The 120615-nt window shown below is 40.4% G+C and overlaps 1 protein-coding gene and 4 long non-coding RNA genes across 14 annotated transcripts; 3 read left to right on the plus strand and 2 right to left on the minus strand.

Moving 5' to 3' along the window:
* Positions 1-6882: 6882 nt before the first annotated feature.
* Positions 6883-29262, minus strand: LOC310744706. Of its 3 annotated transcripts, XR_014539684.1 has the most exons (6): positions 29171-29262; positions 24395-24454; positions 9701-9748; positions 8326-8441; positions 8143-8233; positions 6883-7048 (listed from the first exon to the last, which is right to left on the minus strand). It is a non-coding gene; the product is annotated as an uncharacterized lncRNA (long non-coding RNA). The 3 variants fall into 3 exon arrangements; XR_014539683.1 differs by lacking the exon at positions 8143-8233; XR_014539682.1 differs by lacking the exons at positions 8143-8233; positions 8326-8441.
* On the plus strand, positions 9907-27802 carry LOC310744702. The gene is made up of 3 exons (XR_014539678.1): positions 9907-12881; positions 17800-17971; positions 27636-27802. It is a non-coding gene; the product is annotated as an uncharacterized lncRNA (long non-coding RNA).
* A 4931-nt stretch (positions 29263-34193) lies between the features above and the next one.
* Positions 34194-88525, plus strand: RNF180 (ring finger protein 180). Of its 5 annotated transcripts, none has more exons than XM_083576170.1 (9): positions 34194-35236; positions 38137-38272; positions 44604-44699; positions 45618-46565; positions 70531-70608; positions 71234-71263; positions 71417-71630; positions 74716-74841; positions 88194-88525. In XM_083576170.1, the coding sequence occupies exons 2-9, from the start codon at positions 38165-38167 to the stop codon at positions 88388-88390; spliced, it is 1797 nt and encodes a 598-aa protein (XP_083432296.1). In that variant the 5' UTR covers positions 34194-35236; positions 38137-38164; the 3' UTR covers positions 88391-88525. The 5 variants fall into 5 exon arrangements, with proteins under 5 accessions (XP_083432296.1, XP_083432297.1, XP_083432299.1 ...); XM_083576171.1 differs by having other exon boundaries at positions 34194-35232; XM_083576169.1 differs by lacking the exon at positions 34194-35236 and adding an exon at positions 35441-35543.
* A 10427-nt stretch (positions 88526-98952) lies between these two features.
* Positions 98953-118861, minus strand: LOC310744698. 4 transcript variants are annotated; one of them, XR_014539666.1, is made up of 7 exons: positions 114613-115513; positions 110396-110545; positions 109205-109357; positions 108383-108548; positions 104047-105874; positions 102904-102947; positions 98953-101312 (listed from the first exon to the last, which is right to left on the minus strand). It is a non-coding gene; the product is annotated as an uncharacterized lncRNA (long non-coding RNA). The 4 variants fall into 4 exon arrangements; XR_014539668.1 differs by having other exon boundaries at positions 100536-105418; positions 105752-105874; XR_014539667.1 differs by lacking the exon at positions 114613-115513 and adding an exon at positions 117441-118861 and having other exon boundaries at positions 100536-105874.
* LOC310744712 lies at positions 112954-117085 on the plus strand. The gene is made up of 2 exons (XR_014539691.1): positions 112954-114455; positions 116772-117085. It is a non-coding gene; the product is annotated as an uncharacterized lncRNA (long non-coding RNA).
* Positions 118862-120615: the final 1754 nt, after the last annotated feature.

Raw genomic sequence — 120615 nt, forward strand, 5'->3', positions numbered from 1 at the left:
TGCATTGGCATTTCAGTGAAAAAAAATGTTTTTCATTTTAGTAACTAAAATCTGCATCTTAATAAGCAGGCATTTTTGAGGCTTTTGTCCTGCTCTTCTTCCAAGATTCTCAGGACAGTGTAACATTTTTTATTATTATTATTATTAATTAGTTGGCTTAGAAAGAGAAATATGCCCCATTTGTCAGAAGAGGTTTCCTCCAACCCCAAAGCAGGACAGCTAACACAATGATAAAATACAATCGGGGGGGAGGGGGGAAGCTAACAAATTAACAATTACAAAAGCAGCATATAGAAATAGCAATTTAAAAAAAGATTCAGAGGAAGTAAAACACACCTCTTTACCCTGGCCTTGGATGCCCTTTGCATGCACCCCAATCTCCAAGCGGCAAGTAAGTCCAGGGGTGTCACCACTTATCCAAGATTCCGTTTCCTTAGAATGAAGGTCATTGGAGACTCTGGTGTCCTTTGGGTTTGTGATTTTATTTACGCATATACACAGTCTGAGATTAAGATGGAAGGGCTCACAGAGTTAACATTCCAACAGATCTTGTTTCCACACATGGTTGTCAGGGAGGCTCCCCACAGCCAAAGTTTTGGTCTCAGCACAGAGAGCAAACTCAACCTCTATCGCTTTCCATCTTCAACCCCAGACTCGCATACTAGCCCCAGCTATTTTTTCCTCCTTCTTACAAGATGACTTGGTCTCCAGCCAGGTGGGGGGGGGGTGAAGGCTGACACACTTATCTTGATGGCAACACATCTGTTCTTATCCACATTTTCAGTCATGCAGCTGGGGATTGCTACAGATCTAACCAGGCCATTAGCTTAAAGAAAATGGTTTGACCAGTTCAGCAGTTTCTTCTAGAACAAACTCACAAACTCCCATCCTGTACATATAAAACTACAGGTTTTGTTAGAACCCACAGGCAACATCCAAACCACCCCCAAATCCTATAACAGGATAATATACAGAGGAATTGGAGGAGGAAGAAATGATGACTTTTGCATGCATGTGTAATCTGATCGTTGCCAAATGTTTGCCACAATTCACCTCACTTAGCAAATCTGGTTTGTTCCTTTTGAATTGTTGGAGTAGGAGCAGTCTCTCATCCTGTTGGTTGTTCATCAAACTATAAAAGATGATAGTCTTACATTATTTCCACACAGATGCACGCTTCTGTATTCATTTCTGTGGATTTTAAATCAATATGTTTCAAGATCATTGAATTCTGTGAAGGCTGGTATAAGCACTACTAGTGGAGCACAGACGAAAAAGAAGATTCTGTCACAATATTTTCTTTTCTATTCCCAATGCTATACTCAAAGATATAAGGATGTGATGCATAGGGATGTGATAAGTAGGGACCGGTGTAAGATTACCAACTTTTCTGTAAATTCCTTTGTTCATTCTCTTGGGATGCATTTGTTCAAGGATTTTCTTCTCCCAGTTTCCTTCTAGTTTCTAATACTCCAAAGGTCCCTGGCCGTTAGGCTGCTGCACTTATCATTGATGTAGGACTGTCTGCAGTTTTGGCTATTGTTAAATCTGGATCACCTTTCTTGCCATAAGTAGGGTGTACCCCCAGGATAAACTACACATTATGGCAGTCTACTTCCGATGCCAATCAGAACCACTGGGGAGGTGGGGTGATGATCATTAGGACAATGACACAAGAGAAAGCGTTGACACTGCCCATTCACTGTGGCCCTAATCCGGGTTCTCCTCAACAATAAGCCTTCATTTCCCTCTCCCCACCTCATCCACAGAGGCACACACAATGTTTTAGCCACATGGTTTTTTTCTTTGTCAGTAGGTTTGCCATTCCCTGTTGCTATGTCCCAGCAGCAATTAACCAGTGGCAATAACCCTACTCGTGCATTCAGAGAATCCTTAAGGGTATAACATGTAGTGGGAATGAAAAGCCACATAAAGTCCCCTGTCCCTACCAACTTCACCCCAGACCTTCCTGCATTGAGTGGGGAGCTCTGCAGTGGGATTCTAAGTGCATCTGGCTGAGCAGACTTAGAATCTTCCCCTGAAAAAGCAGCAGTCCTGATCACAGGTGGGATCCTAAAGAAGGATGAATGAATCTGTCAGTTATGTTATCATTCCATTTCTAATTTTTCCATTCTCAGGTTCCGTTCGCCCCATTTCAGCATCACTTTGCAAACATATTTTTTAGTCTGCATGAAACTCCATGCACATTTCTCCTAATATACATATTTCTGCAAGTAATTTCCCCTAAAATAATGCATTTTTTGTAGGGGGGAAATGCGGAGATATATGCATTATTGTTGTTAGAAATTATTTGGTTGGAGAACTGCATTGCAAAACTGGGAGAAATGTGAATTTTGAAGGACAGCTGTGTTTTGGTTCATGTATTGCCTAAGGAAGTGTGATTATGCAGGTTCACATTAGTTCACACTTTAAACAAATTTCTCCCCCATCACTGCACATGGACAAATCCCCATTCAGACCTTACCCACTCAGGAAGGTCAGGATTGGCACCGGCAGGGATGGGGCAATTGTGCACACCTCTCTGCCCCAATCACACTGTGCCCATGATATTCTCGGAATGTATGAACAAGGCTAACGTTTACCTCTATCCTGTTAAAAGCATCATCTGCTGACTTCTGCAGATCAGCCTGCAGTTTGGAAGCACAGGAGTAGTGGCTATGTAATTTCATCAGCGGCCAACCCTCCAAGTCAGTGTGCATTAGGATATATGGCGATTATTCTACAACATTTGAATTGACATGTATTCTTGCACTGTTGCCATATTTATTTATAGGAAATGGCATTGCAAGTGAAAATAATGATGGGTATCAGGTCGTTTTTACACCAGTGTAGTGTATAGTGGGGTTTTAGAATGTACACATTCATACCCAAAGGTAAAATGCATGTGAGACCTTGGTTTTCAGTTTATGGGGTATTTGATTTAGAAGTGCACACAGTCAAGTGCTTGCATTTGCATCTTAACAGCCACTATCCCATTGTAAAGAAGTGCATTCATTCCTTCTCCTCTGTGGCAAAGTCATTTATTGTCATCTGAAGACATACCAATGAAATTGACTGTCAAGACCAGATTAGGAAAAGGAGGCGGACAGAGAAATCATAGCAATGCGCTGATAAAAATGTGAATGGTACTTCTAAAGAAATCATTTTTCTTTTCCCAGCTGTGCAGCATTGTCCCACTGTCGAATGCTTGAAATTTCTGCTGATGCATGAAAAGGCTTTGGATCTAACACTCGGTGAATTTGCTCAACTCTGTTGTACTTTGCAATCTACTGGCCTAAGTCTGATAACAGGATTCAAGGTTGTTAACTGACCCAAATCAACAGCCCTAACCTGTCCTGTTCTCTTGCCAATTGCCCTCCATGGTTTTTGCACATTTTGGGTGAATACAGCTAGGGGTTTCATGGCACTGACAAATGAATTACAGTAGAAGCTTTTGTCGAACAGAGTCCATTTGCATCTGACAAAGTGGAATCCAGCCCCTAAAAGCTTATGCCCAAGGTATTGGGTGGCATGCATATTTGTGGTACGACAAGGTTAAAGCTCATAAAGCATTCAAAAACCATATTGTCAGGAAAGCATTGTTTAATGTTTGGCTAAGATATAAAGACTTACTGGAGAATAAAACCCCAAGGTGGTTGTCACCAATGGAAGCAAAGGCACTGAAAAAGTCCAATATGGAGGCCAAATGGCCGAAATATTGGGAAATATTGGAACAAGAAGGAGATAAATTGAAATTGCAGAGTTTTGAGAAATTAAAAGACAAGGTGCGAGATTGGCTGCATTATTTTCAAATAAGAGAGGCCTATAATTTGGACAAAAAAATAGGTTTCCAGGTGGAAAAATCAAAATTGGAAACTGAATTGTTAGAACCCAAAACTAAAACACTTTCAAGAATGTATAACTTGCTGCTAAAATGGAACACGCAGGATGAAACAGTTAAATCTGCTATGATTAAATGGGCACAAGATGTTGGTCATAACATCATGTTTGCTGACTGGGAACAGTTGTGGACCACAGGTATGAAATTTACGGCATGTAATGCCCTAAGAGAGAATATCATGAAAATGATATACAGGTGGTACATGAGACCAGTCAAGCTTGCAAAAATCTATCATTTGCCCGATAATAAATGTTGGAAGTGTAAAGAAAATGAAGGAACATTCTTTCACCTTTGGTGGACGTGCCCAAAGATTAAGGCTTTCTGGGAGATGATTTATAACGAAATGAAAAAAGTATTTAAATATACATTCCTTAAGAAGCCAGAGGCCTTTCTCTTGGGCATGGTCGGCCAATTGGTGCCAAAGAAGGACAGAACTTTCTTTATGTATGCAACAACAGCAGCAAGAATTCTCATCGCAAAGTATTGTAAGACACAAGAGCTACCCACCCTGGAAGAGTGGCAGATGAAGCTGATGGACTATATGGAATTGGCGGAAATGACTGGCAGAATCCGAGACCTGGGAGAAGAGTTGGTGGAAGAAGACTGGAAGAAATTTAAAGACTATCTTCGGAAATACTGTAAAATTAATGAATGTTAAAATTATGCTTGGATTGGTAATAAGTGGTAACTAGTGACAAAAGTTAATAAGATTATGTAAAAAAATGTATTGATAAATGGTTGAAAATATTGAGGTATAATATGTTATGACACAAAGTTAAGATATTTGAAAAAGGGTAAGAATTTGCTGAATTAAGTATGTAAATGGGAACACAAAAGGGGGGAGGTGTGAGGAGGTCAAGGATACAAGCATATGAATTTGAGGATATTGAGAAAAATGGATTTGTTTTATCTTTTTAATTTCTTTTTTTCTTAATTAGCTGTTTTTTTGTGTATTTTGTGTGTTTTCTTTTTTGTATTGTCTATTTTTATCTGTGGTTTCTTTTTTATTCTGTAAATTTTTACTTTTTTCTTTTGTAAAACTCTAATAAAAATTTATTTAAAAAATAAAATAAAAGCTTATGCCCAAGGTAGTCAATATTGTGTCCTCCAGAGGTTGCTGGAAAACAACTCTTACTGGCCCCAGTCAAGAGAGCTGAATTACCTTTTAGTGACTATCTTTAATGACTATCTTTAATTACTTTTTAATGACCATCTTTCCTATGTTTTAACTTTTTCTATTTTATCTGCAAGTCAACTTGAGTCCCAGCTTGGGGAAAAGGTGGGAAATAAATATTAACAACAATAACAACAACTGTCAAGGATGATGGGAGCTTATTCCAACATCTGGAGGGCACCATGTTGGCTAGCCCTGGCTTACACCAAATCAAGTCATTAAGGTGCTTTAAATTATTTGCTACTTCTGCGCTGGCAGGCTGGCATGGCTGCCCCTTTGGAAATCTTGAGTAAATAGACAGAACAAGAGTTTAGGTGGTCCCTAAGATACACTGGACCTAAGTTGTTCAGGGCTTTGTAAATTAATACGAGGACCTTGTTAGAGTGTTAGAGTGTTGTAGGCATTTTGTGCTAAGAGGAAATGCTGACTCAACATCATGTGATGAGTCAGCACCATGAGATGTGGGGAGTTGCCTAATTGGTCTATAGCCAGCTAGTAAAAAGAGGTGTGTTTGACTTCTCCACACTGGATTCTCCCCTGAATGCAACCCAACCTGTGTATGCTGGTTCCTGGATGTAGGAAGATGGCTTTATGATGATGCAAGGCTGCAACTGGAATAAAGCCTACTTAAAATACAGCTTAACTCCTGAGGGCTTCATGTGGAGCTTCCGTACATTGCAACAGACCTTGAATGTGGCTCAGTAGCAGATGGGCAGCCCGTGCAGATTGTTAGATAAAGATGTCAGCTAATGTTGGCCATGTGCCCCCATCAGCAGACTGTCTGCTGCATTCTGCACCAGCCGGGGCTTTCAGGTGAGGTCCAAGGGCAACCCCATGCAGAGTGCACTGTAGGAATCCAGCCTCAAGGTCACCATCACAGTGGTCAGGCTATCCCTGTCCAGGGAACAGCTGTAGTGGGTGAACCAGACAGATCTGGTAAAAGGCATTCCTAGCCACAGAGAATACTTGAGCCTCAAGTGATAAAGATGTTATACTTACAATCTATTATTAATATGAATTGAAAGCATGTTTGATTGAAAGATTTTCCTTAACAAGTTAAAGGCTTGCTTAAATAGCTATCATATCTGTTCTAACAGATTTATTTATTGCAAATATCCATACCCACTCTTCAGTCAAAGGGCTTACAGAACAGCTAAAAGCACTGGATGATTTATGGCGCTCAGTCATTGAAAGAGAAAGCCTGAGAAGAACTTGGACAAGAATCTGGCGGTCTAGTCAGGTCCCAGGAGATGGACACGTAGATTTCAGTTAGCAACTCTATAGCCCTTTTCTTTAGAAGAAAAAAACTTACAACCAGCAAGATTTCATGAACAGATACAGTGGACAGTTTTCACCACATACCTGTTAGAGAGCTGGGGCAGACATGTGGGTACCAGGGCTTCAGGGGGTTCCATGATGCCAGCAATCTTACTATTGCACCCTTCTGCAACCTGGTGTCCCAAAGACATTGTTGGACAAAAGCTCCCCACGTTCCCAACCATTAGCCATGCTGGCTGGGGCTGATGGGAGTTGTAGTCCAATCACCTCTCAAGAGCACCAGGCTGGGGAAGGTTGCCTTACTCCAAAATTAAGGGTTTTCCCACAAAGGTTCTTCCCTGCAATTGTTATTAAAAAGACTTCAAATGGCAGCCCTCAAGTTCTTGAATATTAAAAGTTATTAAGGTGGAGAAAAATTCTGAAAGTTACCAATATGGGGAAGGCTATACTATGGTCTCAAGCCATTTATAAGCAACTCCATTCACTGTTGGCATTAAGATTCATTAATTCCATTACTAGTTCATTTAAAAAAAATCACATTCATTTTATTATTCATTCACCGAGGTCACATTCAGTTTTGTACTTAAATTAACATTCACTCTTTTGTTCACCCTTTTCCTTTTCTTTATATTCACCACCTTTGGCAGCAAGAGGCTGAGTCTGGCAGTTATGCATCTTGGAGGTGTTGTGTAATTCTGGGAAATATCAGCAACAATAAAAATGATCACCAGTGCAGACTGACATTTTTCATGTGCTGGCCTCCATATTCCCTCCCCTGTCTTAGAAAGACACAATGGCTAAGACAGTCTGGGGAGAAAATGAGCAGCTTCTCAGAGACTTTCCAAACTCAGCACTACCACCACAAAGTAAGACAAGACCTTACGACATCTGAATGGTATAAATGGGTATGAATGGTAGTCCCAAAGGGGAATTCCATTCATGCCAATTTGTTCCCTTCTGCATTTGTTTCAGAACTAACAAACATTTCATTCAATGAGCCCCATTCAGTTCGTTTTCTTTTTCATGCTGTCTAAAACATCACAGTATTTCAGCTTTGGGCAGCTGGCCTCTTGGTTGGTTGTGGAGGAGTGAGTTGCAACATTACAGAGGTGCCCATGGTTGCCAACTGCTGGGGTGGGGGCAGGTCACCTTGTAGTTGCTAAGCTACTACAAAGTACCGGTATGTAGTTCTCCTTTTCTCACACAGATCAAGCAACCTAGTAGCCTGTCGATGCTAAAAAGCCAAAGGAGTGTAAGGTTTAGAGGTTAGCTCCACAGCAACCAAAGGCAATTTTTATTTGAAATACGAGTAGCTTATTTCCTCAAGTCTCTAGAATTTATTTTTAATTCAGCTACAGAAAAGGGTCATCTCTAGTTTGAACATCATATGTACATATGTGAATAGCATTCAAATTGATCTCAGGGTGGGAGAGTACAAGATAAAAATATAATGAAAATATGAATTACAAATAAGTAAACAAGTCAGAAATATATAAAAAGGCCAAGCACCTTTCAGCTATGTCTTGCTCAGTGGTCTTAAATGCTCAACAAGATTGCTGTTGAGGAAGATGTAGTCAAAATGCATATTTTGCCTTTATATAATTAAAATCGTGTGTATATGTAGATATTTTTATTCATAATAAATTCCTGTATTAGTTATATTTTAACCTTAACTCTTGTTTTATCTATTTGATCATTGTTAAGGACTGTTTTAAGCTTGGTTGTTTCATTCACACAGAAAATATATGCCAGATTTAGGACCATTGGAATACACACACACACACCAGACCTATGAGTAGCTAATTGCTTCTTTTGTTCTCCTTTTGGAAACATTATTTGCCTCATACTTCACGGCATTATCATTTATTTTCAACTTGGATCTGAAATGCAAGAGATTTGCATTGCTCGGCACTGCTGAGAAAGAATGCATATTCCATAAATTGGTCTTCTAAAGATTAAGAACAGACATTACCCGTGCTTTGATATTTCTTTTCATTTATGTGTATTTCATGCTCTTCTGTCAGGAGGTTACATTCATTATCTTTTCCATAAGAGCCCTCTGAAACTTTGTTTTGCTTCAATCAAAAACTACAATCCACAGATAGGAAACTTAATTATTACTGTACAGTACAAAGCTTATTGTGCTTGTACAGGCAGAAAGATAGTTACAAGATACTATATTAAGCTAAATCTTGCTTTCTAAAATATGATGGCTTGGAAATACATGCAAATATTATGGCTTGGACAAACTGATGCACATTTAACTTGTGCACATTCAGCTTTATGTGCTTGGCAAAAAGAAGAGGGGTGGAAAGGGGGCTGACATCCATGGGGGATATTTTTTTTATTTTTTTTGGCATTCCCACCCATTGAACCCAATATGTTTTGACTATACATGGTTTTGGCTTTAGGCCCCATCCCCAGAACTGCAACCCCAGCATAAGTTGAGAGTCGCCTATACCCATTATCTCCGAAACCTTTTGAGAAAGATTGAATGCGCACATGAAAAATGAAACGAAGCAGGCAAGCCAAAGCAGAGGAAACCAAAAGATAAAAAGTACTGATTTGAGTGATAGATCTAAAGAGACTATTTCATCAAAACATATCGAATGGAACCAACTGGGAAATTAAAAGCAGAGAGGGAAGGAAGCACTTGGAGAGGAACCTCTTTGTGATGAGTTGGAACTGAATAGATGGCATGACAACCCAGTACTTCATCACACCTTAATCATTTTAGCAAAGGTGACAGATATAATGACTTTTGGTCTCCCCTTGGACTTAACGTCAAGGGAACATTAGAAGTCCGTATTTATCAGTGTTTCTAGTAACAGAAGAGAATAACCCCCCCCCCCCAAGAACTGCTTCTTCCAGCAGTTTGTCACATCCTTCCTTGTGTGACATAACATTTGTCAGATGAACTCAGCCACAAACCCTGTTGGCACCAGGGGTGAAGCTGGCCATTGCAGATTCACTCCCCCTGATAAACACTTTGGGGGAGTAAGATTGCACTGGTTAGTTATGACCTCCTTTGTCAGCATGTCTGCTGGCCTTCTACCCCACAGCTGTGCATTTGGAATGGCTGCTTACACTTCTTGGGGGGTAGGCAGTGGTTGTGGCCTGTTATGAGCTCCCCCATTATTATTGGGTGGCAAAAGCCATTTCTCCACAGCCGCCTGTTGGATAGCCCTCCAAGCCTCAAATTTTGAACTGCCCAATCATAGGCAGGCTAGGCAGTGGAGTTAGGAAGTCTTCACTCTAGTCCTCCGAAGGGGGACCTCTGCATGTAAAAATATATAGGGCAGGGCTCCTCTAAGTGAGCAGGAACTCTGGACAATCAGAATACTCACTCCTCTGTACCAACATAGGCCTGCATAGGTTTTAGCACAATTTGGCTTCTAAAGCATGAAAAAAAGAGTAAGAGAGCAATGAGGTTGAAATATGGTAAGGGCAGAATATTGAGTTTTTCGTTTCATTAAAAATATATATATACCACTTACATGACAAAATGGCTTCTAAGCAATTTACACCTATAGAATAAATTATTAGATTCATACATAATCAAAATACACAATAAATCCATTCCATCAATGCATTAAAACATCCTTAATTAAAATGTACAATAAGACAAGCCAGTTAAAAATAATAACATAGCAGAAGTTCAAGTTAAGGGGAATGCTTGTCTAAACAGGTGTGTCTTAAACAAAGCCAATATCAATGGGATCACACATATTTCAGTCAGGGAAGGGATTCCACAACATTGGTACCACCAGTGAAAAAGTCCACCTCCAGTGTTCTACTTCATGTTGGGAGGCTCCATGGGTACAGGAGAGTCCCCATTTCAGAAGACAGTGATGGTAAGTTTAACCAGCTTATCCCCTTTCTCCCCACACTACATATTAGTTTTACATGTTAGTACACTGCCTGAAGAGGGCTAGAATGGAATATTATTCAAAAGTGAGTGATATTTGTCTGCAATGGTAATTTAGTCTGGTTTTGGTGCTTCTTGGAAGAAAAGAAATAGGTATTCATCTCTTGCTACTTCTGGCCCCATCAGCTACAGCTGAACATTCATGGAACAGAATCTTGTACTCTGAAAGAAACCACTTTTGCCTGATACAGGAATAAACTAGTAAGTATATCAGTTGAGAGGTATGCCTGGCAACTTCATTATACAGCTTTCAGCGAATACTGAAGACACACTTCTTTATCCTGGCCTTTGACAACTGTGGTGTATATTTTTAGGACCTGCTTTATTTCTGTAATTTTAAATTGTTTTAACTGTTTTTAATACTCTGTTTTATTTGTTGCAACCAGCCCATGACCTGGGGTGAAGGGCAGGTAATAAATTGTAAGAAGAAGAATGTCAATGAAGTGACTATCAGATTGAATGTACTGCACTCAAGAAGTTAATGTGCAAATGTATAGCAAGAAACCAAGATAGGATTAAGATTATTGCTAATTATTAGCAGTAGTAATACTGTTAATTTTCAATTTTTCACAATGGTGCTACATGGCTTGAAATTTGCCTAGGGTAATATTCCACAGTCCTTAACCCCTAGTCCCCTCCCCCAAATTCCAATACACCCCTCCATCCCATTTCAATTTCTGTGGGAAATCCAGCATGCAGTCCTACAGAACAGGCAGTTGTGTGGGAGAAGCTGTGTCAGTCTTGATTTATGTTGCAATGGCAGAATTGAAGGTAGATCAGGAACCTCAAGCATGTAACCTGGCAAACCTCCTTCTTCATACTATGACTAATATGGAATTTCTGATAAACGTCAGCGTGAGAAAACTTTGCCTTGTGAATAATGAATCTAAAGAGAATAAGCACCATAGCTAAAGTTGCAGAGATTTAACAGCACAAATAGGAATTATTACCAATTAGTGTGATTATATTTTGCGCCATGAATGCTGGGCATGAGAGTACTGTATAATGTCAATAATTACATTTTCCAGCATTTAAATAGCAGTTTAAAATGATCTACTGAGTCAATACTCTAGGTGAAACTAGAGAAAACCACTGGAATGAAACATGATGAGTTATAAATAAACCTATGGTTTGTGACTTTTTGCCTTAAGGCAAATAAGATATGTATGAGTTAGAGCCAATAAAAATGGAAGTTCCTCCAGGGCAAACAAGGATGGAGAATGGCTTTAGAGAAAATAAATCTGTATTGACTTGTAAATAAACATATAGATGAACACACATTTTTTTTCAGTGAAAGGGATTATAACTATTCTTGAGTGCACCATGTGCCCATTTATTGATTCGCGTAAGCACACGGGGTATCAAGATTTTCCCTGCAGGGGAAAATATAAGTCTCCCTAAAATAGATTTTCTGTTGGTTGCAACGTCTGCATTCCATTCTCCCTCCATTTCTAAGACATATATTTTCAAAGAGCAATAGTCATAGTGATTTTGGCTGCACCCTAAACACCAGTGGTGACAAATTTGTGGCCCTCCAGGTGTTGCTGGACTCAAAATCCTATCAAACCCAGCCAGCATGGCCAATGCTCAGGGATGATAGGAGGTGTAAGCCAACCACATTTGGAGGGCTGCTAGTTCCCCATCCCTGCTATATATAATTCCCTGTGGAGTAAGTCTTGTTGAATTCAGTGGGGTTTACATAAATTCACTGTTAAAGTGTTTTAATGTGGACTGGGTCTCCATAGCAGAAAACAAAGAAAGGCCTTTTTTTACACCCCTTTTTCACCATGCATTTGCATTCTAACCAACATGGCGGTTGGCTGTTTTTTTTAATGTCTATTCTATAGCAAACAATGTAGCAGGTACTGAGAACATAAGACGAGCCTGCTGGATCAGGCCACCTAGTCCAGCGCCCTGTTCTCACAGTGGCTTGTGGGTTGTTAGCACCAAAATGCATATGTAAAGGGTTAATTGCAAGAGCTGTGGAACTCTATGATGTCATATACTCTGTGGTAGTTATGGAAGATGGTACAGTTATGGCATTTAGTCTTAACGGTTAGAGCAGCAGGTGTGTTGTGTTTTGCAGCTGCCTGCCTCAGAGTCAGAATATCAGTCAGTCTGTAATAGTTTAATCTATGTGAGACCTATTAGCAATTTAAGTATCACCTACCTGTGTTGTATATTTAATCCGCAACTGAACGTATACTAAGTAAAAGTATACTAAGTAAAAGTTATATATTATTTTAAACTTGCGTAGTTTTTATAGGTGAAGACAGGAGTGCCTGGTGTGCTCTGGTCCATGGGGTCACGAAGAGTCGGACACGACTAAACAACAACAGTTTTTATAGGAGGAGAAAAGAGAACTAATTAAAGGGTCAAACGTCCCAGAGCTGACTTCTGCATATCTCTGCAAATGGGAACTAGAGTCTAATTCCCACATGGTTGACTAAAATGCCCATGGGAAGCCTGCAAGAGCACTCAGCAACTGGTATTGCTAAACTCCTAAAATACTTTCAAAGTACAAACTATAACACCTCTTTCAGATGCTCATGAATTAAGCCAAGAAAAGTAAAAAGACCATCAAACTCTCCGTGGTAGCAGTAAGTGATAAATCTCTAGAAGGACTTGCTTTTTCTTTCTTTTTTAGTCTGCAACTTCATTATTTCAACTGTCTTTCAGAAACTCTACCAGGCAAGTAAATCGGTTGCAGGTCAAGACCACAATATAAAAGAAAATCAGATATTTTTATCAAAATATGTTGTCACTGGAATATTTTTTCTGTTGATCTTTATGATTTAGTGTCTGCAGTGATTGCAGTACCACTTTGACTTTTCCTGACCTGGTGACTATCCATAGGCCAATTCATTAGGAATATCTCCCAGCACATCCTCCATCAAAAAAGGATGTGCTCTATTATATAGCACAGTGATGCCCAACAGGTCGATCACGATCTACTGGTCGATCTACCCTGGTCGATCATGGTTGATTTTGGGAACCTGCTCCCCTCCCCAAAAAAGCTAAACAACTTTGGCTCCAAGTCCCCCCCCCCAAAAAAAAGCTCAGCAACTCTGGTCAATCCAATAGGTAGATCACTGCCAGGTTTTTTATAGTGGGAGTAGATCACAGTCCCTTGGAAGTTGGACGTGCCTGATAGCACATTGATTTCACTGTTCAAGATGAAATTCACAATGGACTTGTGCTTATTATTGGCATATACAATACAGCAGTCCCATAAATCACATATCTAAGATTGCTGTGTCTCTATATATGAAATATGTAAATTTTAAAAATAGTTACAAATCACAGGATACAACATAGGTATAGGATATGGCACAGACCAACCCCCTAGCACATAACCCGGGTGCCCGTATGTTACTGGGTAAGTTCAGGATTCTTTATTACTTGGGTCCAGGATACCCAATTCCGTCTTACCCTGCCCTATCGCTGAAATCTTCAGAGGTGTCTTTGTTAGTGGTCTACCATGCCTCAGATGTACAGCACATATCTACCAGGATCCATGCATTAAGAATTATGGGGCTGACTCTATGGAACTTCATCCCAGCTGAGATAAGTCTGTCCCCCACCCTGCTGAACTCCAGGTGTTCAACGAAAACAAGGCATTCTAAGTCAAATTATGCCTATCTGATGTTTTCACCTGTGTTTTTTCTTGTTTTAAACACCGTGTTTGTATTATTGTATTATTGTATTATTGTATTATTTTGCAGCAGCAATAAACACAGGGTGGTGTTTCACACCTGGTTTTCCAGTGGCTAGCATCGCCCCTACTTACCAAAAGGGGCAAGGGCAAGGCTCAGGGAGCACAGTGCAGGCACGGCAGCAGAGCTAATCTGACTCTTGAACCTGGACCACATTGAACACTGCTCTCTGCTCCTCACCTCTCCTTCTCAGGAATTATCAACAATGCTCACTTTCAGGAAGACAGGTGTGCAACACCAAATCACCCACTGCAGCTGTTCTTCTGCAAACCATTTTGTGACCATTCATGACAGAAAGCTGTCCATAAATATTGGAAATTAAATAAATGTTGCACTGCCTGAGGCTGTCCCACTTTAGCTATTTTGCCAGCATATCACTGGTGTATCTGTCGTGTCCAAAAAATACTATATCCATCAACAATGGTCACTCCATTATACTAATATCAAGTGTCTTGAAACCCCCTTCTTCAGAGTGGTGGTAATCAAGAAAAAACCCAGGAAGGAAATTTTGCCACAGAAAATATTTAATTCTTACGCTGAGCATGGGCATTTGAGATCGTTAATTAACAATAGTGTGCTTGCAAATCACTGAAGACACATGTCCAGGAGTTTTCTGGACCAGATTTAACCATATTAGAATGGCAGCAAAATCACATGTCAAAGCTACTGCTTTACTGCTCCCCCTCCCTCTTGCTCCACTCCTACTCTCAACTTCAGCTTGCTAAAAATTATGGCCAGCTAAGGTTCAGGGAGTTTATGATGCGATTATTAGCAATCATCATAGAATGCGTGGCTCTGTGTCAAAGAGGAGCACAAAGAAGAATGACCAAGAAATAAAAATTGCAGTGAGAAGCAATTAGGAGTCCAGAAATAATTTGTTTTCAATTGCAGAGCTGGGAGATGGCAGGTCTTTTCATTCTTCCAGCTTTTCCCCACGATATTATTGTGCACCAAACTAGATGAGACATTAATCAAGTGATTGGTTTTTGCATTAGCAGTCAAAGTGGTAGCAGAGGGCAGAGGGAGAGAGAGATCTGAACCAGGACTGTAGCATTGGAGGAGGGAGTTTTAATCATTTGCCACTGCCATGGCCCTGATCCAGACTGCCCCTCCTGCCACAGCTGCTTTTTGCATTGATTGAGAGGCTCCCACCGAAACCCTCACTTGCAATATTATGAATTCAGCAGCTCAACTATTGCCTTCTTGTTCACTAACACTATGTCTTATGATTTTTATTTCATTCTTATTTTTTACTCATGCACATTTCTGCCCTGCATGATTCTAAAGCCTTGGGAGTCATTTCCAATAATTTAAAACCCACACACACAGATATAAAATTTTCTATAAACATGGGACAAAAGCACAAAACACCAATTCATCTTTATTGTCTTTTCCCTTCCCACCAACTATGAGAACTTTAGACCACACTTTCAGAAAATTCTTAGATGCTGGCAAATCCCTAGGGGAAATATATTCTGCCATTGACAGCAGCTGCCAAGAACATTTCTCTATAATGTCCTTGCTGTCTGCATGTGGCACACAGCTAATAAATTGAAGAAAGATCTCCAGGTTATAGTTTGATGGAATTGTCAACACTGCAGTAGGAGTAACTACAAGAACTATCCTTGGTGTGTGGAGTGCCTCAGGGTGCGATTCTCTCCCCAATGCTTTTTAACATCTTTATGCGCCCCCTCGCCCAGCTTGTCCGGAGTTTTGGGCTGGGTTGCCATCAGTATGCCAATGACACCCAACTCTATCTGTTGATGGATGGCCATCCTGACTCGGCCCCAGACACACTGACCAGATGTCTGGAAGCTGTGGCTGGATGGTTACGTGGGAGCCGGTTGAAGTTAAATCCTTCGAAGACAGAGGTCCTCTGGCTGGGACGGGACGATATGGGATTGAGGGGGCAACTCCCATCTCTTGCGGGGGTGCAATTAGTGCCAGCACCGTCCGTTAAGAGTTTGGGTGTAATCTTCAATACCTCCCTCTCTATGGAGGCGCAGATTACAGCTATAACAAAGGCGGCATTTTTTCATCTCCGCCAAGCTAAGCAGTTGGCCCCTTATCTCTCTCGCCCTGACCTAGCCACTGTGATCCATGCGACGGTCACCTCCAGACTGGATTATTGTAACTCGCTCTACGTGGGGCTGCCCTTGAGACTGACCCAGAAACTCCAGCGGGTGCAGAATGCCGCGGCGAGACTCCTTATGGGGTCTTCGCTGCGAGACCACATTCATCCAGTACTATACCAGCTGCACTGGCTCCCGGTGGAGTACAGGATCAGGTTTAAGGTGCTGGTTTTAACCTTTAAAGCCCTATACGGCCTAGGACCCTCATACCTACGGGACCGCCTCTCCTGGTATGCCCCACAGAGAAACCTACGGTCTGCAAATAAAAACACCCTGAAGGTCCCAGGCCTCAGAGAGGTTAGGCTGGCCTCAACTAGAGCCAGGGCCTTCTCGGCTGCGGCTCCAATCTGGTGGAACGCTCTGTCACAAGAGACTAGGGCCCTGCGGGACCTGACATCTTTCCGCAGGGCCTGCAAGACAGAGTTGTTCCACCAGGCCTTTGGTCAGGGCGCAGCCTGACTCCCTCCTCTGGCAACCTGCACAGAATTTTGCTTAATGGTTGCCATCAACTTGATTTTAATTAATTTTTATAATGAAATATTTTTAGAATGTTGGATTATTTGATTGTTTGATTATTTGATTGTTGTTAGCCGCCCTGAGCCCGGCTTCGGCTGGGGAGGGCAGGATATAAATAAAATTTATTATTATTATTATTATTATTATTATTATTATTATTATTATCATCATTATTATAATGCCTTGGTCAGTAATAGTGGTACTTCCTGTAGGAAATAAGACCCACCTGGTATTTAAACAGACTGTGGCATCTTTTGAAGCTCAGTCTTGCTCATTCATTGGGTTGTGTCCTATGCTAGTCCTACTCAGAGTAGACCTATTGAAATTAATGAGCCTAGGTTACTTATGCTTTTAATTTCAATGGGTCTAATTTGAATTGGGCTAGAGCTAGATACAGCCAATAGATCCAAATGTTGTAAGCTATGTGGTGCTCAATTTCAGCCATGCTGTTTGTCTTACCACCACCACCCACTTAACAGGTAGGAATAAAGCAGGATGGTTGTGGATTGGGCTCCTTAAAATCCCCACAATGGCCTCCTGAAAACCAAGCTTTCTTTTCTAAAAAGCTTCTCCAATTTTGGTTCCAAATCAGCAAAATACGAGCCAGAGTTCTCCTTCTTTTTCTGCTCGACATAAAAAGAACACCGAGTTTCCTTTTGTATATATATTGCAGTTGTCATTTTGCAATCATGACAGCTGAAAGCCAAAATGTGCACTCCTTCATCAAAACTCTCAGATGAAAATGGAGCTTTTGGCTATATTCATCCCTCAGGAAAAGAGGCTGTAGGGTAATAACGGATTCTCATTATGTAGTAAATATTTCAAGACTTAGCCATTGCTTAGCCATCAAAGGAAGACATTAAAGTGATAAGCAAGGCTAATGCTCCTGTGTTAACAGCCCCTTTCATAGTAGCCCAAGATTTTAATGCAGTATCCTATCAGCTTGGCAAAGGGACTCTGGATTGAATCTGTGACACATCTATAAAGTTGTACCGATATATTCTAGAGAAGCATATTGAGATGTATCATCCTAATTACAGAATAACATAACTGAAATACCCCATTCACAAAGGCCAAGTCCTCAACATTGAGCCAAAGCAAATGTATACCCAGCTTTTTTTAATCATACTCTCCTTTTGAATTTATGGATACAGGAGTGGCAAGGACCCTAATGTTTTCAGCTGATGTCAGGAATCATATCCATAAGTTATGGCAGCAACTTTATCAGCACAACATCACCCTCTCCCTCTCAGTAACCTGAATGCAGCATTGGGAAGCTAGGTGAGCAATGCTAGGTGAGCAATGTCAACTAGTATTACTTCCAAGGTAAGCTTCTCCAAGTAGGGCTGGGAATGTCTCCTCCTGCCTGAAACACTGGATAACTACTATTGTGGTACCTTGGGTTAAGTACTTAATTCGTTCCGGAGGTCCGTTCTTAACCTGAAACTGTTCTTAACCTGAAGCACCACTTTAGCTAATGGGGCCTCCTGCTACCGCCGCACCGCCGGAGCACGATTTCTGTTCTCATCCTAAAGCAAAGTTCTTAACCTGAGGTAATACTTCTGGGTTAGTGGAGTCTGTAACCTGAAGCGTATATAACCTGAAGCGTATGTAACCCACTGTATACTGAATGAATGAATGAATGAATGAATGAATGAATGAATCTTTATTGCTAAAAGCTATAAGCCGTCACAACTGGTCACAATGAGTAGAAATAATAATAATAATAATAATAATAATAATAATAATAATAATATATTTATACCCCGCCCATCTGGCTGGGCCTCCCCAGCCACTCTGGGCGTCTTCCATAGAAACCAAAAATACAGTAAAATATCACACATTAAAAACTTCCCTGAACAGGGCTGCCTTAAGATGTCTTCTGAATGTCAGGTAGTTGTTTATCGCTTTGACATCTGCTGGAAGGGCGTTCCACAGGGCGGGCGCCACTACCGAGAAGGCCCTCTGCCTGGTTCCCTGTAGCTTTGCTTCTCGCAATGAGGGAACCGCCAGAAGGCCCTCGGCGCTGGACCTCAGCGTCCGGGCAGAATGATGGGGGTGGAGACGCTCCTTCAGGTATACTGGACCGAGGCCGTTTAGGGCTTTAAAGGTCAGCACCAACACTTTGAATTGTGCTCGGAAACATACTGGGAGCCAATGTAGGTCTTTCAAGACTGGTGTTATATGGTCTCGGCGGCCGCCCCCAGTCACCAGTCTAGCTGCCGCATTCTGGATTAGTTGTAGCTTCCGAGTCACCTTCAAAGGTAGCCCCACGTAGAGTGCATTGCAGTAGTCCAAGCGGGAGATAACCAGAGCATGCACCACTCTGGCGAGACAGTCCGCAGGCAGATAGGGTCTCAGCCTACGTACCAGATGGAGCTGGTAAACAGCTGCCCTGGACACAGATTTGACCTGTGCCTCCATGGACAGCTGTGAGTCCAAAATGACTCCCAGGCTGCGCACCTGGTCCTTCAGGGGCACAGTTACCCCATTCAGGACCAGGGAATCCTCCACACCTGCCCGCCTCCTGTCCCCCCAAAACAGTACTTCTGTCTTGTCAGGATTCAACCTCAATCTGTTAGCCGCCATCCATCCTCCAACCGCCTCCAGACACTCACACAGGACCTTCACCGCCCTCACTGGTTCTGATTTAAAAGAGAGGTAGAGCTGGGTATCATACGCATACTGATGAACACCCAGCCCAAACCTCCTGATGATCTCTCCCAGTGGCTGCATGTAAATGTTGAAAAGCATGGGGGAGAGGACAGAACCCTGAGGCACCCCACAAGTGAGAGCCCAGGGGTCTGAACACTCATCCCCCACCACCACTTTCTGAACACGGCCCAGGAGGAAGGAGCGGAACCACTGTATGACAGTGCCCCCAGCTCCCAGCCCCTCAAGACGGTCCAGAAGGATGTTATGGTCGATGGTATCAAACGCCGCTGAGAGGTCCAGCAGAACTAGCTCCCAGATGAGGAATTGAAATGTGAAAAGAAAAAAGAATCTGGCATGTGAGAGTTGCATGACATTGCAAAACCAGATTAATTTCAAGCTACATTGTGGGACTTCATATCATACACCAATGCAGAACAATTATAGCAAACTTTGCAACCTGAATTATTGGACATTTGGAGTATCTGATCCTTCCTTTTTCAAAATATCTTCATTCAATTGGTGTTTGTTGGCACCCTTTACAAATATGGAAGCCAACAAATCAAAAGAGAGGTATATGACCTCTTTTTTTTGTTGTGTTGTTATATTTTGTATTTCACCTTTGAGGACTTTTTGCTTTCCGAATCTTTTTTGCTTATCTGACCGCATGTTACTTACAGATGTTTGGCCAAGCCACCTTAATTCCTAGCACTAAACAAAAACAGAAAGGCTTTATGCAGGGCTAGGGGATAATCTGATTCTGTCACACGCAGGAAGGCCAGTTTTGAATACATTTCAAACTAACTCATGTGACTAGTATATCTTTCCAAAAGATTTATGCCTTATTGTTATTCTACCACCCTTCCTACGCAAAGGAGCCATGGTGAAGTCCCAGCATGAGCTTTAAAAATGTTCTGACTTGCCCAAACTATTTCCAACATGTAGATTATATGAGGAGGTATCATAGCTTAGTGGCAGAGCATCTGACCTGCATGCAAAAGGTCCCAGGTAGAGTCCCCAGAAAGCTGGGCTGGGAATGTCTCCTCTCTGAAACCCTGGAGAGCTGTGCTACTCAGTGCTGACAATGCTAACCTAGATTATCCTGCTCAATATAAGGCAGCTCCCTTTGTTTTCAGTTTGTTTGCAATCAAATTGGAGACGAGTAAGCATAAGTCTCCCATGAAGCAGGCATGTTAAGCTGAAAGGTAGGGATTTACTTTCCCATTCTCATTGGTCACAGCTCTTGAGTATGGCAGCTACTCCGCTACCATCTGTCTGTGGATTAATACCAGACACAGAAAATGCCAAGATTGACTTAGGCACTGACTCGGTTACATCTAGTACTGCCAGCTGTCATTAGCAATATACTGAGCTAGAGGGACCTTTCATCTGATTGACTGGCACTTCGATCTCAATGATTTGTAGTTGGTGCACCTGCTCTTACAATGCATCTGCAACTCTGGCATCACATCATACATTGCAAGATGTTACTCAACCACAACAGTCAGTACAATACTTCTCAAGTACATATGCTGGTGAAGCAAGCAAGTACAGAATAATGGTTATTTTTAGTGAAATTAGCTATCCATTCAAATTCAGTATAGTTCTCTTTCCAAAGAATAAGAGACAAGAAGATTATCTGCGATAATGATAAAAGGAGATGCTTTCTTTACAACGTTCCGGGGGGGGGGGGTTCTGAGCACTAAATAGCTAAGCTGTAACCTTTCGTTTCTTTTTTATTCCAAGTCACATAGTCTATAGGGGACAATTGCTGGCAGGCATGTGTGTTTTTGTATTATATCCATAATACTCATTAGAAAATCCATACAGTAATACAGTAGGCCCTTATAGAGACAGTGTCTTGAACTTGTATTTGAAAACATGAGCAACACAGTGACCATCCAGCTACCATTTTGTTTCATATTAAGACAACAATTTGATGCAAAACAAAAACAAAAAAGCAAACTATAGCTGGAAATGTGATGATGCCTGCTTGAGTTTGTAGAAAGAGACTTTAAAACTCTCTTTCTCTATATATTTTAAGAGCTGGAAGTGATCATTAGAAGACATATTGTCCAACCCCCTGCTCAAAGCAGACATCTAGCAACTAGTATCCAACCTTTGAGTCTTTCCCTCAATTCCTGTCTTTTAGCACACAAGTACATAATTCAGTAATAATATTGTAACTCCCCTTGAAACTCAGTTTGCAAGGTCATGCCAAAGCAATGTACATGGCAAAATTGTGCATGCTGCACATTGTTGTTGACTGTGTTTCTACACTGAAATGTTCTATAACTGAGCAATGTACATAAAAAGAGCTGGAGGCAACTATTAGTATTATAACTGTCTGAATCCCTTCTGAGAATCTTTGCTAGTCTTTGAAATGTTTTGTTTTCCTTCCAACCCCTTGAAATTTTGTTTTATCAACTTTTTGGCAGTCTAGAAGTAGAATCATGGAATTGTAGAGTTGGAAGGTACCCAATGGTCATCTAGTCAAACACCTGCAATGCAGGAAAAAGCCTTTCAACCCTGATACTTTGAGATCTGTTTTTCAAACTGGAAGCTCCAGGGACTGAAGTTGAGGGCTTCTACATGAAAAGATGAACTTTTCATCTTTGCCATGTTGCCATGAGGCAACAACCTAATCTTTTTTTTTTTCTTGCCTCGACAATTCCACATGAGGAGGAACCTTTAAATTCACTGTGAGCTTTACTTTAGGCAAAATATTAATGGCAATTCAAGTTTTACTGTGTATTCCTATTATTTCCTCAAAGGTTGAAAAGGAAACTAGCTTTCCCTTGAATATTAATGACTGGGTGAAAGCTGTTGACCAAATCATGAAGAAGCAGAAGGGACAACCGTTTCCCCCAACTTTTTAAAGTTGCACCACATATAGAAATTCAACATATGCAGTTTTTCCAACATAGATATGCTGTGGTAGGAAAGGTGCACCTTTTGAACTTCTGCCTGTTGCATGAAGCGGCTTGTTTTTTTAAAGAGCTTATGTTAGTGAAGAAGAAGAAGAGTCTGGATTTGAAATCCCGCCTTTCACTCCTTTTAAGGAGTCTCAAAGCAGCTAACATTCTCCTTTCCCTTCCTCCTCCACAACAAACACTCTGTGAGGTGAGTGGGGCTGAGAGACTTCAAAGAAGTGTGACTGGCCCAAGGTCACCCAGCAGCTGCATGTGGAGGAGCGGAGACGCGAACCCAGTTCCCCAGATTACGAGACTACTGCTCTTAACCACTACACCATACTGGCTCTCAGTGAAAGGATGGCAGCCAGGTGACAGCAGCCATTCATTTTCAAAGATTCACTTTTTTCATTGTCTTGGCTGTTCAGAGGCATTGATAACAGAGGTTGTACAGGGTTCCTTGATGGTGATCTGTTACTCTGCTGCTTCTCCCCAGTGCATTATTATGGGCTACACAGACAATTAATTGGCCATTGCACAAGGCAATCTGATTGTGTGAACTGTTTCTCATTCTGTCCCATCCATTCATCGTATTCTCTTGCCCCAAAGAAAGCTTTAAAAATGTAATGCTAACCAATAAATCTTTTTATAATAGGATGTAGAGCCTATACTCTAATGAACAGATGTGAAAAATTACATGTTCCAGTGATGAAATAAATTGCCCTATTAACAGCTTAATCTTATTTCATCAATATTTGATTTGTAGCAATCACTGAGAATAAATGTGCCCATAAGCTCAGTGATTTTAAATTCCAACCCACAGTGCTACGTCCACTTTTTCATCAAAATGTCATTATTTCTGCATTGTTACCACTTACACTCTTAGACAGAAAGTGTTTTAAAGAAACTAAATACTTTGACTCTAAAAAGTTTGTTTAGTGTAATAGTTCTACAACAACTATAGAACATTTTGTATTTGAGTTTATAAGCACACACTAAAGATAAAGCCAGTGGTGTGTGAAATATTCATAGGTGGAATCTTGGCTCTGTTGAACTTAACAGCTAAGCTTGAAGTTACTTTAATCTTACTACAAGAAAGTGAAATATCATAACATGGTGACCCCAGAATGGGCATTTTCTGCTATTGACCATGTACTATGGAATGCCACTCCTTTACTCTACGTGAAGCAACAACCAACAGTTGTTTTACGTGTCTTGTGAAGACCAGTCTATTTGTCAAGCTTTCCCTGACCCAAAAGATTGGACCTTGTTTTTTGTCAAGGCTGGCATCAGATGCAGCAATAAAGGATGCAGATCTCTGTTGTCAGTGAAGTTAACTATTTATTCAAGGAAACGGACATACAACAGCCTAGTGGTCTCAGCAACATTCCTCAGCAGGTCTTGCCCCTATGGAGCAGTTGCCAGTTTCTATGCTTTTATACTGTTGCTTCCACGCCTCTCTAAGGCTCCTCCTCTCCTGGATGTTTCCCAAGCAGTCTCATACTGCACATGCACACCTCTGACCTCTATTCTGCTCTTCTCATTGTTCTGTGGGTTCTTGGAGACCAGGGGGGAGGGGAGCTTCTTGCAGCAAGAGAGGGAAGGTCTCTGGATTCTTCAGCAATTCCTTGACCACCCTCTCCTCTGCTTCAGCTTTGGAGTCTGAACTGCTCCCTGTCACAGGCTCTTCCTGCTCACTAAACCCTGTCACCCCTTCAGCACTTCCTCCCAGTCTTCTCCCTCTGACCTCTCCTCAGTGTCCCACCAGCAATCCCCTGCTCTTAGCTTTCCTCCTCTGGGGGTTGCCTGGCTGGTTCCTCCTACCACTCTTCTTCATCCAGCCAGTTCCTGACATTTAATGTGTTGAAGTTCCCTGGATTCCTGTTATTATTTTTCTATGCTTTTATACTATTGCTTAAATGGGTTTTCTGTTTTGCTTTTGCTTTTGCTGTTGTTTTATACTATGAACTTGGAGATTTTTGAAAGATTAAGCATTTTATAAATGCTTTTAAATTAAAAAATAAAAAATAAAAACTGGAAATGAGAGCTGAAAGGAGGCCTTGATGAAATCAACTGATGAAACTGAGAAAGTCACACACTCTGCAAATCAATGTTCAGTATAACGATTAAGGAACACATTCTACTCTTTGCTCAAATCCCAAGTGTTGTAATCTTACGTACATACCATTCATGTTGATGGAGCTTGTATAGAAGAAGTTCCCGGTGGATCATATCCTACAGCTTTCTAATGAGCACATCAGGTGATGTGAAAAATGAAAATGGAAAAGCTTAATTGGCTGAGAAGCATTAGGAAGTGAACACATATTCATGGATAACAAAGATAATAATACAGCTCTGAATAAAGCACTGCTTAATGGCAGGATATTCTAAACACAAAGGATGCCATTAAATTGAGATCCAGGGTATTATAAACATGTGCTTATTTAAGGTTTGTTATTGTGTAGATGCATTTCAGTTGCAGGGACCACAGAAGTTTACATCAATATGTAAAAGCTTTTTACTTGCAGGGCTTATTAAAAAGAGAGGAGGGGAACTTTTTTGTTTAAAGAAATAATTTGAATATCTGAAATTTGCTGTTTAAAAATTCAGGAGCTTCATCTGTTCAACTTTATAAAACTACCAAAATATACAATATAAATATACAATATTTTACTAAAGAAGTCTAGGCTAACATCACATCCTTTTGAAAAACCAACCAATATATCCATATTCAAAGACAAGAGACCTACTTAGAGGGGAGGAATGGACAAGCCAGAGATCTCTGAGGTTATCTTTGTGGGTGGGTGTATATTGCAGGTGCTGGTTGCATATTGCACTCACTTAAGTCCTTTGTTATTGCTCTTGGCCATCCTTTGACTCTGGTTTTTGGACCTTTCTGTGGAAGGTCTATTCTGTATTATGTATTCTAATCATAATTTTCCTTTAAGGTTGCTGCTTTAACCTCTCTTTATTCCTTACTCCATTTATCTGGTTTTCATTCTTAGTGGATCCTGACCTTGCTATAGTTGCTAATGGTTGCCGTATTCAGAGCCAGGAAGGAATTTGCCTTTAGACAAATTGGTCGGTCTAGAGGTTTTGCCTTCCTCATAGCAAAGCATCACAACTTTGAGCAGTTAAGGCATTGGGTGGAATCCTAGTCTTCAAGCTTTGGGGTAAAGTGGTACATCACCCTGCCCTGAACCAGCAGCGTAATCAGGATACCCTGTTAGAGGGGTCTCGGTGGAAGTTTTTGTCCAGAAGTGAAGCATGGGGACAGATGGGCCATAGAGCTTCTAGTGGCATCCTTAGGACAGTGACCTCAGTAGATCAACACCTTGGAGGAGGCCACATTCCTTGGCACGACACTGAAGTGGTTTCAGCCCTCTGGCAGGAGGCTAAAATGGATACACACCCAATGCCTGAGCCAAAATTCCACCTACACTGTAATCAATAAAGTTGTGGCCATTTTTAATCCAGCTTATTCTCTGTTTGAGTTTAATCTATCACGCCTCACATTACTCACTGCACAGGGAAGGGTGGCACTGTGACTGGTACTACAATCACGTTATTCTTGTTTTGGATGCATTTGTCATAACGTTTCACATAACCCAATGTATTTTAGGAGCACTGTATGTTTTCTAAAACTGAGACAACTACAGTACATAACACATAGCTGAGAGAATCACTTCGTTGACTAATTCCTGCATATGGTTATTATTTTTACAGCTTAAAGTAGAATTTCTTGTTGCTGCTGTTTGCATAGTCATCCATGAGGAAGCCTTTAACCTGAAATGCAACATGCACCTCTAAGGCTCTCCCTCTTTTCCGGGCTTCTTGAAATTGAGCACTCTCAGGCCCTTTGTTGACAAATTTATATTGCTCTTTTCTAACCTCTCCCTCTAGTGGCAGGAAGGAATTAAATTGATTTGTTCTAGAAGGATCATAAATAAATTATCTAGGTATTTGGCACTAAATATTCATGAGGTTCAATTTTTGATATGAAAAGTTGGCTTAAGATTGCTTTCTGTGTTTGGGGGGAATTGTTTGTTGTCCTGATATGCTGCTGCTTTGGAACCACTCTGCAAACTTTTTTTTCCTTTACTACATGATCCCACTCAATCAGGGATCATGCAGAGAACAGGATGTCATGACATCACATGACGACATCCCTAAGAGCAAACAAAGCTCTCCCATAACTATGACTCTTAATAAGGGAACAGTCCATTCGGCCCAGGCAATTGCTTGATGCTCCTTGCCAAGCACTGTAGTGACAGTTTCATTGCCTACCAGCAGCATACAATGGAGCTCTCATCACTTGTGGCTGCACTAGACTAGTTGGGAGATAATGCAACTGTACATCCCTTTAATAGGAATGCAGTGCAGATACACAACATTCATAGCCAGACAGATTCCCAAATCATAGGAGCATACCAAACAACTTTATAGCCAGGCTACTTTTCTAGTATTGTCATGCTCTGACTGGCAACAGCTCTCCATGGTCCTGGGTAGAGATATTTCTCATCATCTATTGTAGGTAGCAGGATTTGAACATGGAAGCTTCTATGTGGAGGAAATATGTCCTAATGCTGACCAATGAGTTTCACTGCATTGTTTCATTGCATTATTTTTAACGGGATGTGACTTCAGATGTGCCATTCACAATCACCAATGCCCATTGGATCAGGGGAGAGAACACTGGCCGAGTTACGTCCACAAGAGGAGCATATTCCTTCTTCCAAACACTCACTTTTCTGTAATTTGTGTTGCAGTCTTTTAAATGAAATGATAAAATAGGAAAAATCAACAAAAGAAGAAAACAATTGAGTGTGGTCAGGTATAAGCCATTTTATAAGGAACTGGAATACTCTGTTAGCGCTGCTCATTATATATTTAATAAAATAATAACTGTAAGAATAGTAAAAAAAGAAAGGAATCACCCAAGGGTGGGTGTACAGTGTGTGTTGTTTTTGGTGGGGTGGCTATATCTTATCTTTCTATCTATCTATTAATTGCCCCTTTAAGGTCAGCACTAGAATTTTACTCTACTAGGTGACTGGCTAATAGTAATGGAGTAAAAATAGTTCAACTGGATAGATAGATAGATAGATAGATAGATAGATAGATGATAGATAGATAGATAGATAGATAGATAGATGATAGATAGATGATAGATAGATATTATAAATAATAATACTAAATTAACCTTCCTAATAATCATAAATTAATTAACCTAATGCATCGCCTGTATTAATTTAATAGAAGGAACTAACAAAGTTGCCTGTATCCACAGCTGGCAACACCCTCCTCAACCATTACTGAAGAATAAAAACTATGCACAACTAACAATTATTAACATTGTTTCCCCAGTTTAATGTCTACTTCCAGTTTATTTACATTGTTGTTTTCAAACTCTTTCTGTCTTTCAGGTAAACAGTGTAAGCACAACCAGAAGCTGCACCAGAAGTTCACATTACACTGCTTGAAGAAGGAACATATGTTCTCAAGTAAACTTAGTGCTGTACAAAAAGAAACGCCTTTTCTTTGCAATGTAACAAGCTTTATTAATAGTCTTACAATACATTACATATATATAGTACATCTCGTAGAGTAAATTGAAAAAGAAATGCCTATTTAAAACTCTGAACACAGCTGTTCTCAATAACTACATCCCCTGGAAAATTACAGACATAGCTAGTCAAAGATGGAAGCACGTATCCCATTCCAGAGTTCATTTTGTCCATGCAACCAGGGTCCATGACATGTATATCTCTATGGAGCAGACACCTAATGCACATAAATAATTTCAGATATCCTACTGATACTACTTGTCAGGCTCCCATCCCAAATCACTATGTCAGCAACTCTTACTGGTAAGCAAGGAACAGTTCTTTATTCAGGCTAAGAGCAGTACAGGCTCAGTAGGAAACACAAGGCCAGAAGTCAAGATTCCAAGATTCAAGAACAAAGAAAGAGGTTTATAATGGGAGCTTTGAAGCTGTCTTGACAATTGACATGTTTCTCCTCCCAAGTTTTTAAAGATGTGGTAAAGTGAGCTCCCTCACGCTCACCCTATAAATATGCTGTACATGCACTCAATCAGGGCAGATCCCACCTGTGAAGACAGCACCTGGTTCACAATGATGACTGTATCTTGCCCTCTGCCTCCAGCTCCTGTGCCACTTCCTCCTGTTCAGTCCCTAGCCAAAGTCCTCCCCATTCCCGGATAAGGCAGAGGAGCCAGCCAATCTGCTTCTCTCTCTCTGACATCTAGAGTCACAAAGAGAGGACATCTCTTTTTTGAACCTGGATTCCAGCCCCCCCATCCGTACATTTCCTTCGTTTTCCTCCTGGTCTGTGTGAGGCTGATGGAGCTGAAGGGCACATGACACTTATGGACATTTACTGTATGGACATTTAGGTGCACTCTTTCTAAAGCATTTGTTACTGCTTCCATCTGCCCAATAAAAGGCACACAAAGCTTCTGCCGAGGCAATATTGCCTTACTTTGCAAAACTTTGATATGTACAAGATGCACAATTTTGAGGTGTACAAGTTACAGCTCAATATTCCTTTTAAAATCTCTAGCGAACTAATAGATAAATGTGAAGACACAATTTTAAAAGTCAACTGTTGTTCATCAGCTGTGACACATTTGTCAAACCTGTAATTTCCCCAATACTTACTATTTTAGTTGTTGGCAATATCTGATGGAGCTAACATATGCATTATATTTTAGCACATTTTAGTTTGAGGATTTCACTTCTCTTCACAGTACACATCGCATGCATCTGACTCACTTTGACTAGAATAAGTACTTCCTTTAAAGAAAATGGAGCAGATCATTGGCTTGATTGCTCATGGAAGTGAAGTTTTTTCCAATAAAAATATTGTGCAATTAAGTTAAGGACATTCCCTTTTCTGTACAGTAAAGGAAAATGATTGCCATAATAGTATTACTCACCTGACAAATCAGATTTGGTCCTGAATAACTGATTGAGAATCATTATCTTTCAAACAAAAGGAAACAAATGACATTTTCCTGAATATTACACTGTAGCCAGAAATAAATTGTATATGAGTCAGGATTAGAATTTAGAGAAATCAATTGGCAAACCAAACTGTTACGAACTAAGAGCCAATTCAGATATCCAGCATGCATGCATGCAGTTCTCCACACTCCCCTAGAGAAGCCCACCTAGTGCCCACACTGCTGTCTTTTGGATATCAGATTAAGACATTTCTGTTTTTCCTTGGTTTGTAGACAGTGTTAGCCATACTCAAAGTAGATCTATTGAAATTATTGGGCATGACTAACTGAGGTTCATTAATTTCAATTGGATATATTCTAAGAATTTAGCTGGATAAATCTCCCAGTTTTAAATCCTCGCAGTACGGTTGGTGGTTTTAATGTATAGAATTTATTAGTGTTTTAGTTCTGCACACAATATAATGTTCTGTTGTGCTGGTTCTGTATTGCTATATTAGTTGTCTCTTAAGCTTATTGTAACTCGATAGGACTTCTGAGTAAATATGGATCAGGCTGGAATCTGATGGGTATTCTGAAATTTGCTATCTGTTCACTTTAATGAAGTGGGTTGCTCCCCTTGTAAGAAGATATGTCTATAGAGCTTTCCTCTCCTGGGAAGTATATATCATGGGTGCTCAATGAGAACATTACCACTCCATCTTCCACAACAATAAAAAGGTAAAGGTAAAGGTACCCCTGCCCGTACGGGCCAGTTGTGTCCGACTCTAGGGTTGTGCGCTCATCTCACTTAAGAGGCCGGGAGCCAGCGCTGTCCGAAGACACTTCCGGGTCACGTGGCCAGCGTGACGAAGCTGCTCTGGCGAGCCAGCACCAGCGCAGCACACGGAAACGCCGTTTACCTTCCCGCTATAAAGTGGTACCTATTTATATACTTGCACTTAGGGGTGCTTTTGAACTGCTAGGTGGGCAGGAGCTGGGACCGGAAGACGGGAGCTCACCCCCCGCGGGGATTCGAACCGCCGACCATACGACCGGCAAGTCCTAGGCACTGAGGTTTTACCCACAGTGCCACCCGCGTCCACAACAATAGCCACCTTAAAATATCTAAAGGACTGTCACATGTGAGATGGAGCAAGCTTGTTTTCTCCTGCTCTGGAAGGTAGGACCCAAACCAATGGCTTCAAGTTACAAGAAGGGAGATTCTGACTAATCATCAGGAAGAACTTTCTGACAGTAAGAGCTGTTTGACAATGGAATGGACTCCCTTGGAAGGTGGTGGACTCTCCTTCCTCGGAAGTTTTTAAGCAGAGGTTGAATGACGATATAACATGGTTGCTTTAGTTGAGATTCTTGCTTTGCAGGGGGTTGGACTAGATGACACTTGGGGTCCCTTCCAACTCTATGAGTCTATGATTCCATACATATCCTTTCTTCCAAAGAGTTCAAGACAGCATATAATGTTTCCCTTTCCTTCCGCCTCACTTCCCATTTTAACCTAACAACAAACTCTGAGTGAGAGGGGCTGGTCCCAGGTCACCCAGCGAGTTTTGCGGCTTAGTGGTGAATGTGATTTGACTCAGTTTCCCCAGTTTCAGTTTGACACTCTAATCACTGCATCACACTGGTTCTTAATCACTTGGACTGAAGTGACAGTCAAGACATTCAGGTCTTGTTATTAAAGAACTTGGAACAGCAGTAAAGAAAATGCCCTAAATATATTTTCACTTTGGGGTAAAGGGAGAGGAAGACCAGATATAAACTGTAAAAGGCACAACAAATCTCTTCTAGAGAACTCCAATATTACAATTTAAAATATTAATGTTTGAGCCTCTTGTAGACTTTCTAAAATAACTCTATAGGGAAGCTAGTTTCTGTTATTATTTCTTTCCCAAAGACATGCATTCCAACATTTATGGAAGTTAATTTTCTAGATTGAATGGCTGCACAATCACAAATGAGTTCCAAAGTTTTGACATCTTGTAGCTAGGTCTTAATTTGAGTCAGAGCTCAATGCCACATCCTGTAGGCCTGGCTCCAAATGACAGTGCCCAACCTTAGAAGCAAGTGATAATCAGGAGGATTACTGTAATCCAGGTGCATTTTCCTCATCACTGAGCATTCAGAGTTACCTCCATAGATAAAGAAGCAGACTGGAGAGCCTCTTTTCCAAAGCAGAGGTCCTACAGGGATGTACTTTAACAAGATATAAGGTGACACAGAATCAAGCCTTGAACCCTAGTTTGCTCTTTATAACTAATTACAGATACGCACATGAGATGCAACATGAATCAGAACAATTTATTTGGATTGCTATGTACAATTCCTTAAGTTTTCACATTGATCTTAACTGAAGAGAAGCTATAATATTTGACTGTGTACAGTAGACATAATACATTTAAACCACACCCACAAGAATCCTGGGACCTGTAGTTTGTTAAAGGTGCTGGGATTTGTACCTCTGTGGGTGTAGAATACTGTACATCTCTCAGAACTCTTGTGGGATGTCCTGAAATTAACTCACATTTCTTCCTTTTTATTTTTTATTTTTTCCAATATATTGGCTATCAAAAGAATCTCTCTCAGCTTTAATGTATGTTCATCAAAAACCTAAAGTCGTTCCATGAGATTTGTCAGCAATGAGCCTTATTGCAGCAAGAAATAGCAATTAGAGCTGCATCCTTCCAATAACAGTAATAACTCTAGCCTCACAAAGGACCCTTGATGATCCCTCATTTTGAAACAAAAGTAACAGCTTTTGTGAAGCAAAAGTAATAACTTAGTGATTTATGTGCATTGAAAGAAAGGGGGAAATGGTGCAAATTCATCTTTCAGGAAGTTACCATATTATCTTTGTGTGTTGTTTACGGCTACAAGTGCTATCATATTTTAGAGATAACTCACCGAGCTTTTCTATGAACAAAGCAGGGGATTTGTGGTTAAACCTTGTAAAAGTGCTGTTCACACTTAGTTGATCATATTCCTGTGAACGTTCCAAACTTGGAATGCTCGCATTAGGACTGAAATAAAGTCATTGGACCAGTCACACATTGTCAAGTAATTGTTAAGTGTTTGAAGTGTTAACTTATTAGAACTGGGTGCACTACAGAGATTTCCATTATTACAAAAATAAAAATCAAAGCTGGTTAACTGTTGTGGTGAAGCAATGACATTAAAAGTTCTAAATAATTGTAATGAATTATTTAACGCCACAGGGTCTCCATTAGAAAAGAAACTTAATTGAGGAATACTGTACAATAAAAAGATACACTACTATCTAAAAAGAGGCATTATTGGCTTCATCCAGCAATATCTGAATGCAGTCTAACAATATGCTAAGAATGGCTTTCTGCAATAGAACTACACAGAAACAACAGCATATTGTTTCTATGTTTCTAGTTTCTCCCACCTCAGTGATGTCTCTAGCCCTACTTATTGTCATTCCTGATGCCATTACAAGGTGCAGGGAGCTGTTTAGGAAGCAAGTAGGGATTCCCTTGCACTTGATCCAGAATCTGCAGTTAGTGCAGAATGATGCAGCTCAATTTCCAACAGGAAGGAGACCCTGTTAGCATTTTAGACCTCTGTTCAGAGATCTCCACTGGTTGCCTCTTTGCTACCAGGCCAAATTCAAGATGTCACTATTAGTATACAAAGCCTTTAACAGCTTGGAACCAATTTACTTGCAGAATTGCCTTATCCCATATATGAACACACAACCACTTCATACTGCAGAATTCACACTGTTACAGACACTACATAATACTTGTTCTGCACTTGTAAGAAATTACCTGGCATAGAAATTTTGTAAAATAAATAAAAATAAAAAACAACAACACTGGCAACTATGACTACACACAAAGACAGCACAGAGTCTGGAAAAATAACCTAAGTCAATTGCCAGCTGCCACTAGGCTACTGCTACCAAATGTTATAGTGCCCACTCACAAACTCTTTAATTACTTGAGCTATTTATGTAGTGCTCTTTATAATATTTATCACCAGGTGGGTTACAATGCTAATTAAAACATTTTCATATCTTACACAGTAAGATATGCAATGGAACATTTAAACTTCACAACCAAGCTGGGGGTCTTGCAAATGTCAGCATCTGCACTGCCATGTTATATTTTGGTGCTTTAAATAGGTCACAGATTATTCCAGATGATGAAAAGCTTTGGAACAATTCTGTGCTGTTGTAATCTGTGCTGTTATAATCCAGCAAAAACATAAAATGCCTCTTTAAAGCAGATATAGACAACAATGACAATTGCAACTCAGAGCCTTTCCACAGAACCACTGAGTGCATGCTCCTTCATTAATGACTTCTTCATTGACAATGGTATGAGCTACCCAGAAGCAAGGGAAGGACATCCTGGCCTCTGTCCCTACTGAAAGCACAAAGGAGGTTATCATTATGCAATCCTTCCCTCCCCAGAAAAGCTCCATAGCAAGGTGAATATTACCATGTCCCCAGATATTGATGAGAGAATGAGCAGATGCAGCAACACTGAGATTGAATTCTTTGTCCTACAAGGAAGAATACCATCCCAAAAGTCAGCTGCACGGAGAGTGAAAAAATGAAGGCAAGGTCACTCTGGCTGGCAAAAGGACGAAGAGCCAGTAAGATGCAGCAACCAGCTCCATCCCAGGAAGAAATCCAGTAATGGAAGATCAGTGCAAATGCCTGTTAAAATCTCTCATGCAGACATTAACAAACAGATCTTAGTGCTTTCCTTCAACTTGCTTTCCTTTGCACATGTTGCCTTGTACATTAATTTTTTTTAAGTCTGAGGACAGGGCCTGCAGCTTATTTCCATTCTATGTTCAGCACCTGCCAGCACCATTGTTGCTTTCAGAGTCAACTAAGAAACATCGTTGGTCTAGAGTGCAAGATAAAAATATATGGTTATCTTATAACAGGGAGAGAGATTCTGTTTTTCACACACACACACACACACACACACACACACACTACTTTTGTAGTGTGCCCCTTTCACCAAATACATTCCATACAACAATAGTAGAAGAGAGCAATGAATAAGCTTTTCAATTTATAAGTCTGCCCTGCAAGAATGAAGAAATATCTGTAACAAATGTGTTGTCTTCAGGAAAGACTTGCGGACTCTGAGCTTCAAAAAGTGGAAGCCAACAAACATATAACCTGGTCCCATGAAAACGTTCTCCTCAAGAGTATATGGGTAGTGCAATCCCTCCAAGTGTATAATACCAACAGGGAAACTTTGGTGCTTGTTTGAGCAGCAAGACCTTAACCGCCAGATTATTGATTTATTACGATTCTACCCCTCTTTTCTGCCAAGGAGCCCAGAGCATGCATTGCCCATTGATCCTCACAACCATCCTTGTGAGGTAGGCGAGACTAAGAGACGATGACTGGCCCAGGATCACCCAGCAGACTTCAAGCCTGGGAGGGGGATTTAAACCAAGATTTCCCTGGTCACAGTCCAACTACGACACCTCAATGACTCCTAGTGCCTAACCTATAGAATAGGGCAAGGCTTTCCTTTTGAGAAGTACTCTGAGCATGTACGGAGCGCGCTCCAAAGCAACCACAAGCCGTAGGGCTCGGGGTCTGATCCTCCACTCCCCGTGCTCTGGTGCTTTCCTTTCGGAAAGAAAAGAAGCAGCTATATTATAGCTATAGGCGCGAGAAGCAGCAGCAGCAGGCGGCGACGGTACTTTAGCTAGACCTCGCCGCCCCTCCCAGCCTGCTCTACTACTACAGCCACCATCCCGGGAAGGAGCGGCGCTGAAGGAGAACGAGGGCGCGGGCGAAGCCGACGAGCCCTTCTTCTCCCGCTTCCAGCGCCCCGCTTTGCCCGAGGAGACCGAGCGCTTTCCGCTGCCGTTTGTCTCCCGTCTCTTCCCGTTTGGCGCCGCGACAGCCCGCATCTCTCATAAACCCCCCCGGCGGAGACTCGACAAAGCACCGCCGAGCCAACCAGGCCTCTCTGACGCCCTCCTTGCTCTCCCTCAGAGGGCGCCTTCGCAGCGGCCGGGCGCCAAGAGGGGCAGAGGCAGGTAAATGGGGGCGGGCGAGCGCGCGGGAGTTTCTGTCAGGCACGGCCGGGCTGAGGAGGAGGAGGAGGCCTAGTCGCTGTGGTCGAGGAGACAAGCAGGCAGGCGCCTCCTCCTCCTCTTCCAGCCTTCGCGTGAGGGCAGAGGGAGAAGGGGGTGTCACACGAAGGCTGCCTCTTCCCTGTGGGTGTAGAATAAAGGGGCGCCTCGTCTGGAGGGGGCACAGCGGCCAGGACGGTCCCGCGAGGGAAGCCGCGTGGAAAGGAATGGCAGCGGCGTCGCCCTTCCCCACACGACCCCCTGTCAAACAGTAGGGGCGGCAGCAGCAGGAGTAAAAAATACAGTATGTGTGTGGAGAGAGAGAGATGAGAGAAGCTTTTCCCCACCTGTTTCGTAGGAAAGGTGGAGGGAGGAACCATGCTCCCTTTTCTACATGTATTTCATCTGAAGCGCCTTTTTGATTTCGAGGGAGTTAACTTGAAAGCGCATTTAGAATCGCAGCCTTGTTTTCTGGATTACGTTTCAGTCATTTGTAAGCGAAAAGTGCCTTTTCTTGAAGGTCCAGCAGTTGGGCAGGAAAGCATGCTGCTTCTTTTTTTGCGGGGGGGGGGGCACTACTAAAACTGTTAAATGCCACAGGGATTTATGATGCTTATTATTCTTAATTTCCATTTATAGACTGCTTACAACCTGAAGATTGCAAGGCAGTACAATAAATAAGAAAATACATAAAGAATATGCATTTACATAAATACCATAGCAATATAAATCAAGTCAAAAGAGCATTACCAGGCAGTATAATGTAAGATTTCAATTATCATAACAAACATTATTCATACAACCACTCACCTAATCTCACTCATCATCTATTCTATAGAACCAGTACAATCATTCACTACCTAAATCATTCACTATCTCTGTCATCGAACCATTCATAAATAAACCACTAATGCTCAATAATATTACAACCCACACACAGGCGATCCCTGCCAAGTACACACATGTAAGATACTCTCCCCATTTCTGAAGCACTGTTGGTGGAGAATTCCTACAGCTCAATTCTAAAAGGTCCACTAAGGCTGTATCCTATACCCACTTTCTTGGGGGAAGGAAACACTGAACACAGTGGGATTTCCCTTTGAGCAGACGTCTATAGTATTGTGCTCTGTGTGTGTGCTATGTAGTTTTATGTTAGATTTATGTACCACCTTTCAGTAGGCATGTTCATGGCACTAGCAAAATTACATCTGAGCAATAAGATTTTTCATGATGGAAACAAATACAATGTCTGCTGCTTAAATACACAGTTAGGCGTACTTCAAGATATTCAAGTTTTCTGTAAGCATTAGCATTTTTCATTGTATCCAAACATAGAAGAGCTAAGCATACTCTCCTCAAGCAGGACATGAGTAAACTTGACTAATAAAAGAATTTCATGAACTTTTTTTAAAGGAGCAATGCACCACAAACTCTGGAGCAAATGAGAGGACACATTAAATACATGTATGCATTTAGCATGATTTGTTTTTACTTTACAAATAACAATTGTTGGAGAAGAGTGGAGGTCAGGATCAGGACCACAACACTCAGGAGGGATAGTCCTTTCCCACTGTGCAATTGATTCTGATGAAAATCTCTCACACACACTGTTCCCAAGCTGCTACTGACACCAAATAAAAAGCAAATATATCAAATGCACATTCACATTTACCATACCATCTCATTTTGTCCTTGAAAGCTAAGCATCTTTTAGTGGCAGTTGAATTCCATAATTTGTTTCTAGATTAAATCCTTGTGGATTATGGGCCTCACCGGTTGGAGGAGTATGCTATGGTTGGTATGGTATGGGTGTGGGAGTTTACAGTCTACCAGAGGTTAACTAGAGGCCTGACTCTTACTGACTGTGCCAGGTGTTTAGCCTTGAAACACTGAAAAATAATGATATTTCATTATGTAACGTTTTGTTTTTGTCAATCATAGTTGACAAATTTGACAATGGGGACTAGAAATCTAACTTGTCATGGTTTAATATAGTTTAATACTTCAGGAAAAACCTTGACTCAAAGCAACAGTCAGAGGGAGAACATGTTGCTGCAGAGCAAAGCCACAATTGTTCTAAAGCAACATATTTCACCTGTCAGAAATACATTCCTGTAAGCAGTCCTATGGGACTGCTTATGTGAATGAAGAACTGAAGTTTCCTTTTAGCTTTGCAATCAGGTAAAGATTTTACACTGAGTTACCTCTTCAGGTATTGAAAACTTGAACATGGTGATGATGCGGGGGATGTGGTTATGGGGCATGATGGAAATTCAGCTGCACCCTGCATCTGTTCAAGGAATCTGCATAGATAGCAGAACTATTTGTTCAAATTATTTGGACCTGTGCAAAAAAACAAAACAAAAACAACCAAGAATATGACTGTCATTAATATGACTGTTCTGTTAATGGGAATAAAATAGAGAATAAACTTTACTTTCCTCAGATCCATTGTAAATTCAGAGATGGAGCAGGGGAGGAAAGTGGGGAAAAGAGCGCTAAACCGATTTCACAGGAACAAAGCCACTCCCGCTGATTTTGGTAGCGATACTGTGCAGAAGGTGCACATGAGGAAATGAATGGCAGCAAAACGCAGTAACTAATAAAAGTTAGCATAAAGTACTCTGATAAAACACAGGATAAAAGATCATAAGTAGTGGCATCAATACAAGTGGGGCTGAGTAGTATGTGCATTGTGAAGAGTCAAGAAGTGATTAATATGGATAAAACATCAGCTGATGTGGATTGACCCATAACTGTACATCAGAATAAAATGTAAACTTCTCTTTCTCTGAAAGAACTGGTGAAAAAACACAGAATACAGAAACATAATAAAGTATGCTATTTTTATTTGATTCTAACAGATATACAGTTCAAAGAACCAGAGTTAAGATGACTAGCCAAGGTCAGGGTGACATGCTTCGTTGCTGGAAGTGTCGAAAATACGTAGCTAATTCTGATTGCCTCATAAACGACCAAACTACAGATTTGGTCTTTGAAGTAAGTAAAAAATATATTGTTTCTTCTAGGCCATTACTAGAATATGTATTTATAATTTAGGAGTGCTGGAATTAACATGTTCAAAATTGCACAGTTTATATACTACTGAATTAAGAAGAACTGGGTTATGGATATTCACCCATTGGACAATTTAAACCATTTGTTTATCAAATGGAGCATTATTGATATTTTTAGTATTCTGAAGTACTCTTTCATAATTGTATTGTATTGTAGATGTCATATATGCCCAGTGCAGAAAATAGGGAAGTAAATCACAATACCGGTTTTGTGCTGTTGTACTGGATCTGTGTTCTCCATAGCCATGAGTTACTTTGTAGAGAGTGTGTTCAACTTTACAAATTTTCTACAACTCTGCAGCTCAAACTAGTGTAGTAAGTATTTATTTTGATTTGTAGTTATAATTCAGTGCTTATTAACTTGCTAACCCTAAAATTTTAGGAAAGCAAAAAAATTAAAGATATCCGCAATGCTAAATTGCCTAATCTGTATGATTTATAAGGATAGTTTAGAGAGATTCACCATTGCAGCAGGGAGCAGAACAAGGGCTCGCAAGGTTAAACTTCTGAAAAGTATAAATAAGCTTAAACTTGTAATAACTGTTTCGACTGCACAGGAAGATGAACAAAGGAGCAGTAGGCACCAGAATTATTACATTATTTTAAAGTCAGAAAAGAATCTGTTTGGCACAGACCTTTTAGGTGATGGGGTGCTTTTCACTGTGATAAAATAATTTCAACAACTATTATTGTTATTGCTATTGGTAACCCAGCACACTTAAATCCTATTGAAATCAATGTAAATTAAGAACACAGGTTTCTTTTGAATGCACCTATTCTCTTTAACAGTGCTGTTTTCTGTTCAGTTGCTTTCACAATTACTTAGAAGTGCTATGGAAATCCGTCAGATTAGTTTACAAATAATCGTGGCATTGGTCCATTGCTCAAGCCCGCTTCCTCTACAGCCTATCATTTCTCAACCCATTAAAGAATCTCAGATAGGGGAACTAGGAAAGAGGCCTTGGAGAGCTGATACTAGATTGAATGGGCAGGCCTGGGCTTGATGGACCGATGGTCTGAGACCAGGCATCTCCAAACTCAGCCCTCTAGATGTTTTGGGACTACCATTCCCATCATCCCTAACAGGACCAGTGGTCAGGGATGATGGGAATTGTAGTCCCAAAACATCTGGAGGGCTGAGTTTGGGGATGCCTTGTCTGAGACAGTTTCAGGCAGCTTCGTAAATTGTTAATATATCATCATAATTCACTAGCTAAGAAAATCATTTTCATTAAAAAATGGGAAGTTTAAATCTTGTCTTAAAAAAAAAATACAAAATGCATTTGTGCAGTTGCTGTCATTTTGCAGCATCAGTTAATTATCAAGCAGTGGTTTCCACTAGCTCCCCTGCTGATGTCTTTTATAATGCTGGTTCAGAGAGAAGAGCAAAGTAAAAGTGCACCATGCTGATTCTTCATCCGCAATGTAATGCTGTGTTTGCCAGGAAAGAAAATAACATCATTTTTTTCAGTTTTGTATTTCTAACTTAAACATAGACTATTGGGAACAGCTTTATTCTTAATCTGGATTATGAAACTGGATGATACATGCAGAAAAATAAATTCACATTGTTTTCCTTTCCTTATATAGCAACCCTTTAAAAATTTCCACCTCTTAATGATTTGAAATAATCTGTAAGGACAATCTGGACGGTGTTTTTGTATCTGCTTCTAGCTTAACTGTAGTGTCTCCTACACATTCTTCAGATGTTATAACATTATTCAGCATAACAGGGCTAGGCAAGCAACCCAATGCACTATGTGCAATCACATGGTTAATAAGGACAAACAGATGTCAAAAGTTTTGCATCTGTCCTACTTTGAAACCCAGTGCAAGAACAGGCAATACATGGCTTGTGGATTATCTGTACTTTTTACAGCTTTTTATGTGAATAGCAGGATATATTTAGGATTCCAGTTTTTACAGTGTCAAAAGCCATCTATTTCTCTCGTTGGACCAGTTTCAGCTAAGAAATAAGCCTTCAAATTCATCAAGCTTCTCCAGTCAAAAGGACAGGTCTGCTTCCTACACTTGTTATAACCAAGGCTTTGTGAATTGCACAATTTTTTCCACAATATGTTATCAGGCATAGAATTCAGTACCTCAAGTTTCTCAGGCTTAGTCTTTTTTAAAAGCAAGTGATTGGCCCTCATGATAGTGAAGATATGCTTGAAAGTGTGAAGGAGCATCTGGTGAAATCTCAGAAGCTTTCTGAAAGCAGCTGATGGGTAGGGGAGGTGGTTTTATTGACCTGCATAGTTTAAAAGGGCTTTTCTACACACACACACACACACACACACACAGAGAGAGAGAGAGAGACAGAGAGAGAGAGAGAGAGAGAGAGAGAGAGAGAGAGAGAGAGAGAGAACGGGCATTATTTTGTAGTACTTACGTTTTTTAATATAGAGTGTACATAACACTTAGGTCCTTCCATCTCCTTCCAATCATCTGACTGGCCACAAAAGCACCATGATGCAGCAAACGATAATAATGTGTCTTAAAGGTGTTTATTCATAAAGGTGGGATTATTTTTACACAATATTATAATTAACTATCAATGCTTTTAAAGTCTTCAGTACCATCCAACTTTTATGTTACATTAGAAGGATTTTTTTTAGCAATTCTCAAACATCTCGTGCTGGATGGGTAATAGATATCTGATATCTCACAAGTTGATTCTCTGTGACTTTTTCCAAATTAAAAAGAAATGTGGAAGTGTTACTTGATATGGCTGTGGAGGAGAAGAGGCTCAGTAAGGCATTGTGTCCAGAAATGCATACACCTACACATAATCCCTCCAAAGAAAGTATAGTACCCTATAATTTATCTGCATATTAGGTAGTCTGGGTAGTCTATGCCTGCAGTAGTAAGTTTAGAGGAAACTGCTCCCCCCCACACACACACATGAAGCACATGCTGCCCTTGCTGCAGGGTCTACTTGCTGTCCTAACTAAAGCATGCATGCACTGCAGAGGGCAGGGTTAGAAAGTGAGACTGCCATCAGGACTTTCTGATATGCACACGTTGATCTGCTTTGCAGAGAGAGGGGTGGGTAGACTTTTAAAAGAATGTTTATTTGTCCATTGCACCTTGCTTGTCTGACAAGGAGTCTATATACATTAAGAGGGTGTGAAGAGGAAAAGAAGCTGAGCTCCAGTAAACAGATCACAGTGCAGTCAATTTGGGTTTCAAAGAAAATGCACACATCTCTAAATATGTATCCAACTATGCCACGACTGGACCTAATGGTCAGGGGTCCTTTTACCTTTTTTATGCATCCTATAAGTCAATATATATTCCACTTGCTAGAGGGGTAAAGAGAGGGGAGAGTCTTGTCTCACTTTTGCAGAAGTCTGGATAAGATAAGAAACAGCAGGGCAGAGTCACTGTGAGTCAGATGGAACAGTATCTGCATTTATGTCAAGTCTTCTGTGCTTTCCAAAGGGTTTGCAAGATGTGGCTTCCTCCCACTGTCCCTGCAGTTTGGACAAGAGAAGAAACAGCAGGAGAGAGTCCACTGATTTCTTTCCTTCTCCACACTGCAGAACAAATCAGATAACTCTCCCAGAAACAGTCTGCAAATGATAGAAAATTTGGTGTTCAGTGGGAAAGAAGGAAAGTTTATAGCAAATGCTATCAGAGGCTGGTTAACAAGCCAGATTGAGGTTTGTGGACATGTATGAAACTCACAGTAGACTCAGTTTGGACATTTGACCGTCAGTAAAGTTTTGGTCACATTACCAGTCAAATATTTTCAACCGTGAGCTTCATTAGAACAAGAAAAAAGATACTTTAATTGCCTGCAGGTTTCATGCTTTTGATAATAACAAAACAAATTTGTTACATTGTAATGTTCCTCAGTAGCAGTTATAGATAATGACTTACTGTAACTTTTAATACATTTAGGTAAGGTTTCTATAAATGTGAATAATTTACCGAACATCTAGAACACCAGGGTCAAGCACCTGACAAGCCATGTTTAAGATTCATTTCTGACTGCATTTATGTAGCAATGGGGCCAGACATCTTTTTTTCATGCAATGCCCCTGTGAGGTGCAAAATATCTCCATATACGATACCCCATGGAGGCATATGCAGCCCAATTTCAACCTGGATCGCAGTTTCTGTTCTTTGTAGCTGCTCTAAGTAACTAACACTCTAAATTGATTTTGTGTGGCAGGGTGGTATTGTTTTGGTTTGTAACTATGGTATGTATTTTTGTGTTTTTATATTATAAACCATCCTGTGATCCTCTGATGAAGGGCAGTATAGAAATTTAAGAAATAAAATAAATAATAAAATAAACCTGTAAAGAAGAAGAGATGAAAATGCAACCACACCACCTTGAAAACTTGTTGTAAGTGCCTTACACACACACACACAGAGAGAGAGAAACAGATTCAAGGGACATACTTTACACCCAAATTGGCATGGATCCGGTTGCACCCAATCTGTCTATTATTAAGATCCTGGGGGGCTTCTGCTAACCAGAGCAAACATTACTGTGCCAGATGGACAAATAGTCTAATCTAGTATAAGGCAGCTATGTTCCTATTATCATTTACTCACATTCAAGTGGATTAAGTTAGGGCTGAGCCTTGTTTGGTAAACATAACTGAACAGGGATTCCCATCACATCAACACACAATATTAGCTCCCTTCCTTCCCTTCACCAGACTTTTCAAGCAACTTATTTATACCACTGGTAAGAAAGAAACTGGAGATTAAGCAAATAATACAGAGTGTGGAAGCTTTTTTCTTCTGCTTACCATTTTAGGACTTACATTTGAGACAGGGCTTAGCTACATTCTAAAATTTCATTTTCATATGCTGCAGTGAATTCAGTCTTGGGAGTGCAACTGTTGGCACTAAATTGTGATTATTTAGAGTGCACTTGATAAAGCTTTTAGTAGCATTTAAATGTCATACTGCAGTATAGTCATAAGATAAATTAAAATATTTTTCATTACTTTTCTTGTTTTTTCCTACTTTCTTTTTGTTACTGCCATAGTAAAATAAAGCCAAGGCTCCAATAATTATATGTTTTAAAGCCAAGTATTCTTCACAATATTGTTTTCAGTATAAAAATTTGCCCTGCTCAAAGAACAATTATTAAAATTAGGTAAGTTTTTGTTTGAAAAATAACAACAACAAATTATGGGGGGAAATGGAATTTAAAGTACCAACAATGTGAACTGATTTTTCCCCCAGTGATTATACAAGTGTTATTGAACAAGTAGGTTTTCTCAGAATTAAGCATGACCCCATTCATTTAAATTGTGTTAGTTTTAAACATATTTTTTTATTATTCTTGCAACCCTTTTATAGTTTAGAAACTAGTACCATTATCTTTAAACTAGTTAAACAAGACTGATTAAACTGAAACACATTTTTATTACATTAGTAACAATGAGACTAAACTGGCTTGGGTCTATAATTTGTCAGTTCAACTGCTTTCGGAATTGGGGCACGTATCTGTAACCCTAAACCTTTTAATTTTCTCATGAAATGCTGTATTTATTTGAAACAGTTTATTTGCTATTTTCTGTTTACACATTGCACAATGCCTGTTTTCAAGAAAGAAAATGGCAACATTTATTTAAACAATTACACAACTTGCTTTTATCCGCCATTGTGTCCTAAATGTATAGTGTATTCTTGGAAAACCTTATAATACTGATTGCATAACTACCATCATAACAATATTAATAAAGGTTTAACAATAATCTGTCAGGAAAGAATTTAACCACAAGATTTGAAACAATTTCCTAAACTTTTTCACTATATGCTTGAGAAAATCCTCATTTTCTAAGATGGTTAAGAGACGTCAGCTGTGTTCCATCATCTTTGCAGCTAGGCCATTACAGTAGAAACCTTCTCTAGGCAGCAGTCTTATCTTGCTGGTCTGTCTTTTTATTGCAGGATCAACAATATGTGTTTTAAAACTATCAAATACTTACTGTCTTTTAGGGCAAGCCCTCAAAAGGTAACATAATAAAAACATCAAAAGGTGCTAGGTATAGACACTTGTTCAACCTGGTTGAAAGGGAAATAGGTTGATGGGCCACTAATTAGAAGGAGAGCTGGCATAAAGGACACATTTGCCCGAAGGCAAGGAGGAAGGAATAAAGAATGCAGGAAATGGAAACAAAGGAATTGGTTCATGGCACTGGAAGTGGAAATATCAATGATAGGTATTTTAAAATAGAAAGTAGGTCAGAATGTTATTAATATATTGAATCTTAATTCAACAGGAACCTCACGCTTCTACTGCCTCTCAGGACATCTGTAATGTATGGCACATGAACATAGAAGCACTTCCAGATTGGGTGACTCGTATAATAGAAAATGTATGTTCATTTTACTTATCTCGCATAACTTTTTATAATTCTATGCAATATTCTATAGAAAGTAAACAATATCTAGGTCTTTATAAAGCACCTTAGAAGTACAGTTATATCATTACATATTTTATAGTTATTTAAGTAGGTAAATGACTTTTCAAATGCTTATAATAAACAAGTCATTGTGTCAACTCTGCTCTTGCCATATTTAGTATGCATATCAACACATCCAAAGTTTCTGTAAAATTGTAATACATAATGCTATTCCCATACTTCGTTTGGTGTCATAAGTCCTGAAACTTCAGTAAGGTTTCAACAGATGTAAATGGGCTCTTCTGCTAAAAGACTGATTTTGATTTATTGGAAAGAAAGCACCATGGCCCCTTTGAAAGATGGATAGAAGCTATGACTACTTTTGCAACATACAAACATAGATTGTATGGAATACATTTATAAAAAGCACAATGACTTGTTAATAATTTTATACTCATTAGAATCATGGTACTACTTATATACCCATATATTGCATTGTATCACAGTTTTAAGCACTTTTTTCTTTTCTTTTGACTTTTCTCCACATTTTTCACTCTACTGAAATTTTTCAATAAACTATATATTAACAAAAAGATTTGAACAGACTGACTTCTGCATAGGATTGTAGTTTACAAGACTGTTCAAAGGTTACCCTTACCCTCCCCCTCAAAGTTCCATGTTAAATATATGCCTTACTTAGTATAAAACTAAGGTCTCAAAGTATTTAGGAATATCAAATAACCCTTCAAAATGATTACATTAGTACATTGCCTTTTTTCAGTCATAAAACAAATGTTTACATGCTTTTCTGCTCTGTTTGAAAAAAGATTTATGTCTTATCTTCTGGATTACAAATAATTAATTGTTTGTTTCCCTCCACATTATCCTCAGGCACAGTGGACAACTGGAAAGCTAAACTGCCCATTCTGTGGGGCCCGCCTGGGGGGGTTTAATTTCGTCAATAATACAAAATGCTCCTGTGGCCAATTTACAAACATCCATCTTTGCAAGAGGCGAACTGACTACCAAACAGTTAGTTCAGTTACATCAGCAATATCGCCACTGAAGCACTTGTCTCTTTGTAGAGTTCATTCCGACTTTAACAACGAAATATGGCAGAGTGTGACAGGTGGATCTTTGGAAGACAGAAATCAAAGACTTCCATGTGTAGCCAAAAATAACAATGGCATTGGACGATTAATGGAGGCACTTTGCCTAGAGGTAAGATCAACCAACTTTGAGGTGAACAGTAAAAAAATACACTTCAAAGTGTCTAATCCAAAAACAAGTATTTCAGCTTCACTGGCTGTGAATGACAAATACACTGTAAAAGGTTTTCATAGAAAATCACAGAGTTTAGACATGAACTTCAGAGAGAAGCTTGTTTTGCTGCCTACTTTATATGGAACTTCCACAGCTAAGAGACCTGTTTTCTCCAGGCAACATGAAGCACAGCCTTTTTACACAAAGGGTTGCTTACAATTAAAGTCCAGCAGAACACATAATTTTTTTCATTTCCCACTTAAATCAGATGCTGGTGAGCTTCCAAACAGTTTTTCAGTTACTTCTTATGGTGCATTTGCACAAGAAGAGGCAGAGTTTAATCATGGTTTAAAAGCTTCCAAACAGTATCTTGAGAGCACTACTGCTGACCAGCAGCTGTTCCTGTCTTCATCAGAGAGCACTACAGAAGAAGATACTGTGCAGAAGCACATCACACCTCTTGGTCTTCTTCAGCCTTTCACAACTATTGATCAAAAATTGAGCAAGAGAAAAAGGAACCGACTGAACAGTTTGAGGAGAAAGAAGAGGTGGCCAGAGAGGTGGCCTCAGAAGCAGGTATGTACAATAAAATAGAGATTGTAATCATACCAAATGTTATCATGTTAGAGACAGTAGCCTCTAAGTGGGAGTAATGGCTGCAGCCATGATATATATATCAGTTCAGATATCTTACTAAGCTATAGTTAGCATCAGTCATGGTTTACAAACCTATTTCAAACTGTTCTTTTTTGGGGGTGCAGACAATTGCAAACCATGCTTTGTTGATTCAGACAGAACATCAAACCATAGTTCATTACCTATACTTCACACAATGTCTGAATGGACCCATTGGCTAAAGTACAAAAATATGTACAAACATTTCCTGTTCTTATGAAAAACACTAGTAGATTATACCAAAAATGTAGAAAAGAAACTATGTCTGTGTACATTTTAATTATTTTTTTCTCGCACCCAAAACTTGTATCAGTATAAAGAACAAGTCCTTCATCATGAGCATTCACTTAAAATCCAAACAGAAAGGAAGTCTTTCAATAATCTCTTGTTTCTAATCAAAATGTGATCTCCCTTCCTGTAATGTAGTTCTTCTACCTGACAAACTACAAATACAAATTCTCTTCTATAAAAGGTGAAAAGACTGCTTATTCTATTCTTAAAATTTTTGTGCTCATGTTTGAAATTAGCTCCTCTTCAGTTTTCTTTGCAGCTTTCTACTTCCTACAGTCAGTGTGAGGTTTTTCACTGTAGCTAAGCCATATACACAAGTGAACATGTGCATTAAAATATTACAGGTTATTTGAGTCATGTGCACAACTGCATAAACATCATTTTGAGCTTTCGCATTACATGACTACATAAAATTTCCCATTATGAAATTATCTATTGTTAATAATAATAATTTATTTATACCCTGCCATAGCTGTCAACTTTTCCCTTTTTTTAAGGGAAATCCTATTTGGAATAAGGGAATTTCCCTTTAAAAAGGGAACCGTTGACAGCTATGTACCCTGCCCATCTTACTGGGTTGTTCCAGCCACTTAGGGTGGCTTCCAACATATATAAAGATGTAATAAAACATCAAACATTAAAAAGCTTCCCTATACAGGGCTGCTATCATTGTTATCATTCATCATGTTATTTTCACCCTGTATGAATCCAAGAATTATGTTTATAAATATTTCCACATATTTTATAGTTAATACAATATATTAATATTGTTCTCTCAGACAATAGGGTGTATTTTCCTATATTGTATTGTCAGAATGCACCCATGCACCAAAACATTACAGTTCAAGTTCATTAAAATTCTATATTTCTATTTTAATGTAATTCCACACAGCATAATGTATCATTCCACCGGAACTATAGTATTGTGTTTTTGCTGCTAATCTTCCTGTATAAGGGGACTCCCCAGTAAGTATGCGATAATAGAAGTGTGGTTTTTTTAACAGCAGGGGGCACCAAATTTCCTCTAGCTACAAAACAATGGTAGCTAAACTTTTATGAAGGAGCATTACATGGTATAGGATGGTGTATTTTGTTTGTAGAATGTTTTATAGATTAAAAACAGTAACACTGCTAACATCTGGTGATTATAGGTTTTAAGCATAATAGTGATACCTGTTGCCACTGCTGCAGCTCAGAGTCTGCCAACATTTCTGTAATAAGCTGGTTCTTGTGGCTGATTTTTTTATATATCCATTCCAAAATTGCCTTTGTTAAAAGCTTGTGATAAATGGCTGCAATCTGTCTGCCAAAGAACTGTTCTTCTGCCTCTTAAAAACTGGTACCATTTGAGTTTAAAATATTTTTAGTAAGAGCAAGAATAATTTTTGTAACAATTCATAAATTATTACTGGAAAAGAAACACTGTGAATGATAAAAAGCGAAAATATTTTCTTGAACTTTCTTTTTGTTTAAAAGTTGGGGAGAAAACAAATAAATGGACAACTGAATATGTGATATAGTTTTTTAAAATATTACTGTTACAGTACAAGGAGCTCTTCACACTGAATCTTTTTTTTAAAATGACATTAATTCTTTCCAAACATTTGAGTCATTGTCATAAAGCAAAATTATATGCAAGACATTAATTGTCACTTATCAAACAAGAGTTTTGTTTAGCTTGTAATATGATGGTGACTAGTATCCTGGTAATTAATCTAAGTTAATCAAAAGAAAATATAGGTAAAATGTCTATTTACTGAAACACTCATTGGTTTTGAGATATCAGTTTCATTTCTATTTTTGCCATTGCCTAAGTACTTGAAGAGGGTGCTTGAGAAGGCAGTAGTGGCCCAGTTTCAGGCATGTTTGGGGGAAAACTGATTACCTGGATCTATTTTAGTCTTGTTTGAAGCCCAGGTCTAATTCGAGGTGCTCCCAGTAACATTTAAAGCCCTAAATGACTTATGCGCCAAATATCTGAAATATTGGCTCCATCTTCATAGTTCTGCCTATGGAACTGATGGCCCAGAAGAGGACTTTCACTGTGGCAGCCCCTAAACTGTAGAACTTTCTCCCATCTAGCACTCTCATCGTATAGCTTTCACCATATGCTGAAGACATGCCTCTTTATACTGGTGTTGTGTTCTGGCTGGAACGGTCGTATTTATTTTAATAATTCAGTATTATATTATTGTACAATATTGTATTGTATACCACCCTGGGACATTCTAGTGAAAATAAACAAACAAACAAATAAGGGCACAGACATACTAGCATCTACCCTTCCCATTTGTTGAATGCTTTTTCTAATTCCAGACCATGCAAAGACTCTGTTGTGCATCTGTAATAACACAGGGGTGCCATGTCCAACACTGGCCTCTGTCCCTCTTTCCTTCTCTGATGCCCTCCCACAGCTCATGCCTCCCAAAAGCTTGCACAGCTATTTGCTGCAGCAGCCCTGGCTACAAGCTCCATAGGCAAATTGTGCCTCTGGGGCTGGTCAGAAGTGCTGGTTGCAAGCAAGCAAGCGGGCAAGGGAGCCCAGTCAGCCAGTCTGCCAGCCCTTGGGAATGGACAGACAAGTCCCAGGCCTCTGTTGGGTAGTGTGAGGTGGCTCCTCTCTTTGGGGAAGGGGGGCATCTCAGAAACCAGGGGCAACAGCAGCAGTTGCCCGGACGACTCCTAAAGAGAAGGGAATGGAGAGGAGGCTCATGGAACACTCCAAAAAGGAGGGTGTTCAAAAAAGGGCGAGAGGCTGCCAGCTCTGCAGGCAAGGGGTAACATAACTGAGCTCCTGAGCCCATAGGGGTGCTGCAGAAAAAATGTAGTTGGTCAAGGGAGCAGTGAACTCAAAAAGGCTGAAAACCGCTGCCCTAACACAGTATTATTGATCCAGCCCAGTCTTGCATTTGATCACTGGCATTTTAATTTTCTATAAACCACTATGATCTTGAAGGATATATACTATGTCAGTAACGTAGTATTTACGTGTGAGGTTGTCCTGATGAGAGAAGGAGGAGACTCAAGTATTGTAATTACTGCGGCCAATGTTTGAAATTTTTAAAAGGGATAAAAATGTATGTCCCAGCTTCCACACAGACTAGACCAGACTCTACTCTACTGTTTTCAGTTGTGTGTGTGTGTGTGTGTGTGTGTGTGTGTGTGTGAGAGAGAGAGAGAGAGAGAGAGAGAGAGAGAGAGAGAGAGAGAGAATATTCAACTATTTACCTTCATTTGGAATGTGTTTTTTAAAAAAGAAATTAATGGTAGCTTTTTTGACCAAAGCAAATAAGTGATACAAATTATGGGTGATAGCCAACTAAATTATCCTATGAGTACACTTATTAAAATGAGTGGTCTGAATTTCATTAATATCAAAGGATCTCTTCTAAGTATGACTAATCTTAGATAGAATAATAGAAATGCAGAGTTGGAACAGACCCCGAGGATCATCTAGTCCAACCCCCTACAATGCAGGAATCCTGCTCACAGTAGTCCCTGGGCGAACTTGAACCACCAACCTTCTAGTTAACAGCCAGACACACTGACTCATTGTGCCACTGTGTGTCCATATCACACTTTATTTTATGGGACAGAAGGTTCACAAACAATGGAATTATTCAGCAAAAATAATAATTTGGGGGTCACTGAAATAACCTTAAAGAAAAACTGAAGGAGTATATAATTTATAATGGATTAAGAGTTAATTTGAGGCTCCTTTTCACCTGGTCCTGTGAAGTCACCAGAAATTTCAGACTAAGCATATACAGTATAAATTCATTTATATTTGTAATACATACCAACTAGCCTGGATACACACAAGCTGACCACCTTTTTAGAATGGAAGGACTTTCTACTCCTACCTAAGATTGTTGGGACAGTATGAAGGTGTTTTTAAGGCTACTCAACAACCTTAGTGCTTGGCAGAGCACACCTCACCTCTCATTTCTCCTCTGTCTTCCAATTCTTTGGCCATTATTAGAAAACACAGGGCTTTTCCACTTGACCTATTTATTGAACATTCACTCTGATCTACTTGAACAAAGCTTACATGGAGGTTAAATTATATCCGGTCTTTGTTGAGCATTTATTCCAATTTGTTTGTGGGGGCTAGTCATCCTTCATTCATTCTGATTGTTTGCATTGTGTTCATCCCACAGTTTTCAAAGCATTTCATCATTACTTTCCAAAGAGCGCTTTAATCCGCTTTAATTGTGCAAACTTAAGTTTATTACAGAGGGACACAGGTGGCGCTGTGGGTTAAACCACAGAGCCTAGGGCTTCCCGATCAGAAGATTGACGGTTCGAATCCCTGCGACAGGGTGAGCTCCCATTGCTCAGTCCCTGCTCCTGCCAATCTAGCAGTTCGAAAGCACCTCAAAGTGCAAGTAGATAAATAGGTACCGCTCTGGCGGGAAGGTAAATGGCGTTTCCATGTGCTGCTCTGGTTTGCCAGAAGAGGCTTAGTCATGCTGGCCACATGACCCAGAAGCTATATGCTGGCTCCCTCGGCCAATAAAGCGAGACGAGCGCCGCAACCCCGAAGTCGGTCATGACTGGACCTAATGGTCAGGGGTCCCTTTACCTTTAAGTTTATTACAACATACAGTTGAATCCCTTCTGCAAAATAGTGTCAGTCTGGAGACACCCTCAAAAGGCCACTGAGAAGTGGCACGTTGCCCATGGGGGGGTCAGATTGAAGACTTGTTTTAGTAGTCTATGGAACTTAGCCCCTATCTCAGAAACTAAGAAAGTAGGAGTACGCATTGGCTGAGTCCATGGCAAAACAAAGGCGATTTGGAGAAGAAGAGGACCAGATGTCCCACTTGGATTCCATATTGTTTTCTAATGTCTTAGTAGACAACATCTACATTCTTTGCAGTTTTCTGTGCAACAGGAGGTTAAATGTTAGTGAAAACTTGCATTAAAAATGTACTGCTGGAGCTATAGATTATGACTCAGAATCCTCCTCATGGGGCACTCCCACATTAATTTTTCTTTCAATTTCATTTCTTTTTCATTCCATTTTAAGTAGAATCAAGCTAGTATGGCATTTTCCACACCTTTGAGAATTTAATGTATTTATATCCACTGTAATTACATCCACACCAGTGGGTGGTGCACTGCTGCTATATCCTTATTCTGTATTTGCACAGACTCTCCTGTTTTTATAGACTTCCCACCCACTTCCTTTTTCACCTCACTGAGCATGTGCACAAGGAACAGCAGGATTTTTTTCAGTTGTTTTTTTAATTGTCAGCCTCCAGGAAGAGCAGCTTGTTGTAGAATCATACTAAGTTCCTTTCTGCAGTTGTTTGGTTAGTTTGTGCTCCTTCAAAAAGCCTGGCATTTCTGCCATTAATGAGAGCAGTAATATTGACAACATCTGTCATTTGTGGCAGCCTACAATTTTGATTCCCTCTGCATCTAAGGAGAGGCAGGATACGCTTGTTACTTTTCACACCTATACAGTGGTACCTCGGGTTAAGAACTTAATTCTTTCCAGAGATCCGTTCTTAACCTGAAACACCACTTTAGCTAATGGGGCCTCCTGCTGCCGCCATGCCTCCGGAGCACAATTTCTGTTCTCATCCTGAAGCAAAGTTCTTAACCCGAGGCACTATTTCTGGGTTAGCAGAGTCTGTAACATGAAGCATATGTAACCTAAACCGTCTGTAACCCAAGGTACCACTGTACTAGACTTCATCATACTTACCTGCTTTTTTCCAGTTAGATAAAATCTGCATAATTTGGAGGTGGAGGGAAATTGGGGCATGTTCAAATACAGCTTGGCATTGTGTGGATACACCCCTAAAAATGAATACTGTGATTATGAAATGAATGGTTGGTGTGGATGCACCAGGAAAAGTAAAAATTCACAAAGACAGGAGAGAGATGGAGAGCACAGGACTCCTGCACCTTTAATAACTGTTCAGAAATCCCCTCTTCTATACAACTATTAAAGGTGCAGGATCCCTCCCTTCTTTTTCATCGGACCATCCTACATTTATTTGCTGGTGTGCCCTAGGGTGTACTAAGTTGCAAAAGCCATCTACTGCTCCAAAAGGCTTCCAAACCAAAAACATACGGATGCAATCCAGAAGGCAACATTCATCATCAGTAGGCAATGGGATTGACATACCAGCTCAATTAATCTGTTAAAAAGGAACAAAAGAGAGTGGAGGCATAGTAAGTGGCATTTATTATGCAAGAACACCAAATCAGATGCTGAGCGCTGCCTTCACTGGAAGAGCAATTTTCTCCTGGCCCTTGAGCAGGAGGGAGGTTTTGGAAAGTAAACAGATAGCCAAGCAAATCAGCTGACATGGACAATGCCAGAGGTTTGCCTAAGGGTCTCCTCAGAATCACAGGGGAGGATGAGATGCAGCTGGCTCCGGATCCAATACAAGGTCACAAGAGAAGCAGCTGCAGCACACAGGCTGCCTCACCATCCGCTGACATTTCGAGGGATCCTGAGATTCAACTCTCGGCTCCTAGGAATGAAAATAGATATTTGTTACATAAGTATGCTTACAAAATGTTGTTTATTCCAGATTTAGTCCCAAGAAACCTGAAATTAGAAGGGAGTTTTTGTGTGTCATTGCAGAAAATCTGTTGAAGCAGCAATGCAAGTCAAACTGTTACGGGGGAAGTGTAATCATTCATTTTAGACTAGTGTCACTTAAAATTCTGTACATGCATTTCCAGCACAATCCTCCATGTGTCTGCTAAAAAGTAGATCCCATTGAATACAATAGGGACTAAACCTTAAACTGAAATTCCAGATAGAAATTCCAGATAGATAGATAGATAGATAGATAGATAGATAAATGCCTAGAAGTAAGTTCCATTGTATTCAATGGGACTTGCTTCTGACTAGACATGTACAGAAATGCACTGTCAGCCTATAATCCTGACACCTAGCAAGCAGTGGCGAGGCTTCATAGAGTGCTGTATCCACAGACCTGGCACTTGTAGTGGCCAAAACGGGGGGGCGGGGATCATCCAAAACTTCTCCAGCCCACTAGATTGGGTTTCAGTTGCTCTGGCAGATCTGTAGATACCAGACTTAATAAATATAGCCTATTGCATCATTTTACCTCAACTTGGAATATAAAACTCTTTATCTGAGTTGAGTAGTTGTGAAATGAGCTTTATAATGGCTAAAGAATTATTACCTCACAGCAATCTGTTTCAGTTTCTCCCAATTTTTCATTTTACCAATTTTCAGTTTCCCCCATTTCTGTATCAGTTTTTGATTTTTGTAAAAGTCCTCATGAAAATTCATCAGCGAGTCTCCTAATGTACATTTGCTTATATGCAATTGTGCCTAATAGATTAATTTTAATATACATTTTTGCATGTTATTTTCACTAATTATGCATTTTTATGCACCGTTTAGCCTGGTAAACTCATTTATGGAGCAGGGGGTGCTGTGGTCTAAACCACTGAGCCTCTCAGGCTTGGCTGATCAGAAAGTTGGCAGTTTGAATCCATGCAATGGGGTAAGCTCCCGTTGCTCTGTCCCAGCTTCTGCCAACATAGCAGAATGTGGTGTTAATATATGATAGAGGCCTCACTTGCTCTTTTAAAATGAGAGATTTGTCCAACAAGTTAACTGTAATTATTGTCCTTCATTAACTTTATATTGCATGTTATATTTTGTTTATTCAGAATTATTTTTCGACTCTCAAAAGCTGCTCCCATTTTTTCTATATGTGTTTGTTTTCCTCTAAATGGTGGCTTATGGAAGCATGCAGCCCATGACAGTGTCTCTTATTAAAACGACAAGGGCTGCACAATTAGTACATTTCCCCACCAAACAGTGATAGTGGGTTCTGCTGTACAGATAATTACAACGGTGCCATAATTGCAGTTACAGGAATTCATGCAACTGGAAGTAACACAGTTGGCAGGAAAGCAGTCCTGATTACTGCCATGCTGTTCCCAAATTCATTTTATGTTAAGCTTATTATCTCGCTTTGATTTCCTAGGACAAAAAGATTAAATTATTTGCTTCAAAGCAAGAAAATGTTTTTATTTCTTCTTCATTAGAAAGGGGGTTGGGAAATGTAATAAATTCTACGTAAGTTTTTTGAATAAGAATAATTTGATTTGAACAAGTTATATAAAGAATTTATAGGGTATTTTTTACAAATGTATAACACATTTGTTTCATTACATATTTTAAATAAAAAACAAGGGATTTACAAGTATTGTGCTTTATGTTGTCACTATGCAACATTTTTGATGTGCTTTCTGCATCACAAAGGCATCAATCACATCTTCATCATCTATTGTAATCACTACTTCTACTTCAATATTCTGTGTGGCCAATGCGCTAAGTCATTCTTGTAACATTTGAGAATACAAATATGTTTTTATACTCAATTTTCTTTGGCTGTGCAATTGGTTGCTGCTGTGCAAAGAAAATTCTGAGTGGTATGTCCGTTTATGGAAAGACGTCTTGTAGTTTGTCTCTCATCATTGCACACATTTTCAAGATGCTTTTATGTCCTTCTGCCATACTTAATAAATAATTTCTGAAGTGGCTGCATTCATTAATGAATGATCCTGCCAAGTCATCCTGATAGTAATATTGCAAATCTTTTGTGTGTATCTGCGCTTCTAATTGTTCCATTTCTGGCATTTTAATAGGATCACAAACTTTGAAGTATTAAGGTTCTTACATGCTAACTTTGGTCTCTCCAGTTTTGAGATGAACCTATCAATTATCACATTTATATGTGTTAATTTTGAAGCTTTCATGTGGATTAAATTTTGTTTCAGTTTTATGTGATTCGTCACTCTGAAGTTTCTTTTTCTGCTGCTGTTTATTGGACATATCATCAGAGTTGCTCAAACCTGGCTTTTCCATAGCAGCTGGTTCAAAAAATTCAAACATATCACCAGCATCTTTCATATACAGTGTCAATGAATTCTACAGCTCTGCCACAGTACTAATGTTGATGTCAGCAGATTGAAACTTCTTGCTATGTTGAATCAGTCCAAAATGTGTCCCACATTTGTGCCATTAGTGCTGTCTCCAAGGACTCCAGTTTATTAAACAATCCTGTACCTTTACTGCGAGTTAAGGGTTTCTCTTATTTATAGCAGATCATCATGTAATACTGCAATAATTTGGTTCCAGTTTTGATTAAGCTGTGACAAGCTTCATTTAAAGATGACTGAGTGCCAGACATGTTTTTTTAGAGAAACATTTCTGGATATTGTCAAGTGTGATTCTAATACCTCCCACTGATGAGTAGATGATGAGAAAAATACATATAAGTTTTTGAAGTAGGCCAAGGAATCCAATACAGTGGTACCTCGGGTTACATATGCTTCAGGTTACATACGCTTCAGGTTACAGACTCCGCTAACCCAGAAATATTACCTCAGGTTAAGAACTTTGCTTCAGGATGAGAACAGAAATTGTGCTCCGGCAGCAGCAGGAGGCCCCATTAGCTAAAGTGGTGCTTCAGGTTAAAAACAGTTTCAAGTTAAGAACGGACCTCCGGAACGAATTAAGTACGTAACCAGATGTACCACTGTAGCTTATTTGCATTTTCAATAGCTTATGTGCATTCTGCTGCACATACCCCGATTAGGTTCAGTCAGTTGAGCACGGCATTGCATGAAAACATTGAGCTTTTATTCTCACTAGAAGACCCTTGTACAATCCAGGCATTTTGCTTGCAGTGTTGTATGATTGCCCTCTACAGTATTCAATATTTATATGTCTTAAGTGTGCTAAAAACTGCATCAGCCAGCTGTTCTGATTTATGGCCAGGATTAGGGAGAAAACAAATAAAACACTCTACAGGCTGTTCATTTTCGTTCACATATCAAATTATCAAAGAAAGCTGGTCAACATGACTTATGTCAGACATTTATACTTATTTTTAAAATGCTTTGCAGAATATGTTTATTCTGTAATGTGATTCAAAACTTTATCTTCCATGTTGTTGATTACTTATCTATTCCAACTTAAGACCCTTGCCTGGGGTTCCATATTTTGATACGTGCTTTACTAAAAATAGATCAAATTCAGCTGTGACCATAATAAAGTTTCCATTATGAATAGATCCAAAGCAATTTGTGCTTCCTCTGAAAGACAGTCCTCAAAATGTTAAAGCTTTGACTGCAGCTACAACTCTTCTAAGAACACACCTCCAATACTTGACTTTTTCATCAGTCTGCCCTTCTAATGCATCCACCCTTCCAATGACTGATCCTCACTGTTTCATAGCCAAAACCTAGTTTTTATAGCCAAGAGAATTCTCATACTTATAAATTCATGGGCATGTTTCTAGCCATTAAAACCTTCCTTACCTATGAAATATGTCCCTCCAAGCAAAAGCCATTGGGGAACGAAAAAACAAAAACAATCTGAGCCTATTGACTTAAGAGTACACTAAGCATTCCTCCTAGTCTTTTCTCCATTCAAGAGGTGTCCTTTAGATAAAAGACTGCCAGCACCAGAAGGCCTCTTAGGTTGCAGAAAATCTTTAAATTTTGTTCATATTCATTCTACATAATCTCACAGTTCTTCATTTATTCTCCATAGGGCTGTATCAATGGTCATTGACAAAAGTGACCATAATTTCTTATTTCACCACAATGAAGTGTTCAATCTCACTGCAGTATTTGGAATCTGCAACAGAGTTATCAGAGCTAGTACCGAGTTCAAGACTGTTTGTGCACTGAAATGGAATCAGAGTTTTCTTTTACTCTCCCCCAAGGTTGAGGTCAGTGCTTATATCACTCAACTTGTTTGCATCTTGTATTTGAAAACTGGTGCTCAGAATGCTGGAACTAACAATATTTTCACTAATAGGTTTCTGAGACTTGTTTTCATTTACTTGTTTTATATACAGTATATATAAAAAAAATCAAGTTCAGAACATTTATCAATAACGTCACTTGCCTTAGATGCCTGCTTCTTTGCTTTTTCCTATATTCAACCTCTTCCGTTCATCTCATGATGATAATTTAATAACTACTAAAACCAAACTATTCCCAAAGTTAAGCAATATGTAGCACAATAAACATTCAGAAAACAATGTGATATAACCACCATCACAAATGAGCACAAGTCATCTCACACTAATACAATAATTCATAGAAGGTCCATGCCTACATTATGTACTGCACTGTGGGGCTACTACAAACACTTTAAGATGAGCATCTCCAAGTTGTTCTGCAGTCAGACCAGGATCAATGTAATATGCTCAAACTGTCTTGCCCCAGTGAGTAACCTGGCCGCCAAATTCTGCACTAGCTGAAGTTTCCAAACTGTCTTCATAGGCAGCCCAACGTATATGCTGACTCAAGCCTTTTCCAGATGACCTGTGTAGTGATTTTTTATTTATTTTTTGCATCCTGATATTTTTACACAGAAGTTATATGACATTGTATTGTTTTCCCTGCCTGCTTAAAACATTTTGTTTAGGTAAGCCTAGCTACGCCCCTAGAAGTTACATCTCTTTTCAGTTGCTGCTGATTTTAATCATTGTTTGAATTTTTAAAAAATAAATGTATTCAGTTGTTTTTAATAAGTAATGTGTTATATTTTTGTAAACTATGTACAGTAGAGGCTTTCTTACAATCAAGTAATTAATGCTCAATACACAGCAACTTCTGGTTGGTTTGTGTGGCAGTTATAGGACACCACCAATAGAAGGAATGGAAGATCCTTTACTTTGCTAATGTACACAGGGCCAGCAGTTAAGAACAAATGTCTGAAAGTTAATGTATGCTCATTATTTGTTAAGCTCTTTATATGAAGATAAATTTAACATTCAAAGCAACAGTACCAGCACAAATTCAAAATATAAATTCCTCTAGATTACATAGCAGCTATTGCTTGCTGGTGGTGTTTTATTCCAAACCAGAAATCTTGTTATTTCTTATGAGCTTTTGTTGGAAAACAGGAATTAAATTTACATTTTGAAATCATACTCTCTCTTTTTTAGAGTTATAAGGGTGCTTTTTCACCTTGAGCTGAGTTAAAAGCTGTTGTATTGATTGCAGTGGTTGGAAACCATCTGTTAAATTTTTAATTTAGCTTTATTTGGCAGGTATGAGTTTTCAATTGATCTCTTGAAAGGCTACGCACATTCTGTCATTGAGCTGCTATCTTCATTTTAAAGATACAATAGCTTGAATTAATATTTTATGTAGTATCTGCATAAATGAATACTGACTAAAAGTATAATTTCAAACTACAACTGCTTACTTGCAAAATAAGGGTTACATGAAAAGCACATATTTCATTAGAGTTGACATTAAATCCTGTGTTTGGGATAATTATTTGAATGGTAACAGATCAGTTATTTGCACCTCTCACCTTTCTGAAGCATGAGACAGTTTCTCTAAACAAGCAGCAGGATGAGGCGGCAAAAGTTTGAGGTGCTAGACAGAAGCTTCAAACTACAGGTGAGGATGCCCTACTCCCTGTGCATAAAAAAGCATAACACATTATGGCTGCTTTGCTGGATTAATCTTTTTTATGTGGAAATAGTCTTTAAAGAAGACTATTTTTGAAAAATCTCATGTAGTCTGAATAGGTGTATTCTAGTCTATCACTTTAGTTGCACATTCTGATCTATATATGCAGGAAATGAGGCTGAGGTGAGATGTGGGAGTCCGGAGGTAGAAGAATGGACCACTTCAGGTTACATGTGAAAAAGTTTTATGCTTGCCTGTGCAAAAAAAACTCCCTGCAAGTATAAAACTAGCATAGCAGGGCTGATGTCCTAGTTTTTAACTAGCAGGGACAGATTTTTTAAAATTGGGCACATTCAGAATGGCATCCTGCACCTGCACCCTGAAGCAGTACCATCCATTCCACTACATCATTCTGCTGTGTGTGTATTCAAGTCTAAACTGGATAAATGCCAAATCAAAGTCATTCTCATTTCAGTTTTTATGTAATTAATGGTACCATTCCTCCAGGCAAAATCTGCAAATTTTCATTTGCAAAAAGATGCCAAGTGGTGTTGCTCAGCTTTAAGAGCTGTCTAAAAATGTAGTTCCTATTTTATAACAGAGTACACTGGAGGATAAGTAGCATTGTACGGTAGGAGTAAAATTTGGAATGCAGGAGTTCACAGCCATGCCCGCCCAAAAAGCCAGACAGCTTTGTTGATTCATTTTTGTTGATTATTTTATTTACATCTATAGAATGTACAGTATATGCAGCAGGTTACAACATATGTCTAGAAGTCTGAGTTTTACTTGGTGAGTATTTGTAGGCTTGCATTAACAAAATAGACACAGGTGGCGCTGTGGTCTAAACCACAGAGCCTAGGGCTTGCCGATCAGAAGGTCGGCGGTTCGAATCTCCGCGACAGGGTGAGCTCCCATTGCTCAGTCCCTGCTCCTGCCAACCTAGCAGTTCGAAAGCACGTCAAAGTGCAAGTAGATAAATAGGTACCGCTGCAGTGGGAAGGTAAACGGCGTTTCCGTGTGGTGCTCTGGTTTCGCCAGAAGAGGCTTAGTCATGCTGGCGACATGACCCGGAAGCTGTACGCCTGCTCCCTCGGCCAGTAAAGCGAGATGAGCGCCACAACCCCAGAGTCGTTCGCAACTGGACCTAACGGTCAGGGGTCCCTTTACCTTTACTGTTACTGTGTTTTGATATGTGACCAACAAAGCAACTAAAATAATTTAAATTTTTATTTAACTCATTACTGATTAGTAGAGAAGTGTCAAAAAAACTTCATGTAAACTAGATAGAAATGCTTGCCTCTTTTGCTTTCAGCTGTTCTTAAAATATTCTAGCCCCAAAGCTAATTAAGCATTTTTTCAAAAATAAAAAAGTTAGCCATTTTATAGCCACTGATTCCAATGTGAGTAAATCTCCTTAAATTCCGACGTATTTTCGCAGAAGTGAATGTAGATTCCTCTGTAAGAGATTCTTTTGTTGGAGGGTTTTTGGGTTTTTTGGTTATAATAAAAATAATAATAATGTGATGAGTTTGGGGTTAGATTAAATTGGTTTTTTAAATCCCTTCCAATCCTGTGATTATATAGATGTAACATGGAGTGGGAGGGTGGGCAGAGACAAACCATTTTTTATACCAAAGTAAGTCTGCTTTGTAATGTAAGCAAGGACAGCAAAACTTAACAGCTGGAGAACTTTCTGGAAAATGGGTGGAATGGGGCTTGTCTTCCTCCCCCATTCCCCTGCCTGGTGGTTTCATCAAGGTATCTGTGTGTGAAAGTGAACAGAAGAGATTGGTAATCTTGGACACAGAGGTCCTTCTTGCTCTCTGTGAGCATCCAAACGATAGCGTTAGGAAGCACCCTAGAAATCTGATGGGGAGCAGGGTAAGTTGGAGTTTTAATGCTGGGAATCTTTCCATGCTAACAACTATACTGCAGTGGAACCTGAGCTTCAGGCAAGCATGAAGGGTGAAAAACCTATATGCATCTCAGGGCATTCTCTATCTTCCCAAAAAAACCAGCTTTTTAACCCCCAAACTTCAGGGAACTTTGAGAAATCTAAGAAGTCTATCCCTATTCTTTCTCCTTCCCTTGGTGGAAAGGGAACATAAAGAGGTTTGTTGGCCCTTCATAGTCCCCATAGATTTTCACATTTAGCTCAAACCTGCATTGTAGAGTTTTGCTGCTCAGTTGTGAGTTTTGTCCCCTTGTAGCACATTGTCTATTAATAACAAAGCGTGTTCTCCATCACAGAGAGCACGTGTTGCGGTTGGGGATTCCAAGACACCTTGCTGTTTCTGGGCGGATGGTTTGGCCAACTCGTAAGCAGGGGCGGGCTGTTGCTGGGGAAATTTAGATGTTGCCATTTAGTGATTGACAGCCCTATTTGTTAAATACAAGGCACGCAGCAACAGACGTCCTCTTTTGCTGCGTGCTTTGGATCACCAGGAGCACTTGGACTGTGGAGTTATCTTCTCATTGTCTGGTTACATTTCTTTATTTCCCCCTTCTCTTTAATCCTCTCTAGTCCCTTAATTAATTTAATTCCACCCCTTTTCTTTTCCTCTTTGATTTCCCACCCCACCCCTTACCCTGCCCTTTGGGAAGATCCTCCCTGTACCTGTGAGCGCTGCCTGTGCATAATCCTCCTTGGCTTGCCTTTCCCAGTAGGGAGAGATCCCCCATTAGGGGCTTTCTTTTGCAGAAAAGTTTCCCTCATTTTGCCTGTTTGTTAATTGTGGGGCTAGTCAGGACTGTTCCCAGCTTAGCTGGAGTCACTTTCGTTTTTAGTATCCCCAAAGGCGGCTTTATTTGGGGTGTGTGCAGCGCTGTTGGCCGAATTTTAATCTAGCCTTGGGCAGGAGCACCATTTTGAGCTTCCTTTAATATTGCAATGAGTCAAAGATTCTTAAGAGCAGAAACAGTGAGGCCTACATTCAGGCCTAAGCCTGCTACTGTTAGCAATAAATTGTGAAGTCTCTGTGACATGTGACTCATTCTCTAAGAATGTATCTTTTGCTTGCAGGCTCAGTTGCTATTGTATATTTGGGGCAGACAGAGTGGAGCCAGTGTCTCTGTGCCTCCAATGACTATGAGCACTCTGAGTATGCTCTTTAACTATGCTGTTTCTGAACAAGTTTATTTTCTTCAAGTTTGTTTTGCCCTGATAATGGCTACCACTATTTTAGAGAGGAATTGTGGCTTAGTGGCTAGAGGACAGGACTAGGTCCTGGGAGACAGGGTTCATTTCCCCCTCTTAGTCATTGTTATAACAAAACAAAACAAACTGCTCCTTTTGGACTATTCTGTGGCTGGGTAGTTGGGCCGATTTGTGATATCATTGCTCCCCCCCCCCAAAAAAAAGGAAAGGAAATGAAAAGAAATTTGGGTTTCTTGAGGAGGTGCTTCCCTCTTAAAGGGCAAGCAGGGGTACCTGGTCAGATGGTGGGCTGCCTCGAGTTTGCTATTTCATTGGAATTATTTATGTCGGGCCTAGCAGGTGATCCTAAGGCTTTGCTCGCTTTGCCCTAGAATTCGATGGCCTCTGGCAGCGATTCTGGCCTGAATAGCGCCCCCAAGTGGTGCACGAAGCATTGGTTCACCGGTTCCTCACATTGTTTAGTTTTTGTTTTTTGTTTTTTGCAGACTATGGCAGGGCCTGGATAGCTCAGCTGGTCAGCACGTGGTGATGGTAATGTCTAGGTTGCAGGATTGGTCCCTATATGGGACAGCTGCATGCTCCCCATCATTCTACCTGGACACTGAGGTCCAGCTCCAAGGGCCTTCTGGTGGTTCCCTCACTGCGAGAAGCAAAATTACAGGGTGCCAGGCTGAGGGCCTTCTCGGGTGGCACCCGTCCTGGGGAACACCCTCCACCAGATGTCAACTACAAAACTTCTAGAAGACATCTGAAAGCAGCCCTGTTTAGGGAAGCTTTTAATGTCTGATGCCTTACTGTGTTTTAGAATGTTAGACGCAGGACTGCCATCATTCCCACAGCTTGCTGGGATCGCAGCTTTGTGCTTATGGGAAGGGTTTTCTCAAGGTTTAGGATTCCTCTGGCTCTTCAGCCAGTGGCTCGGAATACAGCAAATCAAAAGTCAGTTAGAGAGCTACCTGAAGTAGCCTGGAAGAAGGTTAGGACGCAGCTTGCATTGAGACGTATGGTGGGATCCCCTTTGATCCTCCTCCTATTCCTGATCTTCGTTTATCCCCATCGGGGATTGTCCCTAAGAAAGCCCCATATAATTCCATCTGATCCTTATTTATCGCATCCCAAAGGCACCTCAGTGAATGAGGCTATCCTTCCGGAATTGTTTCGTGAAATACGCATCTCTGGATCAGGTGGTTGAGCTTACCAACAAATTGGAAGAGGTGCCTTGTTGAAGATTTTAAGTGGTTGGGCTTTAATTTGGATGGAGCTCCTTATTTTTGATAAGGCGATGCCGATGGGTTGCGCAATAGACTGTGCAGCACTCAAGTCCTTTAGCGCCTTTCTGGATTGAACAGTGCGAGTCAAGACTCATTTAAATCGGGGTACCATTATTTGGATTCTTTTACTGGCTGGTTCATGTGACACCAGCCTCTTCGTAGGCTTTCTGGACACCCTTTGTTCCCTCTGGGAGCTGGGTGTTCTGTTGGCAGTGGATAAGACAGTGGTCCTACTGCCCCCTTTTAATGTATTTGGGGGTCAGCTTGATATTGTTGCTCAAACATCTGCTTGCTGTGGTGAAGCTGTTTGCCTTGAAGGAAGTTATTCTTGTTATGCTTCCTCTGAAACAAGTGTTGCCTTGTCAGATCCTATCATTTGCTAGGGCAGTTAAATTTTGCATGCAGGGTGGTTGCCCCTGGCTGCCCCTTCCATTCCTGCTTGGCCAGGTTGTCTCATGGCCCAGGGTCCCTTCATCATCATGTACACCGGCCTTGAGCCTGGCAGGGCAAGCCAATCACATTTATTTAGGGATCCAGATGGATATCATTGCTAAAACATACCACTTGCCTATGTAGAAGCTGTCTGCCTTGAAGGAAGTTATTTTGTAATACTTCCTCTGAAGCAAGTGATGCTTCATCACATCCGATCTTGCTGGGTCACTTAATCTTGCATGCAGAGTGTTGCCCCAGGCCGCCCCTTCCATTCCCGCTAGGCCAGGCTGCCTGCGGCCTAAGGTCCCCTTACCTTTATGTACGCTTACCAAGTGAGGTGAAGGCAGATCTCATGCGATGGTTTGCAATTTTTTATTTCAGGGGCTGCTGGTGTGCAAAGCCATGGCCTCAAGCCCGGTGTGGTGAAGCAGTCATCTGACCTAACTTTTCTTGAGTTTTCCCCATTGTAGTAGCAGTTCACATGTGGCCCGAGGAGTTCAGTGACCATCAGATCTGCTTTTGGTCTGATAACCAGGCAGTGGTGAGCGTCTTGGCAAAACAGTCCTCACGCTCCAGCAGAGTCTCCGCCCCTCCGCTCACACTTCGAGCTGCGCTGCTTAAGGTTTAATATTGTGCTTTCTGCTCTCATGATTACGGGATCCTCTAATAATGTCGCTGACACTCTATCCCATTCTCAGATGGAGCGCTTCAGATCCTGGGCTCCAGACACTCGGCTACTGCCAGACTTTTCCAGACCACCTGTGGCATTTTGACAACAATTAGTTGTCAATTACAGAGAGCAGCAGCTTCCATTTCCCCTTCTGCTTTTAGCTCTTATGAGAAGGCCTGGATGGATTTCTTAGCCTTAAGCTGGCAGTCCTCGGCCATTCAGAAGATCTGGCCCCCATCCTCTGAGCAGATCCTGCAGTATTTGGTTCACCTGCTGCAGATTGGATGTGCTGTTAAAACTATCAGTATTCAGTCCGCTGCAATGTCTGTTATAGTAAAGCTTTAATTTTCAGAGACCCTTATATAAAGTCTGCCGTGCACAGGGCCTTGGAAAGTTGGAATAGGCTCCAACCTCATACGACAGTGGGCAAGAAGTCGGTCAATTTTTACCTATGCAGTATCTGCAACAAGTTATAACTTGTCTGCTGGTTAAAGATCAAGGCGAGACTCCTTTCAGTATTCCATTGCATTTTTGGTGCACTGAGGGTTGGGGAAATTGTGTTGGAGCCAGCACGGGGCTGAGAGTCTGGAGGCTTATTGCTTCAGGACTTTCCCTTATCTGCTTGGAGCTGGTCATTAGAGTTGGGAACTCTAAAACAGACCTAGTGGGCACCATCAGGCTTCCCCTCACAGGTGAGGAGGGCCCTTGCCCAGTTATGGATACCAGAAATATTTGGCTTTTCATTCCCCTGGGGGCTGGCCCGCTCCTAGTGCATGAAAATGGGTTCCCGTTAGCCAGGCATCAATGTGCTTACATCGTGCACCAGTTATTACGGCCTGCGGCTTGCCTACCGCTGAACACGCCTCATTCCTTCCGAATAGGGCTGCTGCAAAGGCTGCACACTGGGGGGCCTGTCAGTAGACAGGATTGTGAATACGGGTCATTGGAAGTCTGATGCTGACAAGGGTTACATCAGGAAGTGTCACCAGTGATGTCTGTGCTGATGCCTGTCTGTTATATCCTTTTTTCATAGGAGCAGCTGTGCACATTTGGATTGGCGGTTGAGCAGGCCAGAAAGCATGTTAATAAGGTGGTGGAAAATAAAATAAAATACAAAAAATAAATAAATAAATAAAATAAATAAAATAAAATAATATATATATAAATAAATAATATAAAATAACAGTGGTTCTGTGATATTGCACCCTGCTATTTCCTTCAAGGCTGTTGCCCTCTTTAGGGCAGATGGGGTGCATCTTTCCCCTATGGGGAACGACACCTGGCTGGATGCGGTTGCTTTGGGATTGAAGGAAGGGTTGCATTTGTGAGTGGTTTGGCGGTGAGCTTCAGTGCTCATTTGGCGATTAGGCATTGGTCTGGAATTCGTTGCTGGAGGGGTATGGATTCGGCTGTGCCTGCCCCCCCAAAATGCTGCTGCTTGGGGAGGGGCATGGATTCGGCTGTGCCTGCCCCTCCAAAATGCTGCTGCTGCTGCTGCTGAAGGGTTTTACCGTTAAAGGAACCCAGGGGCTCCCCCATGCTTTTGTCCGAAACCCCCTGGCAAGGGGCTAGGGCCATGCAAGCCCTTGGGAGCATGCTGGGGAGAGGTGAGGCATGGTTCCCAGTCCCGTCTCTCTCCCCAGGTGACTTACCCTTCCTGACTTCGAGGGGGGTGTGAATGTCAGAGCTGTCCCCGTGCGGGGGCAGTTAGTGCTACCAATGCCTAAGCAACCACTCACATTGCTGTATTTGAATAAGGTTGTGGCCAAAATTATGCCAAAAAATTTAAACAAAAATTAAGTGTCAGTTGTGTTTTCCTTTGGGGTTTATTGGGGACCTCGACACACAACTGTCAACACCCTGTTGTCTGCCTACAAAGTGCCCACCATTTGGGAATTTTGAGCATGTGTATATGTCTAAGCATCTTGGGAAGCTATTTTCATGAATCTATTGAGTTAATTTGTTTCATGTAATGGGAAAAATTGCTACTTCCCTGGGTGATTGCCAATGGCTTCACTGAGAGCTGCATTCCCAAAGGTTCTTAAACTGAAAAATGTAATCTTTCCAGTAGCATTTATCTGGCTACTAGTAATATCAGTTGCCACTTTTAGATGTATATTCTAATAAATGACATTCCAATTAGGACATGGAGTGATCTGGGGGGATTAGTATTTAAAAAGCTGCATAACAGTAAAGCTCTTGAAGTGCTTCTGCATTTAACAATGTGGATGCTGCAGAATGTCATCAGAAATTTTGCTAAATACTAAAACAGGCCTATCTTCAAATTGCTGTGGCTGGTGTCATTCCCATTCCTTGCAATGAGACTTGCAGCAGTTCAGTGCTTTGATGAGAGCAGACTCTTGCAAAAAAAGGCTCTTCAAGGCAATAACAATGCTTTCAGAAATGGGTTTTAGAACATTTAGCACAGGGGTTCTCAAATATTGTTAAAGTAAGTCTCACTCAGTCAAGGATACACCTATTAGAATCCATCTGTGTGAAAGGCAGAGGAGGTGGTCTGTGTAGGCAGTTATTTTTCAGTTTGGGCTCAGATCAAGCTGTTAAAGGAGAAGAGGAAATAAAACGTAGATACTCACAATATATCGAGGTGGGGTGCGTAGATTGTGCATGCATGAAAAGGAGCAATAAAAACTACCAAAAAAACCAGCTGTGCCACTATTATCTCACTCAATATACAGTATTAGTGAACAGCTATATGCAACCATAGCACTAATATGCAAGTTTCAGTATGGAATGCAGAGTAATTGGGAGGAAGGGTTCAAATTGAATTCATCTTTCCACAGTGGCTCAGGCCTCCTCAAGGACATCGGGCTTTCACTTTGAGAAATTTAGATTTTGCACAGTAAAGTTTATAGTACAAATGAACACATAATTCACACTGGCCCCCTGGCCTGTAGATTTTACAACCAAGCACATTCCTCACTATGTATAGAACACACACTGTAAATCTGAGCATCTGTATCTACATTAATGGACTACTTTGTTGTAATGACCCATTTCTTGATTTAGAACCAGGTTGTCTAATATGAACTATTCCCTTCAAAAACCAGCATCCCTCCTTCTCCTGAGACCAGTTCCCACCTTTGGAAACTTGTGTCACTTAACCAGTTTTATAACTGGAAGCTCAAAGTGGCCCAGATGCTTCTTGCACAGATCTCTCACCCATAAGTTTGATTCCTGCCCCAGTTTTCCCTTCTCATTTCACACAAAACTTGTCTAGCAGTAGTGATTATAAAGCTTTCTCCCTGGCACATAGACAATTGAATGTGCTTGACTGTATTACCAATCAAATGCTATTTCCCCAAGAATTTGTTTCCAACTCAAACAGTGAACTTTTCATCCAGTAATGCAGATGTCCCAAGTAATGTAGTTTTCAAGGACACGTATTCAGTACTGGCGCTGCTTTCCATAAACACTTGTGTAACTGCTTTTGTGTCTATACACATGCATATGTGAACCCGTATTTCCCACATTAAAGCATATGGTTTTCCCCTAATAATCATGAGAACTGTGGGTTGTTAAGAATGCCGGGCATTGTAGCTCTGTGTGCAGGAAACTACAGTTCCTATGATTCTTTGGGAGAAGCCATCTCCTTTAAATGTTCTTTACTGGAGACAATTGCATGCCATAGATGTTATTGCAATGACAAAGATACTCTGTATATATACATGATATTCCTTTATTATTTGAGGAAAATTCGCCAATTCCAATAAGTGCCAATGTAAATGAATCAAACTGTTTAGTTATACAAAATGGGAGACAGTGAGTATAATGACTTTGTGCCAGAGTATATAATAGGTTTAGTTGCAGTAACTCTACTCATTTGCAATGAATACTGCCGTAGTATTCCACCCTTTTATGCTTCCAATTGTCTATGGATCATTTATTCTAGGTGCCATAAGTAGACAACACTCACTTTAAATGTAAATGTTGTGCTGAAAAATATACTCTTCTTTATAGTTTTCTCTGTGAGCAATTTATCTCTCCCAAGGTGAAGTAGAAAAGCCTGAGAGGAGGCCATGGCTCTTTGTAATTCTTAGCTCCAAAGACCCTCTTAACCTACTTTATTCTCCTTGACGTTTTTTACTCCTATTTTGCATTTTAGTGAGAAGCCAAATAGAGAGGAAGTGAAAGTAAATTATTAACTAAATACAAACATGGATGCTTTGACTTGTTTTGCTAACCATTATATGTGAAGTTTAGCCATAAATTTCTCCAAAGTGTAAAACCATAAGCGACTTTGCTAAATATCAGACATCAGTTTGAGCACAGAACCCTCAGAGGCCAAATTATGAGGAAGGTCCACATCTTTAGGTGGTAAATGATTTCAGTGCTTTATTTTTCTGGTCTGCTTTAATCTCACACTAATCACATAGAACTACTTGTTTCCTTTTGCTGTTATTTTCTAAATTTACTACTTAATCCCTACTACCTTTTCTACCACAGGATGCCTCTTGCCACTAAATCAGTGCCTCAGGTAAAACTGTAAAAGCTTTGGGTGAAGAAGACGGGGAGAATTGCGTGACAGCGGCAAGTGAGGGATGATAATCACCATTAAAATAACTTTTCACTAGTTTATAAGAATTGAGAGCAGCCTGGAATTGTGGATGGTGTCAAAGTAATCCCAAACTAGAAGCTGATAGAATTACACTTCAGTATTTAAAAATTAAATGTGAGCAGCAGTCCCATTCTATATATTTTTCCTCAACTTGGCTCAATGATTGTATTTTTATTCATTTCATTTAACATAATTTATATACCAGTTAATGGTAAATAAAACCTATGAGCAGTTTATGAAGAAATTAACGTTAAAAGCAAGCTTTTAAAATTCAAAATGAAAGTCACCAGTTAAAAATAAACATTACAAGCTAAATTACAGATTAAAATGCATGTCAATTTTGCATGTTTGGGTAGGTTTTCCTAAACAAAAAGGTGCTGAAAAGAGAATATATATTTGCAGTGACGTGAATCTATATATACATGTTTGGTTAGAAGCAATTATCACTTACATTGTTCAAATAAGTTAATAATAATAATTCAGGACTTCGTGTTTACTGCATGCCAAAAACAAAAATGCTACCATCTGCAATGCCAAATTCACAATTGACAAAATAAAGTAGACAAGTTTAGGTCATCTGAGCTGAGGAACTAATCAGAAATGATTTATCATTCTAATTTAATTTGGCATCAGCAAAAGAATGCAATCGCAAAAAGAAAGAGGAGTGAGATGCACACGCAAGCACACACCCACCAAAAACAGACCTTGGCCGAAACCCATTTCTGACCTCTAATGTCTAGACCTAATTAATATGTCCTATTTAATTGACACCGATTGATTGATTGATACCTATTTAATATGTCTCTGCAACCATGAGATCTAGAAACCCCTGATTAAAAATGAAAGCTGGGTTTGCTCTTTCCATTTTGCCATCCTGTGCTTGATTTCTTAGTCATTGTGCTAGAGAGTTGGGACCAGGTGTGGGCAAGTTCAAAGCTATTGCTTAGCTACAAAACTCCTAAGTAGCCTTGAACAACACCTTGCTTGACTATACCATTTCCACTACTGCTTAGATTCTCTTACCAGCAAGACTTTGGTCACGGAGCAAGGTCTCTACAAATGCGCATGAGCCATCCAACTATAAATCCCAGGTATCTGAGCTAGACAAGGTTGCATCAGCAATGACTCGGCACCAATTTTTTTAGTTGCCCTTGCTCTCCCACCCCTTCCTGGATCATGAGCAGGGCCTTGGCTCACAACATGTGCTGGTTCTGAACCCGTCCTCCTGACTAGGGCTCAGGGAAGGGAAAGGCTGGGGTGATCAGAGGGATCTGAAGCTGGGAGGTAGGACCAGCTAGATTGTGTTAGATCCCCCGAATGGGACACCTTCTGGAGGGAGGGGCAGTAATCAGGTAGTGGAGGTAGTTTCTACTGCCTCCCCTTGAAACTCATTAAGTGCTAGGTGGGCTAGCTTGTATGAGCGCAGGCTTGCATTGCTCACTATTTTCGACTACAGCATGTGGAATTCTGAAGATGATCTAAGCATTCACTTTCTCATAAGAGAAGAAGATAATTTGTTATAGTCATGCTAAGCACTCACCTGCTTTTTAATACACCTACCCCTAGCCCCAGTGTTGTCGTTCTTTTGCTGACTGTTGTAATACAGTTCATAAAATGCGCACATCACAAGTAATAGGAAAGCTTGCCATACATAGGGGGAGGTGAATTGTGTTATTTTTCAGCTGTTGCAGCAAAGCATGTTTCTTTTTGTTCTAGTTCCACCTAGAAGCGTTCACATTACTTCAGGTACATTGGTTTTACTTTGGGGTTATGTTAGAAAATATTAGTGGGGGTGGGGGAATACACATCGTACTTGGAGCATGATGCCTTTATTGTGTCTCTTATTTGACTGAGTGAAATAATTTTAAAGCACTGCTTTGTTTCTCCCTCTTACCCCAGGCTATGAATACAGAAGAGGAGCACGAACACTGGCAAGATAAGGAAAGCTACCTCTGTGCAGTGTGCCTGGATGTTTATTTTAATCCTTACATGTGCTATCCCTGCCACCACATCTTTTGTGAACCTTGCCTACGCACACTCGCCAAAGATAATCCAACCAGCACTCTGTGTCCTCTGTGCCGCACGGCAATTGCCCAAGTATTTTTCCAATCAGGTATAAAGCTTTGAAAGATATATTTCATCTTTCCTAGTAACGACCATAAATATTTAGCTGTCTTCCCTCAAAGTGAATGTTCAGGACTAATTAGACACTGTACTCCAAATCTAGTATAATGGTAACTACTCATACATTAGGCATGATGGTAGCAGATCCATGTGTCTAAATCCACATCTATTCCAGTTATGTAGAGAAAGGGATCGGTACACATGTTAGTAGCAAAAGTGGAAAGCGGGGGTGGGGGGTGTTAAACTGTCCCTCCCAAGCCAGGAGGTTCTTCCAAGACACATTTGTCTTCAACTGGGCTTAGAATCACCAATATTGGGAGGAAAGCACTTGGGGAGATTGTGTGTGTAGCACTCACTTCTCCATAGCGAAACACCCTGCCCCTACATTAGGGGGGCAGATGCTGCTTGAAACACATAATCAGTTCCGTTCTTATCTAGTCGGTGCCTTAGTGGTTACAAGTTTCTCGCACTCTCTTCTTTCAGGTGCATCCAGAACACAATTTTTGTTGCAGGAACAAAAATATATGGTTTTAAATAGAATTAACCCTAAATCCCAGGATGCATTCACTTAATAGTCTTACCTGTTGCTAGGTCCACCCCCAACCCTGTTTGATGCAATAAACCCAGAAGCACGGGCTATACAAAAATTAACGATTACAGCAGGTATTTCAGTTTTTCCACAATATGATCTATCTCAGTCCAAGTTCCTGTGAATAGCTCAAAGCATTCCTCTCTCACAACATTAAAAATATAGCAATAGAAACCAGAATAGCAGTAATCCATTCTTCTAAGATTTCTCCAGCTATGCAACTTTTGAAATTAAAGAGTGGGTACAAAAATCTGGTTGAGCTTAGATACCCTGCAGCCCAGAGAGCTTTTTCCTTATTAAGTTTTCAGCTTTGAAATCTGCAGTAACGGGGGAAGAGCACTTGGTATGCCCACAGGACCAGATAAGATGCATTTGTGGTTCAATGGAAATTGAAGAGCTAGCTCATTATTTATTGTACTGTCCATTATATAGCACATCCAGAGATAATCACTTGGGCGCTTTTCTAAAGAGGATGAGTAATGGCCCACAAAATTCCAGATTAATTTTTTTGCTAGGTTTCTGCCAAAATGGTGGCAGAGACAACTTGCCTGATTGAGTCAGGAAGGAAGGCTATTAATTGCAAAGGTGATGAGAATCAGTGATCCTGTGTTTATGTATTGAGGTTTTGAACAGCTTTCCTCTGCACTAGAGCATAGCTGTCAACTTACAGATTTGAAAATAAGGGACCAGCAGCCTTGAAAATAAGGGACCAGCGGCCAAAATAAGGGACCTGCAGCCTCACCTGTTCCAGGCACTCCAGTCGTCCTGTCCTCCTGCAGTCTGGTCAAACTCATGCTGGTAGCTTCGAGAACACTGTCCAACCAACTTTGTAACCAGAGGTTCAACTGAATGGAATCTGAATCACATGCACTACAAGGCCTATGCAGCCTCAACTTAAGATGGCTCCCCGGCCTGGCTTTGCACTGCAAAGTTTGCAGCAGCATGTGCAACAAAATGGCATCCAGCATTCAAAACCCCCCTCAGCTTGCATTAACTAGCCACACACAAGGCATGCAAGCTCCACCCCCCAGTCGTTCTTAGACTTCTTATTGGGTGAGCAACACAGCCAAGCAACACAGTTGGAGCCTCCCTCCTCCCTGGCTGGCAGGGAGTGAGGGAGAGGAGCTGCTTCCTTTGAAATTTAAGGGACATCCATCAATAAGGGACAGCAGTGGGACATGGCGCTGGAATAAGGGAGTGTCCCTTCAAATAAGGGACACTTGACAGCTATGCACTAGAGCCCAGGCTAGACTATGCTTTCCCCCAATCTTCTCTGCATATTTATTTAGAAAATGTTGATACTACTCTTCATCCTATCATAGAATGATATCCAGCAAAATATAAAAACATTATAAAATACAAACAATAATTTAAAAATAATGCAAACACTAAACCATCATAAAATCATAAAAAATAAGGCAAGGGTTAATCTCCACCAGTTTCCTACCACTTAAGTACTGCAAGCTGATAGACTACCTAGAAACTTCATCAGCTAATAATCTACTTTAGGGTGCTGCTATATAAAGTTGCAGAGAGCTCTTTAATTGCATGTGCTCAGCTTCCTTGACTATGATTGAGACCCTTCTGCTTTAAAATCTATACTTAATATCTGTATGTTTACTTCCTAGACTTCAGCCCTTTATATAGCTAGGGATGCTATATAAGTATTCAAGAAGATATCACATCATAAATAAATAAGCTAAAAGTATTGCTCTGCTTTCCTTTGGACCCCATCAGTGAGTCCAGTGAGTCTTGTCGTCTGAGCAACCCAGGACCTCCATGCAAACTGCCCAGGCTTATGCTCCAGAGAGGTCACTTTAGTGCTGCAAGTACACTGACACGCAGCCTTGAACCACAGTGTATATAGCTAGACATACCCAAATGCTTACATGCAACCTATCTAGAATCTGCTGTGGCCAGATCCTAAGCGTACTTGTTCAGTGGAATTTATTCCCTGGTTAGAATGGATAGGATTGCAACCCAGGTCATGCAACTGTAGCCTGTATTTTAAAGTATACAATGCTTACAAGTGCTATTTTTTATATATATATAAAAAAAACTGCTGCAGGAACTCAACCAATTTTTAGATCTGTTTTAACATGCAGCACAGAGAGCAACTGTTAAAAAAACACGTACCCAAAATTCTAGTTAAGTGGTAACTAGTTGGATAATTAAATGGTTTTCTGGATTGTGGCATTGGTCTTGATTCCACATTACTGAGAATAAGTTTCCTAAAAGTAACAGATCTATATACAAGAGCTCATGCTTGCCAGGTTTTCTTATATGTGTTTTGTATTGAATGTTTAAATTTTTTTGGTTTTTAAAATTCCTTTATGTGCTGCATGGAGACACTGTGTGTGTGTGTGTGTGTGTGTGTGTGTGTAATATGTGAAAAATGTAAATAAAATCTTTGGCAATTACAAAATTTACATTATGAAGTGGTTTAGATTTGTGACCTGTGTTTTTACCTTCCCCCACACTGCAGAACTGAACAATTCAACAAAGGCTCACTTTCCTATTGAATATTCAAAATTAAAGGAAAACTTTCAAGAATCCGGTTTAGCAAAATGGCCCCTCCCTAGTTGCAGGAAGGCATTCAGAGTTATTGAAGGTAAGAAAGATTGCTGAATATTTTGCCTTTTCATGTGTCACATGCAGCCTGTAGCGTTCATGTGAATGGATTTGATGCCATTTGTTGGCCCCTACCTGTAAATTTTGCAGCCTAAGGCCTACAGATTCATTACATTACATGCACCAGAGTTCATAACAGGCACTACTTGGGCCCTGTATTGAAAGAGTATAGGATAATACCACTGTTCAGATTGGTGGGTCTAACTGGTTATTTGGGGTAGTTTATGCACCATGTTGTACAATATTATTGCTGTGTTTCACATTTGAAATCTAGGTATGTGACATTTTCCTGTAAACTTACTTTACTGTCAGTTTCCCCAGGAAATACCGGTGTGAACCACCTGAAGTTTGCTTTCTTTTTCATTCAGCTTCCTACTAACTTCTGCTTACAGGTTTTCAAAATCTTAAGCGGATTATAAATGCTTCTAAATAAATAAATAATACTATTACCCTATGCAATGACTTGCACAATCTTATAATAGTATAACTATGATCTTTGATTCAGCAACAGCCATTGCCCTCTAATATGCATTGTTGCCTCATGGGGCTTGGACATGGAATTGCTTGGAGTTGACTTAAGTTGAGGTCCTTTCTGTTTCACGAATGCTAAGAAGTAGGCAGAAAAAGAACAAGAGACCCTCTATCATGGTTCAGAATAGGCACTGCCATGACATGACTTTATCACTTATTCTAGGGAGCAGAGCCCTGCACTGACTTGGTTTTATTTGAAACATTTTTCTTTACTGGCAAGCCTTGGAACGAGATTGGAAGGTTAACTCTGAGGGTACTATATCCAGAATTGATAAACAGTTGACCCAAAAGCATCTTCCAATGTAGTACTGTAAAACTGGGTCAGTCAAGGTCAGTCCTTTTTCACTGAAAGCAACAAAAAATGTTCTGTGGCCTATGGAGCATTTATGGTTCTGCTCCCAGGCAAAATTTACAACCAGCAAAGACTATGCTTTTCTCTTCTTTCATTGAGTACCATTGTCCTACTAGGCTTGTGCTGAGCATGTATTTTTTGTTGTTACATAACTGCCATAAACACAGCACAGGACACACATTGTTGCTGGTATCCTTGGTTGCCCAATGTCACTTTGAAAAGAGTAGTCATGCAGTATGAAATGACAGATCTGATGGAAGCAACTTCAAAGAGTTGATCTAGCTAAATGTCAGATAAAGGAAGGAATCTGCAGAAATGCTGTTGGGATTTGAGAAAGAATAGTCATAAAGAGAAGGAATGTCTAGATGCCCTCTAACATTATTTACAAATGTATATTCAAGAGTGAAGATAAGATGACAAAGGCGGGTTTGGGCATGACCTCTACTTCTGTCACAGGCTTGAAATTGATGGTTCATTAAACCATTTCAAGCTTTGTAATTCTGTTATTTAAAATACCAAAAATTAAGAGCAGTTTTAGTATTTCAGTGAACTTCTTCAGGAGGTTGTACATTTCCTTCCTTGTAGGAATTACGAGAAAGGTTGAACAGGCACCTGACAGGGATGCTTTAGGTACAGCTATATTGACAGAGATTAGGGAACTGAACAACAGCCCTCTGGTTTCCTTGCCGCCTTATGATTCTATAATAATGCCCACCTAGTCATTAATAAGTATATTAAATATCAATTAATGTTTAACCAAAAATACTCATGAATTAAAATCACTACTTCTCATCAGTTGGTAATTAGCATCCAGTTTCAAATCCGATTATTGGTATTGACTAGCTGTGCTAGCTTAAGACTGTTTTTGTTATGAGAATTGCTATGAGTTACATAAAAGAGTAATCACTGAGAGTCCAAAAAAAAAACACCCACCCAAATGAGTGTGCCCAATCAATTTTACTGAGTAAAACTCTCAGTACATCCCTGGTTCTGCTTTCATGCCGGCAAACTACTTGCTGGCTCTTTTTTCTAATTCCTCTCCCTATATTGTATCTCTTAGGATTGCTAAAATATTTATAGAATCTCTAATGACTTTTGGGTCACTCCTCCCAAAGGCTCTGTGAGCCATGTTTTAAACATAATGCATTATGTTTCTTTCCTCACCTTTCCACACTTTCAGAACATCCTGAGTACATGTTGCTACAGAGAGCTTGTGAACACTTCCTGTTAAGACAATTTTTCACTGAAGAAAAATAATAGATTTAAGTTCCATGGAATCAGTGAAAACACTGTATCCAAAACGCAAGAGTATTAAAACTAGAGATAAAACATACAAACTACTATCTTACCGTTTGTAGTTGTTTTACAATGCTTTACGTTTATTTTCCTTATTACTGTATTATTATTTACCTGCCCTTTGCCCTAAGGCCCCAGACCGGGTTACAACAATACAACATTTAAAACAATTTATTATCACAAATATAGGGTGAGTCCTGAAATTAGATATCTCAGGCATCAAAGCTTTGCATCTTCAGCATTCGGGACAAGCTGTATAGTGAATTGCCATATGGACCACTGTGAGGAGTTCCACAGCTTAGGGAAGAAGGCTATTCTGTTATTTTTAATAAGTGCTTCTTCTGTAACAAGTGAAAACATGCATTGTTCTGAATCACTCAATCAACAATTAGCCTTAAGACCTGCTGTAATTAAGATAGCTACCCGCATTGCTCAAATAATTAATTACATGCTCACTTCATATATGTAGCATTTTAAGTAAAATTGTCCATTACCTGCAGTTTTCATCATGTGAAAACACTTCACATAAATTTTACATGGGCAGGTATTTTTCAGTCCCCCACAACCACTACACCAGTTGAAGCCACTGAGATGCAAATTCTTTGTGGCAGGCACAAGTATGGGGTACGATGGTGGCACAAGTGCTTTTCTGCTGTGCTTCCCACATCTCTTCCACCCCATCCTATTTCAGCTGGCACAATGGTTCCACCAGTGACTTGCTCTGCCAGTGTTCCTGCTATGCCTCTGGGGTAAAGGGGCTTCTGCCAAATCCTGTTGCCCCTAGGCCAGCATATCTTGAGTACTGTGCCCTAAATGGGGTGGGTACTTACTGGCTGTGACCCAAGCCTGGTAGATGCTACTCATGAAGATGTGGATGTCCTTTTGCTTTCTAACTCAGCATACTATGTAGCCTATGATGATGAAGAAGTAGATAAAGTAAATCCATACCAAAGGCTGAGCCTTGAAGATTTGGAAAGAATAGAACTAGATCCTGAACCAACTCTCTTTCAGAGCCCCGTTCTTGTGCATGAAGCTCCATTATAAATACAAAGACACAAGTGGGCGTCATTGGTATTAGATCCCAAAATAGAGGGTCCCTAGCCCAAGGAAAATACTACTTAATGAGAAAGTTCTCATCTCTTAATCAGAAAGTGAAGCAAACCAAATCCAATGTAAACATGAGCAACCTTAGATAGATGGGGAACTTTACAAAGCCTGAATTGAAGATCAACTTCTTAAAGCCCAACTTGAAAGTGAATCTTTGGAAATCTGACAATAGTCTTGAAACCATGGAGAATCCTGTGATGGCCTGGGACTCGGACTCAGAACCGGAGGAGTCTCAGTCCACACCGGATCCTTTGCCTCAGGCAGCATCTGAACCTAGTCTGGGGCCTGATTCTGAAGATCCCCAGTCTGCACAGGTTCCCTTGAAAACAAGCACCAGGTGAGCCAAGTCAGGGGCCTGAGCCTGCCCTGGCTCCAGTTGCGGCTAGTACCTCATTGCCTTCAGCTGGGCAATCACTTACAGCTGCTCCACTACCAGTTGGGTCAGGAGAGGCTGAGGCGGCCTCTGGGTCCAGTAACCCACTGACATCTCCCGAGCTGCAGAGAATAAGGTCTGAGAGAAGGAGAGACCTGAGTACTTGCAGGAGGAGTGCTCACCTTTGGGCAAGACAGGGAGGTGAGTCACCGGGCGATCAGGACCGGCCATTACCCCGACAAAGATAAAAGGCTGTCGGACCCTGCCCCAGGTTGTGGGAGCAACGTTGCTGTTTGCTAGAACCTGCCTGAGACCCTGTGCCTGACCTTGCCTGGTTTCCTGCCTCGTGTCCTGCCTTGGCCCTGTCGGACTAACTCCTCGTGGAACCCTTGGATTCGGGACTGGATCTGGACCGTGTTGCTCGGGTTACCCCTGGGCCCATCACAAATCCCATGACAGATCCTAAAGCCAATGCAGAATCTGAATTGAGATCTCCTCAGATACTGATTCATTCTGATGAGTACCTTACAGATTCCAAAGCTGATGATGACCAGCAGTTCATGGACTCCTTGGAGAACGTGGGACAGATAGATTATGTTCTGCCCAGTTGTGGTATCATCGCCTCTGCTCCTCGGCTAGGCAATTGGTCCCAGTCTATACGCAGCACTGACATCAATGTTAGCATTCCTGTTCCTTCAGAAATTCACGTGACACACTATGAAGACCAAATTAACAAGTCTGAATTGGAAGGCAAAGGACCCCAGGAAACTGCTGCCACAGACAATGCCGTAATAGAGTTCACTAAGCTGATTGATGTCTACTGCCACAGATTTATGCAGGACGCTCAAACTAAGATGACAAGTATTTCGGAAATGGAGATGAATTCTCAAGAAGCCCAGCAAGAGGTGGATCGTGTTAGCAATAATGCTTCAAAGAAAACTGAATCTTGTTTGGGAACAGCTGTTGAGGTTCCTTCTAGACCATCTAAATTGAATGTACCATTTTCAGAGTCAGGATCCCAATTCTTAGCAGTAGAAAACACCAATGCTAAGTCTCATAACAGTCCAGGCTCCTCATCCAGTGTACTGGAAGCTGGATCAGGTTTCATATGACTCCTTCACGAGCAGAGAATAATGGCAGTGGGGCATTTTCTCCTTTTGCAAAGATTCAGAGCTCCATGGTTCAAGTGACTAATATTACACAAGCTGGTTTGACCCAACAAATCAGCTTTGCAGTGGCTAAAGTCCAGAAGAGCCCAGCCAAACCAGAATCTGTAAATTAAATTCAGCAAAATGAACTGAGAGAAATGTTCACACAGTGTCAGATGTGAATAATTCAGATCGAGAGAGCATACGCTTCAGATGTAAGTTGTACATACGGTATTACTAAACTAATGGTTTGTGACTGCCCTTTGAGGGGAGGGATGAACCAACTGCCACTAAGTATTGGTATCAAAAAATGCCAATAACTATGTTTACAGAAAGGTTTGGGAAATGTTAATTGGGTTCTGAACAGGTTTCAGAATTATTCTCAGGTGAAGGTAAACTATATTAAACCGGCAGCTCATACACCAGTGGTTGATGTTCATGTTAGTTTGTGTGATCAGTTGCGCAATTATCTTTTGAGACCAGTTTCTACAGGCTTTCTGATTTATGTAGAAGAAGCTGGTTCTGAACACCTGTTAACCCTAAATGTATTTAATGTTATTGGCCAAGTGATAGCGAGTGTTTGTGCACGGGTGCATGCCCATTCAAGACTCAGCTCTCAGTTTTAACATAAAAGTGTTGAACTGCCAGGAGAACAAATCCCTCTATAAATATTTCTGTAATTATCTTTAAACTATTTTGAAATGATATGATAAAAAGTGTCAATGCATTTGTGAAACAGCCAACTATTTTGTTTAATTTCAGCACAAGATGTGCTTGATACTTAAATAACAGATTTAAAATAGCAACAAGCCACAGTGTGATATTTCCTAACATCTTTATGTTAGTTGCTTAAACTCTCAGTAACAGTAACATGCCTGGGTGTGAAGAATATTCATTGACCTCTGATTTCCAGGTTAATCTTGGGAACTTTCCTTGTATTATATAAACCATCTTCAAGTCTTCATGCACAAATCACAGAAAGGAGTTATATTAATCAGTTCTTACTGAAAACCTGCATGTAGGACATCTGTATCTAGTAATTTATTTCTGCTTAATGTGCACAATAAAACTGTCAATTTGGTTGAGGAAGTAGCACAGAGACAATGGAGGAAATTCAGAGACTTTTACATCATTTAAAAACTTTTCCTAAGCCACAATACCTCAAGGGCTGCCTCTCCTCATATGAACTGACCAGGATCCTGCGATCATCATCGGAGGCCCTTCTTCACTTGCCTCTTCCATGAGACATCCAAAGGGTGGCAACACGAGAACAGGCCTTTTCTGTGGTAGCTCCCTGTTTGTGGAATACTCTCCCCCAGGGAGGCTCGCCTGACACCTTCATTACCGGCAAAAACATTCCTCTTCTCCAATGCCTTGGGCAATTAAACAATCTAGGCTCTTTTAAACTGTGGTGGGGTATTATTTTGTTTTTTACTATGTTATGTATTTTTATGTTAAGTGCCCTGTGATCCTCAGATGAAGCGTGGTATAGAAATTTTAGTAGTAGTAGTAGTAGTAATCCCCCCACACAGAGAGACACTTACCGTATTTTTCGCTCCATTGGACGCACCGGACCATAGGATGCACCGGACCATAGGAGGGGGGAGAACAGGGGGGGGAATTTTTTTCTTGTTCTCCCCCTCTAAAACAAGGTGCGTTCAAGGTAAATTCACCAGAGCTTGTGGGGCTGGCGGTGGGGGGAAGCGCTGCTTTCCCCCACCGCCAGCCTCAAAGATCCCTGAAGCCTTTGGAGCGCAGCGCCCTGCTGCCCTGGAGAGTCTGTGCGCGCAGCCGTCCCCAAGCTAGAGCAGCGGGACGGAGCGCTCCGCAGTGCTCCGTCTTCCTGTTCTGGCTTTGGGCTTAGCGGCGGCCTGCATTCGCTCTATAGGACACACACACATTTCCCCTTAATTTTTGGAGGGGAAAATGTGCGTCCTATAGAACGAAAAATACGGTAATCATCTCTATCCAACTATGTACAAAGGTTCCAAAGTCTCACTTCATATGAAGCCACTGATTTTGAAAAAAATATTTTTTGTAGTGCCTGAATGGTTGAAGATTCAGGACAGATAGAAAAAAAGTACATAGTTAAACTATGGCACTCACTTCCACAAGAAGCATTGATGACTGCCAACTTGGATGGCTTTAAAAGGGGACTGGACAAATTCACAGAGGACAAGGCTATTACTACTAGCCACGGTGACTGTACTGACTGCCACAGATGGAGGCATTAGAGGTTGGAGGTTGTTGGGAATTGCAGGTGTTGTTGTGCTCATGTCCTTTTTACAAGCTTCCCACAGTATTCTGGTTGGCCACTGAGAGAGCAGGATGCTGGGCTGATCCAACAAAATCATCTGATGTTAATCAGAAATGGCAAGATTCAAAAGCCAGTTGGGAACATTTCAGCGTTCCAGGACGTTCTGTAAATGACCTTAAAGTAGCCATCCTAGGAGGCGTCAGTCAGTAAGGGAACTATTTGTCCATCTAGCCCACTATCTCTCTCCTTCCTATGTTCCTTAATGCCTTTATTGTGTTTCATACCTGCATGGTTTATTTTTTGAATTAAATTGCATTCCAAGCAGTTGTTTGGGGGTTAACAATCAAGTTTTAACTTGAAGAAAATTTTCATGCATTTTCCCTCCCAATCCAGAAACCTTCACCCATATTTGTTATCTTCATTAACAGCTGTTGCTAGCCACCTGCTGTGAGGCCGAAAAGGAAACTTGAGTGACTGTTTTCCACATGATTTTTTTCAGCATCACACAGTGCTCACATCTATATATAAAATGTGCTGCACAATCATACAAGGATAAATCTCACTTGGCTAAAATCTCCTGAGTTGTGAGAAATGCAGGTTCTGCTCTCAGCTTAGAATGTGCTAAAATGTTAGCTTCTGTTTGATCTACCTGCTACTCTTTGGTTAGCTACTTAGATTAAAAACAAACAAACAAACAAACACCACCTGTATGTTTTCCATCACTTTGCTCATTGACATTCTTCTGTTCATAATAAAACAAAAATGATGGGTTGTTGTTTTTTGCACCATCTCACATAATGTCTCTAATGGACTTTTGCCTGTTGTTTTTCTTGAGGGCAGGAGAGAGTGGTTACTTTCGAAAATGCCACAAAAATCAATGCAAGGTAAAGAAAACAGCTGAAAGAAGGAAGATGAGAGCATACTGTTAATCGAATCACAGACAGTTCGCTTCTTGGAGCAAAGACTGACTGTCTCTTATTCAATTAACACAGTTCACTTTTGCCTTCTTTGTTCTGAGAGCAGTATAAGCAAGTAGATTTTAGCCTGAAATCATTATAGATTTATTTTATGTTTCTTAAGCAACTGATGCAAAACCTCTGGGAGTGTTTTTAAACAATTAGTCCCATATATATATATATATATATATATATATATATATATATATATATATTCGTTGGTTCTGTGGCTGTCATACAGAACAGTTTCCTGATGTGCATCCTCTACCTCTCTTCAGACTTACTTCATAAAAACATCCATCACCACAGTTTGCCTTACTAGCCGCATAAATGTAACACAGACCACATTGTCCCTGAAACATCACAGGGCCCCATCATTGAAATCTACATGGAATAAATTTAAAGACACTGAGAAACTAGTTGAAGGGAGAACTACAAGGAAGGTATTTGAAAGAAGACATTTGATTAAAACAGCCCTTCTTTGTTTGTTAACAGAATTTTTCTAGATAGAAGTATTCCTATTTAAGTGTGTGTCTCAAGTTATCAGGAAAAAAATTAAATGGCGTGAAACATGTTCTAAGGAGCTGGATATCAAGCAGACATTTGCATCCTATTACTAAATACAGTATGCAAGAGCTAAAGCTTCCTAAAATCACTGCAAAACAGGCAAAAGACTTCCAAAATTACCCTTTACCCTTGCCACTAAATCTCTACTAGATGTCTGGCAGACCAAGATTATGCTTTTCTTATACCTAGTGCCTTTCTGTTTGCTGAAAATGGGTGAAAAATGTTGACATCCTTCAGTAATGGTGACAACATTCGGTTTTGCAGGTTAGCAGAGGCTAATGTGGTGAACTACCCTTCATTCCAATTGGGTAAGGAAAAATTATGAGATGGACCATTGGTCCATCTAGCTCAGTATTGTCTATCCTGGCGAGCAGCAGCTCTCCAGTGTTTCAGGAAGGGCCTTTTCCCACCCTACCCAGTGATTCCACCAGGGACTGGACCTGGGGCCTCCTGCATGCAAGGGGATGGTCTGCCTCTTGAGTTGCAGTTCTTAGTAACACATATGCTTATGGTGCTGCTTGAGTTTGGGCCGGAGACTAGGCTGGGGGTGGGGTGGTAGGTGCCGATTGCCCCCTCGCCCCAGGAAACACTTTGCCCTGGGGGCAGGGCTGGCTCATGGCCAAACCATGGATTTTAATCCTTCTTTCCAAAGGCATATGGAAAATAATTCTTAAAAACAAAGAAAATATTTTAAAGACTTTATGGAAATGACTAAAGAACACGCTATTCATCCATATCCACGTGTACTGAGAAGACCCAGCTTCCCCTTGTTTAACTCAGTGTGGACTATTAAAACTGAATTAATTAAGATATAGTAGAACGTGGCAGGAAGTTCAGGCAGGAGCCTAAACTTAGCATTTTTATGCTTTTGGTGCATGCAGTAATGAATCTGCAAGAGCCTTAGATGGAAGGGTGTTTAATACTAGCATGTAACTTACGCTTCGGATTTATGATTGCTTTTCATTTACTCTTCGAAGTCAAGGGGGCTTCCCATACAGTTCTGGCGGGGAAAATTGGGTCAGACATTTAGCTAATGCAGTATGAGATGTATGACTGTGGAGTTCACCAGCAAGAACAATTACAGTAATAAAATTTCTATTTTTGAATGAAAAATGATTACATTATAAAGTCTAATCCAGGGTAAATATAAGGCAGGTTTGCTTAAAGTAAATCACACAGAGATACAAATCAAGGATTACATCTATTCATCTGAATCTTCTCAACTGGTGCAACTTAACGTCACAAGTTCAACTAATGTCACTAAACGTTTGCATGATTATGTTTTGATTCATGATTACAAGATGATTCAAAGTTGTTGAGGCAAAAATAGCTGCCTGGCAAATTTTGTGTTATATACCATATGAACGGAGATAAATAAAATATAATCAAACGTAGCCAATTTGATTAAAGTCCTCTGGAGAGTGGACTACATATAGAAGATTTTTATATGGAAATCAAATAGTTTCACACCAATGGCAGCACTTGTCACTTCCAGATTCATTCCTTATAAGCTGTGACATAAAATAAGGAAATAAAACCTAGGAGGACATTTTGTAGTGATGTTTAGGATATGTTAATACCCCAGAGCCATTGAAAATATAGTCTGAAAGCTTTTATGGGGATTAATCTAAGATACTTCTGTTATTACTGTATTAAAAACCTTAAAAAATTAAACTTTATTAGATTAAAATTATTGGGGAAGAGGCTGATCTGATAATACAGAATGTAATTTCCTCTATTGTGTGCATGTTATTCTGGCATGAGATTTGGCATTGAGCCATCTTTCCCTTATATATTTTTATCTCATTATTTGAGAATAAAAATGCACTATCAATTAAAAAATTGATAAATATTATTCCCAATCCATTTCATTTAATTAAATGCTGGGAGAATGGGTTGGTTTTGTATTGGGGTTAATATTTTACTTGTGTTGCATGGGGAAGGGTCTTATTTTGGGATTCAAACGGAAGTTGGCTGCAGTGACAAAAGTTTTGTTCCATATTCTCTTTTTATCACATATCATAGAGTAAAACCATGTCAGATTTTTTAAAACCAAAATTAATTGAGAGTGATTTATTACAAGCCTTTGAGAGACTGGTCACTGGGAGGTGGTTTTTGATATTTCATGGCTTTTCTTTTCAAACTATGCACAATAGCCTCATAAGCACAGATACTCTAACTTTATAAATATCTGCAATAGTTTGACACGCAGTCACATTTTTTTAGGTCACATTTTTAAAGCAATTTTGGCATAAGGGTAAGTGCATCCATTACAAAACCTGGAAGTTGCAAGAGGTTGTATCATGTAAAGAGCCTATCTGAAAGGGACCATCCCCCCACTTCCGGGTTGGCGCCATCGCCGAATGGCGGACTCCCTCCGAGCTCCGGAGGGAGTCTGCTCGGCAGGGGCTGGGTTCTACCGCACCGGCGATGCGGGGACCCTTAGAAACCACGGCCACGGAGGCCGTGGACATGGAGACTCGGCTTGCACCGTTAGCGCCCTCCCGACTCGTGAAGGAGCCTTTTTAAAGGCTACGGATCGGGTGCCGGGGAGAAGCGTGGTGCCTTGAGTTCTCTGCTTCCCCTGCTGAGCGAAGCCGCATGCCATTCGGCGGAGAGCGCTGACTTCTTCCATTGAAAATTCGGACTTTTCAACAACAACCCGTGAGTAAATTTGGAAATCGGGTTCAAAAGGAGGAAAAAAAAATTTTTTTTTCGAATTGGATACGAGCGGGGGGGATCCAAAAAGGAAGTCAGTCCCCTCCCTATTGTAAACTTTCCAAAACAAGGACGGGGAAACCAAGACCCAAAAAGGCTTGCATTGCTGATAAAAATCCAAAATTTCACGATGGGGAACTACAAGAACTGTGCTGGAGGAGGAACTGGAGAAGGGAAACGCAACCCCCCCCCCTGGGAACCGGGGTGACTGAAGAGAGAGCCTGGTGAAAGGAGTCGGAGATCTTGACAGCTGTCAAAATAGCTGTCAAAGTCGAAAAGCGGAGTGGATTTTATTATGAGAACTTGGCTGGTTAAATTTGATACAATTTGCTACAACTTGTTAAAATTTGGATACAAAATGGCGAATATGGATAACAAATTGACTTTTGGATTAGAGGAAACAAAGATACAACAATCCCCCTTGAGGAGTTTCGGGACATTACAAGGATTGGGAAAGTGGAAAAACACCAATGGAACTTTACAGGACTGGTTATCTTCTGGGAAAGCTGCAAAACGGAAATAACATCTCGTCTTCAGGGTGTTTTCTTTTTTGTTTTTTTAAAAGGAGACAATAGATTTTTCTATTGAAGAAAGGAAGGGACTGAACGTAAGGTTTTGCCCCTGAATAACAACCATCCCTGCAGACTTACCAAACTTTCGAACTACAACGTTTTAGCAGCGGAACAAAGGGAAATCAGACTACAACCTGGAAAGAACAATGGAGGGAGTTCTATTACAGTTTTATTAAAGACTGAAGTTAAAGTTTTGAAAAATAATGATAATAATAATAATTTTGATTTTCAAAAAAATTTATTTTTAATTTTAAAAAAGAAAAAGCCAGCAAGGAGTTGGGGAAAAGTTGTGATTTATGGTCTTAAGAATTCCAGGCAGACACCAGGGGTTGATGGTCAGGGGGAAATTAAACCGGGGACAGGGGGGGGAGAACTAAAACTCCAAAGGCTTGCCAACTTGGTTATTTTTTGCTGAATTGGTCTATTATTCATTATATTTTTTTTATTCTCTACCTTTTCTGTTTCTATTATCTGGGGTGCTTCTTTTATTAAAAAATGGAAATTGTGGAATGACATGGGGTGGGTCTTGGGGAAAGAACACTGGGTTTTTTCTTTCTTTTTTTTACTGTAAAACAAATTAAGTTTCAATTTGAATGGGGAACTTGTTTGGCCAACAATATGAAAGGGGAATATGGTAGGGGTGGGGGAAGGGGGGAGTCCCGTAAAGTGATATTTTTTGTATTTTTGAAAAATTTTAATAAATATTATTTAAAAAAAAAAAAATGAAAGGGACCATCCCATATTGGAGACAGTGCTGCATGATAAATTAGGTAACATAAAGCATAGTTGGTTCCAGATAACCCAAATTAGATCTTTCATGAGCTCTGTATTGTCCAAAGAGGAAAAGGAATTTGCTCCCAAACCTCGTTTGTAAAGGGTTAGCATCTCAGTTATACGAACTGCTTGTTGATCTCATTATAGGATCCTCAGAAGGCTTGAGAATGGTGTGCGAGAGAAATCTAGGGTGTCTTGTTTTATTCTATTTAATTTTTAGGGATTCTTGTTTGTTTTGTGGTTTTTTACTCCCCAGAGGACATTATTGAGTGGGATATAAATATTTCAAATAAATAAAATAAAATAGAAGGCATGACACAGAAGGAAAGAAAGATAGGGAGGAAAAAGGAAAACAAGCAAAATCTGGCACAAGTGCTTAAAGTTTGTATACTAAGCAGCTTGAATGGAAACATTTGGAGGGAGAAGAAGGGCAAACTGGAACTGACCTGTCAGCAGAGCCCACGGAGTGTGTCCTGATTTATATCATTCCCTCTTTTACAGTCAGGTGGAATGACTGCTGCAAGATGGCATATGAGGGAGAGATGAGATCAAATGTAACTGGACTATTATATTAGCCTATGGTTTCCCCCTGTCTTTTCTCTGTGTATCTAAGAAAAGGAATTTATACTAGCTGTATTTTTGACAGAATTATAACTTGTTCTTTTTTTTCTGGTCCTGCAGGTTTTCAAAACACAGATTCCTTTACCCGAAGGCATTTCCCACATGCTGCTCACAGAATGGACTATATGGACTTTGAGGATGATAGCAGAGGATTGCGATTTGACATGGACATGGTGATAATCTACATTTATTCCATCAATTGGGTTATAGGATTCATAGTCTTCTGCTTTCTCTGCTATTTTTTCTTTCCCTTTTAAGGACTTCTATTTCCCATTGTTTCGTTCAGCCATCAGGCACATGGGAACAGACATACCCTGATGTAAAGAGCATGTAGAAGACTTGGATTTACTGTTTTTAAAATTGAAATGGTTAAAATATCAAGAGTAACCCAGTGTCCATTTTCTAATCATTAGGTTTTTCTGTTGCATTTTGAACTTTGAATTGTGAAGAAGTATTTGTATATAGTGTGTAATTTTACTAATGCCTTCTAAAATGGACACACAGTTTTCTGATCCAATGCTTTCTTTTTGGTTCTGTATTGCCAACCTTTAAGCAAATTAGAGCAGATTCAAATGTGCATATTCACTGAAAAGTGGCTTCAGCTACAAGCAACAATTGGCATGTTTGAAACAGTCTTCATATTTCACATCCTACAGATAGACCCTCCTTATCACCTCAGATATAATGGTTTCTGTGGAGGAGTTCACACCTTAAGCAGTTAGGCTTCCTTGTGATGTTTGGAGTTCTCCATATGATATATTTGCTTATTTGCAGTGTGTATCAAATGCACTGTATATCACATGTGTTAAGACTAGCTTTTCATCTGCAGTATTCACCCTGAATATATTAAGTTCACATAGGATATGGTTCAAGAGCAGTTTTTGTGGTGACCAATGTAGCCAAACCTGCAGAGACAATCTAGCTGTCTTTTGTCTATGTCTGTCAAAGTATTGACGTGGAGGAAACTAACCTTTAGTCTCCTGAAGCAGAGTAGTCACATTTATTATGGGACAATGAGTGGAAACACAAATCAAAAGCCACATAGGTACTGCCTGTGTTTAATGGAAGCTGTTTCCACAATGCAATTAAAAGACACCCCAAAAAAATCATATCAGATTGCTATTGTAGGAAAATGCTACACCTCATGTTTACTCTAGATGTGGCAACAACATTACACCTCACTTCCCATTGCGAATGGGAACATTTTAGGGAATGTAATGTTCAGACTTTGTCAATGTCATCAAGTAACAAATAATCAAGTGATGGTGAAAGATATCAGGTGACAAATATGAACATGTGAATCAGCACTTTGTTTCTTTCCTAGCACTTGACATGCAAGGTGGAATAAGGTTACTTGCCTGTTACTTTAAGCTCACATCTTATACAGATTCACACATGCATGCAGAATCAACTGAGGCATGAATGAGCAATCACAGCTCAAGTCAGAAAGGTCGTATCACCACACATTTCCTTAAACACGGTGTTTTTCATTAGAGACTTTTCACACATTCAGCTGGGAGTTGTCAAGTGTTGAAAAATCAAATAATCTTTATTTATGCACAAACTGCCCTTAGATGTAAGAAGACTGGAAGCATTGCAAAGATACGTATGTCACACATTCTTGTAACACACACACACAACCTCAGTATGTGGAAGAATAGGTAACTGAAAAGATTGTGGCACAGATTGTTGTTTGGCATTCTGATGTTAGTCCTGTTAATCTCCTCTGCTCTCAGTATGACTGGATCTGGATCCAGCCCATAATTTAACATAGTATTTATTATTTCTAAAGTGCCTAAAACAAATCAAAACAGGGTGCTATGAAACAGAGTTAACCACAAGAAAATGACGCCCCTCCGATTACAATCTGAGTGTGAGATAGCAGGTGTAACCTTTGGTCTGCCTAAGAGATTTCTACTAAAGGAAAGTAATGTATTCTGAGACATAGAGGCAACGAAATGCAAGCGCTAAGAAGTTTTTTTTAAAGCATTTTTAAATGAACACAATAAGCCAATGCAAAGAGAAGAGGACAAATACTTTTATATTTACAGACAAGAAAGGTGAGAAATATTCAGAGCAAAAAATAGATATTTATCATTTTAGATAGCTTCTTAATTAAATAAGCCAGCTTCATAATCTATGGTTTGAACCTAGGTTGTTTAGAAAATGACCAGAGTTTATTTTAGACTATGATCTATGCTTCTTACCAAAATTCATAGAAAGTGAAATTAAATACTGTACTGCAAACATTTTTCTCCAAGCTGCACGGGAGAAGTGCTGAGCTCAGGCTTGTTCTAGCTCATGCACTTTGCGTGGACAGGCAGAGTCCCCAGATCCCGCGCGGTCCCCCCGTCATGTGGAATAACGACTCAAGACAACGTGCTATGGGATTAAATTGGCCACAACTTTATTAAATTTCAAATGTGGGTAGACCTTGGCTCAGGCATTGGGCGTTCTCCCTCCCCAGTCCCCAGCCGGGGACCTAGGGAGCATCAGGGTTATCCAGTGTGGGGGGGGGGGATGGGCCGGCTCTGGAGAACATATGTTCAAGCAGAGATAGCCGCCCCCGTAACGCCACCGCCGCAGGGGAGAGCAATGACAACCTTTCGGCGTACGGTCAAAGCCTCCCTTCAGAAAACCCCTTTAACGGGGAACCCTGGTATCGCCGCCGCAAACAGGAAGATGGACAAAAGGATTCCGCCCAAGGCCTGATACCGCCAAAGTTGTGACGTTTTGCTACGGGAAAGGCGAAACCTGCCAATGCAGGGAAATTCCTTTCCGGCCCTTTAACAGTGACCTTAACGTAGCAGCGCCCGCATACCTGTGAAGAAAAGTTAACCTGCAAAACCTGTGAAGAAAAGTTAACCTGCAAAATAAGACATTAACTGAGGGTGGGTAGGGTGGGAGAAGCTCTGGAGCCAAGTGAGGATTCCCAGGTAAGATCCTCCCTCTATTGTGTGGGCAGGTAATCCCTCCCCTACCTGGCCTGGTCTCCTTGGCAACGCTTCCCCCAGGTGGGATTGGACAACTGACTGAGGTAGGCGGAGACCTCCAGGTATCCCACCTCAGGGAAGGCAAAGCCAAGCCTATGCTGTTGGAGCCGCTCCAGATCTAGGGGCTGCACGCGTCCACGCAAAGGGCGCCCCCCGTTTTAAGCGGGGAGCGGTCATTGTGGTGGACCATGGTTTACACGCAAGTCAGCCCATACTCTCAAATTCACAGCATCTTAGTCTGCCAATACTATACACTGTTTTTTATAGCCCAATCACAAATATCACTGGGGAACTACAAGGATTCTTCTGAGAAAACACTATCACAGATTAGCAGCAACTCACTGAGCAAATTTCTCAAAATAACAGGGTTTTGTCTTTGCAGGGCCAAGCACAGGAAGCGTGCAGCCCTGGTGCGGGGCTGCCCAAGGTAGAAATGAGACTCATAATATCAGTTTGGGGTTGAAATAGACCACAACTTTATTGATTATAGATGTAAGTAGGCTTAAGTGAAGGCATTGGAAATGCATCAGGTATCAAGCAGCTCACCAGCTGGTTGATCAGAGGTTTGGTTGACCTTGAATAGCAAGTCTGTCTATTATGTACATTAAATTGGGGTGAACCCTTCAGGGCCGCCACTTGGAAGGGTGCTATGGCTCATCTTCCCCCGTGTGGACTCCCAGAGACACCCCTTCCCATATCTCCTTTAGCCAATAGACTAAAGATGCAACCCAATGCCTTATCCACCCGAAGTTGTGACAATTGCTATGAGGTAGGCAAAAGCCTGCCAACCAACCAGTTTGTCTACTGGAAAATATCATCCCTGGCCCCAAATACAGCAACTGAGTATTCCATGGAAAGGTCCACACGCTGCCTCACCCACCCTCCTTTGGGCAGGACCATTCAGAAACAGGCTGGGAGGGTGAGGGATCCAACAATATATGAGCAGCCAACTTCTGCTACGACTTGCCTTTTAAATTATTTGGGCGGGCTTGAATGGAGCCAGGTCTGTTGCCATAGCCACGCTCCTTCATCACTCTGATTGGCCCATTCAAATGGGCTTTCACACTTTACAAGGCAACCACGTGAGTCGTGCCATGATGCAATGGGACTGGGCCACGCAGGGCCCATGCTTCACTGCAGTCCCAGGTAACCAGCCATCCTTTAAATCTATACCTGGCAGCTCCCTTCTGTCTCTGCCCAATTTCTGACATACTTTGTACAGTCAGTTTGTAAAGATTTCCATTTTAATTCATTAACTCTTATCCAATCTTTTTTGGCTCCCTCTTTTGTATTTAGCTTGGGCCAGAAAAGCTTAATCTGCAGTATCTCAAAGGCAAAACACAGACCAGCTGAAAGCCCGGGGAACACCTGATGCTGCAGCTGTGCTAAAGCTAGGCAGCTGTTGCTTCTTCTATGCAATCCATTATAGAACTATGGATGTCTTTTATCACTGTATGTTCAATATAGCAATACTGTGGGGCTGTTTAAGAATGAAAATATAAACTTCAAGGTTTTATTCATAGATCTGACACGCAGTTTCCCTCACCAAAGGATTTAGGTTGTTTGGTGCTTATTTGTCATAAGTCTATGACTCAGTTGTTCCTGGCTCACCATAATGAAGAATGTGAAGTACATTTTCAGCCAAAATGTGTTTTGTACTTTGGAGCTTTAACAAAAAAAAGGGGGGGTAGTTCTGAAGAAATAATAAAGTAATTGTTTTTCTTGACCTGACTGATTTTTTTAAATGTCATTCTCTAAAACAAAAAGATTTGAAAATATAAATCATTTGTAAGAATGTAATTATGGTGCTTTAAAAATAAATATCATTAATAAACATATCCAAATCTATTCAAAACTATAAGATATGAGTAATCTGGTATATCTTGTGTACTTACATTAATAATCTGGTACACCAGCGCCAACATAATATTTAGGACAAGTCCATCCTCATATTACCTTTTAGTTACTACTGCACATCAGAAGTTTAAGTTTATATATCCATATGAATGACTATCCATATGGGAGGCTAGCACTCCACCTTCTCTCTGTCAATTTCTTTATTTGTTACCTGCACTGATGGGCAAGCATGAAGTTTCCAGGTTTGGAGGTACTCATATGCCAAGGACTAGATTCTCAGATGGGGTTGCAGGTCCAGGACATGGTGTCTATGGAGGACCCAACTGATGTTGAAGTCTGGGTTCATATACCAGATGAACCTCTGGTATTGCTGGTTCATCTGAGTTATCTGTCCAGCACCTCTTCATCTAGGTCAAAATCAGAGCCTGATACACTGCTCAGTGTAGTAGTCATAAAAGGAAACAGGCACATCAGTTGCTGAGAAAGTTCAGAAGCCTATGCTCATTAAGGACCAAACTGGATGTACAGGGTAAATGCATTTGTGTCTTTCATTAGCCTTTCAAACCCTGGAACAGAAGTCCATTGTCACATCCTATTAATATTCAATTGAGCAATGTTATCCCAGCAAAGGCCTAAGAAAGGCTGAGAGATTTATATCCTTGCAGTCAGCTCCTCTCTCTCTTTCTCTCTTCCTGATCATCTGCTGGCTCTCAATGCATACCTGAACCTTCTCTAGTTTCTCCCTCCTCTAAAGTAGACCCCTGGTAGGGAAACCCACGGATGGCCCTGGAAGCACTCTTCTGCCATCTGATCTTCTGAGCTTGATGTCTTATCAACTCTTGGGGGGTGAGGATGTAGAAGAAGAGTCTGGGTCCAGGTGCTGATGATGATCAAGGGGTCCAGGCAAAGTGTCTTTGGGACTTGGTCAGACTGTTCAACTATGGCATTGGGCTCTTCAAGCTCCCTGGAGGTCTTGGTAAAGTCCCATTCCTCTTCCTCAGATGAAGTCCCCCAAGAGTCATGGCCAGGCTGGACTCCAACAGTGCATGTTAAACATAAAGTAAGGCTGGTGAGAAGACGTGTGCGGGGAAAAGGAATTAAAACCTCCTGCAGTCTATATGATCTGTCACCTTGTTGCGTGGCGATTCCCGCCCCCCCCCCCCAGTTGGGATAAATAAATAAAGACACAGGACACCAGAATTTTAGGTTAATGGGTGAAAAATGGCCACAACTTTATTGGTTACAGGTAAGAGCGGTACTGGCTTTAGGCATTGGTCCTATCAGACTATCTGGCATAGAACTGGAAAGGGTTAACACCAACAGGGGGAGCCCCTGAGATGCACATCCCTAGACACTCCCCGAGGGGTCACCACTCGGGGGGGCGCTTTAGGCCCTAGCCTCCATAGGTTTCGGACGAGGCAACACCCCCCCCCGGAATCCTTTATCGGACTACCCTTAAACATTTGGGGGAGGTGATGGCGCTCCTCCCCCCCCAACTCATCTGCATAATAATACCCTACCAATGCCTAACTGCCAAAACCAAAGGTGTTGTGACGTTTTGCTACGAGGTAGGTAAAAAAACCAAATGGCTTTCAAAAACAATGTGCTCTGTAACTACAAGGACGAGGGTGATCTGAAAGTGGAGATACTGACATCAGGCCCTTGTCATGGTCAAATCACTTCCTGTTGAGATTTAGGCTTTCAGCGCCTACATAGCTGAGAATAAGCCACACTTAACAATACTGTGTATAGGATTGCACTGTTAAAATCTCATCTAGCCCTAAAAGTTGGACCTGGAATTGTCCTTCAGGCCTTGAAAATATTGAAGTTGTTGAAGACTATGGTTGCAGTTGATACCAAATTGAACTGTCATTCTTGGCAGCTGTTGATCACTTAGAGAAAGTTCTTTTCAGAAAGCCGTAGCCAGAGCATATTTCAAAGGAAACTTCTGTCTGTGTAGGCGATGGCATTAAGCAAATGGGACATATTATGAATGTCTCCTCCTTACCAGCCCTAGCTTCCAGAAGAGGACTGGATCCAGGCACCACTAAATCAATACTGACTGTTTCGCTGGTTCAGGAACCCACAGGAACAGATCTGTAATCATGGGGAATGTAACAAATTCATTAGTTAATGGAAATGAAGGACTCTGGAATTCAAATTTACTTTACTGAATAAGTGGGAATGCAAGGTCCAATTTGGGGAAAGCCCAAAACTTTGGGAATACAGATAGAAATTAATGTAGAGAGTGGGTTTTTTTCCCCCTCTTTAACTCATTGCCTCCTTATAAGTAAAACTTGTTGAAATGTTTGGGCTCCATCCTGTTCTGCTAAACCAGGCATAGGGAGCCATTGGCCCTCCATATGTTGCTGAACTAAACTCCCATCATTCCTGACCATTCACCATGCTTCCTGAGACTGGTGGGCAACATTAGGAAGTCAAAGGTTCCCCTCAGCTGTGCTAAACAAATAGGCGAAGCTGCTGTGTTGGCTTCCTTATGACTGTCTACTCTAAGTAATCCTTCTGTGACCTGTTTTATTTCTATGAGCCATTATATTATTCTGGGATACATAGTTCCACCTATCATGTTTATTATGGGGCTTACAGTAGCATCTGATATATATTTGGCACCCATTTTAAATATTAGCTTATATTTGGAACAATTAAATTGGAATATTATTTGCAATTCAATTTTATGTCTCTGCTTTAATTCCCTATGTACTTGGAAGCAATAGACACCACTCTTCACTTATTGTAAAAGTATTGGTCTGTGTTCCCTGCATGAAAACCTAAAACAGCTTGAAGAGCTTTAGTTTGAAAATTGATCTAGCATATCTGGCTGCAATACGATCCCAATGTCACCATAATAGCAGTGTAACTGCACGAATATGCAAGTTTCAAAGGATGGTGAATTCAGAGCACAGGCAAAGGGATAATCTCACCTATTTTGGAGGCAGCAATGGGGAGAAAGGAAGACAGATAAGAACCTCATGGATAGGCAGAGGTAGGGAAAGATGCATTTATGTCAGAGCAAGATGGAATGCTGTAAAAAACAAAACCCAGAAGAGGACCCACAAGGATGGGCCACTGAATGCATCTCCAATCAGATTTTAGTCTGGTATGAGAGACGTAGAAGTTTATTGATATACATTAATGGAAAGGTAGGATGCACAACCTTCAAAGAAATGTGATTTATATAATGAAAAAAGTCTAATGCAGTGGTATTTCTGTGGAAAGATGGGCTATTCTTGTTAGTCCTTGTCTGGTGGAGGTGAGGGTGGGAAGAGTGTTCTGGAGTGGCTCAGTAGTGTAGTGCCAATCCACTAAAGCACTGTTTTCCATACTTCTGATATATAAAGCATACTTCCCCCAATGGAAAGTACTGCACCTAGGAATCTAAACATAATGATACCAGGTGAACCTCACTGTTCCATGACTGCAGTACCAGAGTAAAACAAAAAACAACTTTCTCAAAAGTTTGTTTTATCTCACCTCTGAAAGGAAGATGCATTCAGAAAAGGGAATCTGAAAGCACCAGATGGTAAATATGAGAGTGAGGGGCTCTTCAGGTAATGGGATCCAAAGTAGTTTGGGCTTTAACAGGACATACTAGCAGTTATTTGAGAAGAAAGTAGGATGGATTTATTTTTCAGTAGTTAGAGTGTTGGACTAGGACCTGGGAAACCAGGGTTCAAAGCCCAACTCAGCCACAAAGCTTACCAAGAGACCTTGGGCCAGTCACTGTCTCTGAACCTAACCTACTGAGAGGGGAAGAATTATGTGAGATCCTTGGTGAAAAGGTAGGGAATTAATGGGAGGAGGAGGAGGCTTCAAAAACCACCTAATTTTCTACTGGGGGGCTGCATTCTAGGCCCAATTCAACGTACTTGCATTAGTGTTTAAAGCCCTAAACAACAAAGACCCCAAATATCTGAAAGACCACTTCCTTCCCCATAGACTGTCTTGGGTGCTAAGATCAGCGGAGGGGCACTCTTGATGACCCCACCCCCAAGGACCCACTTTATGTTTTGTGATTGCATTTTGTTGTTGTTGTTGTTGACATCCATCTGTCTTGAGAGATAAGGGGTGAAGTGAAACTGCTGCATTAGCAGCACCAAAGTAACCTCCCCAAGGTTCAAGCCTGAGTGGTGTGCATGAATGCCCTGGGCTGTCCAGACAACAAGACACACACACCCCTTTGCTTTGCAGATGTGGTCCAAAGGAAAGCAGAGCAATACATTGGCACAAATTATTGGCTGCAGGAGTTGCCATTAAAGGTAAAGGGACCCCTGACCGTTAGGTCCAGTCGTGGCCGACTCTGGGGTTGCGGCGCTCATCTCGCTTTATTGGCCATGGGAGCTGGAGTACAGCTTCCGGGTCATGTGGCCAGCATGACTAAGCCACTTCTGGTGAACCAGAGCAGCGCACAGAAGCGCCATTTACCTTCCCGCCGGAGCGGTACCTATTTATCTACTTGCACTTTGACATGCTTTCGAACTGCTAGGTTGGCAGGAGCAGGGACCGAGCAAGGGGAGCTCACCCCGTCGCGGGGATTTGAACTGCTGACCTGATTGGCAAGTCTTAGGCTCTGTGGTTTAACCCACAGCGCCACCCACGTCCCAACTGAGTTGCCATTAGGAAGCATCTAATGTTTCTCTCTTTTTTTGTAACTTTTAAAAACTGTTTTTAATGATTTATTTTAAATTGTTGTAACCCATTTTGGGCTCTGAGTGTGAAAGAAGGGTAATAATTTAAAATAATAAGAATAATACCAACATATGTCAACACTGTAAGGAGATCAAAGCTTCCCGGTTTACCACACCATAGTTCTTGTCACACATGACTTCGGCTACAGTGCATTGCCATAGGACAGGAAGGCAGTCACGCTGGAAACCAAGTGTGACCAAAGGACAAACTGGTGTACAAACATATAAAAATATGCTTGCTGTCTCATAAAAACATATTCATGTGAGAACATGGACTGGAATTAATGGAACTTAAAGAGTCAACAGAGCTATATTTGGCACTAATTAATTCTAGAAAAGAAAGGGGTTTAGTTTTCTGACATAATAGTCTATTGCATTACAGTGTTCATTAAATGAGGAAATGAAAATAATAGAGCTTTAAATACCTTTTATTATCTCACCCTGCGTACAATAATAATGCTACGGGAATCTCAGCTTTTTAGATAATCTAGCTACCTTTAAAGAATGTTTGTTTGACTCACAGCTCACATGTAAATAGGAAAGGGGGAAAATGTTTATCCCTCCTATTTTCAGTCTACAAAACTATTTGGCCCAGGCAAGCTGAGCCAATATGACAAGTTTTTTTTAAAATATATTGGTATTTTTATATTCCTCTGCCCCACACAGAAAAGCTCCCAAAGTTTACATCTAATGCCAACACTGTGTTCAGCATAGCTCATAATGCACAAAGTTTGTATGTTTCACGCTCACCTCACACTGAGGCCTTGTCCACACCAGTTTACTGAGTGTTTACAGCTGTTTTCATTCCCATTTCATTTGTGTACTTCACATTGTACTCCCCGCAAACAACACCAGCCTTGATGTTTCCCCCCTGAAAATTATGGTTTACCTGATATGGGAATAATCCAGTAAATTGGGGGAAATTGGGTTCCAAATCTTCCTAATGTTTAGTTAGAATTTCCTGTGTTGTAATTTGAGTCCATTGTGTCAGGTCCTCCCATGTGCAGCAGCATAAAACAAGCTTGTTCTCGGTCTTCCATGTGACAAGCCCTTAGATATTTGAACATGGCTATCTTATCACCTCTCAGCAGGGCTAGCCAACCCATGAGGCAAGGTGAGGCGACTGCTTCAGGCAGCAGGATCCACGGGGGCAAAGGATCTGACCTCCAAGGAATGCATTGCCCGCAGTATCAGCAATGGCTGTGGGGAACACCTTGGAGGCTAGATCCGCTGCCTCAGCATCAGCCCCTAAAATGCTGCCTCTACTGTGGCCTCTTGGTGAATAGGATGTGCTGCTGGTCTCTCCCCCTCCACCCACACCCCATAGGAGGAAATGGTGGGGGCTGCCCTCGGGGGTTTCCTGGGGTCTGCACCTGACCAGCATGATTCAGAGTGGGCCCCTTTCCACCCCCCATGACAGCCTTTAATTCCCCCTTCAACCATCGGGTAAGATTGATCTGATTCCCCTCCCTTGTTCCTGATGTAGATCTTTACTCACACTCTTGATCCTACTGTAGATCTTCATGCATCCCTTCTTCCCTGCCTGAGGGCAGCACCATTTTGTCTTGGACCAGCCAAAATGTCTTGGACCAGCCCTGCCTCTCAGTCTCCTCTAGGCTAAACACACCCAACATACCAAGTCCTTGGTTTCCAGACCCTTGATCATCTTGGTTGCTCTCCACTGTACATTTTCCAGCTTGTTAATATCCTTCTTAAATTATGGCACCTAGAACTGGACACAGTATTCCAGGTGGGAATAGTATTCCAAAGCAGAATAGGGCAATGCTATCACTTCCCTTGATCTGAACACTATACTTCTGTTGAAGCAGCCTAGAATAGCATTAGGGTTTTTTTGCTGCTGCATCACACTGTTGACTCATGTTAAGCTTGTGGTCTACTAAGACTTTTAGATCCTTTTCACATGTACTTTTGGGAAGCCAGGTGCCCCCCATCTTATATTTGTGGAGCTGGTTATTCCTGCCTAAGTGTAGAACCTTACTACTGCTTTGTTATGTTACATGTTCTTGCTTTTAAATGCATGTCATTTATGATTATGTAAACTGCAGATGTGGCCTATAAATAAGAAAATAGAAATGATGATGATGACAATGAAGATGTAGGCATCCATAGAGGTTCTAAGCAATTCTACCAAGTTGCATTTTATTCAGCAACAGCCAGTCAGTTTATTATCACTATTGAATAGACTCAGTCCCCATTGGGTTGTTTTGAGGGTCCTTCCACTTTTCCCTCTCTAACTGATTTGATATGCTTCTGCAAACCTCAGGGTTTCCCCAAGCCTGATCATAATTCCCTCTTATGCATAGGTGTTGTCATTTTGGCTACAAAAATGGCACCCACACCAGGAGCAAAGGAAATGATTTGAAAACAAGTGCAGAACCCTGACAGGAACTCTCTACATACCTCTGACTGATTTTACGTATGTTGAGCTGTCCCATTGTGAATACAACTTGGGATAATACAGTATACCCGTTTTTAGACTATACAAGCAGTTTGAATATAGGCTGCTCAGAGCTGTTTTTATAATCAGGCTTACGGGGCTACCTGACTTCCAGTCATGCAGAATTTTGAAGGAAAGCTTTTTGCTGACCTTTCTACTTCTTTTTGTGTAAAGATTTTCAAATGAATTTGAAGCGCATAAAAATGGTTTTTCATTTCAGTGGCTTTAACCAGCATAGAGTAGCATAGTAATATTTTCATGAGCTGTACATTAGTTTAATTCAGAAACTGGTCTTTTCTCCAAATAGAGATTGACCAGTGTAGTCAGTTAACTGATCAATTAAAACATTAAAGAATGTTGAAATGGGTGACATCTGGAACATATTTAACCATGCTTAAATAAGGAGGTAATTTCACTGGGCAAACTAAACCACAGCAATTGTTTGTTTACTGGAAATAAGTGTGTGTGTGTGTGTGTGTGTGTGTGTCCAGAGAACTGCACACTTAAAAATATTCTTTATTGGTTTTGTAAATGAGAACATAGCAGGACCCCCTTTCCCCCAATTATACGTCTTTTAACACTGGCACTAGCAGTAAATATCTTTGCCCAGGTTATAGCCTGTGATTAAGGATCAATTAATGTTTTCAGACCAAATTAAAATGAAACGCTAGGCAAAATAAATGCAAGCTGACAGCAAAGGATACTAAAAAGAATTTGAGGAGCACATTGCTAAAATATTTAAGGCCATAAAATTAATAATCTTTAAATATGCTAATAACAGGAGACTGGTTAGATAGGCAGTTGGACCCTTGAATGGCAAGGGAGTTGAAGATGCACTAAAGGAGGATAATGAGATTGCAACGAATCCGAAGAGAATATGTAAAATAAAATGAAAACCAGAATCAAAACATTCTAACACAAATAATATCACTGCAGTTTCTCTTTACACCACTAAGGTACCATTTCCCCAACGATCTGACTTGGCATGAGATGGTTATCCGAATCTGATTTCTTAAAATCGTTGCTAGGAAGTGGAGAAAATGCATGGAAACTATTTGAAGCTGTCGCAAGTGTTCCTTCATGTTCTTTGAAATGTGGCAGGTCCTTCCTTCTACACCCGGCACAGCAATTATCGCTTCTTTTTCCTCTGTTTGTGTTTCAAAGGCTTGAAATTAAATAATGAGATATTAGTCACTGGCTTATTAAGACCTGTCTTGTACTCTTATGCTTAAAGTCTTTCCCTGTTTTAACAACACTTTCAGGGATACTTCAGCTGTGGTCTACAAACCAGTTCAGCCAAAGAATGCATATAAACCAGTTAGAACCACTGATGATGAACCCATGGTGACAAGTTATTTTTAGTTTAGTCAGAGAAACATGGGAAGCTGCTTTATACTGAGTCAGGTTATTGGTCCATCTTGGGTTCCAGCCCCATGTTGGGCAAAAGATTCCTGCATTGCAGGGGGTTGAGCCAGATGACCTTTAGGGTCCCTTCCAACTCTGCAATTCTATTATTCTAAGCTCAGTATTGTATACATTGACTGGCAACAGCTCTCCAAGCCCTACTTAGGCATGCTGCCGATTGAGCCTGGGACCTTCCAGTGAGCTTGTGCCATTTTTCATTTGCTACAGAAATGTTATATTTCATCATAGCACCCAGTACATGATTATGTCCTTAGTTGTTTTCATCAGTTTCTTTTGCTCCAGAGCAGTGATTCAGATTATCCTTTGAAGATACCCATATAGTAACTATGTTTTGCCCCATGGAGCAGCTTTGGTGAAGATCCCTTTCAGCTGGAAAAAGGAACATGGGGAAAGCATTAAAACACTTTCCCCCAGTGCCCTCCCCCAGACTGCTTTCTTAAAAAAATACTATTTGTTTATTTTTTTAATCAGCAGGATGTCTCACACTATATGTAGTTTGACCCTTAGGTTTAGGAGAAGTCTAGCAAATCTATTCAACAGTTGTTGTTGTTGTTGTTTTTGAGAGAGAGAAAGAAATGTATTGTATTAGTGCAAAAGGTTGGTTTTTAAAAAATGAAACATGAAGTTCTTGGTCCTTAAACTGCCCTTCCCTTATTTTCTTTATATATTATGTCACTTCCCCAATCCTTTCTGGATTGCAGGTTACAAATTAGTTTGACATCATTGCAGGCAGCATACTTGGGCCAATTCTCTAGCTTTTTATCAAATTAAAAAAAGTTTTTGAGAGATAAATCACAAGAGTATACATTCTTGCGTTAAGACTTTGGTAGTTTAAGTCAATGAGGATGGTTTAAAGCCAGCTTGTCCTCACAGTCCAAAATGCTTTTAAAGTGGATGAACTGGAAGAATGATGAGCAGCCCACACAACAGCAAGAGTAGCTTTTGCAGACAACCAGCACCCAGAAACAACTAAGTGAACAGCCAACAGCTAACTGTGTTTGTGCTCTTTGCTCACTTCTGGCTGTCTGAAGATGGCATATTGAATTATGTGGGTGATGCTACCAGGGCAGTTCACACAAGATATTACTTTCTTTGTGAATCTTCCATTACGTATCTATTCATTACCATGTGGAAATTTGGACACTGTGTAGCAAGAATTTGCAGCAATTTTTCCAGCTGTCAAGTTCACAAGTACAGTATTGCTGAGGCTGCACCCATTACAGCTTAGCTCACACTGTCATCCAGGATACATTACATTACATTACATTACATTACATTACATTACATTGATGACTGGCTCTTTGTAGTGCTGGGTTCAAAGGCTGGCTTACCTTTTTGTTCATTTATGAATCACTTCCCATGAAACACCCCAAAGCTATCAACAATAAAAACATCAGCAATAAGAAGATATATAAATACACTTTCTAGCCCAATGCAGATAAAGACTACTCAGCATCACTTGGAGAAATAGAAGTGTGAACTGAGCTTTTTATGGTTTTAATAAACTCAAATTAGATCAGCTCAAATCCCTTCCTGCCCCATATGATTGACTCAGTGGTGGAAGTTTTTTTGTAACTTATTTACTTTTTAAAGGAAACTATGCCTTCATTGAAAAAGAACTAAGTGTAAGAGAGAGGAAACACTGGCAATAGTCCCAGATGTATCAATGCTGCCTGCATGAGGATGTGATGCCAAATAACAAGAAGTCTAGATTTGAAATGTGCATTTCTAATTCACTGTGACACAGAACAATTAATAGTCCATACTTCATTAGTCATAGCAATTGCATTAATTCTGGTAACAACAAAGGTAGCAAAATTCCACTAAGACTAATTTCCTAGCACAATGTCAGTTATCCACCTTCTGGAGGCTCTGAACCTTAACCAGCCCTCTAAGAGGGAAACAAAGCTGGACTGGAAGTGGAAGGCTTCTCATTGTAGGTGTACAAATGTTGCAGCGTGTGTTCCATTTTTTACATAAGTCTCTGGGCAGCAAAAGCAGCAGGTGGCTACAGAGCTGAAGAGAACAGTAAGCTTGGCAAGGCAGCAGTGGGTGAGACGGCTGGACTGGGGAAGGAATACTTGGATGAGCCATCTACTATAAGTACCTAGGGAAGGTCCATCAGGCTGAGGGGACTCTGTAATCCCACAAAGATCCACCTATAACTAAGCAACCCAAGGGACATCAGAGCTAATGAAGAGTTGAGTCCCCCCACCAACATCAGTGGAAGCTACTTCATCAGGGCAAATGGGGCACTGCCTCCATCTGCCCTCAGCCAGCCCCCACCTGCCTGCCTTCTTTCTTACAACCAATCCAAGGGGGTGGCCCTATCTATCAGATTCCTCCTGCTTGGTCTCAGTAATGCCTTTTAGAACTTAGCATGGAGGTTGGGGGACAAAAAGCAGAATTAGTTGACTCTGCTTGTCATAAGTTCCAGCTCCACCCTCTATTGGTCTCCTTGCCTTTCATCTTACCAAGCTCACTGGGCACCAGCCATCACCGCCTGGCATCCTGACAGAGAGCAGGATTAGGAGGTTGGAAAGAAGGGGGTTTCCTTCCTGAGATGTCAGATGACCAGCTTTCAACCCTGCCTTTTGACTTAAAAGGAGAAACAACCTGACGTAAACTTCTTTTCTGTTAGCTAGGTGAAAAAGCAGTGGTAACCCAACATATTTCCAGTAGAGAAAATAATTAACACAACATATATGGAGGAATACACAATGGTTTATTTTAGGACAACATTCCTTTGGGCAAAATTACTTACTTATTTGTAACATGCCATTATCTATTTACCTATTAATGAAGAGAGTGTGGATTTTGTAATTAAACTCATTCAGTGACCAGAGAAGCATTGCTTGATTTCTCGTACAATCTTGACGGAGTCAAAGTGATTAATAACTACTGTGGAAAGTGTCAGCGCAGTTTCTGTATCAAATAACCTGGAGCAATTCTGAAACTTCATGTAGCCATCCTTTCCCTGAAAAATCACAGACTTTAAACTTGTTCCCAAGTATACATACTCTTTCAGATACAGGCATCTGAATACATATTTGAAATGTGCATTTGATTATATGCACAATGAGCATAATAAAGGATGATTATATGAAGATTTACTGGCAAACTAAGAATGATGAAGACTCAAATATATCCAATGTAAACATTCAGTTTGGCATTACTCATAGAGCAATGCTCTTCGAGTGCAGCTTCGAAATCTAAATATTCATATGTGATATTTACCAGGTTTGTTTAGTATATTTGTTAAATTTATCTCCAACATTTCCTTTAGCTTCAATTAGAATATGGTGTATATATGACACCATAAGGCAAATGTGGAGAGACCGTCATGAAAAGGGTACTTTGCAGCATCTGTGGTACACCTGACCCCTGGGTGGAAGCATTTTAATGTCTTTGAAAGGGCTGTGTGCATAGCCTCATCTTTTAAATCAAAGTGGGAAACTGAGCATCCTGCACCCAGTTGGGCACATGCTTCCCCAAACAGATGGGGATATAAATGGGGAAGTCTGCTTCCTTGAATAAAGTGCATGAGCTGGCTTTGGACAAAAATCTTTATTAGGTTATAGTTTTCAATTTTCTGTTGTTTTCATCTTAAATTATGTTCCACAATTATTGCTTTCAATTGTGTATTCAATATTAAAAATAAAATTCTACATAAATAAAAAGTAAGTTTATGAAACATTGAAATATTAATTTAGAACAAATGGTGTCCAAGTTGCACAGACTCTGTTTTCTGCTCCTTTCTGCAGTTGTGTCCATTCTCACAAGAATGTAGGAAGGCATCCCTGCCACCATAGAGACAGGGCTGCCTTCCCACCAACTCATTTGTACCTGTGAATGAAGGCAGGGGAGAGGGGTGTCACCCTGGCAAATAAGGCAGTGCTTCCTGCTTGGCACTACATGTGACTTGCCTTCCCACTCTCACCACCCCCTGCACAGTGTCACCTCCATCCCTCCACACCAGAGATGGGCAGATGTGGAGATACATCCAGAAGTGTCTTGTCAGATGAGGTAGAGCTGCAGGTCAGTTGCTGTTGCTTACTTGAAGAAACGGGGAAAGGGGCCGGGATGTCAGTGCAGTGCAAACACAATTGTGAAGCGAATCCAGTGGTTCTGCAAGTGTGTTTGCATTGTGCCAACCTCTCTGCTGCAACAGCAACTTACCTGCCAAAGCTTCCCATGGCTGTTATGGGTGGTGTTTCATTTCGATGGTATAATGCAAGGGTTCCCTAACTGTGGTCCATGGACCATTAGTGCTCCACGAGGTTCATCAGGTGGTCCACACATCTGAAAAAATACAATTAAAAATAATACAGCATCTGGCACAGTGCATTAAAGTTGCATTAAGTGGTCTGCCATTACCCTCAGAAATTTTTAAGTGGTCTGCAGGATGAAAAAAATGGGATCCACAGGCATGATGTATTCTTATTAATGTTTTCAAATGTCTTGTAATTTGCTTGGAGACTTTCAGGTAACAGGCAACTAACAAGTCTAATAAACAGAGTAGAGTATTTATTTATTTTGGTCAATAACCAGTTGAGTCTAATAAACATTAACAATTATTATTATAATAATGATAATCAGCTAGATTAGCAGGTGTGTACTTTCTTACGTTTTTATAAATGATGAAGACTATGATGTGATACAAAATGTAAGTGAAAATAGAAATGGTTGAAGAATGTGGAATGTTTAAACATCTACCAAGTTGTACACATACTATATTAGCTACAACTTGCATTTCACTATAAAGTCCTGGATACGAAGATACCTTATCCCAGGTCAGACTATTACTTAAACCACTCATGAAAGATTGTCATTGATGTCACCTTCACAATTTTCAGGTAAGAAGTTTTTGTAATTCCTATCATAAATGTCTTCCATTGCCTCGCTTGTCCACCAGTTGTTATTTCCTTCCAACGTGGTACGGTCATAAGAAATAGTTTTGTCAAATGGAATAAGCATCACTATAGTTCAAAATAGCATATTAAAAGAAGTGCTTACATTAGCTAAGTATTCCTTAACAGCAAGTTGATAGATCTGATTTTGCTTTAAATACCATCCTTTAATTTTTACAGAGTCTTTTAAAATGCCCTGGTTCTGCATTTGGATCAAATCCAAATTCTATTCCTGCTACTTGAGGAAACCTAAATGTTAATAAAAACAGTTTGTATTTTATATTATGATGAATAAACTCACACATTAATATTCTCCACATTTCAGCCCTCTTTCAAAATCAATACAATCTATTCCTCCATGTGCTAACATTTAACACACATTGATTAATAATGCTATGCAGATAACAGTTCCTGCTCCACCTCTGTGAGCTCCTTCTCTAGCCTTCCTCTAATTTCAGCTACCCCTAGTGCACTATCCAAGAAGCCTGCCTTGACCTATTAAATTTAGCAAGACACTCTAGTTTCCAAACATGAAATACAGCACAGAGCACAGATGTTTGGAATGTACACAGGCAGGAGCCGATTAAAGCAAGTGTGAGACTGAAAGAACTTTGCACACAGCTGCACTGGGTTTCAGAACAAATCTGCATTGGCTTCACTTAGAGCTGGCATGGGAGTTGTGCTCCAATTGCTAGCTGAGAGGCACAGCAAAGCCTTGTCTCACTCTCTTTTGCGTTAACGTGCAACTGGCTATTTGTCTTCCATAAAAAAGTGGTTTGCCACATACGGTAGGTGCAAAACATAATGTTTAGTGCAGCTTCTGGCATTCTCATCTCCACGAGGAGGTTTCTAACTCTAATTATTGTAGGCAAAGCATATGCTCTGCCACTGAGCTATGTCCCTCCTCCCCAAGTTGTTGATACTTTTGATTCAAGAGTTGGTTCATACGCAATCACATATACGGATGGACAAATCTGTCAAGATTCTAATTTTTCCATTCTTAAATTCAATTCTCCACATTTCTGTATCAGTATGCAAAACATTTTTAAATATTGCCGGTAATTTCTCCTAATGTATACATTTTATATGCCTAGTATATAAATTTGTGCAAAGTAATTTTCCTTAATATAATACATTTCAGTATGTTTTTCTCATGAATATATGCATTCTTATGCACAGTTTTCTGCAGTGTATGCACTTTTATACACCTTACAGTCGTACCTCAGCTCTCGAACGCTTTGGGAGTCAGAAGTTCCAGCTCCCAAACAATCAAAAACCGGAAATGAGTGTTCCAGTTTTTGAACTTTTTTTGGAAGCCAAACATCTGGCGTGGCTTCCACTATTGTTTCCGGCGCACCTGCACAATTGGAAACCAATTGGAAGCCGTGCCTTGGTTTCCGAACATTTCAGAAGTCAAACAGACTTCTGGAACGGATTCCGTTCGACTTCCGAGGTACGACTGTACTTGATTGGGGAACTACATCACAAAATTCTCAGAAGCTCACATTTCAAAAGATGAGTGTATTTCAATTGTTTCAGAAAGTAAACTTGGTAGGTTCACCTTTAAATGCAAATGGAATCCAGTTTCTCCCCCATTCCTATATTAGATGCCAAGATTCTGTGAAAGTGAAACTAAATGCTGGCAAAGTCCTTCTCCTGGCAACAAAGGAGGAGGGGAGGGGAAGCATGCAAATCCAGGCCTTCACTTCAGCTCATTCCGGCTAATGTGAATAGCACTAAACCATAGTTTAGTGTGACATAAATTCAGACAGTAAGAATAGTATAATTTGCATGCAATATGGAAATTGATAAATGCTGACTGTTACAACATTAAAAATCCATTTTCAGAGGAGTTCAGGAGTCGGAGGAAGAGGCACTTAAAAAAATATATACTTCATACCTTCCCTCAAGAGCTGGGTATCTGTAAACTCCATTTTCAAGAGCTTCCAGCAGTTGTTTGCCTGTCATTCTGATGACGAGAAGGGCATCAATAAAGGGAAGAATATTCAAAAGGTCATGCATTGTAAAGTCTCCTGCTGGGTGTATTCGATTTGAGTGAAGTGTTCCTATAAAAATCAAAATGAAATCACCAACCAAAATTGCAACACTGTTTGTGAAACTGAACAGATAAACAATTAATGTTGTTTTATTTAAACAGTAGTGATGCTGGTTCAGTATTTCAGTGGGGAAATGTTTAAGTCAGGGCACAGGAGGCTACATGGGGGTGGGATTGGTGAAAATAAAGTATCATGCCTTGAATAAACAGTAATGCTTTTCACTAGTGTAAAGCCACCACTGGATACCTTTGCCTTTCTAACTTTATTACTAGATTTTGAAAATTTGAGATAGCAGGCTATTTGCCATAGTCTTGGAGTCTGGCTTCCAGCTTCCTTTTTTTTAAAGCAAGAGATGTATTTGGGAAAGGTTACTTTGTTAATAATTCAATTATTAGGTTTAGTTACTAATGATGCTGTTTTGTGGAGTTTATTGTAGTATTGCATTGGAATTTTATCTGACTTATGTTTATTTTCCCATTAAATATGCTGCTTTAAATGTGTCTTTTATATGAGATCTTCATCTGTAGTGTTTTGTTTTGATCTTTTGTAATTTTTATTACATGCTGTAACTTAGATTGTATGCATGCTTTGAGGGTTTCTTTTAAAAAAATATAAAGCAGTATAGAAATTATATGAATCAATTGATGAAAAAATTAAAAGGCCACCTGAATTAAGCAATGCTACATCTTGCATGAATAGCTTCCAGCACTGCATTAGCATTGCATTGCATTTCCCAAATTCCTCTCCATTCTTCTAACAGTTTTGACATAACCACCTAAATGAACATCATTTGGGCAGAGAACTTCCTTTAAAAGATTCTACAAGAAGAAAAAGGTTGAAGCAGTTCATTCGAAGCAAAATCTGCAGCAAATTCCAAAGCACCATATGTAATATTAGTCTGGGAACATATAGGAGAATTCAGGCAGCCTTCCCTTCTCCCTCCATGCGCAAGGGTGATGAAAAGGGCACATTCCTTGATTTGGCCCCCTTCCTTGTGTCACTGTTGCCATTCCACAGCCAGTCATATCTGCACTGAACATTTAAAGTGCAAGGCTTTCCCTCAAAATTTCTGAGAATAGCAGCTTACCCATCAGACAACTGCAACTCTCAGCACCCTTAAACTACAGTTCCGAGGATTCTTTGGGGAGCAGTCATGCACTTTCAATGTATGGTGTGGATGTGATACATGTGTTGGAGAATACTAGGGAGTTCATGTAGGCTCCCTCTGTGGCTTGGAACAATGGGAGTTCAGGGTTCCAAATCTAGTGGGAGCCTACATATGTAGAAGAGGCTTCCCACTCATCCCTCCAACTTATGGCCACAGTGATATGAGGGAGGGGATGCCCTCTTCCCCTTCAATCACAGGGAGATGCTTAGGGCACAATCCAGGATGTGGAACAAAAAAATATTTTTCAGTGCTATAAGTTAGATAGGATCACTGTATACAGTAGGGCTTGCATCTAATTATCTGAACTAATTAGTGAGATGTTGCTTTGTTGATTAAATATGCATATGATAAACATTAGTTATGAGGGGAAAGAATTTTTTTGTTTGTAAATGATATCTGCATGTGTTGGACCAGGGACACTATTCAAAGAAACATGCTTTATGAGAGAAAGAGAGGAGCCTCCTCAAAGATTGTGCCTATTACCCAGTTTTTATGCATGCATATATTAAAAGTGGTAGTTCTGATATGCTGCAGACTTCATTGCTGAAGTAAGGAGCAAACCCACACTGATAATCTTGCTTAAACCAAGATTGACAATATCGTCCATCCTTAGCCTTATCCATGTGATATCTGAATGAGGCCTAGGGATGACATAGCTTTCCAAAATGAAAAGTAGTACAGGACTTACCAAACACTGCAAAGTGTGCTCCAAATGCATTTAAAATTGGAACCATGTTTTCCTTTTGTTATTGCACTTAAGGCTGATGGATTTAAACAGTCCCCACTAAATATTAGAAGTGGATTCAGTAAACTGAACTTTTTGATAGCTGTAGCAAACCTGTCAAAATTGTAAATATGTTCTTAGTTTTCATCTGGTGCTATTAAAATACAATATATGAACAAAATGTTTTCATAAGGTAAATCAGGTCATCAACCTATTAATTCCTTTGCCTTTCTGGGGAATGTGTTTGAATGTTCCTTACACTTCCCCAGCATCCTGTTTTCACAGTTGCCAATTTTCAATATTATACTTTCAGTATTATATTGTTTTTATTAAAATTGATAGAAATAGATATGGACAAAAATTGATTATTTTTCAGTACAGTGGGGAACTGTTCCAGAGTGGGAACTTCCAATATATCATCAGAGATCATAAACAGAATGAATGTCATCATAAATTATTCCTAAGTATGCAAAGCTGATCCAATATTTATGAAAAGAACCATCTTGATTCATCATTGTGTCTTGATTCCCAGAACTGTATAAAGTCCATTTATAAAAGTCCAGTATGTTGATGACTCCATAATATATGAACCAGGAGAGGCTGTGCAGGCCCTGGACCAGTGCCTGGATGCAGTGGTGGGCTGGATGATGGGAAATAAATTGAGCTTGAATCCCAACAAGACAGTGGTTCTGTGGGTTAGTGGTTCCTGTATCTGAGAAACTGGCCAATAGCCTGCCCTGAAGGAAGAGGTATGGAGCCTAGTAGGTGCTGCTGTATCCACTGGAGGCCCAGGTGGTCTTGGGGGCTAGGAATGCCTTTTTACCCGGTTGGGCTGGTGTGACAGTGGCAGCCATTCCTTGATCAGGATAGCTTAAGTACATTAGTCCTAGTATTGGTAACTTGAAAACTGGATTACTGCAATGCACACTTCCTGCTGATTAATATTACACAGGCACCCTTGCAACATTGCAACATTAGTATTTCAGCAGGACTATGCAGACACATAATTTAGTTATATATACTTGTTTACAATTTTATCTGTGTATTGTTGTATTTTGTACTATTGTATGTGCACTGCTCAGTTTTATTGTTATTAAGCAATTTATAATTTTATATATACACACACAAAAATATTTTACAGTGTCTGACATGACTCACTTCTATTCTTTTTTTTCAATCACACCTACAAAAAAATTGTTTAAGTTTTAGTTCTGAGACAGTTCTCAGATGAATAAGATTAAACAAATTAATCCAGACTTGTTAGTAGTGATGGTACTTATGGCTCTCTGGAATGCTAAGGAAGTGAATTTGCAAATGATTAAAAGATGTTCCCTCCAATGGTTGAGAAACTGCACAGCTAGTCATGGCCTCAGATTCAGCTTTGCTTCTGACTACTCAGTTGGCAGCAAGGTTCCTTTTACAAGCTGTTTATTTATTTTCTTACATATATATTTTATCTTCCTTCCTTCATGAAACCCAAGGCAGCATACCCAGTCTTCACCTGGATGCAAGGTGGTAGCGATCCATGTTCCTTCAGACCACACCCTGGGGCCATTATAACTGATTAAATAAATATCGTTTTTTCTTATGACAGGAGCACTCATATTTTATTCACTATTCTCAATAGTTGACTAGTACAATGCACTTTACATGGGTATATGACTAAAGTGCCATTCGGCGTTCTAGATCATGGCTGTTGCATCTTACAAAGTGGACTACTGTACATTATAGCTAACTCACTGAATGATTTTCAGCTGCCTGCCATTTTATGCTGATTACTTATGGTAATTTTATGGAAGGAAGTGTGTACTTGGAGGATGTTTAGTGTGACCACTTTTAATTATTATTGTTGGTACATTTTAAAATTTACTTGCTTACTATGTAAAGCTACTTGAGAACTTTGGGTATGAAACAATGCATAAATAAAGTTAGTGGTGATGCTTAGAGATATATTTCTTTCCTATGTACTTAGTAGTGTACTTTGTAGTGTATTTGAATAACATTCCAATTTAGTATACTCCTTTTTCTTTGCTACTTGAGTCTATAGCCCACAACTCATGTGGGTGATAGCTGGGCAACACAGATGGAGAAGTACTTTAGCTACAGTAGATGTATCACTTAATTGAGTCCAATAATATTTGCTAGCAAGCTGTTACATTCTTGTGTAATTTATTCATCACAGCAGGAGGAAATTTACTCGAATTCTGCCCACTGCCCTCTTAACTTTAAGACACATTTGTAGGCGTCAATCCAGCAGTTATACAAACTTAAAGCTCACTGAGCACAATGAATTTACATGTTCATCATTGTGCACTAGATTATATTACTAGAATCCTGCTAAATTTTATAAGCTTATAGAACTATAGGTATTTACGAACAAAGTTTATTTCCCTTGGAACAGATTATTTTCCAATTGTTTAAAATGTATCCATTCATGTTTTAATATAATGTTTGAATTTATTTATTTTGTTTATTTAACAAAATGTATATACCACTTAATTGTTAAAAAAAACCCTGCTAAGTTTACAAAAATACAAAACATAAATGAGTACTTAAAAACATTGAATCACTATTAAATAAATTGTTGATTAAAATCAACAAAAGCTAAAAAGAAATAAAACACATGCATCTTCTGCATGTCTGGATAGGTTTGCCTTAAAAAGATGTTTCAAGTGGGTGCTGAAGAGTACAGCAGAGGCAGCTACCTGATCAATAGGCAGGAAGTTCTAAAGTGTAGGTGCTGCTACACTAAAAGATTGATTTATTACACGTGCAGAACAGTGCCAGTTCCACAGATCGAACATAGGGTAACACAATCCCACAAGTAAACACCTTGAACTTGGCCTGGTAGCAACTGGGCAACCAGTGCAAATCTCTGAACAGAGTGTCATTTTGCACTAACTGTAGCTTTCTGATCAAGTGCAAGGGAAGCCTCAACAGTGGCATAGCAAGATCAGGTGGTACCCGGTGTGGAAAATTTCTTATCACCCAGCCACACGTTGAAATTTAGTTATTTATTTTTTGCCTGCAAAAAATGGGGAGCCTGAGTTGTTGAGCTTTTTTGCAGAGATTGCAAGGCTTGCAACGAGGAGTCTGCCTGCCACCCTACAGCTGAGGGAGAGCTGGCGGGCACCAAAGCCTCAGCATCTCTCACAGACGTTGAGTGCTGCACACCCAGGGCAGACCACACCCACATTACTCTGCCCCTGAGCCTCAAATACAGTGCATTGCAGTAATCTGATATTGAAGTTGGTAGTGTCTGAACTACTGTGGCCAAGCTCTCCCAGTCTAGGAATGGCCATAGCTGTCACACCAGTTGCAGAGGGTAAAAGGTGCTTCCAGCTGCTGAGGTTACCTGGGCCAACAATGCAAGAGTTGGATCCAGAAGAGCCCCCAGACTATGTACCTGTATCTTTCAGTGAAGTACAACCCCATCCATGACAGGCAGTTGACTGTTTTCTTGGACATGGAAGCCACACACGCACTGCAGATTTTTTGAACTCCACATGAGCTGTCCACAGGAATTTGTTGATTGGGTGGTCAACAAATATTCCACAGAAATAAGGAATAGTTTTAGATTTACTTATTTTCTCTCATAAGGTTGATCTCTAATACTTTTTGAACATATTTAAATATCATAGAAGTTTTAGCTCAGTTGGTTACAGCATGGTACTGATCCCTTCCAACTCTACAATTCTATGATTACACCCCATATAATAATAAAATAAAATAATTATAGGATTCTAAAACACAAAATTATGTCTTAAAAAGGTTTACTTCTTGTCAGGTATATACAGAGGCAAGTAACAAGGCAAATACAGTACTCTTGGTAAATGGAAACAGATAACAAAACATTATAAATTATAAATTGTGCAGAGCAGATCTCAGTGAACCGGATGCTCCTGCAAGTGAAAAGAGGTGGGGTGATTTTAGCTGATTTCTCCTTCTCCATGCAGTCCCTTGTGCCCCTGCTCTCAATTTGCTCTAAGGGGTTGGGCAATCCTCCAAAACAGCATGGGAAGTAGTGCTGGGGGAATTAAGGGAACAGGAGGAATCAATGAAAATTGCCTCCCCACCTTCCATTCCCAGAACTGCAGGTCTGGTTCCAAACCTATGGCATTGCAAATACACACACACACATATTATAAAGGCAATTTTAATACACATAGTTCCCATTTTACCCAATAGCTGTCATCTGTGGTTACTTGCAATGTTCTATTAGTTTTGGTCTGACTTTTGTTGGTTCAGGCTCATTTGCATATGAGCAATACATGCTGTCCTAAAACAGTAGCAGTACATAAAAAGTCTGACATGAATATGCACATAACACAGGGCTAAAAGATTAGGGAGAACGCTGGGTGGAACAAGGAATTTCCAAATAACTTACTCCTAGACAACATCTACTGGTGCTGTGAGTTATAGTAGCTTAGTGCTCTTTGGAAGCCAGGGTAAGTGGGCCTCTTGGGGCCTATCATTCTCGCTCCCTCTGCATAGTTGGAGGGTATTCATATAGCTCAAATCAAGCATGCTGTTCCTTGCTCTCAAAGTTTATGTTTGTCTCTTTCCTTGCCATAAAGCGGGGACAGGGGGGGGAAAGCCCGTTCACAGTAAGAGGCTTGGAATGGAGGCAATGCTGCATTTTCCATAGACAATATGACAAGCAAATAGAAGAATCCAAACTTTAGTTCAGGGGTAGTCAGTGTAGGCCATCCCAGGCCTGACTGTGCGTCGGCCTCATCCCTCACCCCCTTCCCCAAATCCTAGATACGCTGGGGTTGGTTGTGAATACTTAGAGGCGAACAAAAGGCATTCTACTCATGCTCAAAGCATCTGTTCTTCCTTCCCATATCATCATGCTGGGTCCTGACACTGAAATAATGTGCTGAGGCTAAGCTATAGTGAGCCCCAGCTAAAATTAAGCTCTGGCACCAACCAATACTTATTTTCACTCACATCTCCATGGTTGGTTGGTTATGCCAAGACTGACAGGCTCCCACTTATTACATTTTGAGACAGCATTTGAAGTTGTTGTTTTTTAATACCAGAAGGCATTTTATGACTAAGGGTGCAAGCCTATGCATGTCTGCTTACAAGTAAGTCCAACTGATTTGAATGGGGCGGCCCCCCAGGTAAGTATGTATAGCAAGTGGCTAATGTTTTTTGACTTGAGAGCCACATTCACCCTTGGCTAGTGCTCTGGGGGTGGTTACTCATATGCAAGCACATACAGTGGCACACAACCCCTTCTTGTTTCATCTGTGGAGATCAACTGAGGAGAGTTGCTATTCAGTGTTGTTGTTTTTTAAGCAGTTTTTCCAACTCTACAGTAAAAATAAATAAATAAATAAATAAAAGCAGAACAAACACAAAGTGTGCTTTACACCTTGCTTGTACCCTGTATCAGTGACTGTTTCTCTCATACTCAACCCATTTATGAATCCATGTTAGTACAGTAACTAACTAGTGCAAATACAGGAGTACTTTGTGTTTACAAGGTCACGGCAAAGCATTACCTGCCCAAAGATTAAGGTGAAGAAGAAGCCATTGGAGCCAAAAAAAGGGGGGAGGTTACTGTGGTTTGGACATTTTAAGTATTCTACCCTCATATAATTTGTGTACATGTTCACCCTGACATTGGCTGTCATTTAACTACTTAATGAACACATAACTCCTAAAATGTTTCATTTCAAACTGTGTATTATCAGTTTTATGCGCAAATATTTTACTCCTCTGTATTTTGTGTCTAACAGCACAGAAAAAACACCCTCCCTACCCATCAAACTATCATTCTGATTACTGAGGAGGAAGCAGTTTCTGTCCCTATGTTTTATACTAGGTGGAATTGTTTAAACCTCTCCACTCACACCAACTCCATGTCTACATTACATTTTCTTTTTCACCACCACCACCAGCAAATTTGAAAGGGGTCTGAGGGGAGGCAGAAAGCCTTGCTTGTCACGTCAGACCCCTGGGCTAGGGATTAGTCACCTGTGACACACAGGATTGCCTCCTGAGTCTGCTGTTTTTATTGCGCGTGTGGTGGTGTTTTTCATTTGCAGTGTCATTTTTACATTGTATGTTATTGTTGTTAATTTGTTTGTTTTTTTAAAGTAAGCCCCTTTTAAAACTTCATCTGAAAAAAGCATGGCATGTAACACAATAAACAAGTAAGTTTCCTGGATGAAAACGGCGCCAAAGATACAGCAAAAGGAATGCCTTCCAGGAATCCGAGGGAAGGGAGAAGCAGATGCCCTAATCTTTCTCATACAGAATTCCCCCCCCCCATTTCCTCAACCCCCATTTCCCAAGTTGAAAGGACCTATCTATTTATACTTAGAAGCAACTCCTACATGTTCCTCTTTCTTAGACTCCACCTCATAAACATCACTGAAGTGAAGAATAGCCAGGTCAATCTGGCTCTCGTCTGGTGACTCTGGACTAAGACTGGTGTTATCAGTTTTACTAGCCCTGTCTCTGGTGTCTGAAGGAAAAGAAGAGCAGCCTTGCTCCTCAGAAGGCAGATTTTCCATTATTCTTTGTGAGCTTGGACAAAATGGCTCCTGGTTATCAGGAGTGAGACAGGAAAGACATTTGGAGTCATATGATCTGAGCATAGCTGTCGACTTTTCGCCTTTCTTGCGAGGAATCCTATTTGGAATAAGGGAATTTCCCTTTTAAAAAGGGAAACGTTGACAGCTATGGATCTGAGGGAGATGAGGGGGTGGTGGCAGAAGAAATTAACTCTGGGGGAATTTGATGCTTCCTGAGAAAGGAAACGTGTGTTTATTTTCTGAAGGAACGTGCAAGTCAATTCTCAACACGCCTTCCTATCCTATCAGATAAATTCTTCATAAATAACTTCCCACTGGAAAAGGGCCTTGCTTATATTCCTCCAGGCAAATCATGTTTCTGATATTTCCCCAATGATAAGCCGCACACAGGGCCCTAAATATAACAGCTCAGTGCAACATTATTATTTCAGAAACCATGGCAACAAGAAACCACAGACCATCACAACTTCATCATGGCTGCAGCCACAAGGAAAGAGCAGGCCACACCTCTATCCCACAACATGATTTTTTATCTCTTCAGAATGGGAGCATGGTAGTGTGTCTCATTTTGAAAAGTGATCTCAAATCCAAGTATTCCACTCACTGAGATTTCAGAGACAGCTTTTCCTCACAGGACATGCCACCACTGAGGATGGCAGCTCTATATTCACAAGAAAGGCGACTGTTCTGCAGTTTGGGGAAATAAATAGCTCCCTGCCCATTTGGATCCAGAAAACATTAAAATTTAAAAAAAATATTTTTGTACTTCAAGAACTGCTTTCACAGAACTGCTGCTGTTTGTTGCATGTGTTCATAAATTTAAATATATTGAAATTAAATATGTCCATAGCCAAGCATCAGAATATCTTTATGTATCAATTGGCTGAAACGTGGGGGTGGGGTGGGGTCACCCAGGGAACATGGCAGCTTAGGCCTGCATCTCACTTCCATAGTTCCAACCAGAACACCACTAAACTAACTAGTTCAGCAGCTGCTGAAAAGAAGCACCCACACGGGGCATGTCACAGCACATTTTTGCAAAAAAGAATGGACCATGGATACATATTTTTGGACTAAAGAAACAATTCCAGTATCTGAAATAGGACAACAAAGAGGAGTCTTCCCTGTCACCTAAAGTCTGGAAGTCTGAGTTTTCAAGAGTAGGATTGAAATGACAGTTCTGTTAGCAAAAACTGAAACATCGTCTTACAGTGGAGTGGACCTTTCCAAGCTAAGCTTTTGGAGCAAAGGAATGTGGACACAACCTCTGAAATAGATGGGATTGCTAATGAAACCAGGATTCTAGGACTGTAAACAGAAATTAAAGTAACATCTCTGGCTAAGAAAAACCAAGGGCCTCAGTTTAAAATGGAAGACACAGAAAACTGCTATCACAATTTGATAGCATAGTGACTGGCACTTCAATAACTGATTTCTGTCCTTCCTAGTGTGGGATTGTGCCTCATATTTGAACCAGGGATTTACAGCATTTAAAATAAAGTGTTTCACCATTTCAGATTCTGGAAAAGTCTAAGTACATCCATGATCTGTGTTGATTGCATTGTTATATAAATATATATTGCAGCTTGAAATACTCTGAACACATGAAAGTTAGTGAGGGGTTTGTTCATGCTTGCATCAAAGTAATTTGTTTTTCCACATGAATTCGTGCAGCAATTAGCTTAGCCTTTGGGGGAGAAAATATGAAAGAAAACTGGCAAGAGGTAAAAATAAAGACTTTCAAAAATAATTTTCACAGCTTCAAGTCAACCATAGAAAGGTAATAGGGCACAATAAAATATATAGGTAGAATTTACACCGTGTTCTCTGGAAATATTTGAAAGGAATCAAAGTTCAAGTTATACAGGAACAATATCAATAATTACAATACTTGGTTCAAGGAACAGCTGCAGGGCTTTTCCAGCTTGTCCTATGTGTTTGTTGCTCACTTGAAGCATTGAACATTCCCACATGGTTTCTGCTATTAAATCACTGGGCAAGTGTGCAAATCTTGTGAAGAGCTTATGATTCCGTTGTGCCTGTTGATGTGCAAATGGTCCCCTCAATGAGTAGATGTGATCTTTTTTTGTAGAAACTTCTCTGTATGTCTGCTGCACCAAGTTTGCAAAAAGGTGTGACACAGAAGGGCAAAGAACGCAGAGAGCAATCACATGGAAACTTAATCCATTTGTATCTGCATGTGAGTCTGTGCACAAGCTATTGCTTATGCTCACAGATACTAGTGCCATGAGCACCTCTTTTGCTGCTCTCACTATACTGTGTCAAGCAGGCATTGTTGTTATATTGCCACATAGGCTGTGTGCACACTGTACCCTTTAAACACATTCAAAGAACACACACACCCTTTGTTGGTAAAAGGGTTGCTGGGAGTTGTAACTTTGCGAGGGGTAAACTACAGGACCCAGAATTCTTTGAGGGAAATAATGTGCTTCAAAATGCTTTAGGAATGTACAGCACCAGTCTCTGCATTTAGAACTGCTTTAATTTTCCCTTTGTGATTTGCTAGCAACTGATAAAGCGCTGCTATATACAGTATCATCATAAACTGATTGTTCCTATTTAGTAAATCTAACCCTATTTAGATGAGAAGAAAAACCTTCCTCTGCCACTCTGAATTGCAAATGGAGCGTCAGACCTTGCATTGTCTTTTCACTTCATCCATACAATCTGTTTTATCTCAGTCATATTCAACCACCCATTAATATTTCTTCTACAGCTCAGTATTTGACAGTGTGGATTAGATGTCTGTTTAGTTAACTGGACAGACACATGTGTTTGAGGCCAGAACACCCACCAGCCAATCTGGTTTACCGCCTATGAGTATTACTGGAAGAATCTCTGAAATAGTATAAATGCAGGTTACAAAAAAAGAAAATGTAGAGAAAACACCATCTTCACTTTGATTGCAACTGGCAAATCCTGTAAATGGCTGGACAACCGATGAACATCTTTTGGAACCACTTCTCTCCCTTCAGGTCCCGTCCCTCATCAAAACTACATTTTCTCTCTCTTAATCCTCTTTCCCAACTGTAACTGAGCTTTTACGGGCAACCAAAATTGCCATAAAGCCAGAGTAACTTTACTGTGAGGAAAGGCTACAGGATCTGGGGCTCTTTAATTAGAAGAAAGATGATCAAATAGGAACATTTCAGAGATTTATAAAATGCTGCTGCTTGGGATGCAGAAAGTCTTTCTCATACGACATCATCCAATGCAACTTGATTGGTAGGAAATTCAAGGCAGGTGATAGAAAGCACCTTCACAAAATGTGAAGAATTCACAACATGGCTTTAAATGTGCATAATGGCCACATGCAATCTGTAGCCTGAGAGACAGCTATTGCCTTCTTGCTCGGCTTATGTGGGCTTTGCCATGGTGGGAAACGGGACCAGAAGGACTAGTAAGCTGCCTTGACTAATGCATACTCATTAATAAGGTTTAATAAGGGGGGGGGGGAGAAGTATCATTATATAAATAAATAAAAGAAATCCAGCAAGACTCCACTTATACAGTGGTACCAGAGGTTACAGACACTTCAGGTTACAGACCCTTCAGGTTACAGATGCTTCAGGTTACAGACTCCGCTAACCCAGAAATAATACCTTGGGTTAA

Source organism: Podarcis filfolensis (genome assembly GCF_964270895.1).
Source record: "Podarcis filfolensis genome assembly, chromosome: 11".
Lineage (NCBI taxonomy): Eukaryota > Metazoa > Chordata > Lepidosauria > Squamata > Lacertidae > Podarcis > Podarcis filfolensis.

Coding starts and splice junctions, on each gene's coding strand:
- RNF180 (XM_083576169.1), top strand. CDS start 35,500: ATGGCAGCGGCGTCGCCCTTCCCCACACGACCCCCTGTCAAACA. Junction 35,544..38,136: donor ACACGACCCCCTGTCAAACA/GTAGGGGCGGCA, acceptor TGATTCTAACAG/ATATACAGTTCAAAGAACCA. Junction 74,842..88,193: donor GGCATTCAGAGTTATTGAAG/GTAAGAAAGATT, acceptor CTGGTCCTGCAG/GTTTTCAAAACACAGATTCC.